Below are 144,179 nucleotides of genomic sequence, written 5' to 3'. Positions count from 1 at the left end.
GTTGTCTATTCCATTTGCACAACAGCATGTGAAATTTATTGTCAATCAGTGTTGCTTCCTAAGTGGACAGTTTGATTTCACAGAAGTGTGATTGACTTGGAGTTACATTGTGTTGTTTAAGTGTTCCCTTTATTTTTTTGAGCAGTGTATAATGAAATAGGCAAATACCCTTTTAATTGACATAAGCTTTAGTGTCCGTTGACAAGAATGAATGGACTTACCTTCGTGGGCTCAGTGTTGTTGAGTAGGGTCTGAACCCCGTTCCCATAGTCTGCATGCACAGCCATCAGATTCTGAACCTGGAAAAACATGGCGCAAGAGCAGGGAGAGACGGTCAGAAGTGTTGATACCGATGGCAGTAAAATAAATGCATTATACAACATTGCATTGCAAAGATGACCTTCATGGTAGTGAGGAAGATGATGTCTGGGAAATATACAGTGCCTTCAGAAAGTATTCACACCACATGACTTTTTCCACATCTTGTTGTGTTATACAGCCTGAATTTAAATATATATTTTTTTCATTTTCTGGCCTACACACAATACCCCATAATGTCAACATTTAATAACGTTTTCCTAAATATTTATAAATCAATTAAAAACGAAAAGATGAAATGTTTTGAGTCAACAAAGTATTCAACCTGTTTGTTATGGCCAGCCTAAATAAGTTCAGGAGTAAAAATGTGTTTAACAAGTCACATAATAAGTTGCATGGACTCACTGTGCAATAATATTGTTTAAGATTAGTTTAATGACTACCTCATCTCTGTACAATACACATAAAACTATCTGTAAGATCCTTCAGTCGAGCAGTGAATTTCAAACACAGATTCAACCACAAAAACCAGGGAGGTTGTTCAATGCTTGGCAAAGAAAGGAGATATTGGGAGATAATTTAAAAAAAAAAAAAATAAAAAATGACATTGAATATCCCTTTGAGCATGGTGAGGTCATTAGTTAAACGTGGATGGTGAATATACCCAGTTAATACAAAGATAAAGGCATCCTTCCTAACGCAGTTGACAGAGAGGAAGGAAACCGCTCCCGGATTTCACCATGAGGCCAATGGTGACATTAAAACAGTTAGAGTTTAATGGCTGTGATAGCAGAAAACCGAGTATGGATCAACCACATTGTAGTTACTCCACAATACTAATCTTATTGACAGAGTGAAACAGAAGCCTGTAAAGAATAAAAATCCTAGAGGAAAACCTGGTTCAGTCCGCTTTCCACCAGACACTGGGAGATTAATTCACCTTTCAGAAGGACAATAACCTAAAACAAGGCCAAATCGACAGTGGAGTTGCTTACAGTACCAATAAGACATTGAATGTTCCTGGGTGGCCGAGTTACAGCTTTGACTTAAATCTGCTTGAAAATCTATGGTAAGACCTGAAAATGGTTGTCTAGCCATGCCAAACAACCGATTTGACAGAGCTTGAAGAATTTTGAAAATAAAAATTGGCAAATGTTGCACAATCCAGGTCTGGAAAGCTCTTACAGAGATGTACCCAGAAAGACTCACAGCTGTAATCGCTGCCAAAGGTGATTCTAACCTGTTTTGACTCAGGGGGTTTATTTTTCCATATATATATATATATATATATATATATATATATATACATATATACACACACATATATATATATATATATATACACACATACATATATATATATATATATATATATATAGAAAAACAAATATTAGAATTTTTCTTCCAGACTATTTTGTGTAGATCGTTACAATTAAATTCATTTTAATCCCACTTTGTAACAAAATGTGGAAAATGTCAAGGGGTGTGAATACTTTCTGATGACAGTGTGGTGGAGGGGAGTTTGATTTGAATAGTAATGATGATGATGTTGATAAAAAAAACATGAAGATAGAAATAACATGATTGCTGATCACAATGATGATGATAAATGGTGACTTAGACAATCAAAATGAGGAGGAGGAGAACTCACCCAACGTTTCTGGATGAAGACTTGGGCTCCCTTCAGGGCACCAGCCATGTTCTGACATAGCCTCTGGCGCTCCTCCTCATTCAGCACCTCAGTGAAGAAGGTACGCACCTGCAATACACACACACACACGGTCAGAGCACTGGTCTCACACACACAAACCAACAGATTTATTAATGTATCAATAAATATTTCATTATTTGTAATCATTACAGTTCATACTGTATAAAGAGATCATTCAATTGAAATACATTCATTAGGCCCTAATCTATGGATTTCACATGACTGGGAATACAGATATGCATCTATTGATCACAGATACGTGAAAAAAAATAAAAAAAATAAAACCAGTGAGTATCTGGTGTGACCACCATTTGCCTCATGCTGCGCGACATATCTCCTTCGCATAGTTAATCAGGCTGTTGATTGTGGCCTGTGGAATGTTGTCCCACTCCTCTTCAATGACTGTGCAAAGTTCCTGGATATTGGCGGGAACTGGAACACGCCATCGTACACGTCAATCCAGAGCATCCCAAACATGCTCAATAGGTTACATGTCTGGTGAGTATGCAGGGTGACATGTCTGGTGAGTATGCAGGCCATGGAAGAACTGAGACATTTTCAGCTTCCAGGAATTGTGTACAGATCCTTGCGACATGAGGTGATGCATTATCATACTGAAACATGAGGTTAGGCAGCAGATGAATGGCACGACATAGGGCCTCAGGATCTCGTCACGGTATCTCTGTGCATTCAAATTGCCATTAATAAAATGCAATTGTGTTAGTTGTCCGTAGCTTATGCCTGCCCATACCATAAACCCACCATGGGGCACTCTGTTCAAAATGTTGACATCAGCAAACTGCTCGCCAACAAAACGCCATACATGTGGCCTAAAGTTGTGAGGCCGGTTGGACGTACTGCTAAATTCTCTAAAAACGACGTTGAGGCGGCTTATGGTAGATAAATGAACATTAAATTATTGGGCAAGAGCTCTGGTGGACATTCCTGCAGTCAGCATGCCAATTGCACACTCTCAAAACATCTGTGGCATTGTGTTGTGACAAAACTGCACATTTTAGTGGCCTTTTATTGTCCCTAGCACAAGGTGCATCTGTGTAATGATCATGCTGTTTAAATCAGCTTCTTGATATGCCACACTTGTCGAGTGGATGGATTATCTTGGCAAAGGAGAAATTATCACTAAAAGAGGTATTAAAAAGAAAAGAGTTTTGAGCAAATTGAACATTTCTGGAATCTTTTATTTCAGCTCATCAAATAATAACACTTTTCGTGTTGCATTTATTATTTTGTTCAGTGTATTTCCAAAACTGTGGTTTACTTTAATGTAACTAGGGCTGACCCCAATTAGTCGACTAGTCGATTGTTTGGTCGACCAAGATTTTGTTTTGTCAAGCAGTAGCAAATAAAATATATACACACCCACATCTTTAAAAAAAAAATGGAACACAAGACACCTGTCTGATTCACGCCCATCTCAGTGAACTAATCCATTGCGCTCTACATAGATACATTACCTGTGTGACATTATCATCGTCAGCACTGTTGTAGCGGCCCACATCTGGGGACACCTTAAACCTGGTTTCCACGTGCTGTCGCTGGGTCTCTGGAGCACTGAAGCTGTTGGGGAAGTAGTTGGGAGCGCCAGCCTGGTTGTTGAACATGCACATAGGCCCGTCTCGCTGGTAGTTGGACACACGGGTCCTGAAGGGGCAGTTGACGGGCAGCTGCAGGTAGTTGGTTCCCAGCCGGTGGCGGTGTGTGTCTGGGTAGGAGAACAGACGCCCCTGCAGCATCTTGTCGGGGCTGGGCTCGATGCCAGGGGGCATATTGCTGGGGTCAAAGGCCAGCTGCTCGATCTCAGCAAAGTAGTTGGCAGGGTTTCTGTTGAGCACCAACCTCCCCACGGGAATGAGGGGGTACTCCTTGTGAGACCACACCTAAGGAAAATGAGAAGTGCTGCTACTTCCCAGGCCAACCAAGGTACATGGATGTGCAAGAGATTTCTAGCCATTCTTGGAGGACAATTTTTATTTTTTATAGAAAATGTAAGCATGCATGACCCCTATACTGTACTATTTTCACATAATAATTATCCTGACTAGACTGCAGCTATTGAGTCAGTTGCCGATTATTGTACCATTGACAAATGCTACGACTCCATAGCAGATCTCAGACCACTTTCAGATCTTTCAGTCGTTATGTGGAGTATGTCCCCCCTCTGGTGGAAAAGTCAGAATACTGCAACTGGACAATATTTTTGTGGACATCTTGTTTAAAATGGCTAACAAAGCACAATACTAAGACATTTAAGGCATTTGTCACATTCTTTAAAAAACAATGCAAAGTATTGATAAAAAGTTATGCACCTACTATAAGGGTTAGGGTCCCCACATAATTGAATAGAAGATTGAGTATTAAAACTGTATCTCTATGGTACCTTGGTCAGGTCAAAGGGGTTCCACTGGAATTTCTCGGCCTGGTCAAAGGTCATGACCTGGATGTAGAATGACCAGGAGGGGAATTTGCCGTTGGCGATGGAGGTGTAAAGGTCTCGGATGGCGTAGTCCGGGTCGGTGGAGGCCAGGCGCTCGGCGTCCTCAGGCTTCAAGTTCTTGATACCCTGGTTGGTCTGAGAGGAGAGCACAGGAAGGATGCTATGGGTTACTATGGACCCGTCCCAATTTTTCTAACTACGTTTCCTTCTTTTACCACCATTACTCTCTTGCATCCTTCAGGTAACTAAGTATTGTCGACTCCTATATCCATTAAAGTGTAGTACATTTCACTAGTCTGTACTATCCATTCACAACATCATTTTTAGTTGTGCTCTGACCTTGTAGTGGAACTTGCAGTAGACGGGCTGATGCTCGGCGTTGACCAGCTTGAAGGTGTGGGATCCGTAGCCATTCATGTGGCGGAAGCCATCGGGCAGACCACGGTCACTGAACAGGAATGACACCTTCACAGAGATTAAGACAAAATTATGAACAAAGGCACATATTCAGTCAATTTAGCCAATGTGATATGTAAATAAGATATAATAAAAAATAACAAAAAACATATGCAAGTAGAAGCATGATATAATAAACTGATCAGAAAACGGATTGAAAACTATTTAAACTAATGCAGCAACCGCCATTTCTAGATATAGTGGCATAGCTTTAAAATTGTTAATGGAGTGAAATCTGAAACTACAACGTATTTTCGGATGCTAACTAACTATTGTGTGTGCATGTGTAAAGGTTTGGTGGCGGGTAGAGAGCACCAGGTACAGTACCTGATGCATACACTCAGGCCGCAGGCTCCAGAAGTCCCACACCATGTCTGGGTCCTTCAGGTGAGTTTGGGGGTTGCGCTTCTGAGAGTGGACGAAGGATGGGAACTGCACAAAACAAAGGGAAAATCAGAGAGATGTGGTAGTGGTAATGGTATTTAATATTATACGGGGAGATGAACTAATGTATTAGCCTGGTTGCCAGTATGTTTAGCTAACGTCCCACATGTCATGTGTCAAAGACTGAATCTTGGCAAGGCACACCCAGGCGCAATCTTGACTCACGTGTCTGAACTCACCAGCATGGCGTCCCTGATAAAGAAGATGGGGGTGTTGTTGCCAGTAAGGTCCCAGTTGCCCTCGTCAGTGTAGAACTTGACTGCAAAGCCACGTGGGTCTCGCACTGTGTCAGCTGAGCCCGATTCCCCAGCTACATAAGTTTGAGACAAAATAGGTTGATAAGAAACTCACATGGAAAACCAGTATAAACACAAAATATTTGTAAAAAATATGACAATGTGTATTTTCTGGTATTTATTCAATGATGTATTGATGTACAGTGGGGTCTGAAATGATTGACACCCTTGATAAAGACAACAGAAAATGACTGTATACATTCAAATACTGAGCTATGTTGTATGCTGCTAAAAATTGGGGGAAATTATTACTTTATACTAATACAATTGCTCAGAGAAAGATTATTACTTGATAAATAGTTTTTTTCTCAAAGAGGTAGGGGTCAGAATTATTGACCCCCGTTTTCAATACCTCATCTTGTGAGGATAACTGCACTGAGCCTTTTTCTGAAATGTTTTATAAGTTGGACAACACATCTTAGACCATTCCTACATACAGAATCCTTCCAGACCCTTGATATCCTTCATCTGCACTTATAAACTTCCCTCTTCAATTCAAACCACAGGTTTTCAATGGGTTTCATGTCCGGAGACAGATGGAGATTGCAAAATATGTTTTTGTGGCCAATTAAGCTTTTCTATAGCTTCCAAAACATGTATTTTTTTTTTTTTTACAATGGTGGGGAAGTACCAAGATGGAGGCGCGTTGGATTCAGAAAGCACCCCTCTGTCAGTCATCTAGTGTATATATTGCATTTTATACTTACAGGAGCAATAAGGTTAAGTACCTTGCTCAAGGGAATGTCGACAGCTTTTTCACCTAGTCGGCTCGGGATTTGAACAAGCAACATTTTGGCTATTGGCCCAATGCTCTTAACCTCTAGGCTACCTGACTGCCCAGAATTCTTCTGATATCGGCAAACATTGCTTTTGCAGACAAGCATGCTTAGTCATTCCATATACAGTAACAGTAGTCTAATTGGTAGCTAGCAAATCTGATAGGGTTTCTTTTTGCATGTCCTTAAGGGAAACAAAAGTAACACTGTAAATGTGTTTGTAGCAGTTTTATAGAAAAGCCGGAGTGAGCAGCCTCAAAATACTATTTTATCATGTAAGTTGAGTAAATACCAGGGGGGAAAAAAGACAAAAATGTAATGTAGGTTAGTCTTGCCCACAGTGGAGAAGCGAATGGCGATTGGTGTGGTCTTGCCCACATGCTCAAACACCTTGGCCTTGCAGTAGCGAGAGATGTCATGTGTCACCTCAAAGTACCCAAAAGCTCCTGTGGTAGAAGAGGCAGGACATGGTCAGTTACTGTGTATAAATCTAGCTAGTTAGGTTAGTGAGTAAACACTTACTTATAAAGCCATACACGTGGTGCACTTTACCCTTCTGTAGAGTGGGCCAACAACACAGGCCGTCACATGATCAAGCATGGTCCTATAATATTCTGCCCCAAGTAGACTAAAGAGCAGTTTCCAGTATTTTGGTCTAGACCGAAAAGTAGGCCAACACTTTCTAATGTTTCTTTCAAATGTGATAGGCCTGTCTAGGGAAGTGTTTCCCCTATACCATTACTTTGTGAGGGTCCACTTCTAAGAACAAATCTAGTGACGTACATGGTCCCCCCCATTTCAGGGGACCAAAAGTATTGGGACAAATTCACTTATATGTACAGTGGGGGGAAAAAGTATTTGATCCCCTGCTGATTTTGTACGTTTGCCCACTGACAAAGAAAGGATCAGTCTATAATTTTAATGGTAGGTTTATTTGAACAGTGAGAGACAGAAAAACAACAAAAATATCCAGAAAAACGCATCTCAAAAATGTTATATATTGATTTGCATTTTAATGAGGGACATAAGTATTTGACCCCCTCTCAATCAGAAAGATTTATGGCTCCCAGGTGTCTTTTATACAGGTAACGAGCTGAGATTAGGAGCACACTCTTAAAGGGAGTGCTCCTAACCGCAGCTTGTTACCTGTAAAAAAGACACCTGTCCACAGAAGCAATCAATCAATCAGATTCCAAACTCTCCACCATGGCCAAGACCAAAGAGCTCTCCAAGGATGTCAGGGACAAGATTGTAGACCTACACAAGGCTGGAATGGGCTACAAGACTATCACCAAGCAGCTTGATGAGAAGGTGACAACATTTGGTGCGATTATTCGCAAATGGAAGAAACACAAAAGAACTGTCAATATCCCTCGGCCTGGGGCTCCATGCAAGATCTCACCTCGTGGAGTTGCAATGATCATGAGAATGGTGAGGAATCAGCCCAGAACTACACGGGAGGATCTTGTCAATGATCTCAAGGCAGCTGGGACCATAGTCACCAAGAAAACAATTGGTAACACACTACGCCGTGGACTGAAATCCTGCAGCGCCCGCAAGGTCCCCCTGCTCAAGAATACATATACAGGCCCGTCTGAAGTTTGCCAATGAACATCTGAATGACTCAGAGGACAACTGGTGAAAGTGTTGTGGTCAGATGAGACCAAAATGGAGCTCTTTGGCATCAACTCAACTCGCCGTGTTTGGAGGAGGAGGAATGCTGCCTATGACCCCAAGAACACTATCTCCACCGTCAAACATGGAGGTGGAAACATTATGCTTTGGGGGTGTTTTTCTGCTAAGGGGACAGGACAACTTCACCGCATCAAAGGGACGATGGACGGGGCCATGTACCGTCAAATCTTGGATGAGAACCTCCTTCCGTCAGCCAGGTCATTGAAAATGGGTCGTGGATGGGTATTCCAGCATGACAATGACCCAAAACACACGGCCAAGGCAACAAAGGAGTGGCTCAAGAAGAAGCACATTAAGGTCCTGGAGTGGCCTAGCCAGTCTCCAGACCTTAATTCCATAGAAAATCTGTGGAGGGAACTGAAGGTTCGAGTTGCCAAACATCAGCCTCGAAACCTTAATGACTTGGAGAAGATCTGCAAAGAGGACTGGGACAAAATCCCTCCTGAGATGTGTGCAAACCTGGTGGCCAACTACAAGAAACGTCTGACCTCTGTGATTGCCAACAAGGGTTTTGCCACCAAGTACTAAGTAATGTTTTGCAGAGGGGTCAAATACTTATTTCCCTCATTAAAATGCAAATCAATTTATAACAATTTTGACATGCGTTTTTCTGGATTTTTGTTGTTGTTATTATTCTGTCTCTCACTGTTCAAATAAACCTACTATTAAAATTATAGACCAATAATTTCTTTGTAAGTGGGCAAATGTACAAAATCAGCAGGGGATCAAATACTTTCCCCCTCCACTGTAGTCAAAAGTTTAGTAGTCAAAAAGTAGTCAAAAGTTTAGTATTTGGTCCCATATTCCTAGCACACAATGATTACATCAAGCTTGTGACTATACAAACTTGTTGGATGCAATACGTTTGGAGCTCACTGTATATTGCATAAATGCCAATCAGTTTCGATTAAATGTATTGGTAGTGCTGGACACCCACCGCCTCCCTTGGCATGCACCACCCTCTCTGGGATGCGCTCGCGGTCAAAGTGGGCCATCTCGTCTATGAACGGGGTGTCCTGCACTAGGAGGGGCCCCCGGGGACCCGCTGTTATTATATTCAACTTGTCCCCTATCGGGTGACCAGCCCCAGTGGTCAGGTTGTCTGGCCTCTGAAGGGGAAGAAATGGCATAGACATCATACATAAGACACTGCACATGTTTTATTTACACAGTCATTAGGCCTAGTCTCTCACTTTTCCTTTGGTAACAGAGTAGGTCCTTTCCCTGATTCCACATCAGCTGCACTTACACACATTATTCATTTACTTGCTCTCAGGAGACATAACTACACACACATTAAGACTAGGAATGTACAGGTATACTTTTGTGCACCTGACACTTAATAGCCTGGGCACAAGACTCAATGGTCCCATTAGGTATGTGTGAGATAGGTACAATTCTGACATTATACAGGTCCCTCACGACGCCAGGACAGCGGAGTCAATCACCACCTTCTGGAGACACCTGAAACCCCACCTCTTTAAGGAATACCTAGGATAGGATAAAGTAATCCTTCTAACCCCCCCCCCTAAAAGATTTAGATGCACTATTGTAAAGTGGTTGTTCCACTGGATAGTGTTTTGTACTTTGAATGATCAAACATCAGCTTCATTACGCAATTGCTCCAATTCAATGTGTGCATTACAAAATAGTCTAAAAGGCACAAACAGTTCACATCTCTCATTTGGCCTTGTTTACTTACAATGTTGCTTAATGTTTACCCGTTATCCATAAGTTGACATGGCTAAAGTCCAGGCTAAACTATAGCAAGACAATGACCAAGCTACATTTGCGATCCCAACAAATCAAGGTCCATATCCTCCAGTTATTGCAAAGAATCACTTATTATTCTATTCTCAAATTGCAATATTTTCAAGTTAAACCAGAAAAATACACACAAGCAATCAACTTCTTGGCATTTAATGAGGTACTCTAGCTAGTTGACGTTAAATCAAAAACAAATAGCTACTCTGCAGTTCCGTTATTTCAATACATTACATCAAATTGAAATCAAATGTTATTGGTCACATACACGTTTAACAGACGTTATTACGAGTGTAGCGAAATCCTTCTATTTGTCACAAGAGTATGGGAGTAAACCCTAGTTAAACTTGGAATTCTATTCAACAATTATCAAGAAAGCCCGAGCTGCAAGGGTTTCCACTAGTTAAGAAAAATAGTAGAAATGTGCGGGGTTATTGACTTTGTGATTGTGGGTATAGCAGCAATAGGCTAACGTTAGCTGTAGGCAGCAGCCAGCTAACAATTCCTGCATGATCAAAAACGGACACAATTCAAATACAAATGTGCATTCTTTGGTTGTGGAATTGAACAATACCATGGTTCTGTAAATGTGGAGCTAACTAGCTATCTAACGTTAGCATTATAGTTAATAAGTAGTCCAGGAGGAAAAATGCGACCCTGGATGATCGCTCACCATTTCTAAACAGAATTGCACAACACAAACTAAGCATAGAAATAGACAAACCTGAGCGTTTCGGTTCTCTTTCCATAGCTTCATTTGGTCGGTTGCTTTCCCTCTATCCTCGTCCATCTTGAAGGCAGAAGTTTAAACCACAACTATGTGGAAAAATTTATATTTCTGAGTGATAACGTTATTTAGCCATTGTACTTTGTACGATTAGGGTCCTCCTGCTTGCTACCCGACTCCTATTGGATGCTGGATAACCAGCTACTTTCGGACCAAAGAGCAAAAAATGATGTACCCCTTGCGATCCAAGCTTGCGATCCAACTCTCCAACCCTCACGTGAGGCAACAGACTAAACATATTTAAACATGTGGAATATGTACATTGCTAGTTGGCCAGTTTGGCAGGGATTCATTTCATATTTATCAGATTATGCTGACCCCATTACTAAATCTATCACAAGTGAAGTTACTATATAGCTGCTGTGTGCACTCATCATGTTGTGTTGTTACGGAAACATACGCACACAGACAGAGAGATAGCTTTATTCCCTTTTATTAATAGTGTGTAGTCAGTAAATGTATAGAAAATAGAAAAATGGCAGTTTTATTGCTTGTTGAGATGTGTTAAATTGAGTGGACACAAGGCTATTTAGCCATTTCAATTGGGAGCATAGGTCGTGAAAGGCAGAAAGGGTGGACTGGATGGATATAGGTGGCTTCAAGTGAAGAATCATGGACCTTTTTATTTTAACTCAATATTCACAATCACAACCAACATAAAATAGTCAGGAGGCAGAGTTGAATGTATTAGCTTTATTCTGTGGAAAGTGGGAAGCATACAGTATACTTCTATGTTATTGTAAGAATCCACTGTTCCATGCACTCAGAAAAAAAGGTTCCAAAAGGGTTCTTTGGCGGTCCCCATAGCGGAACCCTTTTTGGTTCCAGGTAGAACCCTCTGGAAAGGGTTTTACATGGAAGCCAAAAGGGTTCTACCTGGAACCAAAAATGGTTTTTGAAAGGGTTCTCCCATGGTGACACCCAAAGAACCCTATTAGGTTCTAGATAACACCTTTTTTTTAAGCATGTAGGTTGCTGAAATGTTACCTCCAACAAAGAATCCACAAAAGCCTTTTTAAAAAGGAAAGAATAAAATGTCTCAATATTCACTGTTCCATATGTTGTTTCTGAGATGTTACCTCTAACAAATAATCCACAAAAGCCTTTTTGAAAATGAAAGATGCTAAGTGGGATCCTTGATATGAGCATAACTCTAACCCTAAACTTAACCCCAACCTAACATTTACCTTAACTCTTTTAAATCTCAACTTCAATAGGGTGACGTCATAGATTGGGTATTCCAAGCATCCAACTTAGCATTTACAGCCCCCTCTGGGTGTGTCTGAGGTGAGCCCCCCCCCCCCCCCTCCACCTCTTCCTTCCCCAAACCTTCCTCCCCCTTTGAATTGACACTCCTTCCTGATTGGTAGCCAACCCAAATCTTTGAATAACCTGTTGCACATGCAAGGACGATGAAGGGGAACCTATACTCCCTTACACCTTGCCTCCGAGATGAGCTTCCTGTTAACAACACCTATTACACAAAAGGGGCAGAAGTGCAAAATCATTACTTTTTCACTTTATTTACAGATTTTCAGATATTAAAAACAAAAACAGTACAACCCCAATCCCTCATTCTCCCATCCATCAACCCTCCCCCTCTCTCTCCAACCCTCCCTCCAAGGCATCTATAAAAGTTAGTTAAATAGGAAAGAAGAAGAAAAAAGAAAAACAATAGAATCAAAACCAATGGAAAAAAAAGTTCAATAAAAATTATTATCAGCACAAATGACCACTAGAACAGACAAGACTACTTATCAAACTATGCAAGTTACACTAAGTAAAAGACAGGCTCTCCACGTATTGTATTAATGGGGACCAGGTTAAGTCAAACTTTTGGTCGGGACCCGTGCACAGTGTACCTAACCTTCTCCAGAGGCAGAGATGACATCACCTCCTTAACCCACTGCATAAAGGAGGGCGGCTTTGCAGACCTCCAGTGAAAGAGGACAAGGCGACGAGCTAGCAGCAAGGTAGCGTGGTAGCATTCTGGTCTAGGGGAAGTACCCCAAAAATGGCAGTGACCGGGTTGGGGCTAACAGTTGTATTACACATATGTGAGAATGCCTCAAAAATGGGGTCCTAGAGGCCACAAAGATTGGCATGACCAAAACGTGTCCCACAGTCGCTGGATTCTGGTGGCATCTCAAACACTTGGGGTCAACATTTGGGTATATGCTTTCCAATCTGTCATTTGAGTAATGGAGACGGTGCAAAACCTTAAACTGAATAAGCCCATGCCTTATGCAAAATGAAGTGTGCATACGCTCAATACTTTGTTGCCATATATATCATCGGGTAGCTCACCACCTTTTTCTTGCTCCCAAGCAGATTTTGTATTTGCAAAGGAAGGCAGATTAATGTTCTGTATTATGACGTATAATCTGGAGATTGTGCCCTTCAGATAAGGGTTAAGCTCTAAGCACCTCAACTGGACAATTAGTAGGCTTGAGTGGAAATGAAGGGAAATGTTTCTTGGCAAAGCTAAGAGGCCGTTCCTAGGCCAGAACTGGAATGCCGTGTCAATCTGTGATGCTGGGAAGAGATGATTAGATGTTAATGGAGAGAAGCCACTTGCTTGTTTAAGGCTAAAGTGACTTCTGAATTGGGACCAGATTTTAAGGAAGTTCTTAACAATGGGGTTCAAAACATGGGTAACAAGGTTCATGGGCATTGGGGAGCACAGGAGCAAGACCGGAGAAGTTGGAAGGCTTGACTTTGACTCCATGGTGGCCCAAGTTGGGTCATCCTTGTTTTCAAATGTAGAAACCCAATAAACACATTTAGATATATTTGCTGACCAGTAGTAGTTAAAAAAAAATTGGGAAGGCCCTGCCCGCCTGCGGGCTTAGGCCTCTCTAGATATACCTTTCTCATTTGTGGATTTGACTTATTCCAAATGAAGTTGGAAATGTAGCTGTCCAGTTGTTTGAACATCGACTCTAGAGCAGGGTTTCATCAAGGATCTCTCTGTACTTTGCTCCATTTATCCTTCCCTCGAGTCTCCCAGTCCCTGCCGGAAAAACATCCCCACAGCATGATGCTGCCACCACAATGCCTGACCGTAGGAATGGTGCCAGGTTTCCTCCAGACGTGACGCTTGGCATGCAGGCCAATCTTTTTTTCATTACACCAGAGAATCTTGTTTCTCATTGTCTGAGAGTCCTATAGGTGCCTTTTGGCAAACTCCAAGCAGGCTATCATGTGCCTTTTACTGAGGAGTGGCTTCTGTCTGGCCACTCTCCATAAAGGCCTGATTGGTGGAGTGCTGTAGAGATGGTTGTCCTTCTGGAATGTTCTCCCATCTCCACATAGGAACTCTGGAGCTTTGTCAGAGTGACCATCGGGTTATTGGTCACCTCCCTGACCAAGGCCCTTCTCCCCCAATTCCTCAGTTTGGCCAGTCAGTCAGCTCTAGGAAGAGTCTTAGTGGTTCCAAACTTCTTCAATTCAAGAATGATGATAGAGGACACTGTGTTCTTGGGGACCATCAATACTGCAGACATTTTTTGGTACGCTTCACCAGATCTGTGCCTCGACACAATTCTGTCTTGGAGCTCTATGGACAATTCCTTCGACCTCATGGCTTGGTTTTTGCTCTGACATGCCTTGTCAACCGTGGGACCTTATATAGAGAGGTGTGTGCCTTCCCAAATCATGCCCAATCAATTGAATTTACCACAGGTGGACTCCAATCAAATTGTATTTACCGGTGTAGACCTTAGTGAAATGCTTACTTACGAGCCCTGAACCAGCAATGCAGTTAAAAAAATAAGTATAAGAAATAAAAGTAACAAGTAATTAAAGAGCAGCAGTAAAATAACAGTAGTGAGACTTTATACAAGGGGGTACCGGTACAGAGTAAATGTGCGGGGGCACCGGTTAGTTGAGGTAATATATACATGTAGGTAGAGTTATTATATACACATGTAGGTAGAGTCTGGGTAGCCATTTGATTAGATGTTCAGCAGTCTTATGGCTTTGGGGTAGAAGCTGTTTAGATGCCTCTTGGACCTAGACTTGGCGTTCCGGTACCGCTTGCCGTGTGGTAGCAGAGAGAACAATCTATGACTAAGGTAGCTGGAGTCAGTCATGAGTGAACAGGGAGTACAGGAGGGGACTGAGCACGCACCCCTGAGGGGCCCCTGTGTTGAGGATCAGCGTGGCGGATGTGTTGTATCTATCCTTACCACCTGGTGGCAGCCCGTCAGGAAGTCCAGGATCCAGTTGCAGAGGGAGGTGTTTAGTCCCAGAGTCCTTAGCTTATTGATGAGCTTTGAGGGCACTATGGTGTTGAACGCTGAGCTGTAGTCAATGAATAGCATTCCCACATAGATGTTCCTTTTATCCAGGTGGGAAAAGGCAGTGTGGAGTGCAATAGAGATTGCATCATCTATGGATCTGTTGGGGCGGTATGCAAATTGGAGTGGGTCTAGGGTTTCTGGGATAAAGGTGTTGATGTGAGCCATGACCAGCCTTTCAAAGCACTTCATGGCTACAGACGTGAGTGCTACGGGTCAGTAGTCATTTAGGCAGGTTACCTTCGCTTTCATGGGGACAGGGACTACCTAAAGGTTTCTGCCAAGGAACACAAGCAAGTTGACCTTTTCTGGCTTTAATAGACTGCGGAGTGGGGTAACAATATTGCCTGCTGTAGGCCTACTGAAAACACGTTCAGACGGAACGGTACCACATATCACCATATGATTGGTTTATATTTATTTATTTGCACACAAGAAAATACAATATTGGTAAGGTGATTTCCACATTGTAGTTGAATGATTAGATGAAAAAAAAAAATAATAAAAAAATAATAAAAAATATACTAATCAATTTTTTTTTTTATAATTAAAAAAAATATTTTGGTGGTTTGTGCATGACAGGCTGCATTACACATTGTTCACATCGTTGATCTACAATCGTATACCAACGATGTTCGGACAGGTCGATGGGACGACGTGTCATTCCAGTCTCCACCCAACCCTAATCTACATAATGGGACAGTTCCAAGGACAGACTGGGATGGGATTAGAAGCTATTTAATTGGAGTTAAATACGAGACAGCCAGGATCAACAAATGGCACCGTATAACCCCAAATAAATACTTTCATCAGAGTTGTGAACCACGTTTTTAAGAAACAGCATGCAGCTACAGGTGCTGTATTAAAGTAAAAAACTAAATTCATCTGGCTGCACACTGGTTGGAGTATGTTCCCAAAACTGCTGTTTTTATACCATGACAGACAATGGTTTGACCATTGTAATGATAGAAAAATCCCCCCCCAAAAAACTTGCTATTGAGAGTAATCCTCTCCACTGCAAAAAAGGCAGTGAGTGTTGACAAAGAGGGAGAGAAAATCCTGAGCTTCTCCTCGCTCTAAACTTCATTGAAGATTCATTTGAGAGGGAAACAAAACGTAACGTTTAAAATCACAGAGCTACGAGTCATCCATTCACGAACACTTCCTGACATTAGCATAGAGATGGTAGGCTAAACAAATAGGCCCTTGTTGACCACGGTCAAGTGGAGCCCAGAGTACGTATCTTTTTAAACTGTGCGTGTTTGTGCTAACTGCTTTGATATCTGTACATCGCGATCACGTTACAAATGTATACTAACATGAAATAACCTTGAAACAACACTTGATTATTAAACTCCCCCCTCAGACTGAAAGTCTCTCTCAGTGGGCAGTGTATCAGGGTTTCCCTGCAGAGGCCCAGTGTTTTCATCACTCATTAACAGACATTCTGCTCATCTGATGCAGTGGTTAAAGTGGAGCTGACAGCATTTTAACTACTTTACAGTTCTGAAACAAACAGACAATCATAATAGTTAAAAATATACAATTCCTAGTTTATGCTACAAAACCAACTTTATAAGAGGTTTTGAAAATAGGTTCTATTTGACTCCATGTTCCATGACATACACTAAGGCATTGTTGGCTAAATAGATGGATGCAGTTCAATGCATTATTAATATAATTCACCAATACATTTCTTGGTAGTCCAAATAATATTGCTATCACGTTGTAAATCACTGCTGGCCTGGTACATTGTTTGCTGCCATTCGTGATGCATTGTTTCAGTTTCAATGACTCACTATTTTGAACAAAAAAGGACGACTATAACTAAGGCTGGGAATGTCAATACAATCAAACTAGCAATGTGAACCCTAACGTGGCTAATAGGTCCATGTACGTGTCAAGGCCGAATAGGACACAAGCGAGTTAACAGTTGAGTCATCTACTTTATAAAATTACAGCCTGGTGTTCTTGCATAGCTGAATTCAACTTCAATTGGGCTGCTTTTGTTTGTCCCGTTTACAGCGTGCAGTGGAGGGAAAGTGTGTAGACACTTGCCACAGTCTTGGCTAGTCTACTAAAATGTTGCAGTCTGGCTTCAGTTTTTAAAGCTTGACAATGAATTACCAAAAAACTAAACCTGCAACAAAACACCATGCTAAGATGAAACATGTAGGCCTTTACAGCAACATTTGTGCAGTAGCCAAGGCTGGCTACTCAACTACAAGACAATTTGAGTGCACCATACTGCAATGCTACATTCAATCACACTGGTGAACCATGCAGTTAAAAAAAAAGGAAAAACATTTTTGAAGTTTAAATGTTTCAACAACCTATAGCTACGTTTTTTTTTTGTTATTTGGAGATATTAGATACTTTTTGATTTGGGTGGCAGCATATCATGCACATCTGCAAGCTTACCAGCAAAGTCTGGACAAATATTATTTGACTCTTGTTTTAATAATGTTAAAATGCTATATACAGTATACTTTGTACATTATAAAGGGCCATATTTATTTTTTTTAAATAAAACAATGGCAAATTTGGGTCGCAGTTATATGTTTAAAAACCAAAAACAAATAGGCTATGACTGGCCCGTGAATTCGTTATGTTTCTTCAATATGGCCTATGCACTGATTACATTTACATTTACATTTTAGTCATTTAGCAGACGCTCTTATCCAGAGCGACTTACAAATTGGTGCATTCACCTTATAATATCCAGTGGAACAACCACTTTACAATAGTGCATCTAAATCTTTTAAGGGGGGGGGTTAGAAGGATTACTTTATCCTATCCCAGGTATTCCTTGAAGAGGTGGGGTTTCAGGTGTCTCCGGAAGGTGGTGATTGACTCCGCTGTCCTGGCGTCGTGAGGGAGCTTGTTCCACCATTGGGGTGCCAGAGCAGCGAACAGTTTTGACTGGGCTGAGCGGGAACTGTGCTTCCTCAGAGGTAGGGAGGCGAGCAGGCCAGAGGTGGATGAACGGAGTGCCCTTGTTTGGGTGTAGGGCCTGATTGAGTTTAACACCCCTGATCTAGCATACCTATTTATGTCACTAGCTATTTATTTAGCAAGCTGTTAAAGTTGCGTCAATTCAATTCTGGTATCAGCACAAAATAGTCAGCACATAGTAACTTCTGATTTATTTATACTTTAATTAATGCAAACACGTGTATGGTAAATGGGTGGTTCGTATATATACGGTTTCTCTGTGGCACCTCGCAGGGCAGACAGAGAAGAGAGCGACACATCCTATTGTTCTCTCTTATATACTCTGACAGTGATAGTTCCCGCTCAATGCTGGCCTGTCAGAGGGAGGAGGAGCGTGGTTTAAACTTGCTCCTCCTATCGTCGGCGTGCAGGCTGGTCCCAGCCTCGTGACGCACTTCCTGTTGCCGGTTGTAGTTCTTCTTGTCTTCAGCAGTTGATTTATCCGTAGTTCATATACTTAATATTGTAGCATAGCTTCCCCAGTATATTATATAAGTTATGCAAACAAATAGCCAGTTCAACCCTAACAAAGCTAAAAACACAGTCTAACATTAACTAGCTAGCTAGCTGCTGGGAGGATGTCATGTTATTGGAGGAGTGGGTGAGTGACCGACTTTTCCCCCATATTGTTTTTCAGTGGCTAAAGCTAGAGATGCAGGTGTCATTTGGTTAGCTAGCAAAAAAATGTGAATCGCTTTGCTAGCTAGCTTTTTATTTAACTCTGCTATGCTGAACTTGAACGACTGTTATCCATTGTTAGCATATATCTTAGTTGTCAATCAAATGTATTTGGCAGGCAGGCAAGTTCCCATTCAGTTGTCAAAACATGGGTTGGGACAAGCATGCATTGGCAGGCAAGCTGCAGAAGGACAAGCAGGCTGCTATTCCCCATCGTTTCTCAGTGCAATTTTGACGGCCAACTACCTGAAAAAGTTTGAGAGAGTTTAAGTTTGAGAGGCTTTATCTAGTGTTCCCTCGTCAGAGTTGAGCTCATCTCGCTCTGGCTAGCATTACTTGTTGATCTTGTTGTTGTTGATGTGCATAGGCAACTGATGGAGAGAGCCTACCTTTTCATGGTTGTTTGATCAATAGGACTGAAGTTCCCAAATGTAAGTGGACTCATGTGGTATTTGCAGAAATCCATTCAGGTGGCTTTTGGTGAATGCGTTTTAATGATCTAAAAAGTTGCGCTGTTGCTACTGTCTGTAAACACACAGTCCAGTTCAAAGGGAATGATGGCAGGCCCGTGCAGAAAATGGCATATTTGCATATAGGCCTGCTGTAGCTCTGATTGGCTATGGCGCACCGGTCTGCGTAGACACTGGTCCTGGACAAGACATGTTTTTATGAGGTTTTATTTACCGCAGAGTCTATTAATTGTCCAAGCACACGGCCGATTTCCCACTCTATATTGCTTAGAATTTTTACAAATGCTTTAGTATATGTCTTTCCCAAATGTTCTATGAATTTATAAAAATGTGAAAATGACCATATCTACAATTCACTGTATCACAATTCCAGTGGGTTGGAAGTTTACATACACTAAGTTGACTGTGCCTTTAAACAGCTTGGAAAATTCCAGAAAATTATGTCATGGCTTTAGAAGCTTCTGATAGGCTAATTGACATAATTTGAGTCAATTGGAGGTGTACTAGTTTATGTATTTCAAGGCCTACCTTCAAACTCAGTACCTCTTTGCTTGACATCATGGGAAAATAAAAATAAATCAGCCAAGACCTCGGAAAAATAATAATAGTCCTCCACAAGTCTGGTTCATCCTTGGGAGCAATTTCCAAACGCATGAAGGTAGCATATTCATCTGTACAAACAATAGTACGCAAGTATAAACACCATGGGACCACATAGCCGTCCTACCGCTCAGGAAGGAGACGCATTCTGTCTCCTAGAGATGAACGTACTTTGGTGCGAAAAGTGCAATTCAATCCCAGAACAACAGTAAAGGACCTTGTGAAGATGCTGGAGGAAGCGGGAACAAAAGTATCTCTATCCACAGTAAAACGAGTCCTATATCGTCATAACCTGAAAGGCCACTCAGCAAGGAAGAAGCCACTGCTCCAAAACCGCCATAAAAAAGCCAGACTACGGTTTGCAACTGCACATGGGGACAAATATTGTACTTTTTGGAGAAATGTCCTCTGGTCTGATGAAACAAAATAGAACTGTTTGGCCATAATGACCATCTTTATGTTTGAAAGGAAAAAGGGGAATGCTTGTAAGTCGAAGAACACCAACCCAACCGTGAAGCACGGGGGTGGCAGGATCATGTTGTGGGAGTGCTTTGCTTCACAAAATAGACGGCATCATGAGGCAGGAAAATTATGTGGAAGTAACATCTCAAGACATCAGTCAGGAAGTTAATGCTTGGTCGCAAATGGGTCTTCCAAATGGACAATGACAGCAAGCATACTTCCAAAGTTGTGGAAAAATGGCTTAAGGACAATAAAGTCAAGGTATTGGAGTGGCCATCACAAAGCCCTGACCTCAATCCTATAGAAAATTTGTGGGCAGAACTGAAAAAGGGTGTGCAAGCAAGGAGACCCACAAACCTGACTCAGTTACATCAGCTCTGTCAGGAGGAATGGGCCAAAATTCACCTAACTTATTTTGGGAAGCTTGTGGAAGGCTACCCGAAACATTTGACCCAAGTTAAACAATTTAAAGGCAATGCTACCAAATACTAATTGAGTGTATGTAAACTTCTGACCCACTGGAAATGTGATGAAAGAAATAAAAGCTGAATTAAATCAATCTCTCTACTATTATTCTGACATTTCACATTCTTAAAATAAAGTGGTGATCCTAACTGACCTAAAACAGGGAATTTTTACTAGGATTAAATGTCAGGAATTGTGAAAAACTGAGTTTAAATGTATTTGGCTAAGGTGTATGTTAACTTCCGACTTCAACTGTAAGTGCTCACATGTCAGAAAATGTTTTTAAAAAGTGTCATATTGTTCCTGTGGGTGTGTATGAACAGATTTGAATACGATTTCATGTTGCTAAAATGCTGTCAGTTCCTCTTTAAGATCTGATCACTTAATAATGCTATTTGCGCCGTTAAATTGACATGGATCCCTGTCCGCCTCCCGACACCCTCAATCCTACGCTTCCTCCCCTTACACGCCACAGGAGGGGAGTCATTAACACCCATCGCTGAGGCCAAAAGACTTCCATTTGCACCCTTGTCAGATGGAGAGAGAGGGGAATTCGTATACGACCACATTAGAGGAGAGGAGAACAGAAATCCTGTAGTGATACAGTAAAGGTGATACTGTAGAAATAGAAAGGAGAGAGGGAGAAAGAGAGACAGATGTGCACATTCAACGTGCTTTCAGCTTGGAGTTGGATATAACACCTACTCTGACAACTAATGGTGTTACTTTTCTTATGTAAAAATGTCTTCAATATAATTGGTTCACAAGCAATTTCCTTTGAGTTGCCATGGTAAAATTAAGCTTTGGAGGAAGCTTCCTAAATTGGCAGCCTAAACTGAGGCTTTGTACAGTAGGAAATGCTCTGTACAAGAAAACTGAAAACTCTATGTATTTATGGCCTACAGTGCATTATTTAGTGAATTTCCTTTCAGCATGACATTTCAACATATGATACACTATTAAATAAAAACATGTGGCTCCGAGAGAGAAAGGAAGAGAGAAAGAAAAAGACCCATGAATCCAAGAAAGACAGAAAGAGAGAGAAAGAGAATCAGCGGTCAAGGCGTGGGTTGTGTGCTGACGCATGTAAGAGCCCTCATTGAAAACTTCCATCAGAACATTACTCATTAACCATGACTCACTAAATTAAGGGCCCTCTGGATCATTACCGTAATGAAGGCTTTGAAGCCGACACCATAATTGCATTCCCATGCGTAAGCTTGGTGCGCTCAGCTAGGTGTTACGTGCAATTAGGTAGTCTAGGAGTGCACTTAGACTGGCTTAGGTGAAAGGGAGGACTGGGCTTCCTGGTTATGGCTGACGTTTGATAGAATTACTTAATATAATTCATTTCATGAATGAACCCAGCTGCTATGAGTCTGAAAGCTACAGATGTTACATGCAGGGACAGTGGCTATCGAGCTGTCTGGTGTGTGTGTGTGTGTGTGTATAACAATGGGTATCAAGACACGGCTGGTGTGTGTTCAGCTCATGAGGTCCATTTCCACATCACACCTTAAATTTACTAGTGTACACTTGTTCTGACATTGCACAACTCTCTACTCCAGTTAAAACATATGTAGCCCCAAGGCACAGATCTGGGATCTGTTCACTGTGCCAAAGTTTAACGTTAAACATTACACGACAGCAACATGTCTCTCTGAGGTCACATTAGCTCAGTAAGCTCCTAATGGGCCTGACCCTAGGAGAGCAGCCATGACAGTGAAGGGATGACCTATGTACACAGTTTGACGTCTCCCTTTACAGTTCAAGGCAAAGAATTTGGAGCGTCTCCCACTAATACAAATGTCTACCAGCTACTGCATTTATCAATCCACAAACCGGCCTTAAATACAGTTGACATCTTATATTCACACAATTCACAATCAACACAACATAGGCTATTCATGATGGTTTTGTTATTGCACTGAGGTTACCAAAGAAAGGTCAAACTAAACAAAAAAGTATGTAGATGGTTTCAGATTTGACATCTTACAGGGGCCAGATGTAAAAAAAAGTTAATTGCAGGGGGGCCGGACATTTTCCACATTCTTCGGAAGAACTGTATGAAAAAGCAACGCACACACACCTAAAGTAATTAGGAAAGAAGTGGAGTGCTCAACCAACGAGAGTCGAGGTGCAACCAAACATTTGATAATCATTGAAAAGGAAAAGGCACAACGCTCGCTGACCATTTTTATTTTATTTGAATAGCTATTAAAAGCTTCTTAATTAAAAGTAAATCGGTTTTAAAAAGTAAGTAATTTTAAAATCATCTGAAAGCTAAGTATCTCAAATCAGGTAATGTAAAATTCCAGGCTGAAGGAAGTATGCTTTGAATTCATTTCCCTCAGTAAAGAATTTGGAGAGATGTACTATTGTAAAGTGGTTGTTCCACTGGATATCATAAGGTGATTGCACCAATTTGTAAGTCGCTCTGGATAAGAGCGTCTGCTAAATGACATAAATGTAAATGTAGTAATTTCCTTCAGTAATTTCCCCCACACTCCCTTTTAACGAGTCCTTGTGAGCATCAGAGAGGAAACTAGAAAGCATGTTCCTGAGAGTCATAGCTCTCAGGAATGGGGTCATACTATTTTGTAGCTTAAACCATTTAAACACTAGAGCCAAATTCATATGAAGAAAAAATTATCAACATTCCACATAGGCGCTAGAAACCACACCATAGACAACCACAATAGCGCTTGTAATTTTGGAACAGAACTTCAGATTTTGGCGGATATTTTTTTGCATATCTTTTATTAATTTTCAATATTGATCAAAGGCCCAGTCTAAATTAATAAACGGTCCGGATCTGGCCAGCGGGCCACCAGTTGAATAGCCCTGCTTTATGTCTACCATGTTCCATTTAGCTTTTGAGGATACAATATATACTAAGCAAAAATATAAACGCAACATGTAAAGTGTTGTTCCCATGTTTCAAGAGCAGAAATAAAAATTCCCTGACATTTTCCATACATACAAAAAACGTATTTCTCTCAAGTTTTGTGCACAAATTTGTTTACATCCCTGTTAGTGAGCATTTCTCCATTGCCAAGATAATCCATCCACCTGACTGACAGGTATGGCAATCATGAAGCTGATTAAACAGCATGATCGTTACACAGGTGCACCTTGTGCTGGGGACAATAAAAGGCCACTTTAAAATGTGCAGTTTTGTAACACAACACAATGCCATAGATGTCTCAAGTTTTGTTGGAGCATGCAATTGGCATGCTGACTGCAGGAATGTCCACCAGAGCTGTTGCCAGAGAATTGAACGTTCATTTCTCTACCATAAGCTGGTTCCAACGTTGTTTTAGAGAATTTGTCAATACGTCCAACCGGCCTCACAACCGCAGACCATGTGTAACCACACCACCCCAGGACCTCCACATCCGGCTTCTTCTGTAACGACTTCCACCGAAGTCGTTTCCTCTCCTTGTTCGGGCGGCGGTCGGCGTCACCGGTCTTCTAGCCATCGTCGATCCACTTTTCATTTTCCATTTGTTTTGTCTTGTTTTCCTACACACCTGGTTTCCATTTCTCTCATTATTTATTGTGTATTTAACCCTCTGTTCCCCCCATGTCTTTGTGTGGGATTGTTTCTTGTAAGTGCTTGTGCACTTGTTTACTGGTGTGCGTCGGGTTTTTTGTACTCATATTCTGTTGTATTTTTATGCCGTTGGTTTTTTGGATTAAACTGCTCCGGCTACTACCTAGTTCTGTTCTCCTGCGTCTGACTTCCCTGCCACCAGTTACGCACCCCTTCACATCTTCACCTGCGGGATCATCCGAGGGGGGTGCTGAGGACTATTTCTGTCTGTAATAAATCCGTTTTGTGGGTAAAAACTAATTCTGATTTGCTAGGCCTGGCTTCCCAGTGGATGGGTCTATGCCCTCCAAGGCCCACTCAAGGCTGCTCCCCTGCCCAGTCATGTGAAATCCATAGATTAGGGCCGAATGAATGTATTTCAATTAACTGACGTATATGAACTGTAACTCAGTAAAGTCCTTGAAATTGTTGTATGTTGCGTTTTATATTTTTTGTTCAGTCTAATTTATTGTCCATTTACATGGAAATTCAGCATACAAATTCACACATGCTACAAAATGCATACATGCAGTACGGGAAACTGGAAAGTTAGCACACAAAGTTGAAAATTAAACTTTTATGAGCACTAAACTAACACAGTTAACACAACATCTAGCAACGACATTTGTGTAGCACTATCTGTGCATTATAAAGCAGTATAACAGCCTATTATCATCTCCTATAGATAGAAAACTTAATCTGAAAAAGATTATCAATCCATTTTTTTTTATATTTAAGCATTCACTTTTAAATACATTTTCTAAAGGCGAAAAGCTAAATTAGACAGACTATTTTAGTACACAACAGTCGTGTATTTAAGATGCCTAAAATTATTTTTGTTAAGGAATTCTAATCATTTTCGCCCAATGCCATAATCACATTTAATAATATATACAAGTTTCAAAAAGTAGGTTAATATGAAGAAATGTAGGTTTAATTGACCTGGTATCATTTATTTGCCTCAGTCACTGCAACAACGTATTTCGACTTTAAAGACAAGTAAAGGCATTATTAATTGCAAGCCCTCTCATTTTCAGCACCTTGGACAGCGGATGTAGGCTACATGGAAATCCTTGTCTGCAGTCGCTGACTTGCTCTCAATTTGACAGCAGAGCGTCCCTGTAAAACGTGTAGGCTGGCAACTGTACTAATATTTTTCATTATACACTGGGTTATATTAAACTGAGTTGGTCATGTAGTAACTAAAACCCACGACAACTTGTGCTTAGCCTACAACTTCACCCAAATACAATAACACACTGACGCTTCCTTAGTTGCAAATCAATTTCCTCGAGGACAGAACAACATAGCTCAAATCAGAAACAACAAGTGATTCCCCCCCCCGCAGGGCATCAACCTCGGGGTATAATTGGGATTAGCGAAGTACACGTCATCCTTCTCAGGCAACACACTGTGCGCCGACTAATAATATTAGACTGGATTTAGAGAAAGAGGAGCCGGTCAAGTGTTTTCTCAGAGGACGCACCTTTGTGTCTTTGCAAGCAGAGAGCTGCGCAGCTCCGTGTATGTCTCGGCAGCTGGAACGTTCGGACAACAAAATGTCAGTCAATAATGCTTTTCAAGTGGCTAACAGTCCATGGAGGAATAACAATTTTACCATGTCGAATAAAGACCCACCTTTTTCGGATCAAGGGGAGACCATTATAGGAATATACCTGCTGGTGCTAGGTGGGAGAACTTGCTAATGTAGTTGGAATGTAATTTCGTTTTTAAAATGCAGCTTTGCTTTTATGATGCAAAGAGTTGCTTTAGTTTTGCTTTCATGGCAAATAATCTGGAAATATGTCATTAATGGCTTGTTTACCACTTCACCATTTATATGTTATTACCTAAACGTTAAGGTAAGATGAATGACAGTACTTTTTACCAATTGTCAAAATAAAATATTCAGAGTGTAGCCTACATTTATCTTGTTCTTTTTTACTCTACCATATTTTGACATCGCAATATACAACAATTGGATGGCTGAAAAGTTCGATTGCACTGCAGAATACAAATCACCAATACCAGAAACCTTTGTTATTGCAGTTGTTATACTACTGTTACTGTCAGTGTAGTGTATGGGCAACAGTTAGTGGATTTGGTGCTATAAGTAGACCAGGACAAATCTTATCCTGGTAAAGAGGGGAGAATCCTGCAGTCATTCAGATCCTGTCTAAGCCGTGGAAATAGTCAATCAAGAAAGGATGGCAGCCAGCCAATCTGACCTTCTTTAAGAGAAGGCAGAAAGAGGTGTAACTGCCTGTTATTTGGTGCAAATTGATTTAAATTGATCCTGACTTTTGAAACCAATAGGGCGACTGTAATTTTATTTACAGTATAGGTAGGCTGCTCTGTGCACCTACTATTAGCTCTGAAGGAAATTTAATGAAGGTTTATGCTAATTTGGGGATTTGAATATGAAGTGTCTGAAGAGGTCAGTAGGTTAAAATCACAGATGAGGCGCTTTGTCACCTGAATGCTTCATGCTGCTTTATGACCCACATTTTGTGTGGTGTGACTACAATTCCATGACATTTCGCAAGACTGACAAGGTCTTTGCTCAGTAGGTAGTGTGGGACATGCTGGTGATAGATGGGGTGAACTTCCATCTATGTAGCGCTTTTAGCGTCTGGAAAAGAGCTATATAAAGCCAATCAGTTAGTATGTCAATGGGTTTTTTCCTCGTCAGGTTGGATGTCGTGGTTCGGCAACAGTATCGTGATCTTCGTCCTGTACAAGCAGCGTGCGTCGCTGCAGCCCACGGACTATCTGACCTTTAACCTGGCCATCTCCGACGCCAGTATTTCCGTCTTTGGCTACTCCCGGGGGATCCTGGAGATCTTCAATGTGTTCCGGGACAGCGGATACCTGGTTAACTCCATCTGGACATGCCAGGTAGGCAATGAGGATATCTAGTTGGAGGGGGAAAAGTTGTTTTGAGAATTGAGAGGCTTCAAATTTGTTTTGTATGTGAATGGTAATGTGTTGCATGTGTCATCCTATACACTCACTCACAGCAATACTCACAAGACAGACATTACCGCTATCCTATAAAACATGGCATGATTGGACACGACTTTAGTAGTTCAAGTCTCCTGGAAGGCTGATGTCACTGAGAGATGCTAACTTCGCCATCCTTTACACAAATGTCAAATACACAAACAGGACAACTTACCTTTACGGTTGCAGATTTGCAAAAACACTGCTCTATGGCTTTGTTTCGATTGCCAGTGCTTTGTCATTTCCTGCTAATTGCCTAGTTAAGAATATCAACGGTCCACTCAGAATGGAAGCCTAAGTAAACATAACACAATGGATAAAGCATAGAAATGTGTTGCAACAGATCATTATATTCACTGCACTACAATGGTTCTTTGGAGTGATGGTCCTTTCTATTATTACTTGGTTACGAATAGAACATTAACAATGGGTGCTCCGGACAGGTGTCACAACGGTATTATATTGTTAACTACAGCACAGGAGAAAATGTCTGTATTCTTTACCTGAAGTAAGAGAATTGTAACTCTATCTTAGAGGGGAATAAGAATGCTTTAGCCACATCAACAGCCAAACATAGATGGATGGTTAAGGTCTGGTACATGCTTAAAGCATTTGATAAAGAGGAAGCATGATTTGCACAAGGGCTTGCGTACACGTGATTGACGGGCACTATCGATTACCTTGTTTTATTGGGGCCTCTTGAAAATCTAAATTTTTAGTTGAAGTCTATCAATCAATTTACCAGATGGGTTTTTGTTTTGGTGCACAATGTGAGAAAATAGCACCTTAAAAAAATCCAATGAATGAATGCAAAACAATAGGAAAACAACCAAATGAAAACTACTGTATGAAAACGAGCTAAAAGGAGAGACAGAAATTATGTACAAAAAATACAATAAGTAACAGGGCAGATGAGGAAGAGAGAGAGGAGAGTTTCTTCTGAGAAGAAAAGTGGTCCTGAGGTCATGAGACACTGAAAGCTGGATTATTGAATGTATGGGTCAGAGTGAGGGGAGAGTTGTCAAAGATGAGATTGCGGACTATAGGATAAGTGTACATATTAAGCCCACCAAAATCTAAGTTTAGACATTTCTAACATATACTTGTCCTAATTGTTGTAGGAAAGGTGGAGATAATATGAAAGATTAATCTCTCATGTGAATTTTTATGACTTGATTTACCCAATTTTTTTATATAACAGCTCAGTTGGTAGAGCATGGTGTTTGCAACGCCAGGGTTGTGGGTTCGATTCCCACGGGGGCCAGCACAGAAAAAAAAAAAGAAATGTATGAAGTTGTATGAAATGTATGCATTCACTACTGTAAGTCACTCTGGATAAGAGTGTCTGCTAAATGACAAAAAAAAATAAAAAATAATAATAATAATATTTGTTAAAATATGTGGAAAGTCCTCTTAAGGATCTCTACAGATCGGTGTCCCACCCGCGGGATGGTTGAGCTAATATGCGCTAATGCGATTAGCAGGAGTTTCTAAGTAAGAATAACATTTCCCAGGACATCTGATATTGGCAGAAAGCTTAAATTCTTGTTAATCTAACTGCACTGTCCAATTTACAGTAGCTATTACAGTGAAAGAATACCATGCCATTGTTTGAGGAGAGTGCACAGTTATGAACTAGAAAAGTTATTAATAAACCAATTAGGCACATTTGGGCAGTCTTGATACAACATTTTTAACAGAAAATCAATGGTTCATTGGACCAGTCTAAAACTTTGCACATACACTGCTGCCATCTAGTGGCCAAAATCTAAATTGCGCCGGGCTGGAATAATACATTATGGCCTTTCTATTGCATTTCAAAGATGATGGTATAAAAAAACCTTTTTTTTTCTTAGTATTATCTTTTACCAGATCTAATGTGTTATATTCTCCTACATTAATTTCACATTTCCACCAACTTCAAAGTGTTTCCTTTCAAATGGTATCAAGAATATGCATATCCTTGTTTCAGGTCCTGAGCTACAGGCAGTTAGATTTGGGTATGTAATTTTAGGCGAAAATTGAAAAAAAGGGGCCGATCCTTAAGAAGTTGGTTACCGAATGTACCCTTTAAGCCCATGGGTGTCCCAAATAATCCCACCTCTTAAATAATCCTAACTGTAATGCTGAAAACTTACAAACTGACATATCTTATGTAAACATAAATTATAGTAATCTCCCCTAAAGTTCTTAAAATCAACTGATCATTACTATTCATCATGGAAGTAGCACTCATAAAAGTGGGTATCCAATCGTATCCGCAGAGAACAATGCGGGCCCAGGCTTTTGTTCATGCCAACCAGTACAGACCTGATTTGACTAATCAACTAGTCATAAACTTCAACCAAGACTTGATAAGTTGAATCAGTGTTACTGCTTGGTTAGAACAAAAACATGCACCCTCACCGGCCCTCTGTAGATAAGACGCCATGCACAAAGACCATAACACAAACAACTTTTAATCAATTATCTGAATGCTGGTTCACATTTACTGTAGTCTTATTCTTGTTCATTAGTTCAACTTGTCTTCCTAAAGCCTGTCTGAAGACAGTTTAAAATCTCCCTCTCTACGGTTGTAGTACAAAGGTTCATGTGGTGAACCCAAAAATAGAAACACCTGGATGAATGAGGGACAACAATATTGTCACAAGTGTAGAGAGGAGTAGGCAGGAGGCAGTCGCAGGTTTAAAACTACTGGACTTATTAAAGCACCATAGATAAAAGCGGGAAGAACCCCAAAGTGCAAAATAATAAAGTACTCAGGAAATAGTACTAGAGATTCCTCTCAGGAGTATAAATATGCACTATAGACTACAATATTATGTGACGTTAGTATTGATCATATTGAACAATATTATTTTATTTTAACTTATATTCTGTATAGAGTGTTTTTTGTGCTACTGTACCCTTTAAGCCCACCTGAGATAAATGTGACATTTACAAAAAAGGCATCCATGTATAACAATGCAAGGTTAATTTAACAGTAAAATAAGACACAATGCATAAAGAAATGTGAGCTGTGAGTGCTTAAGATCTATTATATTATTGTGGTTCACCAAGTTATGTTGCTACTGTATTGACTGACATGTGGTACGACCGCTAGCATGAAAAACCCATCTTTTCAATTGGCAAGAAATAGGCATTAATACCTATGTAGTATACTATCTTGTGCATATATCAACACATTCATCTCTTAATTTTACATGAAGTGTGATCACTTATCTGAAAAGGTACAGAAAATGTTTTAAAAAATGTGATTATCTGAGTCACCTCCACACCAAAGTTTTTTTGAAGCTTTGAAATTGACCACTAGTAGGAACTTAGACATAACTGTCAATAACTTTATAATAAAACATCTGATTGTCTTAGAATAAAACATGTTATGGAAATAACAATCAGATGAATTGGTTGAAACATTAAAAAGCAGGAAATGTATTTATTTATTTTTTTGTCCAAAGATGGAAGTGGGCTTAATGGGTACGTGGGCATAATAGGTACGCTTACCCTAACAAGCAGCAAGTAAAATGCATGATGGGACATGAACTCTGACATGTGACTACTTTCCAACCAGACCTGGGTTCAAATACATGTGTATTTGAGTATCTGGTATTTAAAATACATTTTTTCTGTGTATTTTAGTTTTTTTTAGATACACAGCCCAAAACAAGTACTTTTATTGAAGTATTTGAATGGTTATTTGTAAAACCAACTCTACCAAATTGTATTTGAGAGTATTTTCAAATACTTTCCAAGTGTATTTCCAAATACATTAAAATATTCAACTACTTGCCTTTACAAATAAACTTTTTCTGAATACTTACTTTGAATACATGTAAAAGGAATTGAGATACTTCAAATAGCATTTGAACCCAGGTTTGTTTCCAATTATGGAGAAACCCCATTTGCAGAAAATGCTATGTTGCTCGAAGCATCCCACCAGGTGTTTTGTCCTCCAAAGTGTATCTGACCGTGAGGCAAAAGTGAAGGGGCTTGGATGTAAATATATTAGATTAAGTAATCCGATCAGTCAAAGTAGATTTGATCCTGTCTCTACTAGGAAGAGAAGTTAATTCGGTAGAAGCTGTCGATCTTGATCAGACATACTCACGACTGCTGACCATAGCTGTGATGGACCGATCTTTAACTCCATTCAATGTAGCTAGATCAGCCTTTCTGTGTTCGGGCTATATAAATGTCCATCAGGGTGAAATGAAAACTGAACAACCAAGAAAAGGAGTAGGCAAAAGTAGAGAGGAGCCCTATTCACACAAAATCAGTAATTGGTTAATGACAGATTTGTCAAGTACATGAGAATCCAGACAAGTATTCAACAGCAGGATAATTGTTTTCAACTTGATCTTCTGAGTGATTGGGGTCCTTCAACTTCTGCAAGAAAAGTGGATGTCTGTTTTCTCTACTGTATTTGTTTTGAGATTTTCTTCCCTGCACGTTTCCCCTCTAAGCATCCCTAACAGTATTGTTGGTCTTTCCCAGGTGGACGGCTTCTTCACCTTGGTCTTTGGCCTCAGCAGCATCAATACTTTGACTGTCATCAGTGTCACAAGATACATCAAGGGATGCCATCCGAGTAAAGGTAAGACACTGTGACACAACCTTAACCTTTAATCTTCTTCTCAATAATTCCAGAAAAATGCCCCCTATAGGCTAGATGTTCTGGTCAGACATAATGTTCTTGTGGGAACCTTTCTTTTAACTGTCAACTCTTTTCCTTTACCTAGCTCACTGCATAACCAACACAACCATAGGCATGTGCCTAATATTCATCTGGTCAGGGGCTGTGTTCTGGTCGGGAGCACCCCTTCTGGGCTGGGGGAGTTACACAGGTGAGATAAACATGGCTTGTAATGATGTGACATACTATTTGATACAGGGGCACTTACTTGTGTTAGGTTCTTGTAACATTCTGGTTGGGCAACATTTTCAAGATTTGTATGTGCACAATGACGACAAAACAAGAATAGCCCTTAAGCAAGTTATCTAAAACGTTGGCAGAAGACAATCTTTAAACGAGAACTGACCACATTGACATATGTGGACCTTTTTTTTCACACTTACCCTGACTTTTCTAAGGGCCAAAATAGAGGAAATTCTTCTTAAATGTTAAACATTCTTCACATGATCAATGTGTTTGTGTCTCAATCTCCTCTTCCTTTTAGATCGTGGATATGGAACGTGTGAAATCGACTGGGCCAAAGCCAACTACTCCACCGTCTACAGGTCCTACATCATCTCCATCCTCATCTTCTGCTTCTTCGTCCCTGTGCTGGTCATGCTCTTCACCTACGTGTCCATCATCAACACAGTGAAGAGAGGCAACGCCATGGCCGCTGAGGGAGACCTGACGGACAGGCAGAGGAAGATTGAAAGGGACGTCACCATTGTGAGTAGGATTCTAATCAAATCAACGTTTATTGGTCACACACACAGATTTGCAGGAATTACAGCAGGTGCAACGAAATGCTTATGTTACTAGCTCCAAGAGTGCAGTAGAATGTCTTGCAAATACAATACAAAAATCTAAAAAAGAAATCAAGAAATGACAGAGTGAGTCCAATAAACAATCCAGAGTAGATATATTAGAGTGAACATGTGTCAGAATCCAGAAAATAACACATGTACAAATAATACTACATATAGACCAAGCTTTAAAGGAAGGGTTATGATTTAACGGGCAACCTAACTTAGGTCATTCTCCCAGGTATCCATTGTCATCTGCACAGCATTCATCCTGGCGTGGTCGCCGTACGCCGTGGTCTCCATGTGGTCGGCCTGTGGCTTCCATGTACCCAGCCTCACCAGCATCTTCACCCGCCTCTTTGCCAAGTCGGCCAGCTTCTACAACCCGCTCATCTACTTCGGCCTCAGCTCCAAGTTCCGCAAGGACGTCGCCATCTTGCTGCCTTGCACCGGCGATGTCAAGGACACGGTCAAGCTCAAGCGTTTTAAGCCAAAAGGCGAGGCTCACCAGGGCTCCGGAAGAGGCAATGGACTCAAAGCACATCCTCATCACCAGAAAGAGATGAAGGAGATGAAGTATGCCCCTGGAAATCCATATCTGCTCACGGCGACTAAGGCTGCCCCAAGCCCAGATTCGGGAGTGGGGAGCCCCCCCTGTACTCCTCCCGCCAACAAGGAGATGTACTTTATCGAGGTGCCCCATCTGTCTGATGGACCAGAGTGGGAATGTGACAGACTCTAAGAACAATCTGTTTATTTTTTGTGTTGCTTTTTTATTTTAAAACACATGGGAATTTACTTGAAAGGGGGCTACTTGAATTTTAGGGGGTAATGTTAAGGATAACTATTTTGTATTTGATTTGTGTAATTATGTATACCTGTTGATACAGTTTGTTATTTTCTTAATGAATTGTGTTTATACTTGTGAATAAAACTGTTTCTATTCAAAGGGAACTTTGAACTTTGTCACTCTTTTAAAATAAATTCCTGTCCAACATAATAACTCAACCTCATTAGCAAATATAGGACAAGACATTACAGAAATGTAAGTGTATCTCTTATGAAAATGCTGAGATGCTCAGCTCACACATAGGCGACATACCAGTTCTAATGATAACTTTACTTGAGGCAGGCGTGTCTTCATGGGCTGACTTGTTTTCGTCCAGTGAGAAAATGATCCATCTATTCCCCCTAATTCCAAAGAACTCCACACAAACCAACTTCACCTCAGGTAGGACATGTACCATAAGAAACAGTTGAAGTGAATTAAAGTGCGTTCTACCTTGATAGGCTACAAGTATAAGCTACAATACCCAAGAGAGATGTATTAATACAAAACAAAAAGCAGATCCTTCTCAAGCCCCTGCAATATGCCCACGTGTTGGCCACCTGTGCCAATTTCTCTAAAACAGTGTTTGAGGCATTCAATTCTCTTGCAATAGCTCTGGTGGATATTCCTGCAGTCAGCATGCCAATTGCACTCTCCCTCAAAACTTGAGACGTCTGTGGCATTGTGATGTGTGACAAAACTGCACATTTTAGAGCGGCCTTTTATTGTCCCCAGCACAAGGTGCACCTGTGTAATTATCATGCTGTTTAAGCATCTTATTTATATGCCACACCTGTCAGGTGGATTATCTTGTCAAAGGAGAAATGGTCAGTAACAGGGATGCAAACAAATTTGCGCTCAACATTTTTGTGCGTATGGAACATTTCTAGGATATTTTAATTCAGCTCATGGAACATGGGACCAACACTTTACATGTTGCGTTTATATTTTTGTTCAGTGTAGGATATCTTCAGAAATAGGTTCTGGCAGCCAAAACAGCCAAATACTCCATCTAAACGTGAATCGGTTTTAAATTGTGGTACGGTTCAAGAAACATAAAACCCTTTACTTTCACATCACATATAAATGCAATATAACAGCAACTGTACACTGTTTTAACCTGGCTTTGTCGCAGTTGCAGCCGATAGTATTTTTCAGTGACAAAACGTTTCTGGCGGCCTCTTTCCGTGACACAGGTGTTTGGTGCATGCTAGATAGCTAATTCCATCTGTCTTCCGTAATCACGCGCTGTAACATGTACAGTATATACAGTCTGGCCGTGTGCGAACACTAATTCTAACCCTATAAAAGGTGGGTGTCAATGTATCCTTTAATTTTTTTAATTATTTCTCACAGATATGAAAGATAAGGTCCTTATGCCTCCAAAACCTTACCGCAGGCAAAACTCCCCCGTACAGGAGACACCTTCGTCCAATGACTCTTATGTGTAATGAAATGGAACTGAGAGTCATGATCAAGGTCTAGTAAGACAAGTGTGGACATGAGCAGCCCTGTGAAAGCATAGCCTACTGTTAGTGCTTTTCCTGTTTTTCCTTTTTAAAGGAACACCCCCATATAATAAGGCTGCTGTTAGGCCTGTGTTAACTCATTGGATAAAGTAAACATTCCAGTGTGCTTTTGAATCTGGTAAACTCAACCTGCTGATTTCCAGCATGATCTGCTTGAATAGCTCTTCTTATGAAAAAGATATAGGTCTACATGACTTGACAGACAGAAAAACATGAACTCATACATCTTTACTTCGACAAAGGAATGATGTGGTATACCTATATTTTATTCTTCTTCTTTATTTATTCAGGGAAAACCCATTGAGGCCTGGGTCTCATTCCCAACGGTGCCTTGATCACAAGAACACAACAGCCAATACAACGTAAAACAAAACAGCAATCTATACAAAACACAACATTTATGAAAAACTGCTAGGTCCTCAATGAACACCCTAAACTGCCCGAGAGGCACAACATCTAATTGTAATGAGTTCTGCAAATTGCATTAAAACTGAAAGCGGATTTACCTAATTCAGTGAAGACCCAAGAAACCTCAAGAGTTATTAACCAACCCTGTGAACGGGTTTGGTAACGTGTTTTTATACTTCAACAACAAAGTTAGATAAATCAGAAGCTTGTGTAGTAGAGCTATAAAGTGTAGGGTAATCTAGGATCATATTGGTCTTTAGGACACTTGCAAAGACCTACTAGCTTTTTGACAGGTACCAGGGCAGCAGATCGAGTACATGGCTGTGTGACTGTGCCTAATGTCACATGGACCTTTCCCCTTGCCTCTGCATGAATATACTGTCTCTCATTCACAGTCTCCCTGGCATTCCACAGCAGTAGAACCGTACATAAACATACATTTTTAGCATCATATCTCCCTGCTTCCAAGACACTATTTGTCACTGCTGTGACGTACGTATCTGCCACCTAGAATAACAGTCAGTGTTATCAACAATCTGTGTCCTTATCCTCCATTGGACATGAATATACTTCCATAGGATGGATGCTAATGTGTATAGTCTGGCTGTGCTCATACATTTTAGCAAACTCCCCCAAACCATGGTATAAATAAAGTTTTTTTGAGTGCTGAAAAAGCTGTGGGCTGGAAGGCCGCCAATATATATTATTTTCTAACGATCATGGGGTGCCCATATTCATATCACTGCTTATGGGTGTGGCCACCTCTGTAATTTGAACCCTGTCAAAACTGTCCACCCTGTAGACCCACTAGACTGTTCCTGCTTTCTGGGATTCCTCAGATTGGTAAATAAGAGTGGTTATTATTGCAATTCTTCAAAACGTTCCAATTGTGTACACACACAATGTACGTAATCCTGCATAAACTTCATGCCATAATTCAATAGAATGAAAGCATACTTGTCTTCAGGGATTCTTTAGCCTGATATTGGAGCATGCTGTAGTGTCTGCAACAAACAGTTTACTAGTCTAGTCCACAGTTAAATTAAGATTGTTTCCGTGGGGATATTACATCACTGGCGTCGTGAGTCGTCGTGACATGTTTTTTCTCCAACTGTGCCCACATATTGGTTCAACTGAAGAGGTTCCAAACCGCTTCGGACCGGTTTCAACTCTGCAGTGGTGATGTACAGGTCAGTCCTCAGCTCTTTGTGTCTGTAGGTGTCCTTCAAGAAATCTCTTTACCCTTTTAATCTCCACCATCACCATTCATTACAGATTACAGGACCATACACAGAAAGCTTTGGACCGAATGCGGTCAGTTGAATTTAATTTAGCCTGATCTGTTGGGGGTTCAGTGGGAGTTGAGGCAGGGGATCAACCTGTTTAACTTCTACATTTTACATTTTAGTCATTTTAGCAGACGCTCTTATCCAGAGCGACTTACAGTAGTGAATGCATACATTTTTTTCCTTTTTTTTCGTACTGGTCCCCAGTGGGAATCAAACCCACAACCCTGGCATTGCAAACACCATGCTCTACCAACTGAGCCACACGGGACCATTCTATTAGAGAGAAGAAAAATAGGGCTTATATTGAAGGGTTGTACAGTAACCAGCTGTTACTTAGCATTTTAGGTGAAGCGCCGCTGCCACCTTGGCTATAAATCAACATATTTCACACACAGCATATGATTATAGTGGAATTCGCCTTAAAACTCAGTGACAACAGCAGTAACGCGCACATTTGATTTATTTCCAACACATGTAAATAGTCATTGTACATATTCATTATGGCCCTAAAACCTCCACGTGCATAACTCAAGTTTACTCACAAATATTCCATTGACATTGGTGGATTAAACTGAAATTGCTACCAACTTTCTATGGCTTGTTTTAAAAAATAGCAATATTTTGGAGATTATTTCATTTTCAAATAACCGAAAGTGAGAGTTTGGAATCTAAATAAAGGGAAAAAAACATTCTTGAACATAGGGTGAGACATTCTTACTAATCTGCTAGACAACAAGTTTGGATTAAAGTATAACTTTTGTATGACTGACGCCTTTAGTGAGAGGTATAATGCTTTAATATTTAATATTTGCAGCCCTCCAAATTCATATTCATTATTTAAAATTGGACTGCTTAAATTTTGTCAGGCTTGTCGTTCCAAATAAAATTGAATATTTTTTGCTCATATAATTTAAAAAGCAGGTCGCTAAGTGTAGGCAAGACCATTAGCAAATAGGTAAACTGTGATATGACTAACGAGTTAATCAGGGTGATTTTCCCACAAATAGACAGGCATTTTACTTTCCATGGTCGCAAGATCTTATCTATTTTTGCTGACTTTATATTAAAATGTATTGGAGTGAGATACTTTCTTTCGGGATATGTATACTGAGTATGTCCACATCACTGTCATACCATTTTATTGGTAAACTACTCAGTAATGTAAATGTTGTATTTTTTTTTTGATCCAATACTTACCATAATTTGGTTGTAATCCAGAGAGGTTACAATGCCCATAATAAATAGATATGCTGACAGTGGACAACCTGTTTTACTCCTCTTGACAGTTTAACACTTTCTGGGAAGTAGCCATTTTTTACTATTTTACTACCTAGGGTTACTATACATAACTTTAACCTATTTTATAAGAGATTGTCCAAAATATACACTACCGGTCAAAAGTTTTAGAACAGCTACTCATTCAAGGGTTTTTCTTTATTTTTACTATTTTCTACACTGTAGAATAATAGTGAAGACATCAAAACTATGAAATAACACATATGGAATCATGTAGTAACCAAAAAAAGTGGTAAACATATGAAAATATTTAAGATTCTTCAAATAGCCACCCTTTGCCTTGATGACAGCTTTGCACACACTTTGCATTCTCTCAACCAGCTACATGAGGTAGTCACCTGGAATGCATTTCAATTAACAGGTGTGCCTTGTTAAAAGTTAATTTGTGGAATTTCTTTCTTTCTTAATGCGTTTGAGCCAATCAGTTGTGTTGTGACAAGGTAGGGGGGTATACAGAAGATAGCCCTATTTGGTAAAAGACCAAGTCCATATTATGGCAAGAACAGCTCAAATAAGAAAAGAGAAACGACAGTCGATCGTCACTTTAAGAGATAAATGTCAGTCAATAGGGAAAATTTAAGGAACTTTGAAAGTTTCTTCAAGCGCAGTCGCAAAAACCATCAAGCGTTATGATGAAACTGGCAATCATGAGGACCGCCACAGGAATGGCAGACTCAGAATTACCTCTGCTGCAGAGGATAAGTTCATTAGCGTTACCAGCCTCAGAAATTGCAGCCAAAATAAATGTAACAGACACATCTCAACATCAACTGTTCAGAGGAGACTGTGTGAATCAGGCCTTCATGGTCGAATTGCTGCAAAGACAGACTTGTGGAAATGTGTCTTTTGGTCTGGAGTCCAAATTGGAGATTTTTGGTTCCAACCGCTGTGTTTTTGTGAGACGCGGTGTGGGTGAACGAATGATCTCCGCATGTGTATTTCCCACCGTAAAGCATGGAGGAGATTGTGTTATGGTGTGGGGGTGCTTTGCTGGTGACACTGTGATTTATTTAATATTCAAGGCACACTAAACCAGCATGGCTAGCACAGAATTCTGCAGCGATATGCCATCCCATCTGGTTTGGGCTTAGTGGGACTATCATTTGTTTTCCAACAGGACAATGACCCAACACACCTCCAGGCTCATTCGACCAAGAATGAGAGTGATAGAGTGCTGCATCAGACGACCTGGCCTCCACAGTCCCCCGACCTCAACCAAATTGAGATGGTTTGGGATGAGTCGGACCGCAGAGTGAAGGAAAAGCAGCCAATAAGTGCTCAGCATATGTGGGAACTCCTTCAAGGCTGTTGGAAAAGTATTCTAGGTGAAGCTGGTTGAGAGAATGCCAAGAGTGAGCAAAGCTGTCATCAAGGCAAAGGGTGGCTATTTGAAGAATCTCAAATATAAAATATATTATGATTTGTTTAAAACTTTTTTGGTTACTACATGACTCCATATGTGTTGTTTCATAGTTAAGTCTTCACTATAATTCTGCAATGTAAAAAAATTAAGAAAAAAACCTTGAATGGGTAGGTGTTTTCCTCCAGGATTTTGCCTGTGCCTAGCTCCATTCCGTTCCTTTTTTAACCTGACAGACTCCCCAGTCCTTAACGAATACAAGCATCCCCTAACATGATGCAGCCACCACTACAGTTGAAGTTGGAAGTTTACATACACTTAGGTTGGAGTTATTAAAACTCATTTTTCAACCACTCCCCAAATTTCTTGTTAACAAACTATAGTTTTGGCAGGTCGGATAGGACATCTAGTTTGTGCATGACAAGTAATTTTTCCAACAATTGTTTACAGACAGATTATTTCACTTATTATTCACTGTATCACAATTCCAGTTGGTCAGGAGTTTACATACACTAAGTTCATTGTGCCTTTAAACTGCTTGGAATATTCTAGAAAATTATGTCATGGCCTTAGAAGATTGTATTGGATTTGCCACAAACATAATACTTTTATTCAGGACAAAAAGTAGATTGCTTTGCACATTTCTTGCAGTGTTACTTTAGTGCCTTGTTGCAAACAGGATGCATGTTTTGGAATATTTGTATTCTGTACAAGCGTCCTTCTTTTCACTCTGTCAATGAAGTTAGTTTTGTCGATTAACTATATTGAACAAAACTATGAACGCAACATGTAAAGTGGTGGGCCTGTGTTTCATGAGCTGAAATAAAAGATCCCAGAAATATTCCATATGCACAACAAAAGAATTCAGCTCAAATTTTGTGCACAAATTTGTTGACATCCCTGTTAGTGAGCATTTCTCCTTTGCCAAGATAAACCTGACAGGTGTGGCATATAAAGAAGCTGATTAAACAGCATGATGATTACACAGGTGCACCTTATGCTGGGGACAATAAAAATACACTAAAATTCGCAGTTTTGTCACACAACACATCTCCACCTATGACAGGCCTCCTTTTGTTTTCAACTAACCAGAGGATTATGGTAAAATCTAAGTACCTAACAAAGTGTTTAACAAATATATTACTGGTTTTGGTGGTTTCTTTCAATGAAAAAGTACACTAACATAGCTTTGTTGACCACCAAAAAACTATATTTTTGGTCATCTCTTTTCCATACAGATTATACAATGAAAGACTGGCCTCTGCCTCTTTATCTATACCCTGACAGGTTCACTCACGGTGCACGTGACTCAGGTAACACACACAGTTAATGTTAATATATGTCTTACTGATTTGTAAGAGTCCAAAGGTGAAAGTGACAAGGTGGAAACTTATCCAGTAATTGTATCTATCAGTTGCTATGAAGGAGAGGAGATGAAGGCTATTCACTGCATTGTTTTGCTGTGACATTTAAACAAATCACAATCATATACTGTACATACAATAAATACAAAGAAACAGGTGTTTGAATGCTCATGTTGTTTGAGTGCTCATTTTACCTTCAAAAGACAAAAAATGTAATAAAAAATCCTGTAGTGCAAAACCGAATACCTCTCTTCTCTGAGTATCAGCTCTGGCCTTTTACCCCGGACGACTCGGTACGGTCCACTGACCTGTCATTCAATTACACATGGGTATACTATATTATTTTTAAATATATATTAAATGTTATGTTGTCATTTGTTTATGGGTAAAATGACTTGACCTCGGGTTGCCTCCAGGCTGCATGGTGGACATCGCCTTTCTGATTGACGGCAGCGGGAACGTGGGCGGGCGGCGCTTTCAGATCCAGAAATACTTCCTGGTCGAGGTGTTACGGGTTATCAATGTGGGCGTGTCCGGAGCCATAATGGGAGTCGTTCAGTACGGGTAACTGAAATACCCAGCTTCGCACAACTGAACTCGATTACAGTGCTGCAGTCACGATAATTACTACAGTATTAGGCTGCAGGTATAAGTCATAGTGGCATCTATAGAGGAAAATCGAGAGAGAAATGTTAAGTATCTCAAAATATTCTTTGTCCCCCCACCCACTGTGCTGATTAGAAACAGTATTTTGAACTCTAAATGGATATATCTAACTAGCCACTGTTATAAGTACAGTATAAATGTATTACCTTTATGAGGTATAAGAGAGAGAAGTGGAGTCTGATGGGCAGAAAGGTAAACAAAATACTGGGATAGAGGACAGAACGGGCGATTGCTATAGTGGTTGGAGAAAGGAGGACAGGAAAATAACAGAATAAGATGAGGCAGAAGAAAGATTGAAAGAGGTAGTGCTAGTTGGGACATGGGCACTACTAATGCATCCCAAATGGCACCCTATTCCTTACATAACCTTAGTGCACTGCTTTTGACCATGTGCTCTGGTCAAAAGTGCACTATGTAGTGAATAGGGTGCCTTTTGGGAAGCACCCTAGGCCACTCATCCATCTCATAGGCTTTGATTGGGTGTCAACATGTCAAAGCTAACTGAAAATGGACTACGGTGAGGTGCTGCCATGTAGTCTACAAACCACTCGTCATCTATACAGCACTACTCCCTTTAGGGCTATCAAACAGACTTAAAACAGAGCCCTATGGGCCCTGGTCAATAGTAGAGCACTACATAGGGAAGTGTGCCATTTGGAACACACTCCGGGCCTCCTCCTTCACCATCATGCTTAATGAACATCCTGAGAGAGACATTTTTGACAGATGGAGTGATGGATAATGATGGAGAGAGAGATAAATTATGTTGTCAGATTCAACTGCGGTGCCTCCCTTTTCCCCTTCAACTAGAAGAGAACAAAATAAATGTCAGAACGAGATATTTGATATGGTCATTAGGACATGCAAACAAAGCAAGTCACAGAACTGTGGTCACTTGTAGCTCAGTTGGTAGAGCATTGCGCTTGCAATGCTAGGGTTGTGGGTTTGATTCCCACGGGGGACCAGTATGAAAAATGCACGTACTCACTACTGTAAGTCGCTCTGGATAAGGGCGTGTGCTAAATGAATTAAATGTATCTATCAACACTGACAGTGACCCATTTCTTCAATAACACCCTGGTGTTGCCAGCACCAGGGATCTTCAAATCGGGCTCCCGAGTGGCGCACTTTTGCCAGGCACTGCATTTCAGTGCTTGAGGCGTCACTACGGACACCCTGGTTCGAATCCAGGCTGCATCACAACCGGCCGTGATTTGGAGTCCCATAAGGCGGCACACAATTGGCCCAGCGTCGTCCGGGTTTGGTCGGTGTAGGCCGTCAATGTAAATAAGAATTTGTTCTTAACAGACTTGCCTAGTTAAATAAGTAAATAGAAATGTAAGGACCTGTGTAGAACGTATCATCCAAAAAGGGGGTACCTCCAATGTGGGTGAGTTGCCACACACATGATTTTAAAATGACTTATTTGACAATTTAAAAAAATATATAAAAAGGTGCTCCAGCCAGAGGAACAATACACACACAAAAGGATAAACTTGACAAAGCCTTATGGCTTATTTCCATTGTGTGCAACAGGATGGCAGGCAGGCAAGGCTGACACTCATTGCAACTTAGAAAAACAATATGAATAGTATGGTTTGGGTGGGATGGGTTTCCAGGGATTAGACACAATACGTATCTAACAAGAATGCCTTTTAAGATTTGTGTAATCCTCCAAACTTTTAACTTTGTGAAAGAAAGATGGTTGATTTACCAGAGAAACCTTTAGATTAAGGCTGCTATTTAATCAAAGAGGCCTCCTTCATCTGTATTTAAACAAAACACATGAGAATCGAAATCACTTAAAAACACATTGAAAAACGACAATCAAAAGAAATGTACATAAAATTGTATTGTAGATCTACTTAAAATTCATATAATACACATATACTCACTAAAATCCATGAGTGACACCAAGCCGGGAGCCGGGTGAGTTGAATTGTCTTCAAGCTCATCCCTTCGCAGTAGTGTTTACATTTTTTTGTTGCCTCTCCAACACTCCCTGCTGTTTTAGTTAATGACTGAAATAAGATTCCCTCCAGGATATGCAGCTGCATCAAACAGAGAAATGGGAGGAAAAAGACTTGGATCTCCGGTAGTGCTTGCCGTGCGGTAGCAGAGAGAACAGTCTATGACCTCGGTGACTATAGTCTTTGACAATTGTTTGGGCCTTCCTCTGACACGCCTAGTATATAGGTCCTGGATGGCAGGAAGCTTGGCCCAGAGATGTACTGGGCTGTACGCACTACCCTCTGTAGCGCCTTACCAGCAGCTGCCATACCAGGCGGTGATGCAACCAGTCAGGATGCTCTCGATAGTGCAGCTGTAGAACATTTTGAGGATCTGGGGACCCATACCAAATCTTTTCAGTCTCCTGAGGGGGAAAAGGTGATGTCGTGCCCTCTTCACCACTGTCTTAGTGTGTTTGAACCATGATAGTTTCTTGGTGATGTGGACACCAAGGACCTTGAAAGTCTCCACCTGCTCCACTACAGCCCCGTCGATGTGAATGGGAGTGTGCTCTGCCCTCCTTTTCCTGTAGTCCACGATCAGCTCCTTTGTCTTGCCCACGTTGAGGGAGAGGTTGTTGTCCTGGCACCACAATGCCAGGTCTCTGACCTCATCTCTATAGGCTGTCTCATCGTTGTCGGTGATCAGGCTTACCACTGTTGTGTCGTCATTGTGTAATGGACAATTTTCCAATCTTATTGATGAGGAATCTTTCAGTTCATGATTTGAAACGTCACTTAAACACACTAACTGACAACCTCCGTTTTCTCCTTCCCTCAGGTAGTGTGTCGGGCCGGTGTCTTCTCCTTGCCCTTTGCCAGTTGGTTCTCCTTACTCTCCCCCGCACGGGCCCTGATGGAACGCGTGTTCCATGCCCCGCCTGGTGTGTAGCCGCACCTGGCTCAAATGCCCATGACCTCATCTTCCTATTGGATGGCTCCTGCAGTATGGGCATTGCCCACTTCGCCACCCAAACTCAAGTTTGTCGCTGATGTTACGTCGACATCTCCACCACGGACACACGTGGCGCTAGTGCAGTACACGTATGAGCAGAGGTTGGAGATATGCCTTGGGGAATATGGAGGAAAGAAGGAGCTGTTGGACGCCATTTTGAGGATAAGCTACTGGAGCCGGGGGACCAGCACAGGGGGTGGCCATTGTGTTCACCACCCGGGAAGTTTTCAGCCAACCGAACAGGAGTAAGCAGAAGGTCATAGTAGTTATCACTGACGGCGTTCATATGACGACGTCAGGTCTCCTGCTCTGGCCACTCAACAGTTAGGGAAGTAAGGTGGGGAGGGAGGGTCAAGAGCTGATTGGCTAAGAGGGAACAATGGAAAATAATTGTAGCAGGGCAGAGAGGCCACATTTGAAGACTGAAAATACACCTTGGGTGAATGAAAGCAAGGTTTCACTTTCCACATTATTGCTTTCATCCATTTAATCACATCAGGGACTACCTTGCCAGAGAAAGGGTTAATTTCCTGAAGACAAACAATGTATACGAAACGCTTCAGTCTGGTTTTAGACCCCATCATAGCACTGAGACTGCACTTGTGAAGGTGGTAAATGACCTTTTAATGACGTCAGACCGAGGCTCTGCATCTGTCCTCGTGCTCCTAGATCTTAGTGCCGCTTTTGATACCATCGATCACCACATTCTTTTGGAGAGATTGGAAACCCAAATTGGTCTACATGGACAAGTTCTGGCCTGGTTTAGATCTTATCTGTCGGAAAGATATCAGTTTGTCTCTGTGAATGGTTTGTCCTCTGACAAATCAATTGTAAATTTCGGTGTTCCTCAAGGTTCCGTTTTAGGACCACTATTGTTTTCACTATATATTTTACCTCTTGGGGATGTCATTCGAAAACATAATGTTAAATTTCACTGCTATGCAGACGACACACAGCTGTACATTTCAATGAAACATGGTGAAGCCCCAAAATTGCCCTCGCTAGAAGCCTGTGTTTCAGACATAAAGAAGTGGATGGCTGCAAACTTTCTACTTTTAAACTCGGACAAAACAGAGATGCTTGTTCTAGGTCCCAAGAAACAAAGAGATCTTCTGTTGAATCTGACAATTAATCTGGATGGTTGTACAGTCGTCTCAAATAAAACTGTGAAGGACCTCGGCGTTACTCTGGACCCTGATCTCTCTTTTGAAGAACATATCAAGACTGTTTCAAGGACAGCTTTTTTCCATCTACGTAACATTGCAAAAATCAGAAATTTTCTGTCCAAAAATGACGCAGAAAAATTAATCCATGCTTTTGTTACTTCTAGGCTGGACTACTGCAATGCTCTACTTTCCGGCTACCCGGATAAAGCACTAAATAAACTTCAGTTAGTGCTAAATACGGCTGCTAGAATCCTGACTAGAACCAAAAAATTTGATCATATTACTCCAGTGTTAGCCTCCCTACACTGGCTTCCTGTTAAGGCAAGGGCTGATTTCAAGGTTTTACTGCTAACCTACAAAGCATTACATGGGCTTGCTCCTACCTATCTTTCCGATTTGGTCCTGCCGTACATACCTACACGTACGCTACGGTCACAAGACGCAGGCCTCCTAATTGTCCCTAGAATTTCTAAGCAAACGGCTGGAGGTAGGGCTTTCTCCTATAGAGCTCCATTTTTATGGAATGGTCTGCCTACCAATGTGAGAGACGCAGACTCAGTCTCAACCTTTAAGTCTTTACTGAAGACTTATCTCTTCAGTAGGTCCTATGATTAAGTATAGTCTGGCCCAGGAGTGTGAAGGTGAACGGAAAGGCTGGAGCAACGAACCGCCCTTGCTGTCGCTGCCTTGCCGGTTCCCCTCTTTCCACTGGGATTCTCTGCCTCTAACCCTTTTACAGAGGCTGAGTCACTGGCCTACTGGTGTTCTTCCATGCCGTCCATGGGAGGGGTGCGTCACTTGAGTGGGTTGAGTCACTGACGTGGTCTTCCTGTCTGGGTTGGCGCCCCCCCCCCCCTTGGGTTGTGCCATGGCGGAGATCGTTGTGGGCTATACTCGGCCTTGTCTTAGGACGGTAAGTTGGTGGTTGGAGACATCCCTCTAGTGGTGTGGGGGCTGTGCTTTGGCAAAGTGGGTGGGGTTATATCCTGCCTGTTTGGCCCTGTCCGGGGGTATCATCGGATGGGGCCACAGTGTCTTCTGATCCCTCCTGTCTCAGCCTCCAGTATTTATGCTGCAGTAGTTTATGTGTCGGGGGGCTAGGGTCAGTCTGTTACATCTGGAGTATTTCTCTTGTCTTATCCGGTGACCTGTGTGTATTTAAATATGCTCTCTCTAATTCTCTCTTTCTCTCTTTCTGTCTTTCTCTCGGAGGACCTGAGCCCTAGGACCATGCCTCAGGACTACCTGGTATGATGACTCCTTGCTGTCCCCAGTCCACCTGGCCGTGCTGCTGCTCCAGTTTCAACTGTTCTGCCTGCGGCTATGGAACCCTGACCTGTTCACCGGACGTGCTTGTTGCACCCTCGACAACTACTATGATTATTATTATTTGACCATGCTGGTCATTTATGAACATTTTAACATTTTAACATTTTGACCATGTTCTGTTATAATATCCACCCTGCACAGCCAGAAGAGGACTGGCCACCCCTCATAGCCTGGTTCCTCTCTAGGTTTCTTCCTAGGTTTTTGGCCTTTCTAGGGAGTTTTTCCTAGGGAGTTTTTCCTAGCCACCGTGCTTCTTTCACATGCTTTGCTTGCTGTTTGGGGTTTTAGGCTGGGTTTCTGTACAGCACTTTGAGAATATCAGCTGATGTACGAAGGGCTATATAAAAATAAATTTGAATTTGATTTGATTTGATTTAATTTGAATGGAAGTATTTGAATGGAGCAAGACACTGATATATGGTGTGTGTATGTGAACAGGTATAATTGCCTACTCCATTGGTATTGCTTGGACTTCCCAGGAGCAGCTAGAAGACAGCCAGTGAGCCAGTCAAGGAGCACTCGTTCTTCATGGAGGACTTTGATGACCTCCATAAGCTGGTGCCCACTATCGTACACAACATCTGTCAAGAGTTCAGCTCACAGCCCCAAAACTGAAGACTTAAGTAGAACACACCAAAATGACGGTCAGCTGAGAGTACAACAGAGTGCCTCTGACCAGAATATCAGGTAGCATTTTCTGGTGATTTTCCAACAATTCTACATGTTAAATTGGCAAAGAAAACAGGCACTGCTCCCTATGACCCCACGGCGGAAGTAATTGATGGAACGGCCTCCTATTTCGCTCGGCTGACCATCGTTCTGGTGTGTGTGGTCTCTTACACACTGGGAGAAGTACTACATCGTCAACAAATGATACTTACGTAAATAACAGCTCTATATGTATTTAAATAATATACATGTTAACATAAAACATGTTTTGAAAAGTATTATTGTTAGGACTTTTGCATGGTATAAACATTGCTATTGGATTACAATTAATATGTAATATGGGGTACTTAAAAGTATTAATCAAATACATTTTCCTATGGGTAGGAAATGTTGAAGCAATGAAAGGCATTATTCTAAAGGTGGGAAACAAATACTATATTACCAGTATGATATACAACATATTCCTTTATTGTTGTTATTGATAAATCTGTCACTCTCCCATCTGAGAAAAAAATACAATACATCATGAAAAAAGAATAAACTATAATGACAATAATTATATGTACTGTATGTACAGTCCAATTAGCATATTTATCAAATTCACATCTTAAAAGAATTCTCTATACAACTGGAGGTTAAAAGGGGAATTACTTTTGATTTACAACAGGCAAACTTGGCTTCGCCCAGGACTTTGTGTTTGTTTTCCCATTGGTTATTAATAGGTTCTTTGTTTTGTGTGATCTCTTTTCATACACTTTGTAGTGCTTGTAAGCAACACCACCTGCTGCTCAGAATGGACAAGTGAATTTTAGACGCATATCTATGAGTCACTATTTAGACTAGAGCATTCTGCTTTTACACTGCCTATAACACGATAATTCTTTGTTCAAATCCTAGTTCTTGTCCGACAACTGGTTCTGGAGGACCACTGTTTGCTTGGTTATTATTATTCCAATTGAGGACCGTATGCAGTCTTGATGGACACACAGCGAACTAACAGGTCTCAAAAACGATAGCTCAATCAAACTGGTTTGGAGAAAACTAGTATTTAAAGTGGTTCTCCATGACCAAAAACACACAAAAAGAAACACTAGCTTAATGTCAGCCCTCACTATTCTGTCATTCAAATGGACATACAGCCCATTAAAAGACATGAAATGTGAGCCAACCTGGTGAAATATGGTTCTTCCACATTGTGAGCAGCAGGGGGCCATATACAAACTCCTCTTTTGTTCAACTACTCAGTGTTGTGATGAGACTACTGTACGTTTACCACGACAAGCGCACCATACATACTGACTCCATTTCACATCACCATGTTTAGCCACTCAAATATACTGTGTTAATAAATATCTTTTTTTTTATATATACTTTAAAACTGTACACGTTTTTTGTTCGCTCCCTTACATTGTCTAAAATTACCTGACACCAAAGAAAAATAAAAAGGAAAAAATATCTTTGTACAACGCAAGCACACCGAATTCCTCACAGATTTTGATCCATCCGTCATTCAACAGTCCTTATTTTAGAGACCAAAGCATTTGGTAGATAGCGAAATCCTAATCTCTCACATGTTCAACTGCAGATGAGACAACTTTGAGAATAAATGACAAAAATCTGTCTTGTTTTGTAGTGCTCACAACCAAAGGCATACAACTTGTGATAAGACCGGCAAATCTCCAACCATTCCACTACAAAATAAACAAAGTACACAAATCCCAAGGAATAACTCCTAAATGTTCAAGTAAAACAGAAAATATTCTTTAAAAAAATATTTACCTGTATTTAACAAGGATTTACCTTTTTCACCAACCATGTATAGTAAATAAAAAACTAGTAATTGCTCAAAATAATTTGACAAAATTCTATTTTCAAACAGTTATTACCTAAAGCATTTACCCTGCTTTCTGACCAGAGCTGGTCATATCGCCTAAACACAGGAGTGTAGCTTGTGTGCAGTTGAGTACTGAAAGACCTCAGTTCTGCTGTCAAAAATGGGAGCCAAGGGGCTAACTCAGCACAAGGGCAAGCAGGATATCTATGAAGAAACTATCTTAGCAGTCATAGCTAACTTAGCATTAGCAAAATAGCTAACTTAGCATTATAAGCTGAAAGAGCCAACTTAACGGTCGCAGGAAACTTTACATGTGCAGGCTCTCTGTGAAGCATCTTGTCGTTGTAAGACAATACTTGGTTGATTCTTTTGGCTTAAATGACACGGAGGCATAAATAAATACACAGCTCAAATAAAAAAAATAATCAAATGAATAAATTGTTTCACTGCAAACCATTTTTCAGTGCAGTTTGTCTGGTTGCTCAACTATAAATACACGATAAAGCAGCATGTATTCAAATTAGGTCAAACCACAACATTGATCAATCGATTCCGTTACATTGTGAAACAAAATTTGAGTAATTAATCTACTGCTAGCAAAGTGTCACAGGACAGATCTTGTTAAGAGTTAACGCTTCTACTTATGTTGGTACAGTATATTACAATGTTGTTGTCCTATTTATGTAAAGAATGGAACATCCAAACACCAAAAGAGGCACTCCTTTTACCTAGGCGAGCTGAAGCTGGAGCATAAAAGCATTTACAATTTAATTGGAAACTAAATGAAGTTGAAGAAAGGATGTGGCCTGGGTAAGTCAGTGTTTTGGCTGTGTACAGGCAATTTGGATTTGAACACTGATTCAACACCGAAGCAAAGCAAGCTGGAATACAAGGATGGCTTACTCACTTAGGTGACAGATTCAAATGGGCTAATATGTAGGAATTTTGTTAGCAAAGTTTCATCACACAATTCAATTATTTTCATGGGGTTGGTTTTTCAAGAGGGTGCAAAGCAAGAGTATGGACAATAGGCACTACTACTTAAAAAGCTACATTTTTACTTGTTTTAGAGATGAATTAATGGAGTCATTTCCAATTGGTTGTGATTACATACAAAACCACATTGACATATACAAAAGGCTATAATAAATCACATCAAGGAAATGCAGGCTCATGGCCTTTACTTCAACTTCAAACTGACTTTCAGGTTTCTTTAAACTTATTTACCATTTTTCTTATTCAGGGGGACTCGAGTTCTGCACGCTACTGTATATTTCAGTGGATTGGAGGGCATTGTGGATCTCAACTCCCTTGTTCAATCATTTAAACAGTACTGTGACTATTGACCACTAGCTGTATATATGCTGTGTACATTGATGTAAATATAATTATTTTCAAACTTAGTTTTATGGATCAAATGGAATAGACAAGGTCCAGTACTATGTGGGGCAATAAATTATAAGTTGTTGTTGAACACCCTGCCCACTCCTACTTTGCACACAAATTGTAAAATAACATTGTCTGCAAGACTGACGAAAAAGGCACATTTTCATGAAATCTTTCAAAACGACGACATTGAAGACACAGGCAGTCTTAGGGGTGGCCGGGGAGGGTGTGGGGTGGGGGCAGAATACGATTATTGTGTTTCTGTTAGTTAGGAAACGAACGCAATGTTTCTAAACGAGAGTACAGAATTTCCTGGATATCCGCTTGGTCTTTGTGATGTTCGACAACATCTCCTTCTGGTTTGGCTGTAGCACCCAGGCCCGCCCGGGTGGAAGGATAGTAGAGTAGCCCTCTTTCTCTCAAAACTCTCTCACACTCACCCCTTTCAGCCTTCAAACCATCAGGTGTCTAACCATCCCTCTCGACTGCCACTGGTCGAGACTCAGACACCAGTGGCTAGTTACCCATCCACCTCACTACATTTCCTTCCACAGTGCCTTTGAGTTGGGCTCCAACTCCCATCTCTCCCTTCAGTTACAAAAAAACTCGTCCCCTTTTTGATGGTCCTTCGAGCCGGACGCAGCTGTTAGCCATTGGGATTTGCGGTCATACGAAGACCTTGGCGAGCGCGTCGGCCCCGGCGCTGCCGATGTAGCACTTGGTGGGGTGGAACGCCACGTCGTGGATGGCCTCGTCCGACTTCTTGCGGTGCGCTGTGAATTCCTGGATGCACGTCTTGCTCTCCATGTTCCACAGGCGGATGGAGCAGTCGTGGCCTAACAGGGCGGAGGATGGTGAGAACAAAAATATAAAGAAACAGGAACAAAAATATAAAGAAATAGGGAGGTAGAGTGAGAGAGGAAGAAAGAGAGCTGGAGGGAGACATTAAAATTCTAAAACTGCCTTTTAGTGAAAGTTACCACAAGAAAGATCGAAGGGGGCTTCGGTTTCTGTGCTCAGATATTTGCCACACTGTCAGTTTGTATCTCCAGTTATGTAAGGAACAATATTGCTGTAATTACATGAAACGCTAACCAACACACACACTAGTACTTCCCTGTTTCCAGATAAATACTTACTGCCAGACATCAGGTACAAGCCGTTGGGATCCACAGCTAAACTGGTGACTGCGTCCAGGTGGGCTACCATGGAGTGAATACATTTCCCTGTAATAGGAACCCGGGATGAGTACAAAAATCACTGTCCTCAATGTTGTATTTATACCAACTCTTATAAGTACACTTTATACTGTGACAAAATGTGTTTGTCTTACTATGTATACATTTTATTTAAATTTTAATTCCAGCTGGAATGTCGGTTCAAAATGGCCGCTGTCTAGCTCACCCGTGTTGTTGTCGAAGAACTGGATGTGTCGGTCCTCCTGGGCCGTGATGGTGATGGGCAGAGTGGGGTGACTCAGCACCTTATTGATCTTGCACGGGGCTTCTGTGTGTGACAAGACATGGAACTCAATTGAACATTGCAGATTATCCTTTCTCATTTACATTTGGTCATTTGTCAGAACAACAGGATAAATGGGAGTTATAACTCGAGACAAAATTATTCAAAAGTAGGGAGTTGAAAGGAAAATCCACAGAGCTATAACATAATTGGTGGATACTAGGGTTATATTGCAGACTGTACTGATATACCAGCTGCTATACCCTATTGCTAATAAAACAAAGAAACAAACTAGGGAAGCTTTCTGAAGCGAGTACACCAACAAAATAAGAGTGACTTTTAATGCACCAACAAACATTTATGGTGTGACAACAGGGGTAAAGGGCGTTGACAGGGAGAGCGCAAGAAAATAGGCAGTGAGCGCATAGTGCACTCAATTATTCTCTTTTGAGTTACAAATCTATACAGTCACTGTGTAGAAATGGCAGCGGAGCTTACCGGGCTCTCCGGTCTGGTCCAGCTTGAGGATCAGCTGCCGCGTCTCCATGTTGAAGAGTCCGATCTCCCCCGTGCTGAACGACGTCACCATGTGGGCCGGCTCACTGCACACCAGGTCCACTGACGTGGGGACGCCCAGCTCTGAAGCCGACAGAGTTGGAAAGGTTATGAGCTAATCCTAGAGCAGTTCTGTTGAAGGGGGCAGGATTTGCGTGTGGTGACCATAGAAATAGAATGCCATTCTATACATCTATTTCTATGGTGGTGACCTGGTCCTAGGACCTTTTTTATGGGGCTGATAGTGTCCTGAATTGAGCTAATTCTAGGTCAGTTTCGCTCTGAATCAGACAGAGGTAGAGAGGTTAGGGTTTGGCTGTGGGGACCTGGCTGGTCCTAGGTCAGACCTCTTTTTGGGGCACGTAGTGTTCTGAATTGACCCAGAGGTTCCCAAACTTTTTTGACAAGCGACCCCACCATGTAAAAAAAAGTTACAGGAATCAACGGCCAATGTTTACTTTTTTAAAATTGGGACTATGACAGTCTATTACAAATCAGTCATAGTATTTTTGACAGTATTTCAATCTGAAGACAGTATGGTTTGAAGTGAGAAATGCATCAGAAAGGCATTGGGAAGTTCAGAAGATCAGCAGGCAATAATATTGTGTGACTTTCTGTGTAGAAAAGAACATCATCATTGATGATGTTCTGTTCCCCCCCCCAGTCTGATTTAGTGCCTGGTCTTGTCAATTCTGTTCTAATGGCTTGTGGGCATAGTAGCATAAACCATTCAAAAAGATGGACATTTTGTAGGAAGAAAACAGAAACCCCTCTGATTCTTACAACCGCATCTAGCGGCTACCTTCTATGAACCAAGCGTCAATTTTCTCTCGCGACCCCATTTTATTTTTCATCAGGCGACCCTACATGGTGTCGCGATCCCTAGTTTGGGAAACCCCGGAGTAACTCTTTATGGAGCGGATTCTAGGTCATTGTATAGTGTGAAATTACGAATAGATTTTATAAGCTGATCCCAGAGCAGTGGTTATGTCGGACAGTCCATGTAAGAGGGTCAATTAGGTGCTTTGTAAGCTGATTCTAGAGCAGGCGTTGTGGAACATTTGGTGAAAATGTATGAGGCATCTGTTTTATGAACTGATCCTAGGGCAGTGTTTGTATGGGGCAGCCAAAGTAAGTCTATTGGGGGATCATTTCGTCGATCTGATCTGCGTTCAGCAATTCACCTCCTTTCTCGTTGAAGACGGCGAGTGCGGGGGAGGTGTTGGCAGCGTTCCACAGGCGCACAGTGCCGTCCCCGGAGCAGGAGAGCAGGCGCTGGTGGGCCGAGCTGTAGACCACTCCCCACACTGAGTCAGTGTGACCCAGCAGCGCCCCCCGCAGCACCGAGGGCTCTATGGCAGGAAAGAGAGAGGGAGAGTTAGGAGGGAGAGGGAAAGAGAGATGAGGGAGAGATGCAGAATTAAGAGGTGGGGAGAGTTAAAAGGAGGGAGGGGAAAAGGAGAGAGGGAATGATGGAGAACGAAAGATCATGTGGAGACGGGAAGAAAAAAAAAGAGTTGGATAAAGAGAGAGAGTGAAAGAGGAGGATGAAAAAGAGGAGGGTGAAAGGAGTGTCAGGTGGAAAGTTAGAAGAGAGCCATGTAGTTAGTGAAAGGGAAAAAAGAGGTAGAGAGAAAGGGTCAAGAGATCAGTGAAGAGATGAAGAGAATATGAAAGAAGAGAAAGAAGAGAGATGTGCTAATAATCAGAGGTGTAGCTAAGGCATCTTGGGGGCGTACCATATGAGTCATAGGGGTCGATATTGGGGTTGGGGGTGTTCCAGCTCTGAATGGTTCCATCCACCCCCCCACTGAAGCACTGCTCCCCTGTAGAGCTCATGGTCACACACAACACCGCACCCCTACAGAAGACAGGAAAACTCATCTCATTATTAACTTCAACTTGTTTTGGGGAAGACAAAACAACACTGCACTCCTACAGGAGAAAGTGGCAATACCTGTCACTATAAAATTCATTTAAAAAAAAAAAATGTTTTACAAAGATACAAAGTTAATTTGCTTGAACAAATGATTCATGTATACAAGAGTATCGGTCCAGCTGTCCATTTATAAAAAGGTTGGGTTATAGTGGATAAGGAAGGTTACTCACCGATGGGCCCTGAATGTATAGATGGGCTCCACATCTAGGGCAGCACACCTAGGAAGACAGACAGGGGACATAACTACCTTTCGTGTACATATTCAACGAGCATACGCTATATAGAACAGAATGGCCCATTACAGCCATCAGAAATGTATAATAAGAAAAAGGCATGCTTTAGCTATCGATTGTCTTTTCACAATAGTGCTCTTAACAATTCCAAATGACTCTTACCCCATTGAAAGTGACCAAGTTACCCACTTTCACTACTTAGGCACCTGCTTAAAAGCATCATTGTCTTTGACAGCTGGGTCGTATTCATTAGTGCACACCGAGAGTTTCTTTACTACTGGGTATCGCTTTTATCTTGGTCAGGTTGTTAATTGTTAAAGAGAATGTGTTCTCATTTACTTACCTGGTTAAATAAAGACAAATATTTCAATTGTTTGGGGTTTAGTAAATACGATCCAGGTGTTTGACTGACAGCAGGGTAGGCCTATGTGAGCTCTTACTTCTTGGCGGGGGCGGTCTTCTGGAGGTTCCACAGTTTGAGGGTGTGGTCCTCGGAGGCAGTGACCAGAACGGGCTCCACGGGGTGGAAGGCCAGGCCCCGGATGGAGTCAAAGTGGCTCCGCAGTGTGAACTTGGGGCTCCATGTCTTCCGCAGCGCATCCTGACTGTTGGTCACCTGAGTTAAAATGACAAAGAGTTTTGATGTCAATTGGAGATATGCAACAAAATGCAAGTTATGCCCACAGATGTCCCCCTACTGACCACCTCCTCCCTCTGCTCAAGCCATGTGGTTCCCTCGTCTCTCCATCCGTTTGAGGCTCCAACTCCGACTGATAATCGCAGTCCAGACCTACTGTCTTACAGCTGTTATTTGCTTGTTTTTGTTTAGCTTTTTCAAGCAAGCACTTATTATTAGGATTCAAGCCTAAGTGCTGTACAATAATGTTTCAGAAGGTAGAGCAAGCTAGAAGTCACTAGTTTTGACTTATTTATTTCAATTTACAAAAAGTAACTTACGTGGTCACGCCAGACTTTAAAAAAAGGGTCGTTCCTGTTTGCAATGCAAGTTCAGTGGTGCTATGCTCTTCACCGAGTCTAAATATGTCTGCAATGTGCCTCTTGTGCTTGACCCCGGTAGACCCCAGTCACTGCGTATCCTTTTAATTTCCTGCTTGTTAGAGCTGCAACATCTTAGTATGAAAGTTACCATACAAACGTTAATGTTATCTAACGCACACAAATCCATTCCTATTTTGAGATGAGTGTGTCCATCATATAAATACAATTCTAACACTAAGGTGTCCTCCCACACTGGGTCCAACTGAGCAATATGACACTCAGTCTCTTCAACCACAACCTCAATCTGCATGCTAGCTCTCTACAGCAATACAACTGCAGTTCACTTCACATTCAATTGATCTGGAGTGTGTATGTGCACGTATGTGCCTGTGTCTCTCTCTCTCTGTGTGTGTGTGTGTGTGTGTGTGTGTGTGTGTGTGTGTGTGTGTGTGTGTGTGTGTGTGTGTGTGTGTGTGTGTGTCAATAAAAGCGAAAGTCAAAGCCCATGCTAATCAGACTAGCCTTTTTAAATATTGACATTTTGAAAGCTTTGAAAAATAGGTTGGACCTTTAGATAAATACAGTGCATTCAGAAAGTATTCAGACCCCTTGACTTTTTCCACAAAAATATATGAAATATCACATTCACATAAGTATTCAGACCCTTTACTTAGTACTTTGTTGAAGCATCTTTGGCAGCGATTACAGCCTCGAGTCTTCTTGGGTACGATGCTACAAGCTTGGCACACCTGTATTTGGGTATTTTCTGCAGATCCTCTCAAGCTGTCAGGTTGGATGGGGAGCGTCGCTGCACAGCTATTATCAGGTCTCTCCAGAGATGTTCGATCAGGTTCAAGTCCGGGCTCTGGCTGGGCCACTCAAGGACATTGAGACTCGTCTTGAAGCCAATCCTGTGTTGTCTTGGCTGTGTGCTTAGGGTCGGTGTCCTGCTGGAAGGTGAACCTGAGCGCTCTGGAGTCGGTTATCAAGGATGTCTCTGTACTTTCCCTCCATCCTGACTAGTTTCCCACTCCCTGCTGCATGATGCAAAAATGTCTAAAAACCTGTTTTCGCTTTGTCATTATAGGGTATTGTGTGTAGATTGATTAGGACATTTTTTTTTATTTCATTCATTTTAGAATAATGTAACAAAATGTGGAAACGGTCAAGGGGTCTGAATACTTCCTGAAGGCACTGTATATGCCTTTCTACTTAGTGTTCTAGTTTAGAAGCTCAACGTCTCTAAATCTAGCCAATCAATCAATCTTTTTCTACATGGAAATGTAAAGCAGTAGATATTTGCTGCCCCGGGGGACCTAAGCGCTGAAAGAGTTGTCCATGGGGCTCCACAGGTTTTAGGTCATGTAGATAAATAGCTAATTTACCTGGGTGCAAACACACCATATTTATATATACAGAAGAAAATGTAATTTGAGAATGCTGCTGCCTGCTGTTTGGTGGTGGTGCCCTTTGATCTGATTAGCTGAATGTTGTACTGTGTGTCAAAAGATTACTATGTCCGTGTCTACTGTTTACTTAATTTTTTATGATTGCTGTGGTCATGACAACCTCTCCCTCAAAGTGATCAAGACAAAGGAGATGATTGTGGACTACAGGAAAAGGAGGACCGAGCACGCCCCCATTCTCATCAATGAGGGTGTAGTGGAGCAGATTGAGAGCTTCAAGTTCCTTGGTGTCGACATCACCAACAAACTAACATGGTCCAAGCACACCAAGACAGTTGTGAAGAGGGAACGACAAAACCTATTCCCCCTCAGGAGACTGAAAAGATTTGGCATGGGTCCTCAGATCCTCAAAAGGTTCAACAGCTGCACCATCGAGAGCATCCTGACTGGTTGCATCACTGCTTGGTATGGCAACTGCTCGGCCTCCGACCGCAAGGCACTACAAAGGGTAGTGCGTAAGGCCCAGTATATCGCCAAGCTTCCTGCCATCCAGGACCTCTATACCAGGCGGTGTCAGAGGAAGGCCCTAAAATTGTCAAAGACTCCAGCTACACTAGTCAGACTGTTCTCTCTACTACCGCACAGCAAGCGGTACACAAGCGCCAAGTCTAGGTCCAAGAGGCTTCTAAACAGCTTCTACCGCTAAGCCATAAGACTCCTGAACATCTAATCAAATGGCTACCCAGACTATTTGCATTGACCCCACCCCCTCTTTTACTCTGCTGCTACTCTGTTTATTATATATGCATAGTCACTTTAATAACTCTACATGTACATATTACCTGAATTACCTCGACTAACCGGTGCCTCTGCACCGGTGCCCCCTGTATATTCCCTCACTATTGTTATTTTACTGCTGCTCTGTAATTATTTGTTACTTTTATTTCAGATTTTTTTGTTTGTATTTTTCTTAAAACGGCATTGTTGATTAAGGGCTTGTAAGAAAGCATTTCATTGTAAGGTCTACACCGGTTGTATTCGGCGCATGTGACAAAAAGTTTGATATGTAAATAAAATTCCCTTTGGGGCAATAAAGTGTGTTGTTTATATCATAATAAAGGTTTTCATTCATTTATTCATTCATTGCTAGCTGCCTTGCCAGCTCGCCCCCCTTACTCCCCCCCCTCACTTCCTTCCTTATCCTCCCTTCCCTGCAGATGTAGGTACTCACGTCGTAGGCCAGGCTGTCTGCCTCGTTGGCCACAGTGAGGCCCGCCAGCTCGCCCAAGCCCAGCTCATTCTCCGCCGCCTCGTCCGGCCCCATGATGAACGACTTCCCTGACGTGGGCGGAAATGTCATGGCCTCCACTGGGACGGATGGATGGACAATGAGATAAACGGACAGATGGACAGACCAGACAAAATAGGCAGATGGACAGACCAGACAGAGGGACAGAGCCAGACAAACAAATTAGACAGGCTGATACCAGACAAGTAGGGAAAAATTCAACAGATGGACAAACAGAAGTCAAAACACTAAACGACTGCTACTGGTATTTGGGCCTATTAGATATTGTTGTGTACAATTGTCAATTTGTAAATGAAATTATTTACAGTCCAACTGTGTATATTTGGAAACTGTGCACTCTGTAAATTCAAACCCTTTGGGGACAATTAAGCTCTCGTCTTACCTTCTTCGGGGTGGCCCACTTCGTGCTCGTTGAGCCTGGGGACGCTGGGCCGGGAGGGCGGTGTCACGGGGGGCTGCATGGAGGGGAGGTCCTCGGCGTCTCGCAGGTTGGCCAGCATATCCTGCAGTTTGGACCGGTTAGGCCCTGGGAGGAGGAGAAAGATGAGAAGAGAATCATGGAGAAGGAGTAGAGACAAAGAAGGAAAGGAGAGGGAGGAAGAAGGAGGAAGAGGAGAAGTAGCAGTATACAGAGAGGATCAGGAAGGAGAAGAGTCAAAGAAAGAAAGGAGAGGGATAAGGAAGACGAGGAGAGGAGAATGGAAGGTCATCATCTTAGAGTAGAAGGGCACGCAATCCTCATCTTAAATACTATAGGGCAGGGGTCACCGGCTCTCTGGAGTTACTGGGTGCGCAGGGTTTTGTACCAGCCCAGCACTACTAATCAGTTTCAAATAATCCACATTTTTCAGTCAACCATAATTAGTTGAATCAAGTGCGTTAGTGCTGGTCTGGAACAAAAGCCTGCACTCCAAGTAGCGGGGAGTTGGAGACCCCTGCTGGAAGGCTGATTGAACACAATCAAAAATCAAAAAGTGATGCAGAGAACAGACAAGATAACTGGGCCTGTATTCATAAAGCATCATAAAGTAGCAGTGCTGATTAAGGATCAGTTCAGCCTTTTAGATAATAATTGATATGATTTTATGGACAGGGGGAACCTGATCCTAGCTCAGCACTGCTACTCAGTGGTAGCCTAGTGGTTAGAGCGTTGGGCCAGTAACTGAAATGTTGCTAGATCGAAGGTAAAAATCTGTCGTTCTGCCCCTGAACAAGGCAGATAATCCACTGTTCCTAGGCCGTCACTGAAAATAAGAATTTGTTCTTAACTGACTTGCCTAGTTAAATAAAGATACTTTTTCTTTTTTTTAATACTCAAACTTTACAAGATTGAAGACACAAATAAGCAGATTGAAGAGCAGGTCCATGGCTGATGCTTGGTGAAAGACGACTTCGTAGCTAGAACATAGAAATAACTCATAGAACAATGAAAGCAACTTAAGTTGGGAGGAAAGGAGAGCGTTAAGTCACTGACACCGGCATACTTTCAGAGAAAATAAGAAGTTGGAATGGTTGAAAAATACAGAGACAGAAAACAGGAACCATCACACATACAAAAAGACACAGGTGCAGCTGATAACCTATGGCATAATAAAGACGGGTACAAACACGACGAAGCGGGATGGAATGTCTCAAGTGTAGGATGGTGCAATCATAGACATAGAATTACTAGAAGTGGCACACCCATTCAAGACAATGAGGCCATAATGGGTAAGCCATTTCACCCATACTGAGTGTACCCGCGAGGGTGCAGTCAAATTGCTGTGGTCTGATGGGCTATGCCCTTTTTAGTAATTATATTTCTATGGGTGCAACTTAAAACAGCAATGAGTAAGGTCGATACAGCGAGAGGGTTAGAAATGCAGCACAGTGCACTTTTCTTATAGTGAATGTGGTTATAGTGATCGATCACTTACAAGAGTGATCAAATTGTCCTGCGCGGGTCTGAGCACTGTGAGGAGAGGCAGAGTATTGTAAACCCCTTAAATTGTTAACATGTACGCGCGGAGCCACACACAGAAGCACAGACACAATCATAGAGAAGGGGGTGCTAGATGGCCGAAAAGGAGCGCCAAAACGAAGCGATGGGAGGAATAGTGTCTCTAACGTGCTTAACGTGTCTGTTAAATATAATTTTTGCATGATATAGTTGACCTCAACCCAAGAGAGAGAAAGAGAGAAGCTCTTATCGCCAGGAAAAAGAAAAAGATAGAAAGCAATGGCGAGAAAGAAAGAAGGGGAGGCCTGACAGACTTACTCTTCACCCCCTTTTTGCCCTTGCGCTCCTTCCTGTACTGCTCCTTGAGTTGGGCTATGAGGCCCTGGTCCACGTCCCAGGCCTCGGGCATGGGGCACTGCTCTTCCTTCTCTACACCCGAAGGAAGGGGTTGGGGGAAGGGGGGGGATGGGGGGGGGGCAGAAACCGAGAAGCCGGTCAGTGTCTAGAACTTTCTATTGAACCAGACCAAACGAAACTCAAATCCAAAGTGTTATGAAATTAAAAGGTGGTTCAAGTGAAGATGGCCTCTTTAATCCTAATATATATAGCCTGTAAAATGTATTGCAGAGACACTTGCCTACGACCCCCCCCCCCCCCCCCAGTCTACTACCCCTATTGGTGCAGTGGTTAGCGAGTTTGCTTATGGCAAGGAAGATCTCGGTTTGAGACCGGCAATGTATAGTATGTTGCATTATTGCCATTTGCAGCAGTATGTAAAAAAGTGTGTGATGGAAATTCTTTCTGTAATACTCCTCCCCCCCACCAAGAGCCCCAAGTTTGTTTTCTACAGGCCACTCTCAAAGCAAATATAGGGGTGGGGTGATGTCAACACATTGGGGTCAGTCAGGAAGAGAATCGGTAAAATTCTCCTCATATGACAACAGACAGGGATGGAACAGGAGAACAGAGTCATGCCTGAGGGTTACCGTCTCTGCGCCACTCGATATGGAAACACAAATGCACAAAACTGCCATTAAACAAAGGATTGGGGGGGGGGGGGGGGGGCGTTGTAAAAAGCCAGATTGGCCTACGACGACAAAAAAAAAAAAAAAATCAGCTAAATAGGCCTTTAGAATAGAAAAAAAGGAGGAAGGAGAAAGAAAAAGAAAGCCTTGTTATTTTGTTAATCATTTCATAATCTGATAATCTGCAAATGTTGAATTTGATGGCCGGCAGCAATCCTGACTTTTTTTGCGTTAATGTATTCAAAAATATTCATGTCAAAGAAAGCTGTGTCCAGCCAAATAAGGTGACAACAAAGCATATGGTGAACAGCCGTCATGCCATGCCTCACTCAGTCTCTGCAAGGCTTTGTCCTTTGTGCCGCAACGTCAATAACAGCATAACATGCTAATGTTAAGACAATGCAAATAACATTGAATACTCCCCCCCCCAAAAAAATGCATTGCCATTCAACAATACTCCATGTTTTGAAATGTTCTATATATCAAAAGCAGCAACCATGTAGGTTTTATAGTGTGAGCTGGCTAAAGAACTAAAAACACAACACAATGTATTTCAACAAAAAATGTCAAATAATGTGGGGGAGTTATCTGTATCTATACCTATAAGCATATCACTATTCCTAATTTCAGATGCAGGCATGATCATACATGGTCCATAGGGCTCAGATCAAAAATAGTGCACCATATAGGAAATAGGGTGGCATTCTTTTGCACCCCAGTATCTCTACTTACACATCTTCATATCTATCACTCCAGTATAATGCTAAACTGTAATTATTTTCACCTCTATGGCCTATTTATTGCCTACCTCCCTACTCTTCTACATTTGCACACACTGTAAATAGATCGTCCTATTTTTCTTTTCTTTTGTGTTATTGACTGTACGTTTGTTTACGTGCAACTCTGTGGTGTTGTTTTTGTTGCACTGCTTTGCTTTATCTTGGCCAGGTCCCAGTTGTAAATGAGAACTTGTTCTCAACTGGCCTACCTGGTTAAATAATGGTGAAATAAAAAAATATATATATCCTTGGTCTGTAGTGGCAGTGTGTGGGATCAAGCGGAGGAGATGAACACTTGAGAGCACAGAGCTGCTGATGACAACTCTGTTTCGTAACTGATCAGCGAAGCGCCTCGCTGCCGCTGGACCTTTAATACCATCCATCCACCTAGCCGTCCTTTGCTGTGTGTTCAGCTCACGGCTTCTTCAATTATGGTTAACATAGAGAAATGCAAACAACTCCGTTTCGCATGCAAGCTGACCTAATTATCCCAATAACACAAGAATAGTCTTTTTTTAATAGTCACCATTATTTATATGAACTACTATTGAATTATAGTATTTATAAAAATAACTGGATTGTCAACATCTAGTCAGTGGGTTAATGCATCATAGACAATTGGTCATTTGTTGTGGCCGTGTTCTAATGTCTACACTAGCATATTACTTAGCCTATGCTCATAGTAAATACTATCTTCCAATATGCATACTATGCCTTCAACTGGATCCCTCTGGCTTCCTCTGTCACACAACCAGCGACCCCACATCATCTGTTCCTCTTTGGCTGACAACTGACTGCTGCCTGACCTGTGAAAAAGGCATTCCCACTGATTGCGTGGGAATGCCTTTTGTCATTGAGTGGAGATAAACACAAGGCATTGCTAGGTGACGGGAGTGAAGGGGGTTCTCTGTTAGCTGAAGGGGATAAAGGAGCCACAGTAGCTAGGTGGCCAGCTGTGTCTTTGTGTGAAGACTAGGTCAGAGAATACAGGGTTCTATGTGAGTGGGCAATTGAAGGAAGGGTAGGTCCCCTCAGTGGGGACTGTTCTGTGGAGCTAGAGCTGGAAACAGAGTTATGCTCAATGTTCTCTTGACCCAACTGTCCCTGCTATGGACCACTCTTCCTCCCTTTGGTCTACTGTCCTCTTTCTATGGCCCTCCTGTCCCTTTTATGCTCTAGTGTCCTGAGAATACATGCCTGTCCCCACTTACTTGCCACTATAGTCCACTGTTCCAATTATGATCCACGGTCAACATTTCCCCTTCACTGTTGACTGGGCCTACTAGTAGACCCACTACCCCCAATAAGTTACTTTGGCCCACATGGAAACTTTACCATTCTAGTTTGAGTGTTCATCAACCAACCAACCAACCCCCCCTCACCCCAGTCTCCTCTGTCTTCAGCACTCCGGACATCAGGCGAGCCGTCCATCTCATCTGGGCTGACCAGGAAGTCAAAGCCCTTCAGGGCCTCCTCCGTGTCCTGGTCGTCACTCAAGTCCGAGGATGAGGAGGGAGACGAAGACGTCTTCTTCCTCACCATCTGTGGAAGACAGAGAGGGTTGAAGAGTCGGAGAGGGGGTCTGAGTGACTGAATGAGTTGAGTGAAAGTGTAGGTCTGAATGAGTAGGGTGTCCAATCAAAAATGGGGTCAAAAACGGGGGAAATTGCATTGCATAAAGTAGGCTGGATTCTGTGCAAGAATTAAGGCTACAGGCTACCTGAGATGCTCACTTTCCCGTTGAACTTGTCATCTTTCTTCTTCAATCCGCAGGACAAAAAACAATAAATACAGTTGAAGTCGGGCGTTTACATACACCTTAGCCAAATACATTTAAACTTAGTTTCACAATTCCTGACATTTATTTCTAGTAAGAATTCCCTGTCTTAGGTCAGTTAGGATCACCACTTTATTTTAAGAAAGTTAAATGTCAGAATAATAGTAGAGAGAATGATTTATTTCAGCTTTTATTTCTAACATCACATTCCCAGTGAGTCAGAAGTTTACATACACTCAATTAGTATTTGGTAGCATTGCCTTTAAATTGTTTAACTTGGTTCAAATGTTTTGGGTAGCCTTCCACAAACTTCCCACAATAAGTTGGGTGAATTTTGGCCCATTCCTCCTGACAGAGCTTGTGTAACTGAGTCAGGTTTGTAGGCCTCCATGCTCGCACACACTTTTTCAGTTGTGCCCACAAATTTTCTTTAGGATTGAGGTCAGGGCTTTGTGATGGCCACTCTAATACCTTGACTACGTTGTCCTTAAGCCATTTTGCCACAAATTTGGAAGTATGCTTGTCCATTTGGAAGACCCATTTGCGACCAAGCCTTAACTTCCTGACTGATGTCTTGAGATGTTGCTTCAATATATCCACATAATTTTCCATCCTCATGATGCCATCTATTTTGTGAAGTGCACCAGTCCCTCCTGCAGCAAAGCACCCCCACAACATGATGCTGCCACCCCCGTGCTTCACGGTTGGGATGGTGTTCTTCAGCTTGCAAGCCTCCCCCTTTTTCCTCCAAACATCACGATGGTCATTATGGCCAAACAGTTCTATTTTTGTTTCATCAGACCAGAGGACATTTCTCCAAAAAGTATGATGTCCCCATGTGCAATTGCAAACCGTAGTCTGGCTTTTTTATGGCGGTTTTGGAGCAGTGGCTTCTTCCTTGCTGAGCGGCCTTTCAGGTTATGACGATATAGGACTCTTCACTGTGGATATAGATACTTTTGTACCCGTTTCCTCCAGCATCTTCACAAGGTCCTTTGCTGTTGTTCTGGATTGATTTGCACTTTTCGCACCAAAGTACGTTCATGTCTAGGAGACAGAACATGTCTCCTTCCTGAGCGGTATGGCGGCTGCATGGTCCCATGGTGTTTATACTTGCATACTATTGTTTGTGCAGATGAACATGGTACCTTCAGGCGTTTGGAAATTGCTCCCAAGGATGAACCAGACTTGTGGAGGTCTAAAAAGTTTTCCCAGAGGTCTTGGCTGATTTCTTTTGATTTTCTCATGATGTCAAGCAAAGATGCACTGAGTTTGAAGGTAGGCCTTGAAATACATCCACAGGTACACTTCCAGTTGACTCAAATGATGTCAATTAGCCTATCAGAAGCTTCTAAAGCCATGAAAAATGACTTGTGTCATGCACAAAGTAGATGTCCTAACCGACTTACCAAAACTATAGTTTGTTAACAAGAAATTTGTGGAGTGGTTGAAAAACGAGTTTTAATGACTCCAACCTAAGTGTATGTCAACTTTCTACAACTGTAGGTAAGATGTATATCGATTTTGAGACATGACAAAGTATTTTCATATTGTAGTATACGCTTTCGTATTCATTTGAAATTCGTGTTCCTGTTTAAAGATTTCTCACAAAAACAAGCTTCTCTGAAATGTCAATGGAGCTTATAGCAAGCTTTTTATTTTAAAAGCCTTTTACATTTAATTCAGCTCGTGTCATGCTAACTTTGCTTTTTGTGACCCACAGAAACAACTTGGGAGACGACGACCACAAAATGTAAAATCCTCAAAAGTTAAGAGAAACCTGCACCACTATGTCAACACTCATTATCGGGTGCTCATTATCGGATGTATTCAGATACGAACTCTAACTTTTTGAATATAATGTTAATATGTTAGAGAAAGACCCCACTGATTCAGAACAAGAATAATCATATTTGTCTTGGTAAAATGTATTTTGTAACATAAGTGAAAGTGTATCACTTAATTTTTATCACCACCCTAGAATGAAGTAGGAGGAATGAGCCAACATGGCTTGTGACTGCTACTGGTTCTCCTTGACTGTTATTGCTGCCTGTCGCTAATTCAATAGGGTTCCGGCTGTTACTCTATTGTTGTAGCCATTGCTAATGATATTCCTAATGGCTAATTAGAATTGCCCCATGAAGAAGCCCAAGTCACATCATGAATGTGTGTGTGTGGTGTGTGTGTGTGTGTGTCCTTGCTTACAGTGGCCAAGTTCATAATGGTCTTGTCCCTCCCGTCGCTGTCTTCGTCGTCCTCCTCGTCGCTAAACTCGGCGGCGGCGCTTTCTATGAACTTGAAGGCCTCAAGGACAGTGGCCGAGTCAGACATGTCAGGTTTACTGATGGAGAGAACAGAGAAAAAGCGAGATAGATGTTAGTGAGAACACAAAAACAATGCAGGACTTCTACACTTGCAGTTTCTCACTGGATTTCCTTGATGAATGCTAGTTATCCATTAGTGATAGCATTAGCAATAACTACGACAATAGCATTAGAAATAGCTACAACAATAGCATTAGCGATCACTACAACAACAGCATTAGATACAACACTAGCATTAGCGATAGCTACAACAATAGCATTAGTGATGGCAATACATTCAGCACCAACTACAACAACAGCATTTAGCAATAACAACAGCAATAGTCATTAGCAGTTAATCACCTGATCATGCCGCTGTCCTTCAGCAAAGATGGCTCAGTGCCGTTCACCATGGGTTCCGGTTTCCTGTCCGACGGCCTCTCTCCGGAGTCTCCAGCCAGGCCCAGCAGCGCTTTGACCCTCTGGGACTTCACATCCAAGATGGTGTCCGTGTAGCCCACCTCCTGAAGGTACCTGGAGGAGTGGAGAAAGTAAGGCCCGACTGAATGTTACGGGAGAGATTGGCTAATAATTTGGAGATTTTGTGCGTAGAGGGAGAGTGTCTTTAAGCACTGATCTAGGACCAGCTCTAAATCCTAGGTGCAACTTCCATCTACTCTAGTTTTCACATAACATTGCAGAAGCGACATGACTATATTATATATTAATCATATTTTTACAACTGCTTATGATATTTGGTGTGTCACGCTAATCACTGTAAATTAGGTTTCAAAACAGACGATTAGAGTCAAGATTAAAGGGATAAAATTACACTTGAAAGTGTTTCTAAAACTATTTTCATTAATATTTAAGTAGAGTTATTTGGAGTTAACTGTAAAGTGGAGTTCCTGGTGTGTTAGTCGGACAGAATAGAGCAGGACATTTGACCATTTCAGGAGCAAGATGTACTGGATTAGACAACAAAGACAAAATCCTGGAGGAAAAAAAAGGTTTGTTAAAGGCAAACAAGCCATAACTCATCAATATGGCCTACTTTATAGGATACAGTTTCTGAAGAAAACAAACATGTTCCTTTATATACCATAGTGTCCAAAGAAAGCAATTGACTGAAAAACTATTTCCCTCCGAGGAAAAAAAAAAACAGTTTTCAGTCACAACACAACAAGGGAATGAAACAGTACTGCATAATGGAACCAATTAAAACGACACATGAATAGAATCTTAAGCCAACTTACAAACAACTTAATAAGATCAAATGCAAAATGTAATGAAAGCTCTCCAAAACCACAACATACCTCACTTGGTAGGTAAAACCAAAATCAAGATGACACCCTTCTATCCTGATTCCTTCAAGACGCGCTTAAGTTCTGATGCTGATGCTTCAAGGTCGGAGGTTTTGATAAAACAGCGTCTTGTGCAAGCTTTAACAGAACGAGGGAAGGGGGAGAGGAGAAAAAAAGTTCCTCTCCGTCTCTTGCTGTACCAGCCTCTCCAGTTGCAGGAGCCCTGAATGCCCCGACACAATCCTCCATTCATGGGCTAACACCATCTCGGTCTCGGACACTGTGCTTCGTTACACAGACACACACCAGAGACAATACACACACACACACACACCCCCTTTCCTCTCAATGAGACGCTGCATTCACATTCCTTCATCCAAGGACGTCATCCAAGGATAATACAATTTAGTGCCCAGATTTATTGCTTGATCTATTTTGGCAATAAGCACATATTCTTGCTAACATAAGGCCTTGTATGCTGTAGGTATTGGAGCTATGTGCAACTTCTCAATGAGTAAAACTGCTCATAACATGCACAGAGGAATGCAAATTAGCCAATACCTAGTATTTATTATTAAAACAAGATTAAATTCAATTATTGAGAAAATGTCAAATATTTTAGAGCCAGAAGTCAAGAATAGGTGTAACAATGAATGTTGGACTCTGATCAAGTGTCTGTTGAACTTTACTTTGTCTATTTTCTTCTTTTAACTGTCTTTAGACTAGCTGCACGCCATGATTCTCTGCTCTGCCCTCTTCCCATCGCTCTTCTCTATTTTCCCCCCTATTCTTTCTCTCTTCTCTCTGTCAGGTCCGGTTCAGTGAGTTCATGGTTCTGATGGGGGGGGGGGAATGAGGAGGGACCCTGCCCCTTGAGTGGTTCAGTGCCTGCCTGTAGCTGCCACTCATGTCACTGTTTGCAATACACACAAGCAGACAGATATATATATACATACACATACACACACACACACACACACACACACACACACACACACACACACACACACACAAACTCTCTCTCTCTTATCCCATTTGAGGGCTTGGTTGCCATTTTGAAACACACATACACACACATGGACTTTCTTTTAAACACGCTGACACACACACTCTGAGAGATATATATACACAGTCGTGGCCAAAAGTTGAGAATGACGCATATTACATTTTCACAAAGTATGCTGCCTCAGTTTGTATGATGGCAATTAGCATATACTCCAGAATGTTATGAAGAGTGATCAGATGAATTGCAATTAATTGCAAAGTCCCTCTTTGCCATGCAAATGAACTGATGAACTTGGTGACAAACAATACCTTTTCCAGCATGATGGAGCACCTTGCCATAAGGCAAAAGTGATAACTAAGTGGCTCGGGGAACAAAACATCAATATTTTGGGTCCATGGCCAGGAAACTCCCCAGACCTTAATCCCATTGAGAACTTGTGGTCAATCCTCAAGAGGCAGGTGGACAAACAAAAACCCACAAATTCTGACAAACTCCAAGCATTGATTATGCAAGAATGAGCTGCCATCAGTCAGGATGTGGCCCAGAAGTTAATTGACCGCATGCCAGGGCGGATTGCAGAGGTCTTGAAAAAGAAGGGTCAACACTGCAAATATTGACTCTTTGCATCAACTTCATGTAATTGTCAATAAAAGCCTTTGACACTTATGAAATGCTTGTAATTATACTTCAGTATTCCATAGTAACATCTGACAAAAATATCTAAAGACACTGAAGCAGCAAACTTTGTGGAAATGATTTGTGTCATTCTCAAAACTTTTGGCCACGACTGTACATTCTGCAGCCCATGTCAGTGAGACCAGAGTAATATCGACAAGAAGAACCCTGTTACATAGTGTGGGCTGGCGAGATGAGATCAGGGTTGGGGCTGCGTGGACTATCTGCTGTGCTGTGTGTCTGTAACAGTGCTCCGACGTGTGAAATCAATGACCACTCTGTGGAACCGAGATGTGGCCACGCCATGTGTGATGCTGCTGTTGGTGTGCTCTACGAGTTGTGTGAATCATGAGAAGGCATAGCAGAGAGAGCGAGAGAGGATTGTGTGTGTGTGTGTGTGTGTATGTGTGCGTGTGTGTGTGTGTGTGTGTGTGTGTGTGTGTGTGTATAGTCACCCTGTGTTAGGAGTTGCGGTGCTAACCCTAGTCTGTACTGTGTGTGGATGGCTGGGATAATACAAGTGGATGATTCTGCAATGGATGAGCAAAGACGCACACACTTCTCTCATTGCTCCATCACAGTATTCTCTGTTTATTCCTTTTTCTCTATATGTCTCACTCCTATGCATGCGCACACACACACACACGCGCACACACACGCGTGCGCACACACGCGCGCACACACGCGCGGCACACACACACGCGCACACACACACGCGCACACACACACGCGCACACACACACGCGCCACGCATGCACCCGCACTGTGACAGAAACATTACATATTTACCTGGTTTGTTTGATATTAATAGTTAGCAATTAATACTTAACAAATAGGACATTTCTGTTCTGTTTAAATCTGTGTTTCTGTAAAGAGATGGTTTCCACTAGTTCCCTGCAGATAATCTGGTCACTTGAGATGGCTTGAGCTGACAAATGAGTTAAAGACTGCATTACAGAGACAATGTGTTTTACTAGAGATAGCTTAGGAGTAGAACAATCCCTCATTGTCTCAAAATCATCCTTGCATCTGGGAAACTAAGCCAGAGTGGGGATAAGACAACAACCCACGTGCAGATAACGACAGGATGAATGCAGAGTGGCTTATGATGCCCCAATCTGGATCCCTGCTTTTTAAATCTGGCAGCGGATTTCATAGCTGAACCACTTACATATCTGTTCAATTTAACCCTGGAATGTAATGAAATTCCAAAGATCTGGAAATCAGCATTTGTCCTGCCACTTTTAAAAGGGGGAGATTCAACTCTTAAATAATTATAGGCCAATCTCAAAGCTGTCACCCCTGGTGAAAATACTTGAAACCCTTGTGAGTGAACAGCTAAAAGAGTTTTTAATTACTAACTCCATTTTATCAATGTACCAATCGGGTTTCAGGAAGAAGCATAGCACAATTACAGCAGCCATGAAGGTTTTAAATGATATCACTGAAGCTCTTGACAAAAGAAAAGCATTGCGTCTCACTTTTTATTGATCTCTCTAAGGCTTTTGATACAGTTGATCATGCTATACTAAGGCAGAGATTGTCGAGTGTAGGTCTTTCAGAGCATGCAGTTGCATGGTTTGTTAACTATCTGTCTGATAGAACTCAGTGCACTCAATTTGATGGGCTTAGGTCTGTTAAATTGTCTGTCTGTAGTGGTGTGCCCCAAGGCTCTGTACTTGGTCCTCTCTTATTCACTATTTATATAAATAATTTAGACAAAAATGTCCAAAATGCGCAACTTCATTTTTATGCTGATGATACTGTTATTTACTGTTGTGCCTCATCTCTTACAAAAGCTTTCCAGAACATGCAAACTGCTTTTTATACTGTTCAACATACCTTGTGTCAATTGAAGCTTATCCTCAATACTGACAAAACTAAACTAATGGTGTTTTCTAAAGCAAGAAATAGACCTCTGAACCTTTCACCTATTACTACCTGTCAGGGCAAGGAGATTGAGGTTGTAACCTCATAAATATCTTGGAATTTTGATTGATGATGGCCTCTTTTAAAATGCATATTCAACAACTTACAAAAAAATTGAAGCTGAAATTTTATTTTAGGAATAAGGCTTGTTTTTCTTTTGAAGCCAGAAGGAGGCTAGTATCAGCAACATTTATGCCTTTACTAGACTATGGGGATATTTTATATATGAATGCTTCCGCTCAGTGTTTGAGATCAATTGACACCCTTTACCATGGCACTTTGAGATTTATTTTAAACTGCAAAACCCTTACGCACCACTGCACTTTGTATACCAGGGTTGGCTGGCCTTCTCTAGTCACTCGTAGGCTCAGTCACTGGTATACTTTTATTTAAAAAGCCATTTTGGGTTTACTACCTTTTTATTTGGGCATTTTTATTGTTCATAAATGTGGTGGGTACTCTCTTCGTTCGCTGGACTTTATCCTGCTAACTGTTCCAAATGTCCGAACTGAATTTGGTAAAAGGGCTTTTATGTACTCTGCGCCATCGTCTTGGAACGCCTTACAAAATACTTTTAAACTGGAAGGACTTGTCCCTATTGGTATTTTTAAATCACTGATGAATGATCTTGAGTCTGATTCCCTGACCTGTCAATGTTTTTAATTGGCTGTTTTTGACTTTGTTATACTCGTGTGAATTCGATGGTTTTTACTAGATTACTTGTAGTTTTTCATGTTGTTGGTCTGTAATTTTTGTAATGACTTGGCGCTGCCTATCTTGGCCAGGACGCTCTTGAAAAAGAGATTTTAAATCTCAATGAGCCCTTCCTGGTTAAATAAAGGTTAAATAAATAAAATAAAATCTGCATGAGAGGGGTTGAACCAACCATGACTGAGCATTGTTCGTGTCAGCTATATATAGAACTCTGCATTTGTGTAAAGGTTAGGTTACTCGGTCCAACACTTAGGGGGGGGGGGGGGTCGACCAGCAATAATTAATCGATATTAACTTCTTTGGGATAGGGGGCGGTATTTTGACGTCCAGATGTAAAGCGTGCCCAAAGTAAACTGCCTGCTACTCAGGCCCAGAAGCTAGGATATGCATATAATTGGTAGATTTGGATAGAAACTCTAAAGTTTCTAAAACTGTTCAAATAATGTCTGACTATAACAGAACTGAAACGGCAGGCAAAACCCAGAGGAAAAACCATCCCAAAAAAAGAATATTCAGCCTACCACTGATTTCAATGGCTGGCATTTTTAGCGATGAGGATGGGATCTCTGCAACTTCACCTGCTCTTGAAGATCTGGGTAAACTGTGCACAAGGGGATCAGAAATTGGGATCTCAGGGAAAAACCACACTCATTATTGAGCAGCTGGACCCTCCTATGATCTGAAAGGTAGTGGGCATGGGTGGATACCAGAGTTCGGAGAGAGGTAGGCTTGGACACTTATCAATAAGTGTATGACAAAAAATTATGAAAAAAATAAAAGCCCCTGTTGAGGGTACGCTCAGAGCAAGTTCTTCCTTAAGAGGGCCACAGCTGAGGTAACTAGCAGGACTGAGTTGATAAGAGTGTTCTTAAGTGAGGTATCCTTGGGAATGGTTGTTAATTAGCCAGTTGAGGGCAACCAAAAGACCAGCCCGTAGTAATGATTTGATCACAGTAGGACTGGTGAGGTTTGTGGGAACAAGGGACCAGAGCCTGGTGACACCCTGCGGGGGCACTAGTGCTGGCGAAGTTCTATTAGACGAGGGACTTGCGCCCGGTGACACCTGAAAGGACACTAGCCCTGGCGAAGTCTAATTATAACGTGTTGTGTTAGTAATGTGTTTTTTAGTGTGTTAACAGGTATGCCCCGGGTTACTATTTTTAGGTGTTATTGTGCGTGTTTTGATATTCCTGATACTTAGAAAACACGAGGTAAGATAGGATTTTTGGGACTGTGTTACAAAGTTAGATAGCAGATACGGGTACTCTGTAGGTAGTTTTGCACATTTGGATAGATGGAAGATAATCTATACCATCGTAATCGCAGTAGGCGATATCCCAGTGTGGATATTCTGATAATGTTATGAGTTTCCCTGTTTATATAGACAGGGTATTGAAATCTAAAAACAGCCCTAAACGGTTTTCCTCGTCTGTCTCATTCCCCTCTGTTTTTTTGTTTGTGTTTTCTGTGAATGTGATACGAGCGCGTGTGAGGGAAGTATGTTTTGGGAACAGTAGTGTGTGAATGTGAATTAGAGTGTGTGAGGGCAGAAATAAGTGTTAGTCTTACATTTGGATAATAAAATATGTAGTGTTATCTTGGGGTCCGTTCAACACGGCCCATCATAGAATATCAGGGGGTGGTATTATTAAGTGCTAGATGTTATTTTAGAAAATAGCTGCAAGTCTATAATTTCTGGAAGTTTAGGAACCGTTGAGGATATGTGTGGAGCATTATTCCCATAAGGCAGCGTCCGGGAAAATGATAAAACAAGGCTACAACAGCAATGAATCGAGGTTTTGGGTGGTAAGAGACTATAGGATTGTGCCCACCTTTGTGTGTTTTTTCCTTAAGAATTGGCTGATGTATGTTATACATTTGGGCATTACAAGTTAATCTTAAAATAACAGATGTTTAATGAGTGTAAAGCAAAGGTTGGTATACATTCTTTTGTAATATTGATAAGGAGGATTGATGTAAACTTAATGAGTGTTGACAGTATGTGAATGGTAATACAGTGCCTTGCAAAAGTATTCACCCCCTTGGTGTTTTTCCTATTTTGTCTAATTACAACCTGTAATTTAAAATGATTTTTATTTGGATTTCATGTAGTGGACATAGACAGAATAGTCCAAATTGGTGAAGTGAAAAAAATAACTAGTTAAACATTTTTTTTTAAACCACAGAAAAGTGGTGTGTGCATATGTATTCACCCCCTTTGCTATGAAGCCCCTAAATAAGATCTGGTGCAACCAATTACCTTCAGAAGTCACAAAAATAGTTAAATAAAGTCCACCTGTGTGCAATCTAAGTATCACATAATCGGTCACATGATCTCAGTATATATACACCTGTTCTGAAAGGCCCCAGAGTCTGCAACACCACTAAGAAAGGGGCACCCCCAAGCAAGCGGCACTATGAAGACCAAGGAGCTCCCCAAACAGGTCAGCGACAAAGCTGTGGAGAAGTACAGATCAGGGTTGGGTAATAAAAAATATCTGAAACTTTGAACATCCCACGGAGCACCATTAAATCCATTCTTAAAAAATGTCAAGAATATGGCACCACAACAAACCTGCCAAGAGATGGCCACCCACCAAAACCCAAGGACCACGCAAGGAAGGCATTAATCAGAGGCAACAAAGAGACCAAAGATAACCCTGGAGGAGCTGCAAAGCTCCACAGCGGAAATTGGAGTATCTGTCCATTGGACCACTTTAAGTCGTACACTCCACAGAGCTGGGCTTTATGGAAGAGTGGCCAGAAAAAACCCATTGCTTAAAATAAAAAAATAAGCAAACACGTTTGATGTTCACCAAAAGGCATGTGGGAGACTCTCCAAAAATATGGAAGAAGGTACTCTGGTTAGATGAGACAAAAATGTAGCTTTTTGGCCATCAAGGAAAATGCTATGTCTGGCACAAACCCAACACCTCTCATCACCCTGAAAACACCATCCCCACAGCAAAGCATGGTGATGGCAGCATCATGCTGTGGGGATGTTTTTCATTGGCAGGGACTGGAAAACTGGTCAGAATTGAAGGAATGAAGGATGGCGCGAAATACAGGGAAATTATCGAAGGAAGCCTGTTTCAGTCTTCCAGAGATTTGAGACTGGGAAGGAGGTTCACCTTCCAGCAGGACCCTAAGCATACTGCTAAAGCAACACTCGAGTGGTTTAAGGGGAAACATTTAAATGTCTTGGAATGGCAGTCAAAGCCCAGACCTCAATCCAATAGAGAATCTGTGGTATGAATTAAAGATTGCTGTACACCAGCGGAACCCATCCAACTTGAAGGAGCTGAAGCAGTTTTGCATTCAAATCCCAGTGGCTAGATGTGCCAAGATTATAGAGACATACCCCAAGAGACTTCCATCTGTAATTGCTGCAAATGGTGGCTCTACAAAGTATTGACTTTGGGGGGTGAACAGTTATGCACACTCAAGTTATATCTTTTTTTTGTCTTATTTCTTGTTTGTTTCACAATCAAAAATATTTTGCATCTTCAAAGTGGTAGGCATGTTGTGTAAATCAAATGATACAAACCCCCCAAAAATCTATTTTAATTACAGGTTGTAAGGCAACAAAATAGGAAAAAATGCCAAGCGAAGGGAGGGGGGTGAATACTTTTGCAAGCCCCTGTAGGTGATTAGTGGTTTTTTATAGCACTCTAATGAGGCGATATTTTAGTAATACAAGGTACAAGGTTAAATGATGAGTAGAGGGATTGAGCCTTGAGATTGTAAAACAAATTAGCTGTGGTTGAAAGCGAGCAGTCAGTGGGACATTTGAAGTAGAGGTATGAGAAACATTCTTTGACAGTTTCTGATTATTGTTTCTTGGTTTTGTAAAGGTTGTACATTCGTTAAACAGTTTTCTATTTTACTAAATTAATGCAACAGGTTAAACTGATAGGATTACCGGAAAGGGGCTCTGGGATTGTTTATTTTAGACGGGGTCGATTCCACTTAATGGAACACGGTATTATCTGATGTGTCTTGAATAGGATTCTGGCTTCCAGGACTGATGGAAGTCCAATACAGTATGTTTGTTAATTAAGGGAGACGTGGAGACCACGTCTCAAACAACTTTTTATTAGATGCCTGTGATCAAATATCATTGATTCCTTACGCTGAGAAATTGACTACTATGGTGGAAAAATTGCAAGATTATGTTATAATACTTTTATTGCATGAAATGGTTGATTTATGCAACATAATAGAGTGTTCTATATACTGTGTGTGTTCTACTGAGGATGGCCCTCTGGGAGATAACACTGACAGGAGATTTAAGATGTCTTTTGGGTGATAAAACCTAAAGCGCATTCCAGAGCATGAGTTAATGTTTCTGTTCTATACCGTACCAGGGAGAGATGGCTCCAGTTTGGAGTCAGAGGGCCAGACACTGGTCTCTACACAATGAAAACTGTTGACATAGCAGATACTGTCTGCTATGTATTATAGGTATCTTTCATACAGGTCTTAACCTTGTGACATTCTATATATCGGTTGTTCGTCATGCAGGTTGAAAGGGGTGTATCTTGGCTATAAAAGACCTTTGTACTTTTGTCTCGGGACTCTCAACGAATCATCTGAGCGTGAATCATCGACCAGCCATCATTATCGTAGAACACTCAATCGATTCACTTTATATGTGTGCGTTGTATTGATCTGCTCCCTTATTAATAAGTGCTTAAAGATGTAGTTTAAGTATAACTCTGACTTGTGTGATAAGTTTGTCTCCTCATTTGATAGTAAAGAAATTAACCACCACACTACATTTGCGACAGAAAAAAGTATTACATTTAGAGTGGCAACAGGAACAATCTATGGCGAAACAGCTGTTACATATGAGTTGTTGGACATGGTTATTAATGGAGAGACAAGTCAAATAATACGATATGGGAGTGAATTGTCAGACTCAGTGGCGAGATACGTTGCACGCGAAATTAAGAGCACATAAACGTTGGGGTACATTAACCTGTTATGGCTAGGGGGCAGTATTTTCACGGCTGGATAAAAAACGTACCCGATTTAATCTGGTTACCACTCCTACCCAGTAACTAGAATATGCATATACTTATTACATATGGATAGAAAACACCCTAAAGTTTCTAAAACTGTTTGAATGGTGTCTGTGAGTATAACAGATCTCATTTGGCAGGCAAAAACCTGACAAGGTTTCATGCAGGAAGTGGCCTGTCTGACAAGGTGTCGTTCTTCTTGTCTCTGTTTATTGAAGAGTGAGGATCTTAGCTGTCCCGTGACACTTCCTACGGCTGCCATAGGGTCTCAGAAGGCGGTAAAAAGCTGAATCGTGGCTTTGCAGGCTCTGGCTGAAAAAAAGTAGCGCGTTTGGGTAGTGGCTGGTTACAGTACTGTGAGACTCAGGCTCGTGCCCGCGTCGACCGAAAGCTTTGTTTACTTTCCTCTGTTTAGCTAAAAGGAGATTCCCGGTCGGAATATTATCGCTTTTTTACGAGAAAAATGGCATAAAAATGGATTTTAAACAGCGGTTGACATGCTTCGAAGTACGGTAATGGAATATTTAGATTTTTTTTGTCACGAATTGCGCCATGCGCACGACCCTGATTTACCATTTCAGATAGTGTCTGGGACGCACGAACAAAACGCCGCTATTCGGATATAACGATGGATTATTTTGGACCAAACCAACATTTGTTATTGAAGTAGCAGTCCTGGGAGTGCATTCTGACGAAGACAACAAAAGGTAATCAATCTTTTATAATAGTAAATCTGATATTGGTGAGTGCTAAACTTGCCGGGTGTCTAAATAGCTAGCCCGTGATGCCTGGGCTATGTACTTAGAATATTGCAAAATGTGCTTTCACCAAAAAGCTATTTTAAAATCGGACATATCGAGTGCATAGAGGAGTTCTGTATCTATAATTCTTAAAATAATTGTTATACTTTTTGTGAACGTTTATCATGAGTAATTTAGTAAATTCACCGGCAGTGTTCGGTGGGAATGCTAGTCACATGCTAGTCACATGCTAATGTAAAAAGCTGGTTTTTGATATAAATATGAACTTGATTGAACAAAACATGCATGTATTGTATAACATAATGTCCTAGGGTTGTCATCTGATGAAGATCAAAGGTTAGTGCTGCATTTAGCTGGCTTCTGGGTTTTTGTGACATTATATGCTAGCTTGAAAAATGGGTGTCTGATTATTTCTGGCTTGGTACTCTGCTGACATAATCTAATGTTTTGCTTTCGTTGTAAAGCCTTTTTGAAATCGGACAGTGTGGTTAGATAAAGGAGAGTCTTATCTTTAAAATGCTGTGAAATAGCCATATGTTTGAAAAATTGAAGTTTTTGTATTTTTGAGGAATTTGTAATTCGCGCCACGCCTATCATTGGATATTGGAGCAGGTGTTCCGCTAGCGGAACGTCTAGATGTAAGAGGTTAAAACAAATGATGAATGATTTGAGGGAGTACAATGGACTTATCATTATGTTTTGTTTGTAGTTAAAACATTTGGGTTGCTGATTATGATATTAGTATAGTGAATGCTAAAGAAATTGACACTTTTTCTTCCAGGAGAATGGTGTAAACATTTCTCTCTCACTTTGAAATGTCTCCTGAGGCTATGGTCTTGGGAGAGGGGTTAGTGATATTCAGCAGTTTTATAGGAATAAAGGTATCTGGATTCGGTGTTAAAGAGGAGTTACCAAATTAAATAAGGCCTGGACATTTTTGTTTGTTTTTACCATAGGGTTTGCAGGCACCCACACACACAACACACCTGCTATGAATATTTGTTTGTGATTTTAAAAACAACTATGTCTGATTTATTGTGAGTGTTCTATTTTATTTGGGTATGTTAAAGGGACAGTTTTTATTTTTTGAGTTTTAATTGAACATGTGAAGAAACTTACTGTGAACCTGGAAATAGAAACGTATGAAATGCTTTGACTGTTTTTACATAATGAATCTAATATAGACAGAAACACTTTTTTGAAGGGTTTGAATGACCTCTGACCTGACTATCTAGTGTGGTTTGATCGCCCTCACTGGAAAGCCGAGAGATGACTGGAGGATGATTTAAAGGTCATATTTAATACTGATAATTACGGAGAAGTTTTATAACTAATAGGACCACGAGAAGGATAGACCTGTCTCTAGTCTATTTTTACTATAAAGTTATGGGTACAAATTAGAGGTCGACCGATTAACCTGTTTAGGATAGGGGGCAGTATTTTCACGTCCGGATAAAAAACGTACCCGAATTAATCTGGTTATTACTCCTGCCCAGAAAATAGAATATGCATATAATTGTTTGATTTGGATAGAAAACACCCTAAAGTTTCTAAAACTGTTTGAATGGTGTCTGTGAGTATAACAGAACTCATATGGAAGGCCAAAACCTGAGAAGATTCTAAACAGGAAGTGCCCTCTCTGACCATTTCTTGGCCTTCTATACCCTCTTTATCGAAAACAGAGGATCTCTGCTGTAACGTGAAATTTTCTAAGACTCCCATAGGCTCTCAGAAGGCGCCAGAACGTTGAATGATGACTCTGCAGTCCCTGGCTGAAAAACAGTAGCGCATTTGGATAGTGGTCGATCTGAGAACAATGAAACGGGCGTGGGCGTGCACGTGAAGAGTCCATTTTACATTTTCAGTCTTTGAACGAAAAAAACATTGCCCGGTCGGAATATTATCGCTATTTTACGAGAAAAATCGCATAAAAATTGATTTTAAACAGCGTTTGACATGCTTCGAAGTACGGTAATGGAATATTTGGAATTTTTTTGTCACGATACGCGCCGGCGCGTCACCCTTCGGATAGTGTCTTGAACGCAAGAACAAACGCAGCTATTTGGATATAACTATGGATTATTTGGAACCAAACCAACATTTGTTGTTGAAGTAGAAGTCCTGGGAGTGCATTCTGACGAAGAACAGCAAAGGTAATCCAATTTTTCTTATAGTAAATCTGAGTTTGGTGAGTGCCAAACTTGGTGGGTGTCAAAATAGCTAGCCTGTGATGGCCGGGCTATCTACTGAGAATATTGCAAAATGTGCTTTCACCGAAAAGCTATTTTAAAATCGGACATATCGAGTGCATAGAGGAGTTCTGTATCTATAATTCTTAAAATAATTGTTATGTTTTTTGTGAACGTTTATCGTGAGTAATTTAGTAAATTCACCGGATGTTTGCGGGGGGTATGCTAGTTCTGAACGTCACATGCTAATGTAAAAAAGCTGGTTTTTGATATAAATATGAACTTGATTGAACAAAACATGCATGCATTGTATAACATAATATCCTAGGGTTGTCATCTGATGAAGATCAAAGGTTAGTGCTGCATTTAGCTGTGGTTTTGTTTTTTGTGACATTATATGCTAGCTTGAAAAATGGGTGTCTGATTATTTCTGGCTGGGTACTCTGCTGACATAATCTAATGTTTTGCTTTCGCTGTAAAGCCTTTTTGAAATCGGACAGTGTGGTTAGATAAAGGAGAGTCTTGTCTTTAAAATGCTGTAAAATAGTCATATGTTTGAAAAATGGAAGTTTTCGGATTTTAGAGGAGTTTGTATTTCGCGCCACGCCCATCATTGGATATTGGAGCAGGTGTTCCGCTAGCGGAACGTCTAGATGTAAGAGGTTAACATTGCACTCCACGAGGAGCCTGCATGGCAAGCTGACGACCTGTTACGCGAGGGCAGCAAGAAGCCAAGGTAAGTTGCTAGCTAGCATTAAACTTATCTTATAAAAAAACTATCAATCTTAACATAATCAGTCATATCATCAACCATGTGTAGTTATCTAACGAAACCTGCGTTGCATATAATCGATGCGGTGCCTGTTAATTTCTCATCGAATCACAGCCTACTTCGACAAACGGGTGATGATTTAACAAGCGCATTTGCGAAAAAAAAGCGCTGTCGTTGCATCAATGTACCTAACCATAAACATCAATGCCTTTCTTTAAAGGCCGTAATTAATTTGCCAGAATTATACATAATTATGACATAACATTGAAGGTTGTGCAATGTAACAGGAATATGTAGACTTAGGGATGCCACCCATTAGATGAAATACGGAACGGTTCCGTATTTCACTGAAATAATAAACAGTTAGTTTTCGAAATGATAGTTTCCGGATTCGACCATATTAATGACCAAAGCCTCTTATTTCTGTGTGTTATTATGTTATAATTAAGTCTATGATTTGATATTTGATAGAGCAGTCTGAGCGATGGTAGGCAGCAGCAGGCTCGTAAGCATTCATTCAAACAGCATCTTCGTGCGTTTTGCCAGCAGCTCTTCGCAATTCTTCAAGCATTGCGCTGTTTATGACTTCAAGCCTATCAACTCCCAAGATTAGGCTGGTGTAACCGATGTGAAATGGCTTAGCGGGTGCACGCTAATAGCGTTTCAAACGTCACTCGCTCTGAGACATGGAATAGTTGTTCCCCTTGCTCTGCATGGGTAACGCTGCTTCAAGGGTGGCTGTTGTCGATGTGTTCCTGGTTCGAGCCCAGGTAGGAGCGAGCCCAGGTAGGAGCGAGGAGAGGGACGGAAGCTATACACTGGCAATACTAAAGTGCCTATAAGAACATCCAATAGTCAAAGGTATATGAAATACAAATGGTATAGAGAGAAATAGTCCTATAATTCCTATAATAAACTACAACCTAAAACTTCTTACCTGGGAATATTGAAGACTCATGTTCAAAGGAACCACCAGCTTTCATATGTTCTCATGTTCTGAGCAAGGAACTTAAACGTTAGCTTTCTTACATGGCACATATTGCACTTTTACTTTCTTCTCCAACACTTTGTTTTTGCATTATTTAAACCAAATTGAACATGTTTCATTATTTATTTGAGGCTAAATTGATTTTATTGATGTATTATACTCAGTTAAAATAAGTGTTCATTCGGTATTGTTGTAATTGTTGTAATTACAACAAAAAAATAATAATAATAAAATAATAAAAAATAAATGAATCAGAAAAATCAGCCGATTAATCGGTATAAAGTAATTTAGTAAATTCACCGGAAGTTTTCGGTGGGTATGCTAGTTCTGAACATCACATGCTAATGTAAAAATCTGTTTTTTGATATAAATATGAACTTGATTGAACAAAACATGCATGTATTGTATAACATAATGTCCTAGGAGTGTCATCTGATGAAGACCATCAAAGGTTAGTGCTGCATTTAGCTGTGGTTTTGGTTTATGTGACATATATGCTTGCTTGGAAAATGGCTGTGTGATTATTTGGGTCTATGTACTCTCCTAACATAATCTAATGTTTTGCTTTCGCTGTAAAACCTTTTTGAAATCGGACAATGTGGTTAGATTAACGAGAGTCTTATCTTTAAAATGGTGTAAAATAGTTGATTGTTTGAGAAAATTGAATTGTGGTATTTTAGTTGGTTTTGTATTTCGCGCCGTGCGATGCCATTGGCTGTTGGCTAGGGGTTCTAGTTGGTTTTGTATTTCGCGCCGTGCGATGCCATTGGCTGTTGGCTAGCGGAACGTCTGTCCTCAACAGGTTAACAAACTACAGTTTTGGCAAGCCGGTTTGGGCATCTACTTTGTGCTTGACACAAGCAATTTCTCCAACAATTGTTTAAAGACAGATTATTTCACTTATAATTCACTGTATCACAATTCCAGTGTGTCAGAAGTTTACATACACTAAATTGACTGTGCCATTAAACAGCTTGGAATATTCCAGAAAATGTCATGGCTTTAAAAGCTTCTGATAGGCTAATTGACATCATTTGAGTCAATTGGAGGTGTACCTATGGATGTATTTCAAGGCCTACCTTCAAACTCGGTGCCTCTTTGCTTGACATCATGGGCAAATCAAAAGAAATCACCCAAGACAAGTCTGGTTCATCCTTGGGAGCAATTTCCAAACACCCGAAGGTACCATGTTCATCTGTACAAACAATAGTACGCAAGTATAAACACCATGGGACCACGCAGCCATCATAACGCTCAGGAAGGAGATGCGTTCTGTCTCCTAGAGATGAACGTACGTTGGTGAAAAAGTGCAAATCAATCCCAGAACAACAGCAAAGGACCTTGTGAAGTTGCTGGAGGAAACAGGTACAAAAGTATCTATATCCACAGTAAAACAAGTACATAACCTGAAAGGCCACTCAGCAAGGAAGAAGCCACTGCTCCAAAGACGCCAGTAAAAAGCCAGACTACGGTTTGCAACTGCACATGGGGACAAAGATCGTACTTTTTGGAGAAATGTCCTCTGGTCGGATGAAACAAAAATGGAACTGTTTGGCCATTATGACCATCGTTATGTTTGGAGGAAAAAGGGGGACGCTTGCAAGCTGAAGAACACCATCCCAACCGTGAGGCACGGGGGTGGCAGCCTCATGTTGTGGGGGTGCTTTGCTGCAGGAGGGACTGGTGAACTTCACAAAATAGATGGCATCATGAGGCAGAAAAATGATGTGGCTATATTGAAGCAACATCTCAAGACATCAGTCAGGAAGTTAAAGCTTGGTCACAAATGGGTCTTCCAAATGGACAATGACCCCAAGCATACTTCCAAAGTTGTGGAAAAAGGCCTTAAGGACAACAAAGTCAAGGTATTGGAGTGGCCATCACAAAGTCCTGACCTCAATCCTGAAAAAGCGTGTGCGAGCAAGGAGGCCTGCAAACCTGACTCAGTTACACCAGCTCTGTCAGGAGGAATGGGCCAAGATTCACCCAACTTATTGTGGGAAGCCCGTGGAAGGCTACCCGAAATGTCTGACCCAAGTTAAACAATTTAAAGGAAATGCTACCAAATACTAATTGAGTGTATGTAAACTTCTGACCAACTGGGAATGTGATGAAAGAAATAAAAGCTGAAATAAATCCTTCTCTCTACTATTATTCTGACATTTCACATTCTTAAAATAAAGTGGTGATCCTAACTGACATAAGACAGGGAATGTTTACTAGGATTAAATGTCAGGAATTGTGAAAAACTGAGTTTAAATGTATTTGGCTAAGGTGTATGCAAATTTCCAACTGTTGTTTTTATCTGTCCTTTCTCTAGATTATTGATTGTGACTACAGATGGTATCTAGATGCATGGAAGGGAATTTGAACAAACAGGGTGTGGACCTCAAAAACCCCTCTAACCGTCTCAAGAAATGGCGTCCTGCACCACTTCTATCGAGAGACCGAGTCCGAGCCAGCAACCGGTGTACAGCATCCAGTTGAAGCTATCTGAAGAAGAAAAATTAAGAAATGCCAGAAGATTGAGTGCCGGGATAGGGAGGGGGTTGGTCAACTGTGCCTGTAATTGATTTAGACTTGTCTGAAATTGTTGTTTTGGGGTATCAGGTTGATTGAGGTTTATACACTACTACATTTATAGTAATTTTGGCTAAGAATGCATTGAGAAACTGAACTGCAATTATAACCCTGGCGAGAAACTTAATACTAGAATTACGAGATTAATATATAGTATAGTAATATAAATGTACATTCTGCCAGTGTTGATGTATGTTAAATTGAGGGTTTTCATTTTGAGTGTTAGAATCAATGTGAATTACTGAGCAAGGTCATTCAAAATGTTTGTTTGATAATTAATTGGGTATTGAATTGTGATTTGGAAACTGAATGATTTTTAGAACTGACTGATTTTAGTAAGTTTTAGTATGTTAAAAACTATATGAGTGGAGCAATTAATGTATTATGGATCGATTGTTTTTATTATTGTTATGCTAATGATGACATTGGTAAAGAAGTTGTGTACTATGTTGAGAGTATTCTCAGCATGCCTTGGTGAATGAAGGGGTGAACTCTGATCCTGAAACTGATCCTAATCTATTTATATTCATTACCAAATTGAAACGTTTAATGATAATGGGGCAGCAGGTAGCCTAGTGGTTAGAGCGTTGGGCCAGTAACCGAAAGGTTGCTAGATCGAACCCCCGAGCTGACAAACCCACTGTTTCTAGGCCGTCAAAGTAAATAAGAATTTGTTCTTAACTGACGTCCCTAGTTAAATAAAGGTTAAATAAAATAAAAATAAAGCTCAGGAACTATAGCAGGTATATGCTAATGGCACCATAGATTCCATAGGCGATGCCTTATACATAGTGGGATCATGATGCTTGTCCTGGGTCATGTTCATTAAGCACTAAACTGAAAAAATGTATTTTTAAACCTTGTAACTTTACCTTTAAGTTGAGAGAATTCTCAAAATGGGGGAATGTGATAGAAAAATAACATATTTACCTGGTTTGTTTGATATTAATAGTTAGCAATTAATACTTAAATAGGACATTTCTGTTATGTTTAATCCTGTGTTTCTGTAAAGAGATGGTTTCCACTAGTTTCCTGCAACTCATCTGGGCGTATGGTCACTGGAGACGGCTTGAGCTGACAAATGAGTTAAAGATTGCATTACATAGACAATAATGTGTTTTACAAGAGACAGCTTAGGAGTAGAACAATCCCTCATTGTCTCAAAATCATCCTTGCATCTGGGAAGCTAAGCCAGAGTGGGGATAAGACAACAACCCACGTGCAGATAACGACAGGATGAATGCAGAGTGGCTTATGATGCCCCAATCTGCATGAGGGGGGTTGAACCAACCATGACTGAGCATTGTTCGTGTCAGCTATATATAGAACTCTGCATTTGTGTAAAGGTTAGGTTACTCGGTCCAACACTTAGCGGGTGGAGGGGTTGACCAGCCTCACTATTGCAATAATTAATCGATATTGACTTCTTTGGGATAGGGGGCGGTATTTTTACATACGGATGAAAAGCGTGCCCAAAGTAAACTGTCTGCTACTCAAGCCCAGAAGCTAGGATATGCATATAATTGGTAGAATTGGATAGAAAACACTCTAAAGTTTCTAAAACTGTTAAAATAATGTCTGAGTATAACAGAACTGAAACGGCAGGCAAAACCCCAAGGACAAACCATCCCCCCCAAAAAGAATGATTCAGCCTACCACTGAATTCAATGGCTGGCATTTTTATTATAAGGCAAAACCTTCCCAAATTGCAGTTCCTAGGGCTTCCACTAGATGTCAACAGTCTTTAGAAAGAGTTTCAGGCTGGTTTAAAGAAAAATGAGGGAGAAGTTGTAGTTTTTCTAAGTGGCTTGCATTTTGGCTGTAGTGTTTCCAAGCGCATGGCCGAGACAGCGCGTTCTTTTTGTTTATCTCCGGTAAAGACAATACCGATTCTCTGTCTTAAATTTGATCGTTTATTTGCGTATTAGGGTACCTATTGTTTGATTATAAACATTGATTGACTTGTTTGTATAAGTTTATTGGCAACGTTTGGGATTCATTTTGTATGCATTTTGAAGGAGGGAAACCGAGTGGATTGACTGAAGTGCACCAGCTAAACTGAGTTTTTATGGACATAAAGAAGGACTTAATCGAACAAAAGGACTATTTGTAATGTAACTGGGACCTTTTGGAGTGCTGACAGAAGAAGATCTTCAAAGGCATATATTATATCGCTATTTCTGACTTTCGTGTCGCAACTCCCTGGTTGAAAATGATTTGTTATGCATTTGTTCAAACACAGACACAAGCCCGCGCACACACAGACACATGCATGCGCACACACAGACACAAGCCCGCGCACACACAGACACAAGCCCGCGCACACACAGACACAAGCATGCGCACACACAGACACAAGCATGCGCACACACAGACACAAGCATGCGCACACACAGACACAAGCATGCGCACACACAGACACAAGCATGCACACACACAGACAAGCATGCACACACACAGACAAGCATGCACACACACAGACAAGCATGCACACTCTCTCTCTGTGTATCCCCCTTCCGCTCATTCTATGTCCTGACTACTTTTGACACCCAGAGGGCACCAAAGTACAAACCTTTAACAGCTTTCACACCCCTTTGCACTCACATGATAGGAGTAACAAACAGTATGTGAGTGTCTCAACATGTGTATATCGCTCTTTCTCTGTGTGTGTGTGTGTGTGTGTGTGTGTGTGTGTGTGTGTGTGTGTGTGTGTGTGTCTGCGTGTGTGTGTATCAAGTGTAAGTGTGTGCGTGAATTTTACTCTGTGTGTGTTGCTCTATATGTCTCTGTGTGTGCGTGCGTATGTGTCTGACGATCCACACGTCCCACCAGTCTCAGGGGGATTACTCCCTTACTCTATTCATACCGAGGCTATTAATCTCCATTCAGAAGATTTTTTTCCCTTCGTTGGCTTTTTGTCTTAAGACAGACACTTGCAGCTGATGGTAGTGCCCTATGACTACAGCCACACACACACAGATGGTCAATAGAAAGACAAGCACACACACAGACAGTACGGTGGCGTACAGTAAACCACTCCCAGAGGCCTTCCCTATTGAGTCAGTGGTTGTTGTGACAACCCAGATGCAGGATAATATCGATTGTACACGTCGCCACACATCTCCCAGCTAGAAATGAGATGCTGGAGAGTGTCACAGCTGCACAGACAGAAAAGCACACTGCTAAATAGATTATAAAGGATTGCATTTAAAAAGGTCCAATGCAACCATTTCTATATCAATATCAAATTGTTTCTGGGTAACAATTATACTGAACATAAACAGAAACGCACCATGCAACAACGTGAACACCATTTGCCTCAAGCAGTGTGACATCTCCTTTGCATAGAGTTGATCAGGCTGTTGATTGTGGCCTGTGGAATGTTGTCCCACTCCTCTTCAAAGGCTGTGCGACGTTGCTGGATATTGGCTGGAACTGGAACACGCTGTCAAACACGTCGATCCAGAGCATCCCAAACATGCTCAATGGGTGACATGTCTGGTGAATATGCAGGCCATGGAAGAACTGTGACATTTTCAGCTTCCAGGAATTGTGTGCAGATCCTTGCGACATGGGGCCGTGCATTATCATGCAGAAACATAAGGTGATGGCGGCGGATGAATAGCACGACAATAGGACTCAGGATCTCGTCACGATATCTCTGTGCATTGAAATTTCCAATGGAAAAGCGCAATTGTGTTGGTTGTCCGTAGCTTATGCCTGCCCACACAATAACCCCACCGCCACCATGGGGCACTCTGTTCACAACGTTGACATCAGCAAACCGCTCACCCACACAATGCCATACACGTGGTCTGCAGTTATGAGGCCGGTTGGACGTACTGCCATATTTAAAACAACGGAGAGAAATTAACATTCAATCATCTGGCAACAGCTCTGGTGCACAGTCCTGCAGTCAGCATGACAAATGCACGCTCCCTCAAAACTTGAGACATCTGTGGCATTGTGATGTGACAAAACTACACATTTTAAAGTGGCCTTTTTTATTGTCCCCAGCTCAAGGTGCACCTGTGTAATGATCATGCTGTTTAATCAGCTTCTTGATATGCCAGACCGGTCAGGTGGATGGATTATCATGGCAAAGGAGAAATGTTCACTAACAGGGATGTAAATACATTTGTACGCCTTTTCTGTGTATGGAAAATGTAGGGGATCTTTTATTTCAGCTCATGAAACATGGGACCAAAACTTTACATGTTGCGTTTATATTTTTGTTCAGTGTAAGTACCTATTGTAGTGGATTTTCATTAAAATGGGCAAAAATAGCTTTTCGGCCAAAAACTATTTCTCCAGCAAGAACTTTGCTAGTACTGTCTGGGAGTGGTCTGAGCGGGGAGGGGAAAACTGAAAACTGGCTTTTATTGGCAGAGAGGTTTCGAACGCTCTTTATTATTGGTCTATTAGCCAATATTCCACATGGTGAGGTCTCCGTGGAAAGCCGAAACTCCCGCCCATGCAAACCTGCTGATCAGAAGGTCACCAGGTCTCAAATCCCTTAAAGGTATACAGCCATAGGGCACAATTAAGACAAAAAAAGGTGTGCGTGTTGCACTCACTGTCTGAGTAGCTGCCGTCCCTGTTTCCAACCCAGCTGACTACTGTTGGGGGGGCTCGGCACCTCGTTTTCATTCCCTTCATCTGATGGAGAGAGAGGGGAGACAGAATGAGACACACAGACAGAGACAGAGAGAGAGAGAGAGAGAGAGAGAGAGATACAGTGTTATTAAGGCTCCACTCACAGTCTTGAAGCATGGACTGACATACCGTATTTGTACTGCATTCAATTTCATTCCAAAATTCCAATTGAAACATAGGTCAGGACACATGGTGTAATCCAGGTTAGACTGTCAGAATGCATAAAGTACATCTGAACAAAACATGTCAGTATTGTGACATTTGACATGCAAATGTGACTCGTTTCAGGAAACTAGGCATATGTCGCACGTCACTACTTCACAGGGGAGTCATTTGAACATAAACATAACATTTTTTATGAAAATGTGTTTTTTTTTTGGCCGAAAGGCCTTCATGTGCTTTAATAACAAACTTGTATGCCATCCGTAAATACAAATATAGGGCCCTATGATTTCCGCGATGTGGAAAACACGGACGTAATCGCGGAATTTGGTAATAAAAATGGAATCAACTGTAAATATGGAATATTGCAGAATTTTCCATAACTTGGCTGAAATTGCTTTAAAAAAAGATCTAAAGTAGGCCTAATTATTGTAGTAACCTACATGATTTCATAATTGTAAAATTGCAGACGAGTAGCCCTAGGGAAATAATTCCGGGGGGGGGGGGGGGGGGGGGGTCGTGCGTGGGACCCTTACCTCACAACTTGGCTGTCATTTTGAGAAACATGTCGAGGAGGCCGTCTAAGACGGCCAAGTCGTCAAAAAAAAACTAAAATGTGATGCTAACCCCTAAATTCAGAGCTGAGCAATACCCAAAGGACTATTATGAGTCAGGCGATAAGCTGTTTTGCAAATTCTGTCAACATACTATTGATTGGACCTGTAAAAATACGTGTGATGACCACTTAAAGTCTAAAGCCCATGTGTAGAACAAGGAACAGCACCGTGTTAGCCAGAGCCTCTTCAAACAACCATTACTCATGCAAGCACATCAGCAGATTCAAGACGAGAATTTATTCAGGACTTTGTGGCCGAGTCTGACATCCCCTTAGAAAAGCTAAGAAAGCTACGGCCATTTCTAGTTAAGAATTGCAAATAAGGGAGGAGCGTTGCCTGAAAATGAGAGCAGCCTCTGTCAAACTCACCTGCCCCCGCCGTTCTACAGAAGATCCGTGGGAAGAAGTTTGCGGTGGTTGTTGACGAGACAGATGCAAGGGATTGCAGCATTCATCATTGGTGAGTTAATTTAACAGCCTATTAATATACCGTTGCAATAGCCTACATTTACATTCTGCAATATGAATTGTCCGCATGCAAATTGTGATATTCCAAACGATGAGCTACCGTGGTGAAATATAACGATGCATAATGTCAATAGCCGTTTGCCTCTCCATCTAGCTAACTATCGCTGTATCTATATTGTGCAGGCCTTCACTCTTAAGCTAACCTTCATCTCTGAGGGCTGCTCCAAACTGATGACAGCTCTGTCAATCCTGGAAGGAACCCACCGTCCCACAGCAGTGTCTGCATACAATTGGAGGATTGGAGGATCTTACCGAGTGAATGGAACGGCAAAAGCATGTGGGTATGGTGCCAAGACAGACGAGCTATTGAGAAAGATGGGGATTGGAGAGAGGAGGGAGGCGCTTGACCAACTCCATGATGCATCCACTTGGCCTTCAAAGTTCTCAAAGCACTGGGACACACATCCAGCCAGAGAGGTCTACAGGCTGGCTAGGGTGTTCGATCCTAGGCAGGCTCCAGCCATGGAAAAGAAGATTGAAGCCTACACAACTGAAACCCATGGCAAGCCCATCAACAGAGCTCAGTGAATAATGGATTGCCCATCAGCACTGTGTGTCCAGTGAGCCCTCACCTGCTTTGGAGCTTGCTGATTACTGGAGGGGCCTGAGTGAGAGATTCCCAAGAGTTGCAGAAGTGGCAGTGCCCTACATCTACTTCCCAGTCAGCTCAGTCGACTGTGAGAGGAGTTTCAGCAAATGCAACACTACTCACAAACAAGCGCGAGGCACTCACCGAGCTCAACACAAAGAAGCTGACAATCATGTACTTCAATGGAGATGTCCGTGATAGATGGAAAACTTACGATGGGAGCTCATAAGGTAGTTCCATAGGTTTTGCCTATTGCTGCATTATTGCCTAGATTCTTGCATTACTTTTACTCATTTATAATGAAACACTTAGTAGAACTGTATTGAAGCTCTTGCCTTGATAAAAAAAACAGTGCAATGTTGTGTTGCATCATTACAAATTTACTGTTATATCTTATTCAATTGTTAACGTTTTATTCATTTCAAATTATTAGACACTCTTTCTGATGATAAAATTAGCGTAAATCGTAAAACACAGAATTCAGAAACATTCAAACGGAAAAAACAATTTGGGAAAAATCTAATCGAATTTACATTATTTTTTTACTGATTTCATAGGGCCCTAAAAATAAAATTGTTAAAATTATGAGCCTAGTTGGTTTAGCCACGGAAAATGACAGTAACCTTCCCGCTAGCCATGAATGGCTGAGATTATGCATGTGCTGGACATGCCGGGAGATGAGTTTGGATTGGTCTGCCATGTAGCATGAACTGCTCAGCATGTGTTGATAGTCATTTCTACTGTGCCATTTTTGAAAGATATAACGTTAGCCATTGAGAACTACAAAAGTGTTGATACTTTTCTCAACAACATTGATGCCCTGAATTTAGCAGGTGCTATTGACAGATCAGTTGGAAAAAGTGATGGGCTACTTTCTGCACATGCCTGTGGCATGAACCAGAGTGACTTGACAAAGCTGGCCAAACAAAATGTAGCTACAAACAAAACAGAGTTAAATGGTTCCAGTCTGCCGTGAAGCATTCATCCATGTATACAGGTAACAGTCTAACTACATTTCCAGATATTATATGTTTCTAGTTTTGTCAGAAAGTCGTTTTCATTGCAAGTTAAAGTGTACTGTTCGCTAGCTAGCGAACGTTAGCTTGCTAGCTAACATTACGTGCATGATCTGTGTAGTAATATTCGAATCAGAAATACATTTGCATTGCTAATCCATTTGCTAGCTAACATTGAACCTAGTTGGTTAGCTCTTTAGCTACCTGCAGATTCATACTACAGCTATGACAGTGTTTGTATTGGTAGTAGTAGGTGTTGAGATTATTCCGGTTCATTGTTTAGCTAGCTACCTAGATGTCTAAACAAAAGACTCCACTTCTCCAGATGATTACACGACCCATCAAGTCAGCCAGGTGTGTCTGGGGACGATTTCAGCCATCTATTGTATTTCATGAATATGTGTACGTCTAGACAACAGTGACCCATCCACTTAGCTAGATGTGGCTGTGGAGTGGTTATAGCATTTCCTTCACATAATCCATACATTTAGATTTACCAGAATCATCGTAGCTGGGAGGTTTCATGTCTCCTTGGTTCAACTCTGTTCCATATTTGAGCTTGTGGTATTTTGACCTGAGGGTGAAAGGAAAAGAGAAAAAAGAGAGGGAGAGGAGAAAGAGATAAATAAAAAGCTTTAATGATAAGGCAGCCACAGTGATTTAACAGCTCATTAATGATGTAACAGAAGATAACCATCTCACTGTATCTGTAAATTATCTGGCTTCACACATACATTTGAATAAGTATCTTGTAAATGGCATATATTATATTAAGAACAGGTGGGAGGGATGCTACGCAAGGGCTGGGGTAAGAAATTAATTTGTTAATTCACTGGGTTGATATTAATCTAAACTTAATGGTGGATATTAAGCCATTTGAGGGTTTTTTGCACAAGATTGCTTCCACAACCCAAATAGCACACAAATGACATACTACATCCGTTATAGGTCGGCCAGAGGAGTGTGTGATATCTTGGTCTTTACTCCTAAAGCGTCTCAGAGTACGAGTGCTGATCAAGGATCAGGTCCTCGCCCTGTCCATTCCTTATAATATAAAACACAAAACTGATCCCAGATCAGCACTCCTACTATGATAGGCTTCATGAATTCAGGCCCTGGATGGGTGCCCTCTTGTGAAGGTAGATGCGCTTAAATGTAAACTTAAACTTGCTTAGCTAAGACTGCGACTTGACGTCACTCAAACATCTAAATCACTACAAAGGCCAGGAGGAGAGAGGATTAGGTGAGTGGAGTGCTTGTAATGAGGATAAGACACTGAGGGGATGATGGATCACTTCACCACCATCATTGTCCTCATCAATATCATCATCATCATCATCATCATCATCGTAATTTAACTCCTTTGTTTTTGAAATCGTTTACATAGGGATTTATAATTAAAACATTGACACATTGAATGTTAAACAGTCAAGTGCATCACACCCGAGCTTATGCTCATTTCCAGTGATTCTTATCATCATTATCCTCATTACCATCATCAATATCATCATCACTAATTGTCAGCCCCAAAAACTAAAGGTCTCTGTTTGTCAGTAACAGTATTACCAGGAGAGGTCATTCAAAACAAGATGCTGATCTTGGGTCACATTTGCACTTCCCGCACTAATGGTTAAGGTAAAGATTGGGAAGGGGAAGATTAGCCTAGATCTTTACCTAGGACAAACTTCACCCCGGAGAACACTAGAGGTCATCCAAAACAAGAGCACTCCCCCAAAAAGTAGTCAAATACAGTATAGAAATTCCCGATCACACTTGCAGACGATGTCATGGCGACGTTGGCTAGCTAAGCTCAGCCGCAGAAACACGTCATCGGGTCTAACGGTCATCTCGCGCCGAACTGCACATGTGCAAAATATATATTCTATGCATTGAGAAGCCTTTGCTCATAGATGCCACATATCAAGTTTCCTACAGATCGGTCATTCGGTGCCAGAAGAGTAGCGTTGTGTTTTTCACAAAATTCAAAATGGCGGAACATCTGTCATGGCGGACCTTATGGGTCCCTGAGGCAAATGTGTTCCTTGTGAGGGACCAATGTACTGAATTGCATGACTTTAGGTCAAATGGGGCGAGGGGCGTGACCTTTCAAAGTTGCCATTTTCAATCTCCTGTTATAGCTCCACCATCTGGCCAATCAGTGTAATTTTGTAAAAGATGGATCTATATGGCAAGATAGATCATTACCCGTTTCGTCAAAATCGGGTTAGTGCCGTCTGAGATATTGCATGTGACTAACGGATGGACACACATCCACAGTCCCCTCCCCGATTTCATTGTGGGGGACAACTAAAAATAAACCCTTCTTGCTAACCATGGGGGTGACCTTGTATACATCCCAAATGGCCCCCTAATCCCTAGTGTACTACTTTTGACCAGGGCCCTTATGATTCTGGTCAAAGGTAATGCACAATGTAGAAAACAGGGTGCCATTTGGGACGCAGTCCTTGACTTTGCCACAGTCCAGGAGTTATAGCCCGGTCCCAGATCTGTTTGTGCCGCCTTGCCAACTCCCATGATTTGACATGACAGTGACCATAGGAGTTGGCAACACAGCACAAACAGATCTTGGACCAGGCTACAGGGGTGGATCTTAGTAGTCTAATGTAGTTTCCTCGACTCATCTCCTCTCCTTCATCTGCACTGATTTCTACACAGGTGAAGGTAATATTGTGGATGCTTCTCTCAAACTAGTCATAATTTTTTTACTCTAGTTCTTTCATTTTAGTGTAGAATGCAGTTGAAGGAAATGACACAAATGAAGAAGTACTTCGGCATAAATCAATAAATGCCAACACTACGCACAGTAGGTGCAAACTGATAAAGATACACAACGCAATGTTTGCACCTACTGTGCGTAGGAAAGCTAACTGATACAGATGCACAATGAAATGTTAGCATTCCAATATCAACGGCCAGACCGTTTGATTTGAAATAAACTGTAGGTTGGATGCTCAAGGTTTCTCCTACATGGAAAGACAAAAACAGAAACATATAATACCAGTCGGAATGCAGAACGATGCAGAATGACTCATGCTCAATTGAATGGGAGCGAGCGAGAGAAAAAGAGGGAGAGAGAGTGGGAGTGAGGGAGAGAAAGAGAGAGAGAGTGGGAGCGAGGGAGAGAAAAGGAAAGTGTGCAAAAGGGAAGAGATGGAGAACAGAAAGGCAAGGAAAAGAGGGCAGAGAAAGTGAAACAGAGATGGGAGACAGGCAGGGTCAGAGAGGAGAAAGAATGGACAAGAAGAGAGAGAGTGCGATAAGGACAGAAAGAGTGACGACAGAAAGAGAAACAGAATGCGAACAGGAGGGCAAAGGAGACCAAGAGAGAATAAGAGTGCAAGAGAGAATAAGACCGTGAATGTGAGCAAGAAAAGGGTGGATGAGTGACGTGGAGTTGCCGGGAACATTTTGTTCTGAGGCTATAATCACATGGCAGCGAGTGGCAGAGGTTCTCAGAAAACCATGTCGTTCAGGTTCGCTTCATTTCTTCATCCACCCTACCAGACTCTGTAGGTTTAAGACTCAGAGTGAGGCTCTAGCAAGCCTGGAATCCAAACTGATAATAGGAGACTGGACATATGGTTGTGATGGCTAAAGCTTGGAATCCAAACTTGTATGCTCCGTTTCACATTGTAAAGACTGGACTCCAAAATGGCATACTCCGTTTCACCAGTGATTCCTTCCTAGCCTGGAATTCAAAATGAAACAGAGCATACGAGAGTTTGGATTCCAGGCTAGGTTTTAGCCATCCAAACCACATGACCAGTCAGAGTCTCCCATGTAGTCAGTCTAGTCTAATCCGCAGGTCGCCTAGTAGTGTGTAGCAGAGAAAGATCCTAATAAATTATTCTAGATGTCCTACATGCAATTATATGGTGGAATAGGGGTGTGACACCATGCTGCATTACCCATGATAAGGTGTGAGCAGCACATGACCGTGGGAATGTTGTTATAGAGGACACGGCGCCGCCTCGGTGCTGTGCTTTCCCACAAAGTATGTGTGCGTCTTTAACATGGGACATAATCCTGTGTAGGGGACAAGAGATTACGATATGGCACCACAGGGCGTGAGTGTGTGTTTAAGTGTGTGTGTGTACATGTGCATGAGCAGCAGGTTATCCTGTATGTATGGTACAGTGCCTTCATAAAGTATTCATACCCCTTGACTTATTCCATATTTTGTTGAGTTAGTTGCAGCCCGAATTCAAAATGGATTAAATATAATTTCTCACCCATCTTCAACACAATAGCCCAACATGACAAATGAAAACATGTTTTTAGAAATGTACTGAAAATAAAATATAGAAATCTCTCATTTAAATGACACACACACCCGAGTCAACACTTTGTAGAAACACCTTTGGCAGCAACTTTGAGTCGTCTTGAGTCTGCATGTGCAAAGCTGATCTTGATTTGGGGATTTTCTCCCATTCTTCCTTGCAGATTTTGTCAAGATCTGTTAGATTAGATGGGGTGCAGTGGTGAATAGCAATCTTCAAGGACTTTCACTTTCTTGGTTCTGAAGCCATTCCAGCGTTGCTTTGGCTGTATTTTTTGGGGTCATTGTCAGGTTGTAAAGTAAATCTTCACCCCAGTCTAAGGTCATTTGCACTCTGAAGCAGGTTTTCAATGGTTTCCCTGTATTTGGCTCCATTCATTGTTCCCAGTCTCAATTAAATCAAATTTTAACACAGCAACATGTTGAAAAAGTCAAGGGGTTTGAATACTTTCTGAAGGCACAGTATGTGATGGGATAAAAAAGTAATTTCTCAATGCTAATATTTCCACAGTGTGTGTGTGTGTGCGTGTGCGCGCACGTGCGCTACTGGGGCAGTGTTTCTCTATTCTGGTCCTGGGAAAGACTGAAGGTGTGGTGTAGTTTAGTGTAATGTGGTCCTCACCTCTCTTGTTTGAGGGCGTACTCCAGCATCTTGATCCTCCTGACCAGGTCCTTCTTCAGGTTCTCCTGGCCCTTTCTCTCGCCCTGCAGGAAGGCTATCTGGGCCTGGAGGAGAGAATAGCGAAAAGGTCAATTTCCTGAAGAAAAATGTGTGTGCGCTTCAGCTGAGCTATCTTTTTATGGCAGTGTAAGTAGTAGTGATTGCAATGGCAATGTTAGTAGTACAGTAGTAGTAGTAGTAGTTGTAGTAGTACAGTAGTACCAGTAGTAGTGCAGTAGCAGCAGTAGTAGCAGTGACTGTAGGTGTTTAACTCAAGGTGAACATTAGACCAGGAGAGACAAAAGAAAAAAGGTATGTAAGCTATCGGTACAAATAAAGTGGACACACATCTAACAAAACGTCCACAGGAGCAGGGTGAAACAAAGGCCAGCAAAAGGAGAGAAATACCTGCACATTATTTAGCTAGGTGCTCATTTAGTTCTGCTGATTGTGGCTTTAAAGCTGACAATGTGCACAATCTCAACAGTCTGACACAAATGGCACCCTATTCCTTATAGTGTGCTGCTTTTGACCAAGGGCCATAGGGCTTAAGTGCACTATATACAGAATAGGGTGCCATTTGGGACGAACTCAAGTCTTAGGCTACTCAACTGCGATATATTTCCTGTTTGTTTTGATCTGGATTATTTGAACTGCTTCCAGGCATCGTAGCTGGTCAGCTGATTCGTGACATAATGCTATGGTTGACTGATGGACTCCCTGAGTGGGTGTTTGTGAAAGTTGCATTTAAAAAGGACAGATCCGGACCAGTCTTGTTTATCCCCTCGTAATAGTTAAGGTTAGGATAGGGATAGGCAGAACTGATCCCGGATCTGTCACTGGTGTGAACGGGCTAATTGTGCCAGGCCACACAGGGACAGCACTCTAAATCGCAACTAATCCGATTAAGGATAAACACAAAAAGGAATCGTTTCCTCCCCAATAACACACACAGTTTTCTAGGACTATCATCAGGCCGTATTGCGTTACTGAGCCATTATGCTAAACCAGCAAAATAAGATACCTCCACCCACGCTCGCACCCCCCCCCCCCCCCCCCCACCAAAACAGCCTATTTTCTTCTCTGTAAATTGTACAACCGTGCTACAAAATGAATATTGCTTTAAATACTTAATGTTATTAATAAGTAATAACTTTTAATTAGTCGAAAATTAGGCTAATTAGAATAATAGGCCTATTTAACACTTCAGTTGAAGTGAGACTGTATATATGATAAGAGAATTATCTAATAAAGGTAAATTAATCAATAATCCATTATTAATTAGTAGTTAATGTAGCATGTATAATGAATAATTAAAGTACTAATTGACAGGCCCATAAGGTCTAGTAGAGGCCCGGGACAAAAAGGTGTGTGTGTGTGTGTGTGTGTGTGTGTGTGTGTGTGTGTGTGTGTGTGTGTGTGTGTGTGTGTGTGTGTGTGTGTGTGTGTGTGTGTTTTAGTGGGCTAAGATAACAACAAGTAGACTGTGCTGGACCCAGCAGCTGAGGAACTTGGAGCAACTTAGAGGATAAAGGGAGTGACCCTCAAGGTTCCTCTAATCTCGGGGGAAAGGAACGGGCAGCGCTGGATAGTGATTAACGGTTGTGAGAAATCCGGGGAGGGATTCATAACATCTACTGTTTGTGTGTATGTATGTGTGTAGGTTATCTACTGTTTGTGTGGAGGAGTGTGCGTAAATGAGGAGCCTGGTATATAATGATGTTCTGTCAAATGGACTGCAGAACGTTCTCTGAATAAACTGTACAGACCTTTTGCAAAAAGCTGAGTCCTTGCCTAATTATTAACCCATTGTCTTACAAACCTTGGGAATTAGTCAAGGCTTATTGATTGTTAATTATCATCATTGGGATAGAATAATTCCTTTGACAATATAATAGGCTACAAAACACACAGTATACTACATGCACACACAGTATACTACATGCACACACAGTATACTACGCGCACAGTATACTACACGCACACACACACACAGTATACTACACGCACAGTATACTACACGCACACAGTATACTACACGCACGCACACACACATATAGACTACACGCACACACACATATACACTACACGCACATATACACTACACGCACATATACACTACACGCACATATACACTACACGCACATATACACGCACATATACACTACACGCACATATACACTACACGCACATATACACTACACACACATATACACTACACACACATATACACACATACACTACACATATACACTACACACACACTACACACATATACACAACACACACTGATCAAACCCCGTCTCGTAAAACCCTCACTCCAAACCAAAATCAGAAAGACCTTTCCACTCCAACATCTACAGTGAATTCCAGTTACCCAGTTGCTGATGGTAAGAGTTGACCATGGTATCTGTGCTATTCATCTCCAAAATGGCCATCTACTTGACTCTCCACACATTCCTGTTGGTTTGTAGAGAACCGCAGGGCTTTCAACCCCCACGTAACCCATGAACACCGGAATGCACTGACATACCAAGCACTTTGGCCAAAACAAGCCGCCTTTGGTCCAAAAACTCAAACCAGGTCAAGACTATGCGTCCTTCTAAGCTATTTAGACTTTGTAGAGCTCATAATTTATCTATTTTGAGTAACAGCAAAAACATTTAAACTAAACTTTAAATTAGGCCTTTGTGGGGATGAATGGTCTTGAGTTTTGCAACTTTGTTCTCAGGCTGGACTACTAGAGTAAATTCTCTGAACACTAGCTACAAACGTTAACTAGCGAAGTCTAAATATAAGCCTACCTAGCTTGTGTACCCAGTGAAAACGTGTCATCAATGGCCTGATTTGATTTAAAACTTACTCAACATGAGTTAACATGCTACAAATCAGTACCAAGAATCACATTCAGCTAATAGAACAAATTTAGCGAACTTGTGTACTAAAACACATGCTCAGATCATTGAACTAACCTGATTTTAGCTTAACTAATACGAGTTAGCCTAACTCAAATATGTTACGCTGTACATTCAAATCAAACGTTAATTGGTCAAAAACACAGATTTGCAGATGTTTGTTTGTTTATATTCCCGTCTGACATTGCTCGTTCTGATATATTTCTTAATTTCTTTATTTTTAGGGATTGGGTATTGTCAGTTTTTTAAAGTTTTTTTATGTACAGTACCAGTCAAAAGTTTGGACACTTGTTTTACTCCTAGTGACAGTTTAACACTTTCTGAGAAGTAGCCATTTTTTACTATTTTACTACCTAGGGTTACTATACATAACTTTAACCTAAAACATACACTACCGGTCAAAAGTTTTAGAACAGCTACTCATTCAAAGGTTTTTCTTTATTTTTACTATTTTCTACACTGTAGAATAATAGTGAAGACATCAAAACTATAAAATAACACAGAAACATGTAGAAACCAAAAAAAGTGTTAAACAAATAAAAATTTGATTTTTCAAAGTAGCCACCCTTTGCTTTGATGACAGCTTTGCACACTCTTGGCATTCTCTCATCCAGCTTCACCTGGAATGCTTTTCCAACAGTCTTGAAGGAGTTCCCACATATGCTGAGCACTTGTTGGATGTTTCACTCTGCAGTGCAACTCATCCCAATTGGGTTGAGGTCAGCTGATTGTGGAGGCCAGGTCATCTGATGCAACATTCCATCACTCTCCTTCTTGGTCAAATAGCCCTTACACAGCCTGGAGGTGTGTTGGGTCATTGTCCAGCTGAAAAATAAATCATAGTCCAACTAAGCACAACCCAGATGGGATGGTGTATCTCTGCAGAATGCTGTGGTAGCCATGCTAGTTAGGTGTGCCTTGAATTCCAAATAAAATCACTGAGTGTCACCAGCAAAGCACACCATCACACCTCCTCCATACCTCATGGTGGGAACCACACATGCGGAGATCATCCGTTCACCAGCTCTGCGTTTCAAAGACACGGTGGTTGAAAAAAATAAATAATAATCTAACATTTGGACTCAACAGACCGGTCTAATGTCCATTGCTCGTGTTTCTTGGCCCATGCAAGTATCATCTTCATATTGGCGTCCTTTAGTAGTGGTTTCTTTGCAGCAATTCGACCATGAAGGCCTGATTCAAACAACTACCTCTTCCCCTACTGTATTCATTTATTTAGCTCCTTTGCACCAATTATTTCTACTTTACACTTTCTTCCACTACACATCTACCATTCCAGTGTTTTACTTGCTATATTGTATTTACTTTGCCACCATGGCCTTTTTTGCCTTTACCTCCCTTATCTCACCTCATTTGCTCACATTGTATATAGACTTATTTTTCTACTGTATTATTGACTGTATGTTTGTTTTACTCCATGTGTAACTCTGTGTTGTTGTATGTGTCGAACTGCTTTGCTTTATCTTGGCCAGGTCGCAATTGTAAATGAGAACTTGTTCTCAACTTGCCTACCTGGTTAAATAAAGGTGAAATAAAATTAATTTCAAAAAAATCACGTAGTCTCCTGTGAACAGTTGATGTTGAGATGTGTCTGTCACTTGAACTCTGTGAAGAACTTATTTGGGCTGCAATTTCTGGTAACTCTGATGAACTTATCCTCTGCAGCCGAGGTAACTCTGGGTCTTCTGGTGGTTTTCATGAGAGCCAGTTTTATTATAGCGCTAGATAGTTTCTTCAAGTGCAGTCGCAAAAACTTTCCAAGTTCTTGAAATATTTCCGGATTGACTGACATTCATGTCTTAAAGTAATGATGGACTGTCGTTTCTCTGTTTATTTGAGCTGTTCTTGCTATAACATAGTCTTTTACCGAATAGGGCTAAGTCTATGTTCTGTATACGACCCCTACCTTGTCACAACACAACTGATTGGCTCAAATGCATTAAGGAAATAAATTCCACAAATTTACTTTTAATGAGGAACACCTGTTAATTTAAATGCATTCCAGGTGAGTACCTCCTGAAGCTGGTAGAGAGAATGCCAAGAGTGCGCAAAGCTGTCATTAAGGCAAAGGGTGGCTACTTTGAAGAATTTAAAATATAAAATGTATTTTGATTTGGCCCAAAGCCACTCCTGCATTATCTTGGCTGTGTGCTTAGGGTCGTTGTCCTGTTGGAAGGTGAACCTTCGCTCCAGTCTGAGGTCCTGAGCACTCTGCAGGTTTTCATCAATGATCTCGGCACTTTGCTTCATTCATTTTTCCCTCGATCCTGACCAGTCTTCCAGTCCCTGAAAAACATCCCCACACCATGATGCTGCCACCCCCATGCTACACCGTAAGGATGGTGCCAGGTTTCCTCCAGACTTGACGCTTGGAATTCAGGCCAAAGAGTTCAATCTTAGTTTCATCAGACCTGAGAATCTTGTTTCTCACGGTCTGAGAGTCTTTATGTGCCTTTTGGCAAATTCCAAGCAGGCGGTCACGTGCCTTTTACTGAGGAGTCTGGCGACTCTACCATAAAGGCCTGATTGGTGGAATGCTGCAGAGATGGGAGAACCTTCCAGAAGGACGCCATCTCCACATAGGAACTCTGGAGCTTTGTCAGAGTGACCATCGGCTGATTGGTCACCTCCTTGATCAAGGCCCTTCTCCCCCGATTTCTCAGTTTGGCCGGGTGGCCAGCTCTAGGAAGTCTTGGTGGTTCCAAAATTCTCCCATTTAAGAATGATGGAGGCCACAGTGTTCTTGGGAACCTTCAATGCTGAAGACATTTTTGGTACCCGTCCCCAGCTCCGTGCCTCGACACAATCCTGTCTCGGAGCTCTACGTACAATTCCTTCAACCTCGTGGCTTGGTTTTTTTCTCTGACATGCAACGTCAACTGTGGGACCTTATATAGACAGGTGTGTGCCTTTCCAAATCATGTCCAATCAATTGAATTTACCACAGGTGGACTCCAATGAAGTTGTAGAAACATCTCAAGGATGATCAATTGGCACAGGATGCACCAGAGCTCAATTTCAAGTCTCATAGCAAAGGGTCTGAATACTTATGTAAATAAGGTATGTTTATTTGTAATAAATTAGCAAAATGTCTAAAAAACTATTTTTGCTTTGTCATTATGGGGTATTGTGTGTAGATTGATGAGGATCTATTTTTTTTAATAGATTTTAGAATACGGCTGTGGAAAAAGTCCAGGGGTCTGAATACTTTCCGAATGCACTGTGGGTAAAACAGTACATAAACATTATGCAAGTGACCAGTCTTCAATGACTATGTACATAGGGCAGCAGTCTCTAAGGTGAAGGGTAGAGTAACCGGGCGGTAGCCGGCTAGAAACAATGACTAAGGTTCAGGGCAGAGTACTGGGCGGAGTTCGGCTAGTGGTGACTCTTTAACAGTCTGATGGCCTGGAGATAGAAGCTGTTTCTCAGTCTCTCGGGCCCAGCTTTGATGCACCAGTACTGTCTCCGCCTTCTAGATAACCGTGGCTCGGGTGGCTGGGTAGACCTTCAGTTAATAGGGCAAATATAGCGTGTGTGTGGGTGTGCACACAACAAACCGATGTTAAGTAATCAAGACCTAAATACCAGTGACTCACTCAATACAAAAGTGGTCAAATGACACGGATGCTACGCTACAGGACTATTTTGCTTGCACAGACTGGAATATGTTCCTGGATTCATCCAATGGCACTGAGGTGTATACCACCTCAGTCAACGGCTTCATCGATAAGTGCGTCGACAACGTCGTCCCCACAGTGACCGTACGTATAGATCCCAACCAGAAGCTATGGATTACAGGCAACATCTGCACCAAGTTAAAGGCTAGAGCTGCCGCTTTCAAGGAGCGGGACACTAATCCGGACATTTATAAGACATCCCGCTATGCCCACAGATGAACCATCAAACCGGCAAAGCGTCAATAGAGGACTAAGATTGAGTCCTACTACACTGGCTCTGATGCTTGTCGGATGTGGCAGGGCTTGCAAACTATTACGTACTACTAAGGGAAACCCAGAAGCGATCTGCCCAGTGACGCTAGCCTACAAGACGAGCTAAATGCCTTCTATGCTCGCTTCGAAGCAAGTAACACTGAAGCATGCATGAGAGCACCAACTGTTCCGGACGACTGTGTGATCACGCTCTCCGTAGCCAATGTGAGCAAGACCTTTAAACAGGTCAACATTCACAAGGCCGCAGGCGGATTACCAGGACTCGTACTCAGAGCATGCACGGACCAAATGGCAAGTGTCTCCACTGACATTTTTAACCTCTCCCTGACCGAGTCTGTAATACCTACATGTTTCATGCAGACCACCATTGTCCCTGAGCCCAAGAAAGCCAAGGTAACCTGCCTAAATGATTACCGCCCAGTAGCACTCACGTCTGTAGCCATGAAGTGCTTTGAAACCTCCCTCTGCAACTGGATCCTGGACTTCATGACGGGCTGCCCCCAGGTGGTAAGGGTAGGCAACAACACATCTGCCACGCTGATCCTCAACACAGGGGCCCCTCAGGGGTGCGTGCTTAGTCCTCCACTCCCTGTTCACCCACGACAGCGTGGCCAAGCACAACTCCAACACCATCATTAAGCCTGGTATGGCAACTGCTCAGTAAGGCAATACAGAGGGTAGTGCATTCAGCCAAGTACATCACTGGGGCCAAGCTTCCTGCCATCCAGGACCTATATACTAGGCGGTGTCAGAGGAAGGCCCAAAAAATGGTCAAAGACTCCAGTCGTCCAAGTCATAGACTGTTCTTTCTGCTACCGCAGGGCAAGCAGTACCAGAGCACCAAGTCTAGGTCCAAAACGCTCCTTAACAGCTGTGAGAGCAAAATTGCAAGATTGTTATAATACTGTAATTGCATCAAATGGGTTGTTCTATGCAATAGAATAGGGGGTCCTTAGAACACTAATCTGTGTGTGTTCTACTGAGAATGGGCCTCTGGGGGCTTAATGCTGACAGAAGATTTACACTGCCTTGGGTGACAAACCTAACAAGACCACAGTCCATAGCATGAGTGTGTTTCTGTACTGAGGTACACAGGTGGAGATTAGAGGTCGACCGATTAAATCGGAATGGCCGATTAATTAGGGCCGATTTCGAGTTTTCATAACAATCGGTAATCGGTATTTTTGGCCACCGATTTGCCGATTATTATATATTTTCTTCCTTTATTTAACTAGGCAACTCAGTTAAAGAACACATTCTTATTTTCAATGACGGCCTAGGAACGGTGGGTTAACTGCCTTGTTCAAGGGCAGAACGACATATTTTTACCTTGTCAGCTTGGGGATGCAACCTTACGTTAACCTCTTGGGGCTAGGTGGGACGCTAGCGTGCCACCCGTGGTGCACTCCATCAACAGCAGGTGCATTTCAAGAGCGGCAAATTTGAATCCAAATAAATGTCAAAATTCAAATTTTTCAAAAATACAACTATTTTACACCATTTGAAAGATAAACATCTCCTTAATCTAACCACGTTTTACGATTTCAAAAAGGTTTTACGGCGAAAGCATAAATTTAGAGTATGTTAGGACAGTACATTTACAAGAGTTGTGTGTAATGTTTTGTCAAGTCAAAGACAGGGTCACCAAAACCATAAAACCAGCTAAAATGATGCACTAACCTTTTACAATCTCCATCAGATGACACTCCTAGGACATTATGTTAGACAATGCATGCATTTTTAGTTCTATCAAGTTCATATTTATATCCAAAAACAGCGTTTTACTATGGCATTGATGTTGAGGAAATCGTTTCCCTCCAATAACCGGCAGTCAAGTCAGCGTCACAAATTAAATAGTTAAAATTAGAAAACATTGGTAAAATATTATATTGTCATTTAAAGAATTATAGATTTACATCTCTTGAACGCAATCAACTTGCCAGATTTAAAAATAACCTTACTGGGAAATCACACTTTGCAATAATCTGAGCACTGCGCCCAGAAAAATACGCGTTGCGATACAGACTAGACGTCATGTTGGGGAGATCTAAAATCGAAAATACTATGTAAATAATCCATTACCTTTGATTCTCTTCATCAGATGTCACTTCCAGGTATCACAGGTCCATAACGAATGTAGTTTTGTTCAAAAAAGCTCATCATTTATGTTCAAAAATCTCCGTCTCGTTAGCACATGATGTAAGCCAGCCGGACTTCTCGTCATGAACGAGGGGAAAAAATATATTTCCGTTCGTTCAAACATGTCAAACGTTGTATAGCATAAATTAGGGCCTTTTTTAACCAGAACATTAATAATATTCAAGGTGGACGAATGCATACTCTTTTATAACGTATTGGAACGAGGGTACCCAACATGAACTCGCGCGCCAGGTGTCTAATGGGACATCATCGTTCCATGGCTCTTGTTCGGTCAGATCTCCCTCCAGAAGACTCAAAACACTTTGTAAAGGCTGGTGACATCTAGTGGAAGCAATAGGAAGTGCCAAAATATTCCTAAGCCCCTGTGTTTTTCAATGGGATAGGTTTAAAGTCAATACAACACATCAGGTATCCACTTCCTGTCAGAAAATGTCTCAGGGTTTTGCCTGCCAAATGAGTTCTGTTATACTCACAGACACCATTCAAACAGTTTTAGAAACTTTAGAGTGTTTTCTATCCATATATAATAAGTATATGCATATTCTAGTTACTGGGTAGGATTAGTAACCAGATTAAATCGGGTACATTTTTTTTATCCAGACGTGCAAATGCTGCCCCCTAGACCCAACAGGTTAACTAGCACAACGCTCTAACCACCTGCTTTACGTTGCGAAGGTAAGTTGCTAGCTAGCATTAAACTTATCTTATTAAAAAAAACAATCAGATACTGTCTGCTGTGAATACTGTCTGCTGTCTGCTGTGAATTATTAGTATCTTTCATACAAATCCTAACCTTGTGACCGATTCCACACATCCGTTTGTCATGAACATTCAGGAGGATGTAAATTGCTATAAAATGCTGTGGCTCAAATCCGCTCGTTGGGCTCTCAACGAATCACCTCCAGGTGGGTTGTTGACAAGCTTCATTATTGTAATAATGAATCAATGTTATTAATACGTTTCGAATAAAGTAATATCCTGATTGGTGAATGACATCGTCTCTCCTCATTATTGATTAGAATTCCCACGACACAGCTTCTACCCCCAAGCCATAAGACAGCTGAACAATTCATCAAAAACAGCCAACCGGACTATTTACATTGACACTGCTGCTTCTCACTGTTTATTATCTACCCATAATCACTTTATCCCTACCTGCAGCTACAAATTACCTCGACTAACCTGTACCCCCGCACATTGACTCAGTACCGGTACCCCTTGTATATAGCCTCGTTATTACGTAATTTTCTTGTGTTACTTTATTTGATCAATTTTTTTTACTTTAGTTTATTTAAATATTTTCTTAGAACCAACAATGCAGTTCCAGAAATAGAGTTAAGGGCTTGTAAGTAAGCATTTCACGTTACGGTCTACACCTGTTGTATTTGGCGCGTGTGACAAATACAATTCTATTTTATTTAATCTAACTTGATTTTACCTTGAACTCAATGTTATGATACAACATGCCATGAATCATACCCTGAGCAGAGGCCTGTTCACACTAGCCTGATCCCAGATATTTGTTTGTGCTGTCTGGCCAACTTGGAACCAGGCTATATTTGTGCCTGGGTCATGCCTCTAAAGCACTGAGGCTAGTGTATATTTAGCCTGTGCGGCCGAGTCCCCCCATACCCCTGGCTTTGCTGGCATGGTGGTGAGATTGCAGACGAGACTCTTGTTAATTAGGTGATAAATGTCTGCCCTGGTCAGTGTCAAGCCAGACTGAGCCTTCCTCTTTCTCTCTACCACTCTTTCCCAATAGCTCTCTCTCGGTCTCCCAGTGTGTCTCTGGATCCCGCCCTCTCCCACTCGCTTTCCCTCCCTGTCTCACTCTTTAGCCTTTCCGTTTCTATCTTTCTCTATCCGCCTCGCTCACTCGCTCTCCCCAGCTCTGCGTATCTCATGTCAGCCCTCTCTGTCTCTTTCCCCAACTCTCTCCCTCTTGATCTTTTGCAGTCTCTCAGCCTCTCCATCTCTTGCTTAAAGACTTCTGTCCTGATTCTAGGCATCCCAGATAGCACAAGCCACCTGGGAAAAGGAGGAGGGGAGGGGCGATTCCACGTATCTAAAACCCGGGCTGGCTCCCCTCGTCGAGGACGTCCGCTGACGGCGAACTCGTGACTCGTTAATGAGAGACGTCTTAAAATTCTCAGTCTGTTGATCCAATTTAACTTCAAAAGTGACATGTCAAAATGGTGTTCACTGACTAATGTGACATACGATACTAGCTTAGCTGCGGGGGGAAAAAAACCGTGAATGATCTTAATATAGCGGCTAAAAGGCACTTAAGCGCCAACGCTCATGTGATGCAATTCTGCGCCAGTGAACACATTCTAGTAAAATGCCATTTAGCAGACGCTTTCATCCAAAGCAACTTAAGTCATGTGTGCATACAACTGACATTTTGGTGGCTCCGGGAATTGAACCCATAATCCTGGCATTGCAAGCGCCATGCTCTACCAACTGAGCCACACAGAACCAGATAGGAGAGGCTGGATTGGTTGGCGCATATGGGCCAATAACACATAAAAGTGACGATGTAGTGTCAAAATGACATACTGAGGTGTCCTGGTGGATAGGCATTGCGATTCAGCTTTTGTAGAAACATTTTTCCCCATATGCCTTTCTCCCTTTCCCCAATATCTGCTCCTACACTTCTCTTCTCCAGTTTCCTCTCCGCTTAAGAGTATACTCATCTTCCATTGCCTTAAGCTCCTCTCTCTTGCTGCCAGTTTTTGTTTGTGAGACACCCACAGTTTCCAAATGGAGCGGTATGATGCGGCCAGCTCACTCGCATCCAAACACAAACCGTAGCGGGGAATGCCAGCCCTACCCACCACCCACCCTCCTTAGCCCGTGGACACGGCCCAGAATGCAACAATGCCCTGCTTTTCCTCTCTCCAAGCAGTCACTGTCAATTTCCCTTGTTAAACAACTGCTCAAGAGAGAGCGTTAGCCCCTCCAAGTGCTTTCAGTTCTGGAGAAGCACTCTATAAATCCAATCAATTCTAATAAATTATTATGTAGTTAGGAACCCAGTTGAAGTCAGTAGGAGGAGTTACTGTCGTCGCCTCTAACGACAGTGCATCATTCTTCCCGAACCATCATCACTCAAGACAGGAGCTTTCACGTTTTGTTTACCCCAGCATGGTTTGATGCTATACAGCGAGGGCCAACAGCTCAGTGAAAGCCTGCATGGGCCACAGCAGTTAGTGCAGTTCGGTAGGATGTTGACCCCAGCAGAGGCCTCTGGAGTGATGTCACAGTAGGACTTATCGTAAGGCTAATTTTGTCATAATCTTCCCCCCTTTTTCTTATACTTGGCTTCTCGAATTTGTTTGTGTACGGAAAATGACTTGGCCAACTGACATGTTTTGACTATGTGAGTGAGAGAAAGCAAGCCTGTGTGTGCACGTGTGTGCATGCATACATGTTTGTGTGTGCTAGTGCAAATGTGTGCGTTTGCTCAGACTTTTTCTTAAATTCTAAGCTCGGGCCCTGATTATCCAGCAGTGATTTAACTAGAGGGAATCTGCTGTGCCTTTGAGCACACTGATCCGTTGTCAAAGTGCATTTCCAGGCGATTACGTGCTTCGACTGAAAAATGCTAAGTGAATGATTTTTCGGGGGGCAAACTGTACTAGTCACCCAAAGACCATCTAGGAGATTTCCAAATTATGTAGAAAAAAACAGTCATGATTGGCACATTACTTTCAGGCAAACTGAGCTCTATCAACATTGTATTAACCAACTATTGTGAGAAATAAAACAATTTCCTATAGTCATTATGCAGTTAGTGAGTCTTGTGATGTTACAGCTTCTTGCCAGTAACCATGGCTGCTCAGAAACAGAGACCAGCTAATAATTCTGATCATCCCCCAGTATATAGAAATGTTCTTATACAATGTTTATATATAGTGTACAAAACATTAGGAACACCTTCCTAATATTGAGTTGCACCCCCTTTTGCCCTCAGAACAGCCTCAATGCGTCAAGGCATGGAGTCTACAAGATGTCAAAAGCGTTCCACAGGGATGCTGGCCCATGTTGATTCCAATGCTTCCCACAGTTGTGTCAAGGGCTAGATTTCCTTTGGGTGGTAGACCATTCTTGATACACACGGGGAAACTGCTGAGTGAAAAACCCATCAGCGTTGCAGTTCTTGACACACTCAAACCGGTGCGCCTGGCACCAACTACCATACGCCGTTCAAAGCCACTTAAATCTTTTGTCTTGCCCATTCACCCTCTGAATGGCACACATACACAATCCATGTCTCAATTGCCTCAAGGCTTAAAAATCCTTCATTAACCGGTCTCCTTCCCTTCATCTACACTGATTGAAGTGGATTTAACAAGTGACAACAATAAGGGATCATAGCTTTCACCTGGTCAGTCTCATGGAAAGAGCAGGTGTTCCTAACGTTCTCTGTGTATGATGCTTCATCCACTAATAGAAAAAAGGGCCCAAATTTCATCTTCACCCACATGATGACACTAAGCCTGCCTCTCTGGAAGTCTAATGTGCAAGGTTACCAAGGCAACTGACAAGGTTTTTTGGTCGAGGCAGAGGCACAAGGCAGACGGGCAGAGAGCAGGTCTTCCAACGATGAGCCACCGTCTCCCCATCACCCCTGCACCAGGAACAACTTGATACAGCAACAGATTCAAAAATATCTCATTATGTCATAGGTGAGTCACTGATCTAGATAGACGACTTTGCTCGAAAACAGTAACCCAGAACATTAAATCCTTGGGCACATGCTCCTGCTCTGTATGGATTCAGGAAGCCCATTTGTTGAGGCCTTAGTATTCTAGTTATTTGCAAGTGACTAGAGAAAAATCCATCCTAAGGCCTTCTACTTATTGATTAATACATTAGACTTAAATTAAGAACCCTAGTTTACTGCTCCTAAAAAGTGTTATTAAACTTTTGCCTCTGGGGGAGCTCTACCAAAAGAGGGTCCCCTAAATGGAGATATAATGTCCAGAAATTACCACATTGGACAGAAAGGGGCACACCTCCCCACACCCATGAGTAAAAGCATATAGCTATGCTCTTAAAGTAGGAAAATGTATTCCTGAAAAATCTCTCTTGGCCTTAGGGGACTTGTACAGGCTCTGTCTGGTCCTAAAAAAAAAATGGTATGTTGGCAGTGGGGCCTTCATGTAGAGGTGCCTTCGCCTACATGCAGGAAAACTGGGTAACCCACTTGTTAAAAATTCCCTTCGTCTTGTCTTTAGGAGTTGCTGCTCTACATGAAGGGATGGAAGTAGCAAAAATCTCTAATTCATATCCTTCCAACAGCATCTTTGTGCCTTCTGACAACATTACATTTAAGTGAAAAGACTGACAGACTGTTCCGACTCTGCGGAGTAGTGTTCCAGTTTTTACTTGACGTGTTTCTTTCTGCATTATTCCTAGTAAGGAAATTTGTGAACATGTGTATGTTGTCTAAAAGCTGACCTACATGCATTGGAAAATAGTCCAAAGCATAGATCTTGGATTGGGGCTGGATGCATAGTTGATGACAGAGGACATAGCGTAAATGGGCACCGGCTAGTGACCCTCTTATGAATATTACCAGACATGAAGAGTGAATCCCAGGAGAATCATGACATTTCTGCTGCCGTATGAGTTACGAAATATCCCCGGGGTAATTTCCAGCTGAGCACCTGTCGTAACCTGTTATAACCAGCATGTCAGCCCCACCTCCTGTGTGTGGAGTGCAAGACTGGCCCCTTCAGGTTGAATCAGGTGCCGAGGGAGTACAAGGCAGCCCTATAATCCAGTTAGCCTAACGTCACATAAGTCATCCAAACCTCAATTATTCTGCAACCAAACTTCAAACGGGTGGCAATGAGTAACCCCTCTGCCACTGTAACATTTCTATCCCAGAAAGTCAGGGATTTTCAGGGTATAAAGTGAGCGGCAACAGATTCCTTGAGGGGGAATGTCCCCTCGTCAAAATCTGGAGCAGCACAGGGGTGATTCATCAAGAGAGTGGGGAAGGAGGGAAGAAGAGAGAGAACTAGAGGGGAACGTAAGGATGTGCTGAGCAAGAGAGGGAACGGTGAATGACAAACAGTAGCTTACTCAGAGCACCGGCTCTAACTCGGAGGCAAAGCCATCACATTCATTTTAAGTATTGCAGCAGGTGCAAAAAGCTTATGCCAAAAGGACCATGGCTGAATTGGTACGGTTTGTATGCAAAGTCATATCTATAGGTCTACATGTGTTCAGTCCAAACTAGAATTGAAGTTAAACCATTTGGCAGTGAGCTGAGGACCAGTAACCCCAGGGACATTCCATGGTAAGGGAAATACACTTTGACTCACTTTAAAATATATGCCAAACGAAAACCATTGATTTCAAAAGGTTAACCAATCATACAACTATGCAAAATGACTACTTTTAACAATTTAAACTGTAGAATTTACAAAAACTAATTTAGTGGAAGAACTGTGCAGACGTAAACTTTGTTAATGGAATTAGGGTAAAATCTCCCTCAGTTTTGTATGCGACCACGTTTTCCAAAAACTCTTAAATATCTGCTCCGAATGACATGGCAACTTGAGTTTGAAAAAAAATAAAAATAATAACTTTTGTTATTGAACTACATTAAGTAAAGTTGATTTACACGGTAATGAATTAACATCTGGGGGCCCTGAACTGTACTATACAGAAATGCATTATGTATATGATTGTCATTCTCATGCTTCACAAGTTTGGACATCACAGAGCAGCACAGCAGAACAGAGTTCAGTATAATAGTATAAAAAAGAGATAGTTACATAATCGGGATATTATATCTTTTTGACAACATCGCACATTTTTTTTGCCGCTACTTGGATGTATCTGCATTAACACTTTTTCCTTTATTGCTTGTTCCCCATCTTTTTAATTAGGGAGCCAATTTCTTTTCAGCATTTACTTTCATGACTGATTTAAACTAATTTTCATGGCTCCCTCTTGTCCCTCTGCAGCAGACAATGGTAAGCAATATTTGTAATGCAATAAAAGTCACAGCATCGAATCGCAATACACAAAGAATTGTGAGAGTCACAATACATACAGTTGAAGTCGGAAGTTTACATACACCTTAGCTAAATACATTTAAACTCAGTTTCACAATTCCTGACATTTAATCCTCGTAAAAAAAATCCCTGTTTTAGGTCAGTTAGGATCACCACTTTATTTTAAGAATGTGAAATGTCAGAATAATAGGAGTAAGAGAAGGATTTATTTCAGCTTTTATTTCTAACATCACATTCCAATTGGGTTAGAAGTTTACATGCACTCAATTAGTATTTGGTAGCATTGCCTTTAAAATGGTTTAACTTGGGTCAAATGTTTCTTGTAGCCTTACATAAGCTTCCCACAATAAGTTGAGTGAATTTTGGCCCATTACTCCTGACTGAGCTGGTGTAACTGAGTCAGGTTTGTAGGCCTCCTTGCTTGCACACGCTTTTTCAGTTCTGCCCACAAATCTTCTATAGGATTGAGGTCAGGGCTTTGTGATGGCCCTCCAATACCTTGACTTTGTTGTCCTTAAGCCATTTTGCCACAACTTTGGAAGCATGCTTGGGGTCATTGTCCATTTGGAAGACCCATTTGTGACCAAGCTTTAACTTCCTGACTGATGTCTTGAGACGTTGCTTCAATATATCCACATAATTTTCCTGCCTCGTGACGTCATCTATTTTGTCAAGTGCACCAGTCCCTCCTGCAGCAAAGCACCCCCACAACATGATGCTGCCACCCCCGTGCTTCACGGTTGGGATGGTGTTCTTCAGCTTGCAAGCCTCCCCCTCTTTCCTCCAAACATAAGGATGGTCAATATGGCCAAACAGTTCCATTTCTGTTTCATCAGACCAGAGGACATTTCTCCAAAAAGCACAATCTTTGTCCCCATGTGAATAGTCTGTTTTTTTTATGGCTGTTTTGGAGCAGTGGCTTCTTCCTTGCTGAGCGGCCTTTCAGGTTATGACGATAGAGGACTCGTTTTACTGTAGATATAGATACTTTTGTACCGGTTTCTTCCAGCATCTTCACAAGGTCCTTTGCTGTTGTTCTGGGACTGATTTGCACTTTTCGCACCAAAGTACGTTCATCTCCAGGAGACAGAACGCGTCTCCTTCCTGAGCGGTATGACGGCTGCGTGGTCCCATGGTGTTTATACTTGCGTACTATCGTTTGTACAGATGAACGTGGTACCATCAGGCGTTTGGAAATTGCTCCCAAGGATGAACCAGACTTGTGGAGGTCTACTATTTATTTTCTGAGGTCTTGGCTGATGTCTTTTAATTTCCCCTTGATGTCAAGCAAAGAGGCACTGAGTTTGAAAGTAGGCCTTGAAATACATCCACAGGTACACCTCCGATTGACTCAAATGATGTCAATTAGCCTATCAGAAGCTTCTAAAGCCATGACATAATTGTATGAAATTTTCCAAGCTGTTTAAAGGCACAGTCAACTTAGTGTATGTAAACTTCTGACCCCCTGGAATTGTGATACAGTGAATTATAAGTAAAAATCTGTCTGTAAACAATTGTTGGAGAAATTGCTTGCGTCATGCACAAACTAGATGTCCTAACCGCCTTGCCAAAACTATAGTTGGTTAACAAGAAATTTGTGGAGTGGTTGAAAAACGAGTTTTAATGACTCCAACCTAAGTGTCTGTAAACTTCCAACTTCAACTGTATATTAGCACTGAAATATTGTGATCGTATCGTGAGGTCCCTGGCAATTCCAAATATACCATACTCTATTGTACTCTACTCACTGTTCTGTACTGTTCTCAGTAGGGCAAGGACCTCACAATACAATACTTTGGTGCCAAAATGTATTGTGATTCTCAATGTATAACGATTCAATACTGTGATTTTATTGCATTCCAAACATATTGTTCACCATAAGCCTGCTGCAGAGGGATAAGAGCGAGAGATGAGAAAACAAATTGTCTATGATGGAAAAATACTGTTTGGTGCAGAGAGTTTTGGTGCAGGAAACTAGCACAAAAATAATATTGCGATATTTTCAAGATGATATATCATCACAATATCCCGATATGTAAATGTATCGATTTTTCCCCCCACATCACTAATACTCAGTACTGTACTATCAAACTTGTGAAACATACGTCTATGATAGCTTCAGATTTGATCCAGTCCAGTTCGTCTGTGGAAGTTAACATCAAGGCCAGGGAGGACTGATCAAATTTCAACATCCATGGACGTCCGGTGTCGGTTGGTGCTCAGTGGGTGGGTGTTTGTTACAGTAAATGGAAAGAGTGGGCTCTTAGGTCGGCGTCAGTGAGAGAGAGATCTTCACATCAACATTGTGTTTTGATGTATTTCTGATACTTTTTCCTGGTAGATGTTTTCTAAGACCCCCTTTTCCATCTGTTAACCCAGAAATCAAATCCTTTACTTATGCCTGTTTACGATAAAATGTATCTATGGCTTTATTTCCGCAAAAATATTGAGACTCTTAGCTTTCATTTGACACCCAATTCGATATGCTTCTATGACCTTCATGCTTGTACTTATGAGTCCTTTGATAGAAATGCAAAATCTAGGTAACCGTGGAAACCTGAACACACCGACACCAAACGCTATCAGCTCTGGTAACTCAAAATGTACAAAGAACACAGCGACTATTTCAATCTTTCATACTAGGGAGGGAATGCACATCTTCAGTATTTCCTCTACAGGTTTGTTTTGTAATCAAAGATGTGTTTTGCGAGATCTGCCTGACTAGATCCATTGTCCTTGATCCTGATCTCTGCTCTAGACAGTGTGGATGGTCTGCATTCCCGTAAACCAGCCGTGGTTACACCAGAGTGATGCAAAGAATCTCTATGCTAAAATGTTGGAGCGTCAAAGGAAACAGAGAGAAACCCTCCGGGGGGGGAGAAGAAAAAAAATCTCCTGCCTCTAACAAATAATCTTTCACTCTCTTACTCACACATACACACACACACACACACACACACACACACACACACACACACACACACACACACACACACACACACACACACACACGTGCCTGAGGGGGACTACCTTCAGTTGGATACCCACAGCACTGGTATTGTGATGAACCCAAATTCCCCAGCTCCACAGTAACCGCTACTAATAGATAGGAGGAGGAAGGGAGGAGTGGAGAATAAGAGCTAGGCTTCTGGAATGGCAGGAACAACGGAGTGACGCAGCAGCCCTGGGGTGAGCGCCGACATGAGAACACTTCTGAGGGCAACAGCTTTTTAATTAGAACAGCAAAACTCTCGGAGCCCGGGGGGCAGGGAGAAGAAGGGAGGGGAGCCCTTGCAGATTGTGTGCGTTTGAGTTCGGGAAGACTATATAGAGCAAAGACTAGGCCTACATGTAAATATGCACAACTTACAAGCCGCTCACTGAACCAACTAAATAAATCTAGGCAGCTTTTCGTTTGCTGACGTTCTTTGGCTGTAGAGTTTTATTGAGTGGACTGAGTTGGAGGCAAGTAGATAAGTGAAAAGGAAGGAATGAACTGACTACACTGTGATGCCAGACAATCTGCGCCCACTGATGGCCTGACCTTTTAAGCTCACGCGTCGCTTGTTCCCTCTGCCTTACACACGAGAGGCTTGAGAAAAAAACCCCCTGCAAGTTAGTCCTGTGATGTGAGGTACAGCATTGCACAGAACAGAAGGCCCATCTGACGAGTGGGACCCAATCATCACGACAGTGTAGAAAATGTGTAACCCCATTACATGCAAGACGGTTGCGTCCCAATCCTCGACGCTTCTGCCCAAGTGCGCATTTGCTTACTTCCCTTCATGGATTTAAAAAGGTCGAATAAATACAGTGGAAACTCAGCCCATGCTGATGCCAACCCAATGCATGGGGAGAAGTGCACAAGTATACAGTTACTAGAGAATTTAGACAGCAGGGAAGGTCTGTAAATTGTACACAGTCGCTGCTCCACTAAGCTGTGGCTGGAGCATGGAGGCAATATCAGAGGGGGTGGAGTTGGGCTTGGGTAGAGTGGGGGGGTTGTGTGTAGCCCCAATCACATATAAGTCAGCGTCTTTCATTGCCGATCCTCTCTGTTCCACTAAGCTGCAGGGGAAAGGGTTTTGAGGTGGGGAGGAATGAAGGAGGGGGGGTTTATAAATGCCTGAGACATGACGTAAGGTCTGGCTCAGCGGGACCATGATGTTTACGGGACTAAAGCCCCCGCTCCCTGGCCAGTTTGCCCTGTTTTGCAGGCACCGCCATATTAGCATTAAATTGGGCCCGGCCGCACTTGTAAACACGTGTACTCAAATACTCCCCTTTGACGGGCGAAAACAGCAAGGCCCTTGGGAAAAGGAGCTGCTATGCTGGCGTAAGGAACTGACTGCTTGTTGAAACAGTACGTTCTGTTTTTTTCCTTGATGCTCGAGAAGCTCAGTGGAGTGTATGCCTGAAATGCATGAAGAAAAAAAACACACACACACACACACACACACACACACCACACACACACACACTAGTAGTATAGGTAGCTGATATAGCCTACCCTGTAAGGCTTTTAAAAGCTATGACTTCGAATTGGTGTCTTTGTCATTTCCAAAATAAGTCAATGTTAAGGACATTCATTACCTACAATACAAAAGAGCAGACAGAGTTTGAGGAAATATGATTTAGGCTCCTACAAAAAGAGTGTAAGGTGTTACAACATATGGTGCAGTAGTAGGGAGGAGGAAATCCAACACACTAACTGTCAGACAATTATTCATCCGTTACACTGAACGACAACACCCAAAATTAACTGTTGAAGGACTGCCTTTTCCTCCATGTTCAGTAACCTCGGCAGCTCATGGCAGAAGAAGCAGAGCAATTAGTACATTCTGGTTCTAACAGACTCCATAATGCATTCATACACTAGGCTATACCTGGCCCAAATTGAGATTATACCCTGCTGACCTTGATGGACTGAGGCACCAAAAACTGCTCTCTCACGTCTTTCTGCCTGAGAGAGCAGCCAGGACTCACAGATTGAATGCAACATTGCCATGCTAGCTCGCTATGCTAACACAGGAAGTGGCTGTGGACGACGGTATGCGTGCGAGCTTAACCAGCGTTACATAGCGGCTCACATAGGCACAAAGCGCCCGTTGTACCTTTGATTCGCGGCGGCTGACGAGAGTCAACTCCCAAGGATTACGGGGCAATAGCGCGGGCATTGAGCTACCCGGCGGCCGTTACAAGGTGGTTAAGTGAGTAAGGGAGAAGATGAAAGTTGTGGTTAGAGTGGTTAGCTGATCACAGCCAGCCAGCCAGGGTTAGCTCTACAGTGAAGTCTTGCACAGGTTGTGTTGAAATAAAACAAAGCGGTAGTGTCTGTGGAAGCAGTCTGATTATGCCGCCAAAAACATCAGCCAATCAATGGCGTGGCATTGCAGAGTCCAAAAAGCTTCTCTAATGTCAGTCACACAGCAGAGGCCAATGAAATTGTTGCGTTTAACTTATTATGCCACATTTAAGTACACAGTCCATACACAGTTCACAATTCCAGTACACAAGCCACAAAATCTATTTCATACTTATAAAGTTTCAAGGCTGCTTAGTTCAAGCAAAGACGCCGCCATTATGTTGACTGATATATCATTAGTATAATGTAACAGTTGGTTTCACTGCTTAGTAAGAGGCTAAACTTATCTGGAAGTAATAGAATACTACATAATGACTATGGAGTTGTCAAGCTATAGCTCAATTCAAAACAATGCTCCATTTCAACGACTGGAAGGTCTTTGCGGAATACTGAATGTGACAATATGACTGACAGGACGTGGGCCTGTGTGAGAATATACATAGAGGGCACGGCCAAATCAGTATTGCCCTCCATGTCACAATACAGTAGCGGGGAGCAACGGGGTTAGGGATTAGAAGACAGTGTGTGGTGTGTACACACACACACACACACACACACACACACACACACACACACACACACACACACACACACACACACACACACACACACACACACAGCACCTCTTATCTGTCAAAGCTGTGTAAGGCAAACTCAAAGTGGCTGTATTTAGATGACTAACAAACAAAACCCAACAGCTTTGAGATACCAGGGGCCGTATGTATCAAGCACCTCAGCATGGGAGTGTTGATCTAGGATCAGCTGCCCCCATCCATGCAACCTTATTCATTGTGGTCTAATAAGGCAAAATTGATCCTAAATCAGCACTCCTACTTCTGAGACGCTTGATACATACGGGACCTGAACAAGGTTTTACTATTACTGTATTTCACCTCCCTGGCACAAGGCGATCCTGAATTCTCCTCTCTGGTCGGTCCTTCAGCACAGTTTAACGAAGCGGACGCTCATTGACAAGCCACAGCACAAAAGTGTCTCAATTCATTTTGTTTAATAACCTGGATAAGAGCATCCCGTGGGCCATTTCGGTGCCACGCGGCAGCAATTGGAGCCAACAAGGCCAACTGGGAGAAGAGTAACGGCCAAGGATCCTTGCGGAGTCGGGCTCTTAACAGTGCACTCTCAGGGAGTAGTTAAAGTGCATTTGGCAACTGCAGCCTGACTGATCTACAAATCACCCGGCATCCTAAATGACAACTTCGTGTGATCTGTAGATCGGTCGGTCTGCAAGACAAAGACTCGATCCCAAACTCCTACTGTATGTAACTCTAGGGGTCGTCATTACCGCCAAAACATCTCCAAAGTGATTACTGGTACATTGGATTTGAATAGTCAGTCTTTTAATGACAATGCAGTTTTGTTTACAAAGGAGTGCCAAGATGAAGAGCTCATCAACGTTGCAGCGTTGCTAGTTTACATATCCCCTGTCCCTTGATGCCTGCTATGCACTTTTCACACCATCGTGACGATCCGAAGCCAACCGTTCTGGCTCGGGTTTTTTATTTTCACATTGTCCTTTTAAGCACGGTTACAGCAACTACGCTGGACACATAACCAGGTCAGCTCTGTGCAGTTTGACTCCGTAGTGTGAAAATCCCTTTATAGGTAGCCTGCTAGAAAAGGTCTTGAGAGAGCACTGAGACTTTCCCAATATGAAACAAGAAACATGACAGTTAACAGCAGGCCAACAGGTTTTGCCAAAGCGGTATTAACGTCGGCACGGTCTCTCTCCAGTGCTGAACCTTAATTCAGATGAATACCGAAACGGCTGGAGCAGTCCCCTGGCACGCTCTGTCTGAACTAAGGACACACACACACACACACACACACACACACAGTGTAAACACCAACGCTGTGTGTGGAGACGGCGGACCACAAGAGTAGGTGGTGTCCCTGAGGCACACACACACACACATACACGTTGACTGCTCAGATTCCTTTTAATCTGGCAACCGATATTGAAGAGCATCTGGAGGATAGAGCACGCAAAAGCCTGTGTGATTACTTAACTCAAAAAGGAAACATTTGTGTTTAATGGTATGGTTAATTCCATACACCCACATCCATTTTATATTGCTTGACAGTCTCTAGAAATTGTCAATATTTTCTTTATAAAACCAGTAGACACTTTAAAAGATCAGAAACAAAAATGTATCAAAACAATTCCAAAAGGAGAAGGACCAACCAGGGGCTTTGACAAACTGAGGAGATTTTTTGGGAGACTAAGAAAGCCGCGGGTGTTTTGTTTTTAGTCCTCTTGTTTACATCAAAATGTAAATTACAGGATTCATAATCCCCTTTTGGTTTTCGGTTTCCCCTGAGGAGCATGAAGAAGGGAGTAGGAAGGAAGTACTTTCTGTCTGGAGAACGCCACAGGGCCCTCTCTTACATCTCGCTCTGTGGTGCGAGCCTGACGACTTCTCACCCTCCTCCCATGTTCTCTCTCTATGCCTCGCTCTCAGCCTGTTGTCATCTGGTCCACACGCTTGAGGACCAGATGACAACTGCCATGAGTTGTAACCCATGGATAATATCACAAGGGCCAGAAAAAAGTTAACAGTGCCGACTAGTAAGAACTGACGACTCCATGTGAAGTGAAGTCTCTCTCTTGCTTCCACATCCTTTTCTTCTACCACATCAGTTGTCCTTGCTATGTACTGCAGGCGTGGTAGGGCTTTCCTCTCAGAGGAAAAAAAACCCCACTCTTCCCAAAGCCCTTTCTTAAAGCAACAGCAAGCCCCCCAGAAAGATCCAGGACCTGTATGCATGATTGTGTGTCCAACACGGCTACTGAGCTGGAGCACTTGGCTAAGTGGAGCAACCAGTTAGTTCTCGGAGGGCTATCTAACTGAATCTTGAAATCAGGTCACCAGTCCAATCGCATCCATCACTAATGTGTCATCGCTGCTGCCATCATCACATGATCCAGGTTATAAGAATCAACTGATTATAGTGGTCAAAAACATTACTATACTTACATGGCAAATCAGTTGGGCTGATGACCTGTAATTAATATGTGATTCATATAAAAGGAGTATAGTGAGAAATACTGCTTCTGTATACATTCATTAGGCATACAGCAGGTTTACATTGCACAGGGATGCCAGAACTCACATATGCTCTTGCACAAACCCAAAGTCACTCTTACAATGTGTTCCGGGCCCGTGAGTGTGTAAGATGGATGCCTCAGTGCCACTCTCCAGAGCGTTGTCTGCCAGGCACCTCCTGTTGTTGATGACAATAGTAAAGTGCTTATGGTGCTTAGGCGTGACCCAGGGTGTGGTGCATTTGACTCCGCTGTTTGCATTACATGGCAAAACAAGCAGGTGTGCATACCATTCCTTACAAGGGAGCCTCTCAATGTCAAAGGGAAGAGGTATAAACCTGGGCTTTGCTTTGGCCTGTGTTGCAGAAGAGAGGGAGTGCTCACGTGATGAATCATTGCTGAAGAAGCATGCGTTGTCTCAATCCCCACGCATCCACCCAAGATTACCCCCAACAAGTGGTCCCGTGTGGCTCAGATGGTAGGGCATGGCGCTTGCAACCCCGGGGTTGTGGGTTTGATTCCCACAGGGAACCAGTACGAAAAAGTATGCACTCACTACTAAGTCACTCTGCAGAATTACTAAAATATAAGTTACATTATTTAGACAAAATGCATCATGGGGTATAAACCTGAAAACCCCAGTCAGCAGCATTACTGCCACAGACTTGGTGGTATTGCTATTGGCAATTGTGAAGAGACGCGTGGGAGTCTGTTGTGATTTCCACATGACGAGAGCACTGTGTATTCACAGCGACGTTCGCTCACCTGTCCAGACACGTGAGGAAGCCCGCACTCCCTCCATCTCCAATGTCAGGAGACTTATCTATGGGGAATGTGACACTAACTGCTGGCAGGGCTCTTCCGTGATCACACTGCTGCAGTAATATTATACCTGACATTGTCAGCACTTCAGCTACAGCGAAGACACGAAGGTGATGTGAGACATTAGGCCACAGATACACCATTAGAACAGCAAGTTGACCAAGAAAAGCCAAACAAATTCCAAGGCGCTCCTGTACAACTCTGAAAAGCCATTTTGGTGTTGGCATATCTTCAAAGGGTTAAAAACAATAGCCACCAGCACTCTCCCAGAATAGCAAGAGGGATTCTTTTAACTGGTTAAATTAAAAAAATCAATAATATATACACTCATCTCAAAAGCCTCCTGTGCATGCTAGAAACCTATCCACCAATAAATGTTAGACAATAACCAGGTTTCCATCCAACCATATTACATTTGGATGAATTAGCTGACGCATAAATCAACTCCAGAACGCTGCAGCCCGCCTGGTTGTCAACCATCCCAAGTCACATGATACTTGTTTGGCCGGTGAAATAGATTATGCGACAATTGCATTGGAAGCGCGAATATTGATATATGCATATGCGCGAATATTGATATAATAACCATCATGTAGAGGTGAACTTGGAGCCACGAGAGGATAAGTTGTGTTGTCCTCCCACCATGACGTGGAAAAGCATGAATAGTTTATTAGGCAGATCAAATCAAAATTGTATTTGTCACATGCGCCGAATACAACACGTGTAGACCTTACAGTGAAATGCTTACTTACAAGCCCTTAACCAATAATGCAGATAAGAAAAATACATGTTAAGAAAGTATTTACTAAAATGAACTGAAGTAAAAAAAAAAATATTAAAAAAAGGAAAATAACAAATAATTAAAGAGCAACATTAAAATAACAGTAAGGAGGCTATATACAGGGGGCATCGGTAGAGTCGATGTGCAGGGGCACAGGTTAGTCGAGGTAATATGTACATGCAGGTAGAGGTAAAGTTTCTATGCACAGACGAAATAGGAACTTCACATGGTGGTTTAGTGCGCGGTGACGAGACGAATGCAACTTTCAAATAGATATCCAGGGTATTATTTCAAGGCTGAAGACACGATGATCGGTGCTTGGCTGACTATTATAAAATGATCTTATCCATGTCTCATCATATAACAGACATTGTCCACTTCACCAGCAAACTGTTGTCTAGAGCAGTGGTTCCCAACCGTTTACCGTTCCGGGGACCACCAAATCACTGTTAAAAGCTCCAGGACCACCATTTGCAGAGTCACATTTTAAAACAAAATATCTTGCCGGTCGAACTTCGTCAATTATAGCAGTGAATGTAACAAATTAAAGGCCTATTATTATAAACAATTAGCATTGTGAAAAAAGTCATGTAAAATTGCTTATAATAGCATTAATACTCCTAACTGTTATTTTTGGAAGAAAGAAAAAGAAAAAAATAACTACATTTGCAGTACAGGTTGGCAACCACTGGTCTAGAGAGCATGCACTAAAAACAGCTTGGGAAAGTTTGCTATTTATCAAATCAGTATTTGTTACAAAAGCGTCGACAGAGTTTAAAAAAAATTCTAATAATATTCGGTACATGAAAACTTAAGTGGAGAAAAGGCTTTTTATGTGCACTACATAACTCCCAGCGTTCTATCCACAACAAGTCAGTTTGATGGAAAACCACCTCTGCTGAGAAAAAACAGATCTTAGAATATTCACATGGAAAATCTGTCGCCAATTGCATGGAAACCTAGCCAATTTGGATTATTTCTATTCTGTCATGCTTTGGAGGTGAGGTACCATTCGTTCTGTCACACTTTTACGATACAAATTGCAGGAGAATATATTTCCAAACTCTAAAATTGGTTTATGAGATGCATTTATGCCTGATAAATGTTGTGGCAGGGCCAAGTGTTTCTGGAGCTGCTAGACGAGTTCCACTGGAGTGGACTGTCAGCCTCTGGGGCGCTCGGTCTCAAATCTCCCCCTCCGCCATCGATCCAGAGGTCAGAGAGACTGCTTATAGATGCACTATCCCCAGTCTGATGGACTCCACGCCTTCTCCCCAGAGTGGGAAAATTGCTGCCTGGGTGTCAATTGATCTCCTGAACATATGGCAAGTATACCGATTTGTGTCATGTCATCAAAACATGGTGGATGTGCAAATGTGCAAAGTCTGAGCAAATAAAACATACCTCAGACAGCAGAACGATAATAGTCTGGTCTTATCATAAACTACCTCATTACATGGGATAATGATGGGAAGACATAAAAACAGCGATCTGGAATTTGACGTATGCGCTGCAATGACAGCAAGGTCCAGATTTTGCCTTGACATGCAGTCAGTTATGCATAATCCTAGGCATACCATCTACACACAGCAAAGGCTATTGCACATCGGTCTCTTGACGATATCATTTAATTAGTGAGATGAAAATAGTCTGAAAAAGAATCTTTTTAAGTAAAGGGCATTGGAATTACACACGCCAAAGCAGTGATACTTTAAAAATAGTAGCCTGCAGGCCTTATTCCCCCCAATAGCCTATCCCAATTTACATAACTTTGCATAATTTAAGTGTCATGATATGATGGCACACACACTGAAAGCATTGTGGTATGCAAATCATTAAAAGTATAAAAAGGTGTTATTTAGTAAAACATTTACATTATGCAGAGTTATAATTGAGATTGCAGAGTTGGTTTGATGTCACCTTTTCTAACTATTGCCCTGTGACCTCTTACCGTTTTGAATAAACGTCTATCTTATTGAGTATCCACACACTGAGGGAGGTCCAGCACTGGCTTTGGCTCTGTGTTGTGTACAGTATATAGAACTGAATGTCCAAAGACAAAAATGAAGTGATACTGAAGTAAAAAGTTATTCATGTTGTGAAACAACTCATGAAGTGCAATCTCCAAATCATCTAAAGGCCAATGCATTGTGGAATAAAATGCGAAGAAATAACACAGAAAAACAAAGTATGAATACTGCAGTGTTGTCCACTATGCCAGACAGTCCCTTGCGGTATAAACACCTGTAAAACACAGTGGTGGTGTTCATAGGGCTAGCAGGTGGGCCTCTCGTTAGAATACCAGACATGGTTACTCATAGACTGGAGGTGCCGGGCTACTGTAAACCCAACTGCCTGAGAGAACGCTCTCTGGCTACCTTCCAAATGGCACCCTATTCCCTTTAAAAGGAATAGGGTGCCATTGCTATCGGGTCAAAAGTAGTGCACTAAATAGGGAATGGAGTGCCATTGGAGACGGACACACTCTCCTTCAGAGAGGACTTTCTCACACTCCCACTTTCACATTCTCAAATGGACATACTGTACCAGGGCGGTCGAAGGGAGTCATTGGAATAAACACTTGTGGGGAAATGACAAAATGTGATGACCCAGAAATGGCCAGGAAGTAATAGTATCTTGAGTATGCGTAACATGTTGACTAGTATACTAGTCAGTGTGGCGGAATATGTACACAAAAAAAAATGCTGGGGAGGCAGCGTTTCAAGAACTTGTGTGTTTGAAATGCCTGACCGCATGGCGCCCTCCCACACCTCACCAGCACTGGGTAGCAGCTATGTGAGATTCAGCCTGGAGCTTGCTCCTGTGAAAAACACCGGGCTCCGTTTTAACGACGGGGCAGGGAGCCATGACATCCGCGGTGTCAGCTCTGTGGCATGAGTCACTTGAAACCAAAACTCATACTGGTTGTTATGGGTTGTTGGAGAACACGCGGAAGCCGACAAGCCGTGAGATCCGAAAGATCCCAACGACGCGGTCCGCCCTCTCCACGACAAACGTCTCTGAACAAGGAACAAAAAGGACTATTATTCAAATGTCTGAGGGAGTTGAATACCAAACACTGACAGGCAGCTCAGATGGGGGGGATGGCTCCCTAGTGCAAGCCAAGGCAAAGAAATAGGCTGAACAGGCCCATGTACTGTTTCCTCAGAGACCCAGCACTTACATTAAGTGTGGGTTATGCAGAAGAAAAAAAAAAAACAGTGAGATCTCCCAACAGGGGCTGGTGAGCATTGGTCGGTTCTTTCTTCCCATTGGTTGTTTCTTTCTGCACCCACTCCCGTCTTCGCCTACTCTGCAATGTATTTATAGTGCGGGGAAGGAGGGAAGGAAAAGTGGTGATGATGCCAGACATCCTCTGGGGCAAAGGAGGAGCAGAGGCAGAGAGAGGCTCACAGTGATTCTTTAACACACTCACACACTCAATGCGATGTCATGGATTCCCAGTGTTGTGCAACAGCAGTACTTCGGGGTCAAAATGCTAGGCCAGTGCCTGTCAGTGATCGTCAAATGTTATTGTCCAACTCCGACAGCAATGGTCACAAAGGCAGCCATTTCAAATAGGACCCAGCCCAGAGATACTTTTTTTGTGTGAGTGAGTGAGTGAGTGAGTGAGTGATATATATGACACCCCTTCAAATTAGCGGCTTTGGCTATTTCAGCTACACCCGTTGCTGACAGGTGTATAAAATCGAACACACTGTCATGCGATCTCCATAGACAAACATTGGCAGTAGAATGGCCTTACTGAAGAGCTCAGTGACTTTCAACATGGCACTGTCATAGGATGGCACCTTTTCATCAAGTAAGTTTGTCATATTTCTGCCCTGCTAAAGCTGCCCCTGTAAGTGTTGCTATTGTGAAATGGAAACATCAAGGAACAACAATGGCTCAGACGCGAAGTGGTAGGCCACACAAGCTCACAGTACGGGACCGACGATTGCTGAAGCGCGTAAAAATTGTCTGTTTGCGGTTGCAACACTCACTAGAGTACCAAACTGGCTCTGGAAGCAACGGCAGCACAATAACTTTTCGTTTCCATGGCCGAGCAGCCACACACAAGCCTGAGAATACCATACACAACGCCAAGCATTGGCTGGAGTGGTGTGAAGCTCGCCGCCATTGGACTCTGGAGCAACGTAAACACGTTCTCTGGAGTGATGAATCACGCTTCACCATCTGGCAGTCCAACGGACGAATCTAGGTTTGGTGGACACCAGGAGAATGCTACCTGCCCCAATGCAGTGTCAACTGTAAAGTTTGGTGGATGAGGAATAATGGTCTGGGGCTGTTTTTCATGGTTTGGGGCTAGGCCTCTTAGTTCCAGTGAAGGGAAATCTTAGTGCTACAGCATACAATGACATTCTAGACGATTCTGTGCTTCTAACTTTGTGGCAACAGTTTGGGGAGGGCATTTTCCTGTTTCAGTATGACAATGCCCGCATGCCCAAAGTGAGGTCCATACAGAAATGGGTTGTCGAGATCGGTCTGGAAGAACTTGACTGGCCTGCACAGAGCCCTGACCTCAATCCCATCGAACACCTTTTGGATGAATTGGAACGCCGACAGCAAGTCAGGCATAATCGCCTAACATCAGTGCCCGACCTCACTAATGCTCTTTTGGTCATGTAGTGTTTCACACAAAATAGGTGCTGGACATCCACAAATTAATACAAACCATACAAGACGTAACATATCATACTAAATATAGTGTCTAGGATTACTTACAGAATAATACAAAATGCTCTGAGACCAGGTTGGTGACACAACACTCCTGCACAAGGACCTGGAAACAGGGAGTGGGGTGACCACCGATGTTCACATACTAGTGACTAACTAACGTTAAAAAAACATTTTTAAAAAGCTCTGTGCCGTCAATGTTGAGCGCTCTGTGGCATTCCCCACCAACATGTTGTTTTAAACGCAGGCACTTCCAGGTCAGCTTGTTGAGTAGGGCCTTAACGAAGGTTCAGAAACATCTCCATCTGCTCAATTACATTTTTCTCCACTAGTTTCCAGAAGGAAAAAGCTTTCGTTGCAGAGTGAAATCCTACAGTCACACCCATTGACTTTTCCCACATTTAGCTGTGTTACAAATTGGGACTAATTTCATTGTTTTTTGTTTTTACAGTCTGCACAAAATACTGTAATGTCAATGTGAAAGAACATTTAAAAAGATTATTTAAAGATTAATGAAAAATAAAACACTAATATATCTTGATTGAAGTATTCTAAGAGCTTTGCACACCTGGATTTTACAATGGTTGCTGATTATTGGTTGTTGATCAAGTCTTGCCATAGATTTTCAAGCTGATTTAAGTCAAAACTCTATCTAGGCCACTGAGGAACATTCAGTGTACATTTGGCATTGTGTTTTAGGTTATTGTCCTGCTGAAAGGTAAATGTCTCTTTCGGTGTCTGTTGGAAAGCAGACAAACAGGTTTTCCTCTAGGATTTTGTGCTTAGCTCGATTGTTTATTTGTATCCTAAAAAAAACACCCTAGTCCTTCAGATGATGAGCATACCCATAACATGATGCAGCCAACACCATGCTTGAAAATATGACGAGTGGTACTCAGTGATGTGTTGTGTTTGCCCCAAACATAAAGTTAATGTCTTGCAGTATTACTTCAGTGCTTTATTGCAAACAGGACGCATGTTGTGGAATATTTTTTATTCTGCACTGACTTCCTTCTTTTACTTTGTCATTTAGGTTAGTATTGTGCAGTAACTACAATGTTGTTGATCCATTCTCAGTTTTCACCTATCGCAACCATTAAACTCTGTAATTGTTTTAAAGTCACCATTGGCCTCATGGTGAAATCCCTACGCGGTTTCCATCCTCTCCAGCAACGGAGTTAGGAAGTACACCTGTATCTTTGTAGTGACTGGGTGTATTGATACACCATCCAAAGTGTAATTAATATCTTCCCCTTGCTGAAAGAGATATTTAGTGTCTGTTCTTTTTTTACCCATCTACCAATAGGTGTTCTTCTTTGTGAGGTATTGGAAAAGCTCCCTGGTCTTAGTGGTTGAATCTGTGCTTGAAATTCAGTAGTCAATTGAGGGACCTTACATATAATTGCAAGTGTGGGGTAAAACCAGAGATTGGATAATCATTCAAAAATTGTTAAGAACTACACTGAACAAAAACATGTAAAAGTGCCGGTCCCATGTTTCATGAGCTGAAAAACAAGATCCCAGAAATGTTCCATACAAACTAAAAGCTTATTTCTCTCAAATGTTGTGCACAAATTTGATTACATTCCTGTTAGTGAGCATTTGGTGCTGAGGAGTCCGTCTGTAATAAAGCCCTTTTGTGTGGAAAAACAAATTCTGATAGGCCTGGCTCCCCAGTGGGTGGGCCTATGCCCTCCCAGGCCCACCCATGGCTGTGCCCCTGACCAGTCAATAATTGATTTATTTCAAATGACTGATTTCCTTATATTAAACTGTAACTCAGCAAAATCTTTGAAATTGCTGCATGTTGCGTTTACATTTTGTTCAGTATATTATTGCACAAAGAGTGAGTCCATGCACCTTATTATGGTACTTGTTAAGCAAATGTTTTGTCCTGAATGTATTAGGCTTGCCATAATACTTATTGACTCAAGACATTCAAGCTTTGAATATATTAATTATTTTGAAAACAAAATTCCACTTTGACATTGTGGGGTTTTGTGTGTAGATCAGTGGCACACAATCTCAATTTATTCCATTTTAAATTCAGGCTGTAACAACATGTGGGAAAGGTCAAGGGGTGTGAAAACTTTCTGAAGGCACTGTATATCCAGTCAATTAGATTTTTACATTTGCTCAGCTAAGACTTTAACGGAATGCAGGGTCGCTACTACACTATATAGTGGCACGGCAGCAGAACAAATGCATTAAGATATGAAATTGGTTTCTGCTCATTGCCAGTGGAGCGGTTCTGACACTCATTTGTCACTTGCCAATGAGCTCCCTCTACTACTGATAAGCACTAGAAGTAAATGGGGAGGAAAATTTAAAAAACAAAACCTACTCCGGAATCAGGAGGGTAACTTCGACATCTAGGCCTAGTCGCTCTCCTTCGTCCAGGCATAATAAGAAATGAAAGTCTGCTTTGATTGAAGCAGGACATTTTCTAAGTAAATGATGCACAAATGCCACGTCCAGTTACACATAATTCATTTAGAATCTGATCAAGCATTGCCCATTGTACAGATCTAGCGCCCATGCACTATCGTCTAGCTTTAATGGCTTGAAGGCAGAATGTTTTGGGGAAAATAAGCATACTTTCTTTATGAAACAATTTTACACCACCATTTTCAGACAATTCTGGATGTTGTACACCCTTGGCTGAACACGGTGTACATCCTAAAATTGTCCGAAAACCCAAAATGGTTGGTGGAAAATTGTGTTTCATGAAGAAAGTGCATATTTTCCACATTTTTCCCCACCTTCACGCCATTAAAGCTAGTTAAGTAGGAAAATTATATGTCTTTGCGGCCTGAATAGAGGATGCTTTATGTACGTGCCGGTCTACGGGAACATGATTGTATTAACCTCTTCACTATAGGGGGCAGTATTTTCACAGCCGGATGAAAAACGTACCGAAATTAAACTGCCTCCTACTCAGACGGTAGGATATGCATATTATTAGTAGATTTGGATAGAAAACACACTGAAGTTTCTAAAACTGTTTGAATGATGTCTGTGAGTATAACAGAACTCATATGGCAGGCAAAAACCTGAGAAAAATCCAACCAGGAAGTTTGACCTCACATGGTTGTAGTCATTTCAAATGATGGTCTATCTAATCTACAGTGTCTGTGATGTCATATTGCACTTCCTAAGGCTTCCACTAGATGTCAACAGTCATTAGAACCTTGTTTGAGGCTTCTACAATGCAATTTGATTGAATAATACCCGGAACAGTAAGTGGTCGACCTGGTGTCATTGACTTACCTCGTGCGCACTCACGCAGGGCTAGACATTTTTATTTTTATTCTGTAATGAATCTGCTATTGTCCGGTTGGAATATTATCGAAATTCTACGTTAAAAACACCCTAAAGATTGATTGTGAACATGGTTTGACATGTTTCTACAAACGCTGAGGGAACTTTATAACTTTTCGTCGACGGTGGATAGATGCATTTTGGAATGGTGATCTGGACGCGCCATCAAAACGGATTTATTTCGACATAAATTATGGACTTTATCGAACAAATGAACATTTCTTGTGGAAGTGGGAGACCTTCCGAGTGCATTCAGCCGAAGATCAGCAAAGGTAAGATAATATTTTTAACATATTTCAGCGTTTTGTGGATGCCGTGGCTGGACGGCTAACTGAATAGCTTGGGGCTCAGTACTCAGAATATTGAACAATGTGCTTTCTCCGTAAAGTTATTTTGAAATCTGACAAAGCGGTTGCATAAAGGAATAGTTCATCTATACTTCTTTAATTAATTGTTATATATTTTGTCAATGTTTATGATTGAGTATTTCTGTAAATTATGGTGCCCGTTCACCGGAAATTTTGGGGTGAATACATTTTCTGAACGTCACGCGCCAATGTAAAAATGGGTTTTTTGGATATAAATATGAACTTGATGGAACAGAAAATGCATGTATTGTCTAACATAATGTCATCTGATGAAGATCGTCAAAGGTTAGTGCATAATTTTAGCTGGTTTTGTGCTTTTGGACGGCTACCCTTGCTTGGAAAATGGCTGTCCTTGCTAGGAAAATGGCTGTTGTTTTTTTTGCTGTGGTGGTATCCTAACAATCTAATGTTTTGCTTTCGCTGTAAAGCCTTTTTGAAAATCTGACAACGTGGTTGGATTCAGGAGAGGTTTCTTTTTCAAATGGTGTAAAATAGTCGTATGTTTGAGAAAATTGAATTGTGGTATTTTAGTTGTTTTTGTATTTCGTGCCATGCGATCCCATTGGCTGTTGGCTAGGGGTTCCGCTAGCGGAACGCCTAGATGTAAGAAGTTAACGGGAATGCACATCAAGCCTTGATGATAGTGCATGGGCGCTACGTTAGATCTGCACAATCGGTTGCCTAGGCTAGCACTTGGCACTGGCCTTGGTTAGCAATGTTCGGAGGCACTCATGTACACTGAACAAAAATATTTAAAAAAGCACAACATGTGAAGTGTTGGTCTCCTGTTTCATGAGCTGAAAAACAAGATCCCAGAAATGTTCCATATGCACTAAAAGTTTATTTCTCTAAAATGTTGTGAACCATTTTTTGTTTTTGCATCCATGTTAGTGAGCATTTCTCCTTTACCAAGATAACAAGTGTGGTATATCAAGAAGCTGATTAAACAGCATGATCATTAAACAGGTGCACCTTGTGCTGGGGACAATAAAAGGCCAGTCTAAAATGTGCAGTTGTCACACAACACAATGCCACAGATGTCTCAAGTTGAGGGAGCGTGCAATTGGCATGCTGGCTGCAGGAATGTCCACCAGAGCTGTTGCCAGAGAATTGAACATTCATTTCTCTACCAATGTCGTTTAACCTGTTTAGGATAGGGGGCAGTATTGACACGGCTGGATAAAAAACATACCCGATTTAATCTGGTTACCACTCCTACCCAGTAACTAGAATATGCATATACTTATTACATATGGATAGAAAACACCCTAAATTTTCTAAAACTGTTTGAATGGTGTCTGTGAGTATAACAGAACTCAAATGGCAGGTCAAAACCTGAGAGATTCCTTTACAGGAAGTGGCCTGTCTGACCATTTCTTGAACTTCTTTTCCATCTCTATCATTTACTAAGGATCTCTGCTCTAACGTGACACTTCCCACGTCGTCCATAGGCGCTCAGAGCCCGGGAAAAAACAGAATGTCGTCATTCCAGCCCCAGGCTGAAACACATTATCGCCTTTCTCAAGTGGCCGATCAAGGGACACGGGCTTATGCGCGTGACCCCGACCGCCCCCGCCTTTGGGATTTTTTCCTCTGTTTGCCGAAAAGGAGATTCCCTGTCGGAATATTATCGCTTTTCTACGAGAAAAATGTCGTAAAAATTGATTTTAAACAGCGGTTGACATGCTTCGAAGTACGGTAATGGAATACTTAGAATTTTATTGTCACGAATTGCGCCATGCGCGCGACACTTCTTTACTATTTCGGATAGTGTCTGGAACGCACGAACAAAACGCCGCTATTCGGATATAACGATGGATTATTTTGGACCAAACCAACATTTGTTATTGAAGTAGCAGTCCTCGGTGTGCATTCTGACGAAGACAACAAAAGGTAATCAAACTTTTATAATAGTAAATATGATTATGGTGAGTGCTAAACGTGCCGGGTGTCTAAATAGCGAGCCCGTGATGCCTGGGCTATGTACTTAGAATATTGCAAAATGTGCTTTCACCAAAAAGCTATTTTAAAATCGGACATAGAGTGCATAGAGGAGGTCTGTATCTATAATTCTTAAAATAATTGTTATGCTTTTTGTGAACGTTTATCGTGAGTAATTTAGTAAAATGTTAGCGAATTCCCCGGAAGTTTGCAGGGGGTATGCTAGTTCTGAACGTCACATGCTACTGTAAAAAGCTGGTTTTTGATATAAATAAGAACTTGATTGAACAAAACATGCATGTATTGTATAACATAATGTCCTAGGGTTGTCATCTGATGAAGATCATCAAAGGTGAGTGCTGCATTTAGCTGTCTTCTGGGTTTTGGTGACATTATATGCTGGCTTGAAAAATGGGTGTCTGATTATTTCTGGCTTGGTACTGTGCTGACATAATCTAATGTTTTGCTTTCGTTGTAAAGCCTTTTTGAAATCGGACAGCGTGGTTAGATTAACGAGAGTCTTGTCTTTAAATGGCTGTAAAATAGTCATATGTTTGAGAAATTGAAGTAATAGGATTTTTAAGGTTTTGAAAATCACGCCACAGGCTGGCAGTGGCTGTTACGTAGGTGGGACGAATTCGTCCCGCCTAGCCTAGAGAGGTTAAGAGAATTTGGCAGTACGTCCGACAGGTCTCACAACCGCAGACCACAACAGAGTGCCCCATGGTGGCGGTGGGGTTATGGTATTGGCAGGCAACGAACACAATAGCATTTTATCAATGGTGTGACGAGGCCCATTATTGTGCCATTCATCTGCCGACATCACCTTGTGTTTTAGCATGATAATGCACAGCCCCATTTCGCAAGGATCTGTACACAATTCCTTGAATCTGAAAAAGTCCCAGTTCTTCCATAGCCTGCATACTCACCATGTCACCCATTTTGAGCAAGTTTGGGATGCTCTGGATCGACGTGTACGACAGCGTGGTCCAGTTCCCGCCAATATACATAAACTTCGCACAGCCACTGAAGAGGAGTGGGACAACATTCCACTGGCCACAATCAACAGCCTGATCACCTCCATGCAAGGAGATCTATTGCGCTGCATGCGGAAAATGGTGGTCACACCAGACACAGATTTGGGCATAATGAATTTATTTCAATTTACTGGATTACCTACATTGGGAGCTACAACTCACTCAAGGCCTACACAATATGCTAATAGCCTTACCTCTGATAGATTTAAGACGAGTCATAAGGCACAAAAACTAATGTCACTGCCTACTGAGTGCATGAATCATCAACTGTGCTGTTCATATGGATAACTGTCAATTATTCAACCGACTTAAACTGGACATGCCATTGCACTTCACAGGTGAACTCAGCTTTCAATAACAGGAACTGTGTGTAGGCCTAATGAGTTACTTGTTCAATACACTTGTGTTTGACATTTCGGTACAAACAATATTATTGAGATTGGGATGTAGATCTTTGGAATGCATCATACAATGTTTCTCTGCATTCCAAGATGTAGGTACTCATAGAGGACAGACAGGTCCTTGGGTCTGCCTGACCACTTTGGATAGCGTTCTATCATTTAAAAACAATGGTAGTGAATAATTTGCACACAGTAGGCTACACATGGAAATTAAAAGTTGTGTACAGTACAATACAGGCAGTGCACTGCTATAGCAAGGTCCCCTGTTTTGTGTTTTTCCCTAGCACTACACAATTGATTCCATTAATCAAAGCTTGATGAGTTGGTTATTTGAATAAGCTGTGTAGTGTTGTGGTAAAAACCAAAACGTGCACACAGGGGGGGCCCAGGGCCGAGTTTGGGAAACCCTGTGCTATAGTGACTATTGTCATCCGACCAAGAGTACTCTAGTAGCTACGTAGCTCGAGCAGTTCACGCCACAAAAGACCGTAGCGCGCGAGTAGGCTTCCTGACACAAATGTCAATCTTCCTAGAGCGGACTCAACACCGTAAACCCCCACCAAACATAAGCGGGACATTTTAACGTGGTTTACCTGCAATTCGGCTCGCTCCACCTCCCATTGCGCTCTATCCACCTCGAAGCGGGCCCATTCGTGTTGCAGAAAGTGCAATATCCCCGGAATGTTGTAATGAGCCCTGGCCGCCTCTCCGCCACCGACGTCGCAAGGCTGATGCGGTCCTTTGCCAGCGCCAGGCAAACCCGAGTTGTTGTTGTTGTTAAAGAACACGCCGGGCCCTGCCTGTTCGTCCATGCCCAGGCCAGGTGTGTGGGTTCGGTTCGCGCAAACTGGCACGACCGTGCTCAGACAAATGGGTTTTCCTTTAGCCGCCCCTGCGATATGAAAGGAAATAGCTACCTACAGCTCTCTCTACTGGGCAGGCACACTCATGTCTGAGCAGCCAGCTGTCAATTGGTGACGTTCACACTGAGCTCCCACCCACATCCAGAGTTTTCTTTACCCATTGGTCGATTTCAACGATTCACACTGGAATAAGCCAATCGGAAATAAATGCGCGTTGTGTTGACAACTGCCGTATCCTACGCATGATGGAATTTGAAGTTCAAAGAAGATAGAGCTGCATTTTTCACTCTAAAATGCGCCTGTTCTCTTTTTACTGTCTTTTTCTTTAGTTGTTGGTATCTGAAATTGGAAATGTCATAATGTATGCTACATAAGTATCTGTGGTAGCCATATTTCATATATTATAGCACATTCCATTCATTTATCTATGCATTCCATAGATCCATTCATCCAGTTGTTTACATAGCACACACACAAGCCTATCATCCACGACCCCCTGACTGAATTTCATGCCCTTTGAAATCCAAGAAAATACATGAAACAAAATGTTGCCTACACATGATACTTTAGTGTGCGAATATTATAAGGCCTCTATGTATGATTTGTGTGTAAGATATTTGAATCACCAAATGACCTCTATATAATGTTTAGTAATTCAAAATGTATTGTTATTTTCAAACATCTATTACATGAAACATTACATTCGTGTATTTTATTAGACACATCCGAGTCATTATGCACGGTCAATTCATTAGCCATATGATACGTGCTGACACAACCCCATGGTAATCATGTGATACGTCACTGCAACCACACTATTTAATTTCTGTTGGCTGATCAGCATGGTCAAATCTTATAGCCTAGATCAGACAGCAGGAATTGAAGAGAGGAGTCACTTGCCCACATGATGCCGCCATTTGAGAAAGCACAGCACCCCAAGTCCTTCAAGCAGAGAAAAAGCTTTGGTGATTAATTTTTATGTAATGATTTTCATGTGGTAGGCTATGCGTTGCTTTATAATCTCAACCACGTTTTCCATCCCAAACAGCCACGAGAAAACAGGAGGTGGCGGGGATCCGAACGAAGTTTCCAACAAAAATTCCGGTAAGTTCGCTTATTTCTAAAACCTTATTCTACCCTGAAGTTCCATTGAATTTGCACCTTCTAAACGTGACATTTCCAACCACACAGGTTATAATTGAAAGGTATCAACGGGAGAAGTACTTGCCGCCTCTTGATAAAACGAAATTCCTGGTCCCCCAAGAACTTTCCATGACTCAGTTTGTCACCATTATAAGGTGTGTCTCTTGAGAAATGTATTTTGCTGTGATTGTTTAAGCGTGGATTATCATGACTGAAATTAACCTAAATCATCATGTGTTAAATTTTTGGTTGAGAGAAGTCGTGCGTACTTTCTAACTTGGTAATCACCTGATGAATCAGCCAAGAGTGTCGCGTGACTGTCACTTTTCTTAAATGACTCAATGACTTGCGTTTGTGCAGAGAATGTCTACGTTTGATTAGTCTTGTCAATACTTGCTGCACGTTCTCGTTTCAGAAATCGTATGTCTCTGATGCAGAGTCAAGCGTTCTACCTGCTCATCAATAATAGTGGCTTGGCCAGCATGTCTCTTACCATGGCGCAAGTCTACAATGACCACAAAGATGACGATGGATTTCTCTACATGACATATGCTTCTCAAGAAATGTTTGGTAATTGTGTTGAAATCCATGAAGAGTCGGTGCCAATTGCTGGAAATGTTTGAGAAGATCTAAATTGCAGGATTGGATAATGTGAGGCCTCAGCTTTTGGCAGGCCCAATAACTGAACTTCGTGTATAGATATGAAATGCGATTTATATATAAGGATATTTAATATTAATCTGGAAATGTTTTTGTATTGTTTTTAAGCTAATAAATATTTCACACTTTATTGAGGATCATGTTCTGAATTACATGACTTTGGCCAGATTAATTTAAATGGAAATATGTACTTTTTTGGGCGACCACTCAGATTCGCAAAGAAATATTTGTAGGTTTGTCATTCTCGTTCAAAGCATGTCTAATAAGCGGTAGATCTAGTCTGCGCGCTATTCCTGAGTTTTTGTTTTCCAACTTTTCTTGTTTGTAAGCCAGCTTCAAACGGCTGAAGTTAAATGTTTGGTTATTAAAGTGATTTCACAGCGGTTAGTTGGTACATTGAATTATTCTCTATTTGGTCACAAACTGAAATTGGGCAAACTTAGCACTTCAGCAAACACGACGTTGCGCAGCGATTTCAGCAACAACAAATATTCTTGTCACTCAAATGCTTATTTTTCATTTAATTTCCCAGAAGTGTGTGGACTTCGACGTTGCCTTCAATAGGAACTCTGGGGCATTAGTTTATAAAGGAAGGACCTGTTGACAGGTTGCGCAAATCGACTCCTATACTACCTCAAGGTACTTGTACATATATGATTGGTCGAAGCAGAACTATTCAATCCAATATGGGGATCAGACCTCTATTTGACATCTGTGCTTGACTAAACTTGCTTGGCTTAATGAACCAATAGAAGAGCCCCAAAACCACAACCCTATCTGCCACTGCAGGCAGGCTAGACAACACACAGTATTTGTACCAAGGTCTGAAGATTGAAGTGTCAAAGGGCTGCATTCAAAGGGGAACTTCCCAACTAGGAACAATCCTCCTGAAAGTGGCAGTATTGTTTCACTATCTTAAATCTGTACAGTTTGATTTGGGATCTTAAGGCTGAAGTTCTTGAGTTAAGAGGCTGCAAAACATATACTAGTAAGAGAACCATTCCAACTTCAAGAAACACTACCAAAATTGTTATCTTAACCTAGCATATTTGACTTGACTGATGTATTTCAAACAGGAAGACTTGATGTTAATGTTCATTGTGGCGTGGACCCTGTAGCACCTTCACTGACTCACTGAGGTCCTATTGCTCTTAAGGGACCACTTGTCAGGAACATGAAATGCCTTAACTTCACTTTCTGGATGTAATCAAGCCAAAGAACAAGTAGACCATGCATTATCCTAATTAAGTTTGTCATTTTAGTCTTAGGGCTACAAATAGAGGAAAGGGGCCCAATGTATACTGACTCAGTGACAATAGGGCCATATGGCAATGAAGTATGAGCAATACTACTGAAATGCCACAAAGTTCCAAAATCAATGAGGTTAATGATGCACTGAGGTTCTATTGAGATGTGTAGAATGCATAGAATTTAAAAAAAAAAAAAAAAAAATGTGGAATAAAATGAACTCCAGACTATGCACAAGTCTGTATGCAGTGCTTAAGGCTGCATTTACTTAGGTTTCCAAAATCTGATATTTTGTCCTATTGGCAAAAGAGCTGAAATGATTGGTCAAAAGACCAATTTAAGGAAAAAGATCAGTGTTGGGCTGCCTGTGTAATCTCAGCCTAATTGTTGCAACGTGTGACCCATAGATATGTAGTCACAGGTCTGCACTACAAGGGACTGGACATGTTCCTTGACAGGGCAGGGAGCTGGGTTAACCCAGAGAAATGTGAATCACTTTCTGAATTCCAAATCAACTCCTATCCCCTATTTCTAAGTCACTCCTGCAGATCTAAGAGGATTGAATTGCATTTTATTTTGGGTTAAATGATACATCCATTTGATCCCAGACTATAGGCCTACCACTTGAAACACATTTCCAAAATGGTCCTCGAGGGATCATAGTGACATGAACAAGTTCATTTTCCTTGCAGAATAACGTTTTTTGTTTTTTTCTCCAGCTGCTTATTTCACGTACATTTATATTACTTTCTGGATATTAGTGAATATTGATTTCAAGCATTGTATGTGAATGGATTCACGTACAAGGCATAAAGCTTAAGTTACAAAGTATTACAAGGCATTATACTAGGCATGGTCAGAGAGAGAAATAAATCAGTCTGAAAAACCATGCCCCAAAAGTCCATTGGGTGTCCAGAGAAAAAAAGAGTATATCACCATGGCAGATCAGGAACAAAAAAGAGAAAGATTCATTGTTCTAAGACCCTTTTCTAAGCATCTGAGTTGTTTGGATTCAAAATCTGAGTTGTTGACCAATAGTATTACTGTAAAGTTAACCTCCACTCTCAGACCTACATGTTGGCAAGTTGGTGGTTGAAGATATCCCTCTAGTGGTGTGGGGGCCATGCTTTGGCAAAGTGGGTGGAGTTATATCCTGCCTGTTTGGCCCTGTCTAGGGCTATCGCCGGATGGGGCCACAGTGTCTCCCGACCCCTCCTGACTCAGCCTCCGGTATTTATGCTGCAGTAGTTTATGGGTCGGGGGGCTAGGATCAGTCTTCTTATATCTGGATGATTTCTCCTGTCTTATCCGGTGTCCTGTGTGAATTTAAGTATGCTCTCTCTAATTGTTTCTTTCTTTCGTTCTCTCTCTCAGAGGACCTGAGCCCTAGGACCATGCCTCAGGACTACCTGGCCTGATGACTCCTTGCTGTCCCCAGTCCACCTGGCCGTGCTGCTGCTCCAGTTTCAACTGTTCTGCCTGCGGCTATGGAACCCTGACCTGTTCACCGGACGTGCTACCTGTCCCAGACCTGCTGTTTTCAACTCTCTAGAGACAGCAGGAGCGGTAGAGATACTCTCAATGATCGGCTATGAAAAGCCAACTGACATTTACTCCTGAGGTGCTGACCTGTTGCACCCTCGACAACCACTGTGATTATTATTATTTGACCCTGCTGGTCATCTATGAACATTTGAACATCTTGGCCATGTTCCATTATAATCTCCACCCGGCACAGCCAGAAGAGGACTGGCCACCCCTCATAGCCTGGTTCCTCTCTAGGTTTCTTCCTAGGTTCTGGCCTTTCTAGGGAGTTTTTCCTAGCCACAGTGCTTCTACACCTGCATTGCTTGCTGTTAGGGGTTTTAGGCTGGGTTTCTGTACAGCACTTTGAGATATCAGCTGATGTAAAAAGGGCTATATAAATAAATTTGATTTGATGATGTAACCTCTGGACAATGAGGGTCGGAGACATCAACACAGAGAATGCTGAATTCCTATGACAACACAGAGGAAATTCTTGCATACAGTTGATAAGAAAAGAGTCACTTCGGGGGCTGCCCTACAATACAGAAACGGATGTGCTTTTGCATGGACTTTTATTAAGTGACTATATCACTGACCACAAGGGGGAGCCCAAGATCCATAGAATATGTTGAGCTGTTGTGACGGTTAAAGAAGTCCAATATCAGTCAGCACTGCAGCGCACCTAATATTTAGTCCCAAAATGTGTAAAGAATGTTTTCTTATTTTTCTAAATGTACAGCCATGTTGGCTTTCACACTTGAATCAGACTACATTACATTATTGCTTTCACCTTTTGAAGACTGTGGAGAACACTCCTCCCAGTGCTGCATTGACGAAGTCCAGGACATTGGATCGGCAGCATAAAGTTTTATGGTCCGTTAACCGTAATGCGACTAACCAAATGTATTACGTCCCAACGATATCGACCATCTCCTTCTGACTGGGGAGCAGGACGTTTTCAATTTCCTTAGTCATGTCCACGACTGTATTGAATGGCTTTTCTTTGCAACATTAAAACATCTCGTTGTGACATTTAGCCATGGATGCTACCAAGTGTTGACGGTGGTTAAAAAATGGAGACAAAGCTCTGTGGAATATAATCTGAAAGAGGAGCATTCAACAAATACAGTAGTTGGAGAGACAGAAAGTACGATTGTCTTTCCTCGTGTCCTCTCTCCTGGCCTTCCTCTCGAAATGCATTGGAGGAGAGGATCCAAGGTTATTTCCCTCTGACCTTCTCCTCCAATGCCTGTTGAGAAGGAGGCGAAGAGAGAGGAAACGGGGTAAGATATTTGAGAGAGAGAGAGAGAACCCTGGTGGATGGATTTTTGAGAGAGAGAGAGAGAGGGAGAGAGAGAACCCTGGTGGATGGATGTTTGAGAGAGAGAGGGAGAGAGAGAACCCTGGTGGATGGATGTTTGAGAGCGAGAGAGAGAACCCTGGTGGAGAGAGGGAGGGGGCCATAGAGAGAGAAAGTGAGAGGACCACTTGATTCTCTGCAATCAGGACCACACTATATTATAATTCTCATTGTTGATTCAAGTGGTGCTTTTGTACATTACCAAATTACATTGGTTCATTAGGGGACAAAGAACACACTCACACACTGTTCATCACAAACCCCCTTTTTCCAATGCCTGCTTTTTTTATCGGTGACTGGGGAAGCGAGTATATCCTTTTCCGCTTTAAAGTAGTGGGCGGGGGAGACATTCAGACCTATTTGTTTAATGGCGTAAAGATCCCGGCTTAATGTGCCATGGCAATCAGCAAGCAAGCAGCCACAGACCTTTTGGAGCGCCAATACTGAAAGTTAATGGGGCCTGTTGTTCAACTGAAGAGCTTTAATGTCCCAAACTTACTTCACAAAGTCTCATTTGTCAGAGTTGCCAGACCCTTTGTTTTGGCGAATGTTTTAACGTAAGGGTTCCTGGTTATATTGGTCATCATATAAAAAGCAGTGTGCCTCGCTAAGAGTAAATTCAAATGATTATTACATACATTGCCACCTGCACAAGCGCCCATATGCATGTACACGCACCCAGTCTGACTGTCCTACTGTCTGTCCTCATCATTGAGTTGTTAGAGGGCTAAATGTCAGTACACAATTCTAGTCTTCTAGAAACATGGTAGGATTTCAGGATATTGGAATCAGTTACCCCATGTCCTTCAGACTCTTTATATAGCTGTTTGGTTATGACCTAGCACAGTAGACAGGTCATCGAGAGAACTGTGACAGGTGACAGGCATCCTGCTGGTGTGTGTGTGTTTAATTGTCCTAAATGCTAGGTAGCCCAAAAGGTCCTCTCACACACACACACACACACACACACACACACACACACACACACACACACACACACACACACACACACAACTGTAATTAGCAAGCTGCCATAGCAGTAATAGCGACCCTTCAGCGGGCCAAAGGGAGCCTGCTGTGTGGGGAGAAAGTAGGCAAAGCAGCATCTGGAGGAGAGAAAAGGGTTGCTTCTCAAGGTCGGAAAAGTCATGCAAACATTTTGCTAACTTTGTGATCAGGGCTTTGCCTCTACCTCTTTGGGCTGTTGTTGTGCAAACTCTATTAGTGATGTGTCATATTACTTACAGATGTAGGATCTTCATTTGATCACTCTTCTGTTGCTCAGAATTTTCCTGCACAGCAGGAAATGCAAACTTGTAGTGTATTAGTTTGTGATTTCCACTTAAAATGTCAGACTTGATTTGCTGAAAAATAAACAATTTATCAACCCCTACAAAAAAAAATGCCATTAATTATAATCCACATAATAATTCACATTTTCTGTTGCTGCTGGATTATCTTCCTGCTGTAGCGAATTGGCTCAAATTAAGATCCTACATCTATAGATTATAGGGGGTAGCAAAACAGTCAATATTTTCCTTGTCTCCTTTTCTGTCTGACCACTGATCTAAATAGCCTTGAAACAGGAGGTGTAAGAAACATGGTTATACCCAGATCCATATACTGAATGCTCTAGTGGAATCTATTCATTTTTTTTCTCAGTTATTTGTGGTCATGGGGGAGAGGACTCCAGGAACATTTCTTTGTATTTGCCCAATGTCATTTTATAATTAAACAAAATAACCATCACTCATGAACAGTGCACCTTGCACTTTTTAATAAACCACAAACACAATATAATCGAAGCTAATTAATATACTAGTTTAATTAGCCGTAATGACACGCATGAAAAGTGTTTCACAAGGTCTCAAAGTGCTTCAATAATTACTACACTGTCACAATCATAATCTGGCTTCAGGAAAACCTGATGTGTCATCAAGGTATGATCTTAAGGGACCACTTTTTGGCAGGAACGTGAAATGCCTTGACTTCACTTCATGAATGTACTCAAGCCAAAGACCAAATAGACCATGCATCATCGCACTTGAGTTTTCGTGGTTGTTATAGTCAAAGTGGGGAAAGGGGCCCAATGTAGACTGACTCAGTGACTACAGGGCCATATGGCAATGAGGAAGTATGAGCATTACTACTAAAACACCAAATAAAAGTTCCAAAATCAATGTGAGGTTAATATTTACGACCCTTTTTTTTCTAGAAGTGTAAATTACCTGTCCAAACCCCAGAAAAAGACATATTAGTTAATACATTTGTTTGCCGAGACTAATTCAAATTAAATGACGCAAAATGAACTTATTAGGACTATTAATGTTCTAACAGGGAACATTTGAACTGAACACAGTGGAATGGTTTCTTTTTGTTTGAGAATGTTTTCTGTAAGCGCTTCATTTTTTTTGCATCAGAAGATTTGCTCTACTTGAATGTCAGCAAGTGCAGGTTGGCAT

The 144,179-nt window shown here is 41.8% G+C and overlaps 4 protein-coding genes across 6 annotated transcripts in view; 2 read left to right on the top strand and 2 right to left on the bottom strand.

The window, feature by feature from the left end:
• Positions 1–10,856, bottom strand: part of LOC106564824 (catalase) — a 13,841-nt gene extending 2,985 nt beyond the window's left edge. Inside the window, exons 1-10 of the mRNA XM_014131256.3 lie at positions 10,640–10,856; positions 9,089–9,260; positions 6,792–6,902; positions 5,564–5,694; positions 5,268–5,372; positions 4,824–4,949; positions 4,428–4,619; positions 3,505–3,927; positions 1,970–2,077; positions 222–299 (exon numbers count right to left, since the gene is read on the bottom strand). Coding sequence (XP_013986731.1) covers positions 222–299; positions 1,970–2,077; positions 3,505–3,927; positions 4,428–4,619; positions 4,824–4,949; positions 5,268–5,372; positions 5,564–5,694; positions 6,792–6,902; positions 9,089–9,260; positions 10,640–10,705 — 1,512 coding nt within the window. The 5' untranslated portion in view covers positions 10,706–10,856. The remainder of the gene's footprint in view (positions 1–221; positions 300–1,969; positions 2,078–3,504; positions 3,928–4,427; positions 4,620–4,823; positions 4,950–5,267; positions 5,373–5,563; positions 5,695–6,791; positions 6,903–9,088; positions 9,261–10,639) is intronic.
• A 14,818-nt stretch (positions 10,857–25,674) lies between these two features.
• LOC106564987 (opsin-5) lies at positions 25,675–33,738 on the top strand. The gene is made up of 6 exons (XM_014131540.3): positions 25,675–25,956; positions 26,960–27,165; positions 31,765–31,864; positions 32,010–32,114; positions 32,448–32,671; positions 32,990–33,738. The coding sequence occupies exons 1-6, from the start codon at positions 25,794–25,796 to the stop codon at positions 33,488–33,490; spliced, it is 1,299 nt and encodes a 432-aa protein (XP_013987015.1). The 5' UTR covers positions 25,675–25,793; the 3' UTR covers positions 33,491–33,738.
• Positions 33,739–48,064: 14,326 nt separating this feature from the next.
• LOC106564825 (striatin-like) lies at positions 48,065–135,878 on the bottom strand. Of its 3 annotated transcripts, none has more exons than XM_014131257.3 (18): positions 135,510–135,878; positions 96,994–97,097; positions 92,557–92,645; positions 89,082–89,163; positions 66,926–67,096; positions 66,465–66,600; positions 63,865–64,024; positions 60,997–61,107; positions 59,122–59,265; positions 58,662–58,798; positions 55,466–55,641; positions 54,963–55,010; positions 54,593–54,714; positions 54,038–54,205; positions 52,797–52,937; positions 52,242–52,343; positions 51,977–52,063; positions 48,065–51,673 (listed from the first exon to the last, which is right to left on the bottom strand). In XM_014131257.3, exons 1-18 carry the CDS (start codon positions 135,726–135,728, stop codon positions 51,504–51,506), a joined length of 2,367 nt encoding a protein of 788 aa, XP_013986732.2. In that variant the 5' UTR covers positions 135,729–135,878; the 3' UTR covers positions 48,065–51,503. The 3 variants fall into 3 exon arrangements, with proteins under 3 accessions (XP_013986732.2, XP_013986733.2, XP_013986734.2); XM_014131258.3 differs by having other exon boundaries at positions 92,569–92,645; positions 135,510–135,877; XM_014131259.3 differs by lacking the exon at positions 60,997–61,107.
• A 714-nt stretch (positions 135,879–136,592) lies between these two features.
• Positions 136,593–137,965, top strand: map1lc3c (microtubule-associated protein 1 light chain 3 gamma). The gene is made up of 4 exons (XM_014131542.3): positions 136,593–136,744; positions 136,828–136,883; positions 136,971–137,077; positions 137,338–137,965. The coding sequence occupies exons 1-4, from the start codon at positions 136,684–136,686 to the stop codon at positions 137,543–137,545; spliced, it is 432 nt and encodes a 143-aa protein (XP_013987017.1). The 5' UTR covers positions 136,593–136,683; the 3' UTR covers positions 137,546–137,965.
• The last annotated feature ends 6,214 nt before the right edge of the window (positions 137,966–144,179 follow it).

Source organism: Salmo salar, chromosome 12 (assembly GCF_965601325.2).
Source record: "Salmo salar chromosome 12, fSalSal1, whole genome shotgun sequence".
Taxonomy (NCBI): Eukaryota; Metazoa; Chordata; class Actinopteri; order Salmoniformes; family Salmonidae; genus Salmo; species Salmo salar.
Note: the sequence above shows the minus strand (reverse complement) of the source record. Positions and strands in the feature narration are given on the sequence as shown.

Coding starts and splice junctions, on each gene's coding strand:
- LOC106564987 (XM_014131540.3), top strand. CDS start 25,794: ATGTCTCGGCAGCTGGAACGTTCGGACAACAAAATGTCAGTCAATAAT. Junction 27,166..31,764: donor ACTCCATCTGGACATGCCAG/GTAGGCAATGAG, acceptor GGTCTTTCCCAG/GTGGACGGCTTCTTCACCTT. Junction 32,672..32,989: donor TTGAAAGGGACGTCACCATT/GTGAGTAGGATT, acceptor TCATTCTCCCAG/GTATCCATTGTCATCTGCAC.
- LOC106564825 (XM_014131257.3), bottom strand. CDS start 135,728: ATGGACGAACAGGCAGGGCCCGGCGTGTTCTTTAACAACAACAACAAC. Junction 89,164..92,556: donor TGATTCTGGTAAATCTAAAT/GTATGGATTATG, acceptor TCTCTCCATCAG/ATGAAGGGAATGAAAACGAG. Junction 61,108..63,864: donor TGAAGACAGAGGAGACTGGG/GTGAGGGGGGGT, acceptor CTTCGGGTGTAG/AGAAGGAAGAGCAGTGCCCC.
- map1lc3c (XM_014131542.3), top strand. CDS start 136,684: ATGATGCCGCCATTTGAGAAAGCACAGCACCCCAAGTCCTTCAAGCAG. Junction 136,884..136,970: donor AGTTTCCAACAAAAATTCCG/GTAAGTTCGCTT, acceptor CCAACCACACAG/GTTATAATTGAAAGGTATCA. Junction 137,078..137,337: donor CAGTTTGTCACCATTATAAG/GTGTGTCTCTTG, acceptor TTCTCGTTTCAG/AAATCGTATGTCTCTGATGC.